At 44.7% G+C, this 121896-nt stretch overlaps 1 protein-coding gene across 1 annotated transcript; it reads right to left on the bottom strand.

Annotated features, from left to right (window-relative positions):
- Positions 1 to 7394: 7394 nt before the first annotated feature.
- On the bottom strand, positions 7395 to 71640 carry RELL1 (RELT like 1). Its single transcript, XM_045998290.1, has 7 exons — positions 71441 to 71640; positions 39812 to 40036; positions 37675 to 37746; positions 31272 to 31329; positions 28369 to 28605; positions 25604 to 25742; positions 7395 to 8881 (listed from the first exon to the last, which is right to left on the bottom strand). Exons 1-6 carry the CDS (start codon positions 71526 to 71528, stop codon positions 25607 to 25609), a joined length of 816 nt encoding a protein of 271 aa, XP_045854246.1. The 5' UTR covers positions 71529 to 71640; the 3' UTR covers positions 7395 to 8881; positions 25604 to 25606.
- Positions 71641 to 121896: the final 50256 nt, after the last annotated feature.

Below are 121896 nucleotides of genomic sequence, written 5' to 3'. Positions count from 1 at the left end.
CCCTCATTACTAGGACACAGTAATTTACGCTTAGTTACAAATTAAAGTCATACTGTGTTTGAGGTGAATAGTTATGGTGTGAAAACTGACCTGTTTCTTTTATCTTTCATTGCCCGGAGTAAGTTTTTATAAACTAAAATGCATTTAAGGCAAGACAGAAACCTTGGGAGGTTTGGAAAGTTTCGGTATGTTACGTCAGAGGATTTGTTTGGTTTGGTTTTTGTTTGATTTGGTCAACATTAAGATATTCATCCGTAAAAAGCAAACCCGTAAATTTTGTGATTTGGGTATAGTGGTATGATTCCAAGAACTTTTTTTTTAAAGATAGATTTATTTATTTGAGAGATAGACAGAACGCAAGCAGGGGCGAGGAGCAGAGGGAGAGTGAGAGACAGAAATCCAAGGAGCTCCACACTGAGCGCGGGGCCCCACTGGGCGCTCGATCGCACAACCCGTCAGATGGTGACCTGAGCCAGATATCAAGAGCCAGACTCTTAACCAACTGCGCCACCCAGGCACCCCAGTTCTAAGAACATTTAACCTATGATTTCTCAGCTAGATTCACTTACAAATAAGAAGAAATCAAGTTCTTCTTTAAGATTCATTTTTAAAATTATTTATTTATTTACTTATTTTGAGAGAGAGCACGCGTGCACCTGCCCACATTCAAGCGAGAGGAGGGGCAGAGGCAGAGGGAGAGGGGGAGAAGCAGACTCCCCCCCTGAGGGTGGCGCCGGATTCAGGGCTGATCCCATCACCCTGAGACGGTGACCTGAGCCCAAACCAAGAGCCGGATGCCTAAACCACTGATCCACCCCAGTCCCCGAAATCAAGTTCTTTTTAAACTCACTGGGATGACTCTACTACATTCCTGTCTTATCAGGAGAGTGATAAGATTAAATGACAACCTGAATAAACACAAGGAGAACAATTATCTTGTCCTAGTCCTTATCTTGTCCGCGTGTGGCCGTTCAGTGTCACGGCTGAGCGATTGGTTTTTAGCTTCAGGCATCTAACCTGGGTGCCAAGAGAACTTGGGGCTCGTGCGTATTACAACTCCCCCCTTCGACCCAGTCCACCTACCCCCCCAATCCCTGCCCCCACCCCAAGTTCGTCTTCAAATGGTAAGCAAATTGGATATGACAGAAACATTGAGAACTGACTCTCAAATGGCTACTTTCCTCATTTTACCACTTACTTCCCTGAATAGGGTCTGAACTTGGCCCGTCTGAGGCCGCACTGGCTGTACTCAGCCCTGGGCTAACGGCGCGACACCCCAATGCTCACACAACCCTCGCAAGCCCCAGAAAAGCCATGGTCCCTTCACTCTGGAGTGAGAAGATTGAGGTCCCAAGAACGTAAGGTCACAGACCCCAGAGGCACCCAAAGGCCCAATCTGCGCTCTTCTGGGCGGTTATCCTAAAGCAATAAAGGGGAAAGGGTGTCCAAGGGCATTCTAGAAGAAACGCAGCGAGTGCTGGCCAGGCCACCCTACCCATGTGACTCTGTCACTCCTCTTACTCCTATTTTTCTGTAAGTGCATTAGTCACGGGGTTTTGTGGTCGTTGTTGTTGCGATAGAAACTCAACCCAAACGTTGTAAGACAAAAGAGGAACGTCCTTGGAATGTTCATAAAACTCAGAAGGGCAGCCCGTCCTCAGGGACGGCGGAGGCTGGGGCCTGAAAGCAAGGAGGACGGCCTGTCTCCCCGCTGGGTCCATGAACATGGCACAGCCGGGAAGTCTCTTCCTTTCCTCGGAGCAGTCTCCACACGGCGTCCACACGGCGGGGAGCATGGCCTCCACCAGGCCCTGAGCCTCCAGCTGCAGCCCCTTCCTCCAGCACCAGCTGGCGCACATCCCAAAGGGGCTGCCTTTGGCCAGGTCACAGAGAGGTGTCCCGTGGCCACTTCGGTCCCACCCAGCTGCAGTCCAGGGAGCCAGGTACATGGCTCGGCGCTAGGAAGGAGGCAAAGAATTCTCCAAAGGTGGAGGCGTCATTCCCAGAAGGGAGAGGTGCTGGGCTGACGGGGGCCTCAGCTGCCCCTGCACAGGCCGCCTCTTCGCCCTCAGATCTTTTTCCTCCCCCTGTGCTTCTGCCTCCTCAAAACCTGGACCCTTCCCTGTCCTGTGGCCCTTCTGGGAGGCGTTGAACTCTAACTGTGGGTCACCTTCAGAGCCAGACACTTGCGGGCTCAGCCCCACTCTTAGACAAAGCTGTGTGCCGGGCCACTTAGCAGGCCACGCTGGGCAGCTGTGGTGGGACAGGTGCACACAGACCCTTTGCCAGGTCACCACGTGTGGCTGCTTACAATGGCAGCGCCCTCAGTCCGGGGAGACGGGCAGACCACGGCAGGCACCATGACCTTGCGTGCTTTTTGTACCCCTTTAACTGCCTTATGAGGGGTCATTCTATAGATGAGAATATTGTGGCTCAGAAAGGTTCAATAATTTTCCCAATATCACAGAGCAGTGAGTGGCAGAGCCGGGATTCAAACTCAAGAGAGAAAAGCCTGGGCTACTTCCCCAGAACCACACTGCTTCAAGTCACACCACTTCATGACAGGCCTCGGGGCGTGGGGTTTCCTCCAGACTGGCCTTCAGTCACTCCCACCAGCCCACAAGCTAGCACCTGCAGGGGCACGAGCTCCCAGGTACGAAACCGGTTTCTCATGAGAAAGAAAATAAAGACAAATTGGCAGAGTCAGGAAATGGGTGAGGAAAACCCAAACTTGCATTTTTATTCCCATAAAAGAGCTCATGATAGTCTTTCATTCTTAAAGGTAGACTTTTGTTTATTTATTCATTCAGCAAATAATCACAAATGCCTTCTGTGTGCCAGGCCCTGCAAAAAGACCAACAAATGACCGTAAGAGGCCACGCTCCCTGCAGTTCTCCCCATTTGGCCAGCAGAGGGAGCGAGTGCCAGCTCTGGGCAAGGCTGAAAACCAAGCCGGTCTGGGGACATTCCCTGATCCCCGCGTTCCCAGCCGGGCTGCCCCGAAATGCCCCAGACAAAGAAGTCTCAGGTGTCCTTCCAGGTTTTTGGAGTGACAATTATGCCCCCCGACCCTGGGAAGATATAAGACCAGTCCCGAAGAACGGGTCTGAGAAGATGAGGAAGGTGCAAATGAAGCCCTGGGTAGAAACACCCAGTTCCACAGACAAAGGGTCAGGACCTCAGGAGCGCAACAGTCCCCTTTGACCACAGCCAAGCCCTCAGTGACCAGGACTGAATCGTAGGACCCCGGCTCCTAGCCTCTACCATTCTGCTGTCCTCAATGGGAGGGAAGGAAGGGTTTCCTCACCCTTTTTGTTATGGCAGGTGAGGGTGGACAATGCCCCAGATATCAGGACTGATTGCGAAGGAAGGGCAGGAGCGTACAGGGCCACGGACAGTCGGCAAACTCACTCGGGACCGGTCGGTACCAGGAGACAGCTGAACTAATGGTTCAAGCTGACGCTGCAAGGTTGGTGCTCTGTCTCAGCGAAGAACAGAACGGCCACAGTACGACCCACCCACAGCTCACCGCTCCCCTGAAGACCGAGAGAGACACGAAAGCCACGTGGCCCAGCCCCACCCACTCCGCAGTGCACCTATGCTAGAAGAGCAAGAGGCTGACCAATGAGGGGCGGCTGGGTGGTTCCGTCAGTTACTCCTCCCACTCTTGATTGCCACCTGGATCAGGAGCTCATGGCTGTGGACTGGAGCCCTGCATCAGGCTCCACGAGCGGCACAGAGTCTGCTTCAGATTCTCTCTCCTTCTGCCTCTCGCCCCACCATGCCCTCTCTCTCTCAAAAAAATAAATAAATAAAAATAATAAAAAATAATTTTGGGGCGCCTGGGTGGCTCAGTGGGTTAGAGCCTCTGCTTTCCGTTCAGGTCATGATCTCAGCGTCCTGGGATCGAGCCCCGCATCAGGCTCTCTGCTCAGTGGGGAGCCTGCTTCTCTCCTCTCTCTCTGCCTGCCTCTGCCTACTTGTGATCTCTATCTATCAAATAAATAAATAAAATCTTTTAAAAAATAATAATTTTTAAAAAGCCTGACCAATTAAAAACAAACCCATCCCCCTAAGTGACCCCTCCTGACTATAAAATAAGGAATTTGGGGGGAATTTCTAACATCCTCCTACGGCACACATTCTGGATTTCTTGGTTTTCACAAACTGAAATTATAGTCAGCTTTTCCACTTCCTTAACATGAGCCATCCTTGATCATCTTACTTTTCAAGGCAACAACAAAATCCATGAAAATCCAAAATCCAAACCCAAGGAGTTGCATACAAATTTTGAAAATTCTACCCAGGACATAAAGGAGCGATGGCATCAGACGATGACAAATGACTCTGTGTTAAAACTGAATCACACCATGCACTGAAGGGGGAACGAAGGAGCTGCCCCAAGTCCCGAGTACATAGGGTCTTTGCCAGCTACCGTAGGGTTAAAAAACTAAATGAACTGTACACACACACGGAGCTCTAGCTGCTACACTGGTTTCCCCCAGGGCTCTAGAGTCAAACGACTTTATATTATCAGCTAAGACTGAACTATGTAAAAATATTTTAGACAATCAGAACCAGGTTTTCTTCCTGTAGGAGAAAAGTTATAAATGAGGAAGACAGAAGTTTGGGATGAGCTCTGTGGAGCTAGACTCCAGTCAGAGAACCAGTCCCAGCTTGGGCCTGTTCTAAAAACAGAGAAAGGGACCGAAGAGTGTGTGTGTACACATGGGCTGGCAGTGTGTGTGTATGTGTGTGTGTGTGTGTGTGTGTGCGTAAGCATAGAAGCCTAGGAGCAGTACACCCTTGCTCCCACATCTTCTGTCCTGAGCTTTATTCCTAAACCCAGTTCTACAGTAAAAAGGAACCATGGTTCCTTGGTTAGTGGCCAGTTCTAGGGCAGAGGTGAGCAAAGTACAAGATGGCGGGATGAGCCTGGAGAATCTTGAGTACCACGAAGTGAGGATGAGTCAAATGGCGAAAAGAAAAAGGAAGGGATGAAGAGAGGAAAGGAGGGAGGAAGGAAAGAAGGAAGGAAGGAAAGGAGGGAGAGGGGAGGGAGGGAGGAAGGAAAGTAGGAAGAAAAGAGGGAGGGAGGGAGGACGAAGAATAGGAAGGAAAGGAGGGAGGGAAAGAAGTAGGGGGAGGGAGGGAGGAAGGAAAGCAGGAAGAAAGGAAGGAAGGAGGGACAGAAGGAAAGAGGGGACGGAGGGATAATAAAGGTCTTGGAGCCCTATCAAAAGGACACGGACACCAACCTGAAAGAGCCCCCCCTCCAAGTCATAGCCGTTGCAGGCAAGACCCACCAGTGGATGGTGTCACGGGTTCGACTGCGTTGCCTAAAAAGAAGTGTTGAAGTCGAGATTCCTGGTTCCCGTGAACAGGATCTTATTTGAAACTGGGGTGTGTGCAAATGTAATGACTTACAATGAAGCATAAAGGACTTGGGCAGGCTCTAAATCCAATGACCGGCGCCCTCAGGGGAAGGGGAGACAAAGACACACACACAGAAAAGACAGACGTGGAAAGACAGAAAGAGGAGTGAAGCAGTCACAAAGCAGGGGCCGCCAAGGGTGGCCAGTAGCCATCAGCAGCTTGGAGCCAGGCAAGGAACACATTCTCCCTTGGGGACTTCAGAAGCAATCAGCCCCGCAGACACCTCCAGTGCAGCCTCCTGGCCCCCTAAACATGAAAGAATACATTCCTGTGGTTTGAGGCCACCCAGTGGGTGGTAATTTGTTACACAGGCCCTAAGAAATGAACACAGATGCTAAAATTAATAGGTGAAAGCTTAAGTGGAAACAGGAACTTGCCTAATCTCAAAGGATCTCCTCTCAAAGGTTCACCGCAAAGGGAAAGACCAAAGTGAAAGCAGGTGGCCACGGCCTTGACCAACGATCAAGACTAACATCACCAGTGATAGGTATGGACATGACATTCCCCTGCTAGGAGGCAACGGGAAGGGCACGTCGCCTCTGCAGATCTGGTCCGTAACAAAAATCCTCCATCGAGTTGGGAGAAGGAGCTGACAGACAAATTGAAGGGCATTCTAAGGGCATTCTACAAAATTACAGAAGGCTACACTGTAAATCATGGGATCATGCGCCCCAAGAAAAAGAGGTACTATCACAGCTCAGAGGCCAGACAACTAACTGTGAATGGGTGATCCTAGGACACGATCAGAAGAACTGGCGGGTTCTGAACACAGCGCTAGCTTCATTGGTAGTCGGGTACCGGGGGTTCAGGTCTTCGTTTTGATCATGGGTCTGCGGTGATGCGAGATGTTAACACAAAGGGAACTGGGGTGAAGGGCGCACAAAAACTCTGTACTGACCCTGCAACTCTTCTGCGCATTCAGTGATCTCCGAATTCTAAACATAATTATCAGGAGGTGGGGAGTGGTGTTACTGGTGGTGTGGGGGGAGGGGAAGCGGGAATTGACATCCAGTGGGGAGAGTCAGCCAAATCCTCCCTGGTCCATTCAGAACTAAGAAACCAGGCACGGGGCGGGGCTGGGTGGCTCAGTGGGTTAAGCCTCTGCCTTTGGCTCAGGTCATGATTGCAGGGTCCTGGGATCGAGCCCCACATCGGGCTCTCTGCTCGGCAGGGAGCCTGCTTCCCCCTCTCTCTCTGCCTGCCTCTCTGCCTACTTGTGATCTCTCTCTCTGTCAAATAAATAAAATCTTAAAATTAAAAAAAAAGGAAAGAAAGAAAAGAAACCAGGCACAGGAGCATGAGGCCCAAGAGGAATTGTGACCCCACAATCCCATTTTCAGTGGACAAGACACCGACAGGGTGAATCGCTCGACAACGGCACCTTTAACGCATTTAACATTTTTATTTTTAACTCTGCTTTGGTAGTACAAAAGTCGTAAAAGTACAAACCAGACAGTTAAAAATACATCTGACACTCAAAATGGTGAAAAATTTTCCTTTACAAATTTTTACATCAAGGCGGCAGCCAGCTCACTCATGATACCCGAAGTCGGCCCATCTTTAGTGTTTTGTAGAGTAAGTTTGTTGTGGACCCCCAGTCCTTCCACAGAAGGAAGGAAACCCAAGCCCTGTAAACATCAGTTGCTTTGGGAACACTTAAGAATCCTTATGAGTAAAAAGCTTATGTGTTAAAACATTGAATGCTTAACTTTTGGCATGTTTGAAAGCCAGCCAGATGAAACCTGCTCAAGTATTAGAAAATATTTAAAACGTACTCTCGGTATAAACACAATTTTAAATATCTTTGAGTATTCTCTTGCCTGTTGTATTGCTATAAAAAAGTGCTCTGACCTGAATAAAATTAAAAAATAATTAAAGCTGAAGAATATCTTACATTTTTGTCACTCACCATTTGAGGACATTATATTTTCAAGCCAAAAGTGATGCTTTTAAAAACAAAAACTAAAACTATTGGTCTAGACAGCACGTATAGTATTTACACTAATACACACCCTCAAAAATGCTTCTCTTGCTCCTTTCTGGACTTCGGTGGAATTTCTCTCCATACCGTCCTCTGCGTGGATGTATGAACACACACACACACACACACACAGAGCTCTTATCACTTGTCAGAAAAAATTCACGTGAAACTGAACCTACCATCCATTTCAAAGGTTGGAAATTTGTAGTTTGATGCCAGAAACAGAATGGAATGAGTGAATTGACAGTAACTACTTGAAACGATATTTTTATGGAAATCCTCTTTGGCAGTGAAATGAGAAAGATGCTCTTTCTCTCCAAGATAACATTAGTGCCCCCAGGCACCACACCAACACTGACAGGTGGGGGAGGGGGTGGGGGTTGGGGGACTCTCCTGTAACTGGACCCTCCCAGCACCAGGGCCCACAGTGGTCAGAGCTGGACCACTATCTCTGCCTCTGGTTCTCGGCGGGGGTTTCATACACAACATAGCTAAACAAATAAATACATTAAAGTGGGGCTTTCCAGGCTTCCAAGGGAACCACAACCCTCCAGGATCTTTTCAATAAGGAGTCTCGGTTACAAGACATGAAGTAGGAAGTGCCCTCCGAAAACACAGCCGAGGAAGTTTATATCGGAAGTTGGGTGTGCTTGTTTTGTCAAAACAGGCATTTTGTTGTTTTATTTTGTTTTTAGTCACTTTAAACTACTGTCCCTTTTTATTCAATGGACTAAGTAAGAATCGCTTAGTGCAAGTTACAAAAAAATAAAATAAAATACTCTCAGTATCTTCTTGGTGACAGAAGAATGGCACAGTGGCCGCGCGTTAATGTTGATGTCTTAGGTCCAAGGCTCGAAAGTCTGGCATCTGGTTCCATCTGACCCACTGACCTCTCGGGGGGCCAATTTCTTGGGGCTAACCCACACTCTCTGCAAGGACTTTTTACCACTGAAGTTTCATCTTTGTCTTCTGTAACAGTTAAACTGCAAGAGAATCTTCTTGCAACTAGTTGCATAATGAGACCTATGGGTTGGGAGAACAGAGGTGTCTGCGTGCGCGTGTGCGTGCATGTACGCACACACACACACACCAACAGCCCCGAGCATCAGCCCGGATTGCACACCAAGAGTTCCCTGCGAAGAGTGATCATGCTGGAAAAATTACCAATGGTGCCAAGGCCAGAGATGGGGGACTAGGGTGTCTGGTGGTTGGGGAAAACTGAAAAATGGGCTCTTTTCTTCACTGGAAAGATACTAAATTTTCCATCAGACTTTTTAACCCCAAACGTGTTTCCAAGCAAACTGAATTCTGTACCCAGTATAGCGCAAATATTCCCTTTTAGCTTTTATCCCCACATCTGCAGACTCCGCAATAGAAACTGTATAAAAATTTTTAAAAATTCCGAGGGCAACTTCTTATCTTGGAAGTCTTCGGCGTCTTAGAACTCTTCCAATAAAGTCACCCCTGCAAGAGAAAACACAAAGGTAAAGCTTTCCAGAAGGTAAGCATCATATCGCATATTAACCCACGCAGATATTTAAAAACCCAGAGGAACTGTAACCCTTCCTCACCCCATCTCACCGCACCCCACTGTGTTCCTTTCCCATCACACAATTCGTCTAGAATTCAGTCTAAAGAAATGCAAGTACCACAATTTCAAAAGGACCTCATTATCAAGGTTTTATAAACCAAGAAAGAAGAGAATTTGAGAGCCACAGTGGACTAAGGGTATCAGTCCATTTCCGCAGGAGTTTCTAAAGGGACCGACTCGTTGAGCCTGCTCCCGAGTCACATGTCCCTCCGTCCCAGGAACATGTTCTTTAACTCCCCGGCCACCTTCTGCCAAGAACGGAGCAGGAGGGTGAGTGTGCTCAGACACAGTGAAAGTTCTGTGTGTCAGATAACGTGTCTTCCCCAAGCCACACTGGACAGCTAACTCCAGGTCTCCACCGCGTGCACGAGCTCGGCTGGGATCTTGGGGGCCACGAGGAGCGCAGTGACGAGATACCCGATCTCAGGTGTCCGCTCTAACTCAAGGACGGTGCCATGTGTTCCAGTTCTAACAGCCAGCCCCTCTCACCGTCTACATTCTCATGACAGATGAAGCCCCTGGTAAACTTGGAAAACAGCTTTTTATTTTCCAAAGCTGTTTTTGATTGGTGGTGGTGTTTTTTGTTTTTGTTTTTGTTTTTAAACAAATGAGCCATCTAAGGGACAGACCGCTGTGTACCCGTTTATGGTCCTGTTTGGAAGCCGGGGATCACTCAAGACAGGACTCACACCACGTGGGCCGCCCTGCACCAGGTTAAGGAACGAAGCACTTTCCCATCTGTCAACAAGTGCAAAACAAAACCACTTGAAGCCAATTTGCCAAAATAGGAAAAGCAACAAGTCAGCGAGATATCTTGATTGACGTATTACTTTGTAGTTATTTTACAGCTCCTTCTTTAAGATCTAGAGTGTAACAGTATCCGTACTATCCTTTTCTGTCATTCCATCGTTCAGCATGTTCATGATAGGAGAGAGAGAGAGGAAGAAAAAGAAAAAGAGAGAGAGAAAGAGAGATTACCCAAACTAAAAGGTTTGGGTAAAGGATCCTTATCCGCTTCACTGAAAAGGGAGTAAAACACTGTTCCCTAAAATAGCAGGCGTGGAGTTTTTAATTACGAATGGAGACAATGATTCTCTGCTCTGCGTTGCAGCCTAGCACGGCCAAAGCTCAGACTTGTACTGTAGAGCGGACCACAAGCAAGTCTCGGAACAGTTTCATTTGAGAGTTGATGAGTATGAAAGATGCCAGCAGGGGCAAAAGGAAGAAAAGCCAGAGGTGGAGAAATAGAAAAATGGTCCTGAAAGACAAAACAGTAAAAAGAAGAGGAGTGAATTTTCAAAGCCAAACTTCAAACTAGGCCATCATCTGCAAAATAGGTGTTCAACTATTTTTGTATCTCCTCCTTTTATCATCTGCTCCCTTAGACCTAAATTTTTTGGCATCAAGGAAAACAGGAAGGTCAAGGGCGAGGAACGTCAGGCCTAGAATGTAATGTTCCGAAGCTTTTGATCTTGATGAAGTCCCAAAAGTTCATTTTTGCTTTTGTTTCCTTGGCCTTTGGAGACTTATCTTGAAAGAAGTTGCTGTGGCTGATATCGAAGAGGTTACTGCCTATGTTCTCCTCTAGGATTCTGATAGATTCCTGTCTCACATTGAGGTCTTTTATCCATTTCGAGTTTATCTTTGTGAACGGTGTAAGAGAATGGTCGAGTTTCATTCTTCTACATATCGCTGTCCAGTTTTCCCAGCACCATTTATTGAAGAGACTGTCTTTTTTCCATTGAATATTTTTTCCTGTTTTGTCGAAGATTATTTGACCATAGAGTTGAGGGTCCATATCTGGGCTCTCCACTCTGTTCCACTGGTCTATGTGTCTGTTTTTATGCCAGTACCACGCTGTCTTGGTGATCACAGCTTTGTAGTAAAGCTTGAAATCGGGTAACGTGATGCCGCCAGTTTTGTTTTTGTTTTTCAACATTTCCTTAGCAATTCGGGGTCTCTTCTGACTCCATACAAATTTTAGGGTTATTTGCTCCAGCTCTTTGAAAAATATCGGTGGAATTTTGATCAGAATGGCATTAAAAGTATAGATTGCTCTAGGCAGTACAGACATTTTAACAATGTTTATTCTTCCAATCCAAGAGCATGGAACAGTCTTCCATCTTTTTGTGTCTTCTTCAATTTCTTCAAGCTTCTGCACAGCAAAGGAAACAGTCAACAAAACAAAGAGGCAACCCACGGAATGGGAGAAGATATTTGCAAATGACAGTACAGACAAAAGGTTGATATCCAGGATCTACAAAGAACTTCTCAAACTCAACACACACAAAACAGATAATCATATCAAAAAATGGGCAGAAGATATGAATAGACACTTCTCCAACGAAGACATACAAATGGCTATCAGACACATGAAAAAATGTTCATCATCACTAGCCATCAGGGAGATTCAAATTAAAACAACATTGAGATACCACCTAACACCAGTTAGAATGGCCAAAATTAGCAAGACAGGAAACAACGTGTGCTGGAGAGGATGTGGAGAAAGGGGAACCCTCTTACACTGTTGGTGGGAATGCAAGTTAGTGCAGCCACTTTGGAGAACAGTGTGGAGATTCCTGAAGAAATTAAAAATACAGCTTCCCTATGACCCTGCAATTGCACTGCTGGGTATTTACCCCAAAGATACAGATGTAGTGAAAAGAAGGGCCATTTGTACCCCAATGTTTATTGCAGCAATGGCTACGGTCGCCAAACTGTGGAAAGAACCAAGATGCCCTTCAACGGATGAATGGATAAGGAAGATGTGGTCCATATACACAATGGAGTATTATGCCTCCATCAGAAAGGACGAATACCCAACTTTTGTAGCAACATGGACAGGACTGGAAGAAATTATGCTGAGCGAAATAAGTCAAGCAGAGAGAGTCAAGTATCGTATGGTCTCACTTATTTGTGGAGCATAACAAATAACATGGAGGACATGGGGAGATGGAGAGGAGAGGGAGCTGAGGGAAACTGGAAGGGGAGATGAACCATGAGAGACTGTGGACTCTGAAAAACAACCAGAGGGTTATGAAGGGACGGCGGGAGGGGGTGGGGTGGGGTGGGAGGTTGAGGAACCAGGTGGTGGGTAATAGGGAGGGCACGTACTGCATGGAGCACTGGGTGTGATGCCAGAACAATGAACACTATTATGCTGTAAATAAGCAAATAAAAATAAATAAATTAATTTAAAAAAAAATAAAATAAGAAATAAAAAGAATGTAATGTTCCGTCCCAGTTGGAGTTTTTGATCCAACAGAGGAGACCTTCCCCTTTAGAGTTCTTTGCACAGATTTAACCGACTTTAAAGAACGGGCAAGACCGAGGGCTGGGCTAAGGAAGGACCTGGAGCCAGAGGCCTGGATTCTAATCCAGATCCCGTGACTAGCTGTTGAACTCGGGCCCGCCCCGGAGCATTTCCTCAAAGGGGTGCTGGTTTTACAAAAGGGCATCTACAGACAGTGCTTGACATGGGGCCAGCAGTCAGGACGCTCCCAAAGTCGTTACCATCATCCAACAGCCCTAAACCATCACGCTGGCTTCAACAGCTGCCTTCTGCGGCTGATTTAACTGCACTGCGTGCAGTTTGAGGAAGTGAAAAATACAAATACGGCCTTACGTCCTCACCCTTAACACCAGACACTCATCAGAAAACAGAAACTTAACCTTTCTGAAAATCCTATTAAAGCCACCCAGCACTGAGGTGCAGTTCTGGGCTCTCCCTCTTCAAAAACCCCTGCTTATCAGAAGGCAGCACTTTACCAGCAGAGCGGCTATCCATTTCCACGTAAATACCTCTTTTATCAGAATGACGACCTACGGGGAAGACACCACAGACTCCGCGACCTTACGGCTGCGTTCCCAGGTGGAATTCCACACTGTTCAGTTTCTCCTCAGTGCATCCAACAGCTGTGACTATAGCCCTAATGATAAACACATACTTTTAAATGGGGTTTCTTTAACCCACCACATTAATATTAAAAGGTGTCTTCTTTAAGGTCTTAGAGCAATCAGAAACCATGTGTGGGCTGGTATGAACGCAAGGGAGGGCCGACAGCCATGGGTGGATGGGGAGAACACCCTCCACCCACCCCTCATTCTCAGTTCCCCTCACCATGGAATCCACTGTATTGAACAAGTCGGAACCCCGGAACCCCGCCCCCCACGGGGGGAAATTTGGTGACTACGGTCTTACACGTAAAACAAGATTGAGGCAGAGCAATTAAGAACTTCAGAAAAGGTTTATCTGGAAAGAAGGAAGAGGTCACTCTAATTGGAAAGATAAAGCCGTAACACCATGATTAAATTAGGGTTCCATCACTCAGAGAAAGACAATTATTATATGATCTCCCTGATACGAGGAAGTATCAGTACCAGGAAGAGGCAACGTAGGGGGTTTGGGGGGTAGGAAAAGAATAAATGAAACAAGATGGGATCGGGAGGGAGACAAACCATAAGAGACTCTTAATCTCACAAAACAAACTGAGGGTTGCCAAGGGGAGGGGGGTAGGGAGAAGGTGGTGGGGTTATGGACATTGGGGAGGGTATGTGCTATGACGAGTGCTGTGAAGTGTGTAAACCTTGCGATTCACAGACCTGCACCCCTGGGGCTAATAATGTATGTTAATAAAAATTTTAAAAAATAAATAAATAGGGACGCCTGGGTGGCTCAATGGGATAAGCCTCTGCCTTCGGCTCAGGTCATGATCTCAGGGTCCTGAGATCAAGCCCCACATCGGGCTCTCTGCTCAGCAGGGATTTTGCTCCCCCCCCCTCTGCCGACCTCTCTGCCTACTTGTGATCCCTCTCTCTGTTAAATAAAGAAATAAAAAAAATCTTTAAAATAAATAAATAAATTAGGGTTCCACAGAAGCCACAATAGAGTATACTGGTGATGAGGACAGGTATGTGACTTGTTAAAAAGGATTCTCTAGAAAAAACTCCCTGGTCCCTTTAAAATGTAGAAAAATGTTTTTTAAAAAATGAGAAGCCTGAGCAGATTAGCAGACACTGAACACTAAGACCTCCAAGGACAGGGTGTCAAGGAAGGAAAACACTCTCTGGTTAATAACAACAGTAGCTGACATTTACAGAGTGTTCCCACATGCCAGGCACGGCCACGCTTCGCACTCCAGACTCGGGAACGCAATCCTTCCAATGACTCTGGGAGTCAAGGACGAGTCCCATTTTCATAGGAAGAAACTGAGGCTTCCAGGTTTAGTCACTTGCCTGAGGCCATACACTTAGTCACCACGAAGCAGCAAGTCCACAGCCCGCAGTCCGACCCACTCATCCCCAAATTGCACGGGTGCACCAGTCACCACGGAAATGTCCCCAGCATCACCGAGCGTCCCCCACCTGTGCAGTGGCAACAGCAAAAGAGAAATGCAGAAATAGAAACCCTGGCAGGGCCACTCCCTAGGAAAGTGGTCCTTGTGTCTACACAGGAGCAGAGAAATGATGCTGAAAACCCATCTCCTCCAAGGGGCTCAAGTCCTAGGATGCAAAGTGCACCTAGAATGACATGGTACAACATGGAATAGATCCAAGGCTACAGAGTCACACAGCTAGATCAAGAATGTTCTAGAACACATTTAAAGGAACTAGAAAGGGAAAGTTGTTATTAGAACAAGAGTTAAGATCAGGACAAAATAGTCTTACTCAAAGGCCTAGGCAACAAGTATGTGATCTTTCACCAGTAATCTGTGATCCTTTGAGACTCAAACTTCTTAATTAGAGGGTTATCTTCTACCAGGCTCTAACTGAATGCTCTGTGGTCACGTGCGCACAGGTTCTAGCTGCTGAAAACATGGGTGGCATCTTTGCAGACACAGATTAATGGAAAGATGCCAGGAGGTAGCTAGTGTTCACAGTCCTTCAAATCTTGCACTGGTCTAAAACGAGCATTAAATTTTATAAATTGATACTAATGCCTTCCTATTTCAATAGAGGCTCCATGTTTATTAAAAAGCTAATCTAGGCTAATTGATAGACTCATGCTAATCTAACTATCAGTGAAGTCTCTTCAATTCAGTGTTTCTCAGGATGATGGGTAGCATCTTCTTTAGAAGCAACCCAAATGTTATTAAAAATTCCCAATTCTCTGGACTGCACCATGACCTACTAAATCCGAACTGATAGGATTGGAGCCAGGACCAGCTGCTTTCTTACAAGATGCCTTTATGCATCTATAAGGGTTTAAGCCACGAGATAAAACTCAGTCCTGTTTGTCAACTGATAACAATTGCAAGAATTAAAGTCACCTTCAAAGGGCAAAACACAACACCATGAAGTCGGCAGAGGTCAAAAACTACACAAAAGAAATGGAAGAGGAAACAGACATGACAGAAACATTGAAAGACTCAAGTATTAATAAAAACCTCGGCAACTCCATTGGAACAGCAAAATTTTGTAGTTCAGCAATATGAGACTGAAATATTAATTTAAAAAAATCTTCACGTAACCTGAACTACAAAATCTCTGAATTACAGAATTCTTTCCTAACCTCCTTCATAACAGTTTGGAACTAGAGTTCATGTCCTCTGCAGGCGTTTATTTTAAAGCCCAGAGGAGTGAGCTACCATCGTACCTGTTAAGGACTCTCTGAGAGCCAGCTATACACAAACGGTCACCGGAAGGCTTGACGGAAGATGAGAAGACATAGCCTACAATCTCAAAGAGCTTGGAGCTTACAGAGGAAAGTTTTAGCGATCAGATTCAATCCAGAAGGAAATGAGATGTGTCGCGTATCCTTTCTTCAGCAAACCGGGGATACGTTACAACTTGCTTTCTCATCTAATGATACAGAGTAGATACTCTGCATCTGTGTACCAAAGTAGCATCTCTCCTCGGGTGTGTGACAGCGCCCATCTCCCTCCACCCTCTTCGACACTGAGCACTAACTGGGGAGACCATGTGGACCAGCTGGCCTGGGAGGTCTCGGCTTACAGAATTTACTGAATGAATAAATATGAATAACTATTTACAGTGTCCCTTTTACTCTTAGGAGAGCCTCATTTTGAACGGAAGTTACATCATCATGCTAGTGTTAACATTCATCTTTGCCAACAGAAAAGCAAGAAGTGATCTCATTTTAGTTTCTATTTATGTGATTATTAGTAAGTTTGGGCATTCTCCATGTTTCTGGACCACTGCTTCTTTCATGCATTGTAGGGGTTCTGCACCAGATTCCAGTGTGTGTGAGTGTGTGTGTTTGTATGTGTGTGTGTAGGCACAGTTTCTCCTACACCACCAAGTAATGCTTGGACAACCGATGGGTGTCCTACAATTCAACTCAACTCTAATTCTATCCACCTAACGACAGCATCAGATCCCACAAGCAGACTGCCCTCTACTTCAGATGCCGACCACAAGCCCAGATTGCTACCTGTATTTCTGACCAACTGGCTGTAAGCCAGAGGTTCCCCCACCCCACCCTGTGGCTTCCAGATTGGCTCACAGGGTTCAGAAAGCCACTAGATTGCCAGTTTATCGTGAAGGATATTAAAGGATATAAATCAACAGCCAGATGAACAGATACACAGGGCAAGGTCCTGGACAAAAGAGCTTCTATAGAGTTTGGGTCCTGGACACGCACGGGGTCCAGTGGGATGGCATGGGGAAGTGTTCTGGTTCACAAACCTGGAAGTCCTCTCCTTCTGAGTTTTTATGGAAATTTCATTACACAAGCACCGTGCATTAAATCACTGGTCAGTCACTGATGGTTGAACTCAATCTCCAGCCCCTCTCCCCTCTCGGGAGGCAGGGAAAGAGTTCTAACCCTCTAAACCCATGGCTGGCTCCCTGGCAAACCACACCATATTTGAGTTATCTAGGGGCTTTCCAAAGGTCACTTCATTAACATAAAACAAGAGACCTTTATGGTTCTCATCCCTTAAGAAATTTCAGTAGTTTTATTAGCTCTGTACAAGAAATGGGGACAGGGATGCCTGGGTGGCTCAGTGGGTTAAAGCCTCTGCCTTCGGCTCAGGTCATGATCTCAGGGTCCTGGGATGGAGCCCCACATCAGGCTCTCTGCTCAGTGGGGAGCCTGCTTCCTCCTCTCTCTCTCTCTCTGCCTGCCTCTCTGCCTGCTTGTGATCTCTGTCAAATAAATAAATAAAATCTTAAAAAAAAAAAAGAAAGAAAGAAAGAAATGGGGACAACCTACATATTTCTTATTATAAATCATAGTATCACACATTACCATATTATAATCCCTAGTTTGGGAGAGAGTTTAATAATCAAAATTTTAGCTTTTGTTATTGATAGTGAGCAACTTTTTCATGTCTGTAGGTCAATCAATACAGGAAAAATAAAAATGTTTGTCGCTATTTTCCATTCAAAATGGAAATAGCTTTTTTAAGTAACATAGAAAATATATATTCCTACAAATTATATTTTCTTTATTGAATAAAGCCAGTAAGAAATTATGCACTCCTGGGGCACCTGGGTGGCTCAGTCCTTAAGTGCCTGCTTTCGGCTCAAGTCATGGTCCCAGGGTCCTGGGATTGAGCCCTGCACCAGGCTCCCTGCTTAGCAGGAAGCCTGCTTCTCCCTATCCCACTCCCCCTGCTTGTGTTCCCTCTCTTGCTGCGTCTCTCTCTGTCAAAGAAATGAATAAAATCTCTAAAAAGAAAAAAGAAAGAAAATAAATTTCGCACTCCTTTTAGCTTTGAAGGTTCTGACATGAGATCTGAATCCTACTGAAAAGTCTGGAGGTTGCTGTTTCCTAAGTTATTCTACTCACAGTAATTTAAATGTGTTTGTACCTTTAGCCAGCCCTGGGGATAGTGAGATTCAGAGCACTTTACTCCAGTAAAATGTACCTGACATCAAAAGTTACTCTGGGAAAAAGTATCAAAAGTATCTGGAAAAACCACGGTACTCCTGGGAATTATTTAAATGCAATTCAGTGGTTTCCCGTTAGTCTCAGTACATCTCTGATTCCATGTCTACACTAAGCTCCAGAAGGAAGACCTTGGGACTTTGAATAGAACCACCTCTTTCTAATAAGGAAAGCCAAACGAATTAGACACTGGCTTGTGAGCTAGAGGTTCAGCTGATGGGCTTGACGAGCCTATATCTGAGCATCAAAATCAAATGAATAATTCCACAATACCTAGGTCTAATCTGGCCTCTCTGCGCTGCAGGAAAATTATGAAATCTCAAAGACATTACCCCCTCACACTTTAATTTGCTAAATAGGGCTTGGCTGATATATTGCTCATATCCAGCATTTGCCTACTTAGCGTTTCCTAAATGCCAAGGAACAGCATCCCTGTGAGGTGGGTGAGATTATTACCTTCATCCCCACTTTACAGATGGAGAAGCTGAGGCATCAGAGGCGATGACGTCCAAGGTGACACAGTCAACAGGTGACAGACCAGGACTTGTGCACAAGGAGCCTGATTCCAGAACCTACCCTGTGGAGCTACTTTTGCATCCTGGGTCCTGTTCTTCTAGAAAACAGGCCCTGTGACTTACTGAGATGTTTAACGGTAGTAGATTCAAGGCCTCGAGTTACAAATTAAGAATAAAAATCTAGGTGAGAGCTATTGATTCCCTTTTCTTTCCAGTTCCAGGCAAACACACCTTTCATTTTCAGCTTCTGCCACGGTCCCCCGGGGTCTCCAGGAGCCTCCCATGTTGCAGTTTCTCTGGTGAAAAGGACAGAGGTCCCAGCACATGTTTCTTAAGTCCTGTCAAAGGGCAGACAGGCTCCCGAGGAAGAAGAGCTGAGTTAACGGAGGGGTCAGTGGGTCAACTTCCAGTCAGAAACAGGAGGGGCCTCAGAACAGGTGCAGCCCAGGGAAAGGCGTGCGGGGGGAAATGGTTCGCTTCGGGGGCAAGTGACACCAAACCAATGCAAAACCGTCCGGGGCCCCACCCTGAGTCCTGAGAAGACTGACAAACATGTGTCTTGTCTGTACCCACAGCAGGGCCACGGACAAAAACTTTGAAAGAATATCACAGCAGATGACAGCGAAGTAGGTTTTTAGGCCCAAAACCTCTCAGATGATCTCCATCCGTGTTTTGGAGCTACTCCCCATGAGAAACAGGGCACATAACTCTTTAAAAACGTGTCCAGCATTTTCACTCCTTGTGGCTCAACCAGCGGGAGTCCACAGAAGCTATCAGTCATTAACTTCAACAAGAAGCATGGTGTGGACAAGCATCTCTGCCCTCGCGGCAGGACGGGCAAACGAGGGAGCGGTACATACATACAGGTGTTGCATAAGCAAGTATATGCATAGAATAATCTAGAAAGGATACAGAGGATGCCAGTAGCCACGGCTCCCTCCTGAGAAGGAGCTTTCGAGATTGCAGTGAGGGAGACAGGCTGGAGAGAGGGGTGAACACTTTGCTTTTTTAAAGGCTTATTCTTCATCCTGGAGGCTTTTATGCTGCTCAAGTATTTTATTGTATGCCTGTCTTATTTTTCAAATCTTAAAAAAAACAACAACAACAGTAATTCAAGTTCAAACACTTGTCATAACCAATTCACCAGTGACAGTGAGGGGAATGAAGCATCAGGAAGTCCAAGCTCTGGAACGCACCAGCGGCATGACCTTGAACAACATACATAACCTCTGAGGGCCTCCATACTGGGTGAGGAGGCACGGGGAGCAAGGTCTACGTAAGAACTAGAACCCCAGCTCCGAGAAAGCACGGCCCTTGCACATCCATCTTCCATCCCTGTCCCTCAGGCCCGGCACCACACCTTGCCCATCGTAGGGCTTCCATAAAGACTTCTAGAAGATGTACCTGAACGAGCAATCACAGCTCCTCCGAGAGCTCCAAGTGTATGATTGCAATCTGCCTGTAAGAACACAGAGCCGCTCACAAAACTGAACGGAGGCACAGCTCTGACAGCCCAGGGACATCGGCGGGTCCCTGCAGGACACCACAGGAGGCCACGTCTGGTGAAAGCTGATCACGCTGTCACAATAGCCCCTTTGAGTCCCTAGGCTAAGAGATCGAATGAGGACTTTTTTAACTCAGAGAAAGTGAAGCTCCCTCAAACTCCAAAGCCACTGGGCATGTTAGCTCCCAATGGGGATTTCTGCCCATCCGAGCCCGATCAACTGCCTGGCCCTCAGAGCTGGGAAAAAGTCATCCCTCTGAGCCCGACACTGACATGTCGGCTCCTCACTCAGCTTTTCTCCTCATCTGGCCAGGTCCTGGGCAGGTGTTGGCTCCCCTCCGCTTCCACGCTGGAGGTGGGCTCAGAGGGAGCGACCTTCCACAGGAGAACACAGGCGCCAACCCAAGCAGCGCTCTTCCCTGCTCAGCAATGGCAAATCAAGGCAGGTGTCCTGCCTCTGCCTATTCAAAGCTCAGTTTCTTCTGATCGGTTTCTCTGCCATTGCTCTATGAGAAGAGTACAGCGGATACTGGCGTTCCCATCAACCCAAGATAACCTGCTTTCTAAAAAATGTGTATTTTGCCCTGAAAAAGAAAAAAATACAAGCTATGGAGAAAAATATTAGCCACGGGGCAGTGCCATCAGTTCCTCACCATCCTCTCCTTCCCTGGAGAGTTAACCGAAGAACCACAATGCAAAGCCATGCGAATGCTGCAGCCCAACTGCAGGGGAGCCCCCCCCCCTGCCCAGGGACCCTCCACTACCCCTGATCATGGAGGTCAAAACAGAGGAGGAAAGGAAGGCGCCAAAGGTCAGGGAAGCTGACCTTGTGACTGGTCATGACACTCAGGAGGAGGGAGCGTGAGCCAGGAAAGAGTCTTGGCAGAAAGAGGACTTTGATCCCAGGACAGAGCGCCAGCCGAGCAATTTAGTGCAAAAAACCCAGTCCACAGTCCTTCTTAACTTCACCGGCGCTCTGATCTGCGCAGCACACAGAACGCAAGCCTGCACACCTTCCCGCGGACTTGTCGCTCTTCCATCTCCAGTAGGAGGCGATATAGGTGTGGACGGCGAAGTCCTCTTAGCACAGGCCAGACAATGGCCCGAATCGCTAAGGGACCCGCCGGATATGGATTGTTAACATGTCAAGAGAATCCAAAGCTCTAATATTCTTAAGAAATAAAAAGGGAGTCACAGAACCTCAAGCTGATGTTTGAGGAATGGGCTAATATGTGACTAGGACCACTGAGAATGGGATGAAAATTCTTGATAATAGTGCATAGTTAGTAAATACTAAGTCTGTACCAGGGACAGATTTAAGAATAACATATCCGTGTTACCTCCCTGAAGTCCAGCAACAACCCCACTGTAAAGGCCCTCAGGTGTGGAGGGGTCGGGTGATTTGCCTAAAACCACTGGCGTGAGTGATACAATTACAAGGAAACCTAAACAGTTTAAAACTCAGTTTTAATCACTATAATAAATTACTAAAATAAGAATTAAGAGAATCGGGACACCTGGGTGGCTCAGTGGGTTAAAGCCTCTGCCTTTGGCTCAGGTCATGATTCCAGGCTCCCAGGATCAAGTCCTGCATCAGGCTCCTTGCTCAGCAGGGAGCCTGCTTCTCCCTCTGCCCACTGCTCCCCCTGCTTGCATTCTCTCTCTCTCTCTGACAACTAAGTAAATAAAATCTTTAAGAAAAAAAAAAAAAAAGAATTAACAGAATAACTTCAGGAATAAAACTGTATAAGACAAAAAGCCATGTCTAATATTATTAATTTTTGTTTTGACGTAAAAAATACTGTTATGTACACTTCCCAAATCAATGTTTCCATGAGATCCTATCAGAAGATGAAAAAAAGAGCACATACTTCAGAAATGTGTGATATCAAATGCTTACCACAGCTTCATTTTGAAAAAGTGAAAGACAAATGATCATGAAGACAAGGCAGTGGCATTTGGAGGCTGAAAGCAATTTGATTTATTTAACTTCAAAGAACAAAAGCTTATTCTTCTAAGAAATCAAAACACATTTTCTGTGGGAAAAAAAAAAAGAGAGAGACCATTTTAACTGCACTGCCAAAATAAATCAGGCAGGGAGCAAGTTAGATCTAACTACAAAAAAGAAGACAGGCCAACGGAACAGGGGGAAAAGAATAAGGGGAAGAAAAATGCCAAACAACAGATTCTGTTTTTTAAAAAGAGAAGGAAAGAGAGAGAAAGAGAAATCCTAAGACTAGTTTCCAGTATCAATCTCTAATTTGAAAAAAAAAAAAGAAAGAAGCCAAACCAATGAGTAGATATGATTTTGCATGTCACTATTTAGATCAATTCTACACTAAAAATCCAAACATAAAAGCATTTTTCGGGAAAAATACATAACTCTAAGAACCATCTTAGACTACATGAAAGACATATAACACTCTTGTCTTACTTCATTCGCTATAGTCTAGGGCATATCTTCCAATTCAGTCCAGAACCAGAGACGTGGGGGCCCAGAGGGAAGAATGTCAGGATTTCTCTAGTTGGAAAATCAAGGCCTGTTAAACACTCCAAACACTCTTTTGGCGGGGCGTGGGGGAGAATGTCAAGACATCTAACAGGAAAAATTTTGATGAATAAGTTTTCTAAATGCCCATGGATATTTCTTTCCCTTCTTTTTCAGAGTCTGTGCTCTGTTGCAGTCATCAGACATGGCCACTCCGCAGGTCTCAAGCCCAGCAGGCTCTGACCACGGGATCTTCTTTCCCCAGACCCAGGTGAGTGGTCAAGTCTGTGACTCCAGAAGCCAGGCTGGCTGAGATGGGCTCTGAACTCTTCCCTTCCTTCCTCTTGCCTCTTGCCACTTTGAACACCCATGTCGCTTAAACTCCCTGTGCTTACCCCCTCCATTTGCAAAATGGGCTACGAACTAATCCCTACCCACTGCTGTTAAATCAATACGTGGAATGCGACTTTCAAAGCATGCCAGGTATACAGTAAACCCTCAAGACACAGCAGGCATTATAATTCAATTACTCTACGGCCCCGGGAGCATTCGCGATAGCATTCTCTCCACTTCTGAGTTTGTTTGAAAATTTCCATGAAAAAATGTTCATTTTTAATTTCAAAATTAATCACCATCGAAGGCTCGGAAAACACATCCCCTTTTAAGGTCATTCACGAGCTCGCTGTGGACTTTGGAGGGCACGACACAATGCGGTTACCCTCTACTGAGAGCCAGCTGCACGCCGACACTCTGCTGGCACCTGCCTTCCATCAGTGAGCTTAATACCCTTGTGCCACATTCAAGGACACTGGGTGGAAGTGGGTTTAACCGGGTAAAGGGCAATTTCGAAGTGGTGAAGCTAGCACGTGAGACCACGTCTTCTAGTCAAATGCAACGTTCTCACAAAATCCTAGTGGATGACTTGAGTGCTTTGCGGAGAACATCAAATTGTAAATCTGATGTAGTCAGGATTTCAGATGATTGAATCCAGTTCTTAGAGTCAGATACAGAAGAATTTGGACCAAGAAACCCAGCTGAGCAATCCTACTGCTTTCAACCTTCTCAAATCTCAAGTGCTTCTCCCTCTGCGCAGTAGAGGCCCAAACCTGGAGGGCCGAGACTGACAGAGGATCGCCCTGCACGTCCTGCCTGAGGGACAGTACCGTCTTTGTACACGTGGTCTGCTCCAACGTCCGACACAAGGCTGGGCTGCTGATTTGGAGGCAGACTGTCATCGCAGCCCATAGCTCTCCCTGCCGCTGAGCTGGCTGGGCCTTCTATCCGTACACCTGGGAAGCCAAGAGCTTCTCTTCTCAGCCTTGAGGGCCTCATGACTTTAACCAGATTGCTCCTCTTATTTACCAAAGTCACTCCAGATTAGAATCTGGAATCCCTAACGTAGCATCTACTCTGTTCCATAAAACCTTCTGCCATGATGGACATGTCCTGGATCTGCGCTGTCCAATATGGCGGGCCCTAGCCAACTCTGGCTACTGAACATGTGAAAAGGGACTAGAACACCTGCAGACCTAAATTTTTAATGTTAATTAATTTAGGCTTAAGGAGGCATGGGTGACTAGTGGCTACCATATTAGACTACAAACTTCTGGATCACTGGTGGAAACGCACTCCATTCGTGGGTCTACGGCTGCCTCGTCCCGAGCTTCCTGGGATGGAAGAAGAGTACAGCTGGTCTGTAGTCAGAGACCTGGGCTCAAATCAGCTCCTCTTTCTAGCTAAGGGACCCTTAACATGTAACTTATCCTTTCCCTTCATTTGTGCTCTCATCTGTAGAACTGGGATAATAGTGTCCATCCCATTGAGAGACGCTGATGATGGTAACATGTGAGATTTGTACAGGACAACGCCCAGAAGACTAGAACACTGAATTGACATCAGTTGCTTTTATTATTACCTTCATCCTCCTCTTCCTTTTCCTAAATCTCTCTCGGTTCCCCTCCCAGGGCACCAGTAACTGGCTAAGAAATCAGAGACAGACTTTTCTGCTCTGTTTCTCTTCTTTAAGGAAAGCCCCTAGCTGGCTCCTCGATGCAGGGGAAGGGGCCCGATCTTCCCAGACGCAAGACTGCGAGCAGTAACACTGGAAGCTCAGAACCCCTTGTCTTGCAGAATTCAGGAGTACAAGTCTTCCAGAACATCCTCAACCCGACTGAGCCTGGGCGGATCATCAGAGACGCTTCCTTGAAAGCCATTCCTCTCCGACTCCGCCGCCCCGGCCACCCCTCGCTTGACTCCCGGCTCAGCTTCAACTTTGCCTCTTTCGGGCACCTTCGAGACTCAGCTGGCCCCATCTTCCCACACCCCTCCTTCCCCGCTTTTGCAACTGTGACCTCTTCTGCCTTCCTGTTCAGGCTCTGACCATGCCCCTGGAGCTTTCAGAGCCTAATCCCTCCCAAGGCCTCACCCTCACCCTCTGATACCTAATAAGAAACATGAAAGGGGTGAATGTTCCTCAAGCCAAAACAGAAAGAAAAGAGCAAGATGAAAGCTAAGCCAATATCAAATTATCACAAGCCTTTTTTCTTTTGCAAGCACTCTCTTCCAAAATGAAAACTGCCCCACCGAGAAGCATTCGCTTGTGCTTTTTAAAATCACTTCAAAATATTTGGTTGGAAGAGTAACAGTCCTAGGAGAGCGATTTTAGAACTGTGGCACATCAAAGAAAACTGGTTTCCAACTCAATTAAAGTTAAAAAAGCCTTGGTTTGCATGCTCCGGCCTTTTTCAGATCACAGGTTTCCCAGAAATGACGACAAGATTATATTTCATTTGGCCTGCACGGTTTTGTAAAGCATATTTCTTGAGCTGCCAACATTTAAAAACCTGTGGCGATTCCACATTTCCGAAGTCTAGATTTCCACTTATTTTGCATAAGGTCTACCAACGCTTAAGAGCCTTCTGCCTTGTGGTAACGCAAGCCCGATGGGCAGGCTGGGGTTTCTAGTTTGCCACAATCCCCACCATGCCACTTGTGTCTTAAGCAGCCCTCTCTCCTCATCACCATGCCGGCCAGGCCCCTGGAGGTACCCAAGTTTGTGGCCTCTTTACCAGAAGCCCTGGACAGACGAGGAATCGCCTTCAATTCCCCACAGCCCCACCAGCTCTCGCTTCCCTGCCCAGTCATTCCTACACGCCCACCCACCCAAGGAGGCTCTCAGCACCTTCTCTCCACCGTGCCCACCCCACCCCCCGTGTCACCCAAACTGCGACTCACCTGCTACTCCGTGTCACTTTGGTCTCTCTTCACAGGGGTCACAGGCACCTCCCCGTTGACGCTGTCGGCCCCGCTAACGGACATCAAGCTTCTCCGCTCCTTCTGATTTGACTTGTGTTCCACTTTCGTCACTCTAAACCTGAGGAGTGAGGAGCAGGTGTGATGGGTTTTGCTTTCCCAGGAAACAAGACTCAAGAGTGAGTCAGAAGTCTAGAGGGTCCCAAACAAATTCCCCCAAAAGGTGGGACATCGATGAAAAATGCCTCATTCAATAAGGGGGCGGGTGGGGGGCATTCCTTCCCACAAATGCCCCTGTCCGCTGCCAAACCTTCCAGCTGACTTTCCCTCAACACATCACACACTCTGCTGGATACTTTCTAGAGCATAAAAAATGCATTAGAAAGCAGGGGGACTCAAATTTTCAACAGCCTCGGGATTGTGGTTCCCAACAAGGACATGGGTTGACCATCGGTTGTTTTAACCACAAAGGGTGGGCTAAAGGCACAACTGGCTTGTAGTTAGACTGATGCTACCAGAAGGTTCACTCGACAGCTGCCTTATTCGAGTGCACCCCTCAGACGGTCTTATCTCTGCAGACACACGGCCAGAGGGGCCCCAGTGTCCTTTATCAGCATCGGTTGGCGGTACGGTTTCTCTGTGTGTTTGGCTTTCGACTATATTTTTAAGAAAATGTGGGCTAATTTTCATTAAGGATTTAGGAAAAAGTTCAGGAAGTTAAGGAAGGGATTTTCATGAAGAATTCAAAGAGAAATTAAGGAAATTGACTCAGTTCACTGAAGTCTTTCATAATAGCTTCTCTCAAGTTCTGGTCTAAAATTCCCTTAAAACTATGTAAAGGAAAATACATTCTCTTTCTTTGTCGTCCAAATGAGCTCACCAACCGCAAGGAGGAGGGAGACTCTGAGGAAGAAAAAGAAGGATCAGGGGAGCCGGTCGGTCATAAGCAAACGCTCAGCAGTGTTCTACATCCAAAAAAGAGAACTGCATCTGGGCATTGACAAGAGCCACGCTGAATCTCAGCTGAAAATTTCAGCAGATTTTTTTTCTAAAGCAAACAAAATACGCTTTGTCTAAACAAGCCCCAGGTTCTCATTACATGCTGCATTCACAAATTCCCATGACTCTGCCTCTTAATAAAACAGTGTGGTCATGAGTTGTAGGCTTTTGCTCTAAGTGGGAAACAGCCCTGCACTCTCCTCCTTGTTGCTTGTGCAACAGAGGCTAAAACTCGACCGGATCAAAATCACAATAATAAGAGTAGCCAACAGCGGAGGGCACAGCGAGTGCCAGAAACTGGCCTAAGACCTTCCCGTGAGCCAACTGACTTAATCTTCCCAGCAACCCAGTGAGGTGAGTGTTACGTCCTCCTCGTGTTATAGAGGGGGAAACTGAGACACAGAACTACGCGAGCGAGTTCGGAAGCAGTCAAGCCAGCATGTGAAGGAGGGAGATGCGATGAGTTCAAACCACTCTCCCCAGAGCATGTCTGTAGAGAAAGAAGAGCCACCCTGCTCCCGGTGCCCAGCTCCAGCACACGCACTTGTAACCACGACCTCCCGCTGCCTTCCCAAACGTTGCCTTTGCCAGCTGGTTCCTGTCTGGGACTCCGGATGGCTGTCGCGGACCCTGCAGAAGACCCCCTGCCCCAATGTTCTCCACGCCGTCCAACGGATTCACCCCTGGAAGTGCAAGCGCTCCACACCACAGAGAGGCCCCAAGGCCATGGTGGCCGAGGACCGGGGGCAGGTGCACAGGACACAGGTAACGTGACCGAAGAGAAAGCAGTCGCAGGAATCCACATGGGCAAGAGAGGTCCACGTGGGCAAGTGAGGCCCAGACAGCAGCCTGGGCGCGAAGATGAAATGTGCCCCTTCCAGGCCTCTCCCATCAAAGCTCGTGGGAACAGTCTTCCTTGTTCCTTCTCCTTCTGCCGGCAGATGCGGCAGCGCCACAAGATGGAGAGTGCCCGGGCAGCTACTCCAAGAGCCACCCGCTGGCGTGTGGGTCCGCACAAGGCAATACAAACTTCTGTGTGAGGTTTGGGCTTTATCTGTTAGAACCAGGGCGCCGGCGAGCATCGCAGATCAACCTGACCGGACGAACAGACCCCCAGAGAGCGGGGACCACGTTATTTCTGGGTGCGTCTCTGAGCCGTTTCCAGGACGGCTTCATCAGCTCTTAGTCCAAAGACTGAGAAAAGAAGACTGCCCTGACCAAGCGGGGGGGCTGTCATCAAATCCCTTAAGAGACGGAGCAGACAAAAAGGCCCAGGACAGAAGAATTTGGTTTTCTCTTTATCTGCCCTTGAACGTCGGCCTCCAGGTTCTCGGGCCTTCAGAATGGGGCTGGTGACACCGGCGACCTTCCTGGGTCCCCAGCTTGCAGACAGCCGTTTGTGGGGACCTCTGGCCTCCATAATCATGCAAGCCAAATTCTATAATAAATCTCCTCGTATACATACCTATGTACATCTATTAGCTCTGTTTCCCAGAGAACACTAATACCGCGTTATTAATTTTTTCTTTACCTTAATTAATACGCCTGACGTATGTTCTAGCATAGCCGCCTCTCGGGGTTCTGCTGCTGAGAAAATGTAGAACTCGGAGCAGAAGACACGGAAAAAGCCCAGAGCTATAACCCGAGCCAGACTTAGAACATCATATTCTATATTTAACAGGGACACACAAATCCACACAGCCCAGCAAGCATGTCGCACAAACCCAAAGCCTCCGCAGGGATCTTACCTGCCAACGGAGAGGACCGTGACCTCTCCTTGACGCCTCGCGTGGCCCTGTTTGGACTTGTTGGTGGGTCTTATGAAGTGCCACCGTTTGTGCCTACACCGCTGACACACGTCCCTCTCGACGGCCCCGCCCACCGTGTGCAGATGGTGGCCGCAGATGTGCTTCCCCGGGGTGCCTCCTGGTGACAAGGGCCCGGGGCTCACAGGCGGGCTCCCAGGAGTGCTGGGAGTCACGGGGCTAAGGTGGAGAGAAAGGAAAAGGTAGAACTGGTTACTTAAAAAAAGGACTAGTTGAGGGGCGCCTGGGTGGCTCAGTGGGTTAAGCCTCTGCCTTCGGCTCAGGTCATGATCCCAGGGTCCTGGGATCGAGTCCCGCATCGGGCTCTCTGCTCGGCAGGGAGCCTGCTTCCTCCTCTCTCTCTCTGCCTGCCTCTCTGCCTACTTGTAATCTCTGTCTGGCAAATAAATAAATAAAATCTTTAAAAAAAAAAAAAGAAAAGAAAAGGACTAGTTGAGGCAAGCTCTCCCCCGCAGCCCAGCATCTGCCGGGGTCTCTAAACAAACAGATCCCATGAACATATGTGCCTTGAAGAAGAGAAAACACGTAAATTCCACTCGAACGATCAAACGACTTAAACTAGGAGATTTGATCCAGGCTGACTACTGCATCAAAGGAAGGAAGATTTTAGGACAAGATCTCAAAAGCGACACTCCAGAGATGTTGATGGTGTTGACAACAGTAACAAAAACAGCTAACACTCATATTCCGAGCATTTCATACATGTTAATTCTGCTCAGGTTTTCAAAACCCATGAGGTTGGTATTACGAATTTCCTCATTTTAAAAATGAGAAGTTAACGTAACTCGCCTAAGGTCACACAGCTAGTAAGTGATGGATCTGAGATCCAAATCGGGAAAGCCTAATTCTAAAACCATGATCTTAACCACCATGCCACAGTGCCTCAGAAAACGAGAGAGACTGCATTCTTTGACAGCCTGGAAAAAAATCCAGCCAGACCATCTAAAATATAAAAAGCAGACGTATATAGGTCAGATGTTGGCCACTTTCGAAAAGCATACCAACACTCCGGTCCACTAGAAAAGGAGGCTTTAAAACAGGACAGGGCCGGCCTGACCAGGAATCAGCCCTCTGACGTGGTACAGGTGGGTGGAGAGGTGGGGCGGCATGTCCCCGCCAAGCCCTGAGCCCTGAGCCCTGAGCCCAGGCCAACAGCCCCGGAGGCACATGCAAGTCTCATGACAGCATCAAGCAGACTTTCTGCTCCCGGAAACCGGCCCACTTGCACTTTTAAAAAGCAGTGTGCATGGTAGAGGAGACAGTCTCAAACATCAGAGACAGCCAGAAGTTTTCTGGTGTTCTTTAGGGATGCTCTTTAGATCACTAAAATAAAAACACACAGCAGCAGCTTCCTGAGACCAAAAAAATGTGAAATTAACACCACGCTGCGGGAAGCTGAAGTCACAAGTTTTACAACATCCATTCGACAAACATTTCTCAAGTCCATAAAACCCAATGACAGGCACTGTCCATCGCCCCAAAATAACTGAGGCCAACAGGCCTGGAGATGACGTGGTCCAAATGCCAAGGACGCATCTGCGGTCAGGGCTGGAATGTGAGAGAAAGCCCAGCTCACGTGTCCCTCTGAACCACGCCACCAGAGCTTCCTAGCCTGACCCACCTGCATTCGGAGGGACATCGACAAAGGGCACACCTAACACGCCGGTATGACACACTATAGATTATCTATGATGTGCCTGGTGCACCACCCGCAGAGTAAACAGGGAAAGGTCCAAACTCCTCGCCCTGTCCCTTGGAACAACTTGCCTTCCTGGCCCATCCTGCTACTGTCCACTGTGTTCTCTGGCAGCCCCAAGCCGAACTCTCTGCCCCACACTTTTACACTCCAGTGTTTGTGCCCTGGGCTTTCTCCGCCTCCAAGCAGTCTCTGCCTGTTATGTGTCTGGCTCAGATGGCACTTTGGTGAACCTTCACAGACTTCCCTCTGGCCCCACGGAGCCCCGGGAGCACCTAGTGTTTGCTGCTCCTGCAGCATGGCCATGCTCGCCATCATCAGGCCATGTTCCCCATCATCAGGTCGTGCTCCCCATCATAAGGCCATGCTCCCCATCATCATAAGGCTTCATGCCCAAGGTTCCTTTTCCCTCCAGCCTAAGCCCTCCAGACTCTAAGATCTGTGAAAGCACAGCTCCAGCACTGTGCCCAGCACTGAGCAGGCATTGAATAAATGCTCCTTGCTGAAGAAATTTAAAAAAACAAAAACAAAAAAAAAACTCTCTAGAAATACAGTTCTCTGTAATTCATTAGGAGGGACTATAATCTCAACAGCCCAACCAGCCTGATTTTCACTTCATCATCATGGTTTATGGAGGTCTTTCAATGCCCCAGGCCCCTTGTGTTCCTTATAATAACCCAAACAAGTGAATACAACGGTTATCTCCATGTGTAAATGATGCAACTTGAGTCCAGGGTAGTGAGTTAACTGCCCACACACAGTGGCCAATACATGGCGGAGGGGAGACTCCACCAAGGTTCCCAACTCCAAGTCCAAGTCCAACTTCTTTATTGTTTCTCCAACGCCGCAATCCTCAGTCAGGGCTGAATTCGCCCCAGGGGACCACTGACAATGTTCAGGGACATTCTAGGTCGTCACACAGAGTGGGGAAAGAGTACACCAGCATCTAGTGAGCGGGGCCCAGGAACGCTGATAAACATCCCACAGTGTACAGGACAGTTGCCCACAGCTAAGAATTATCTGACCCAAATGTCAACCAGGCCAAAGCTGGGAAACCTGCTCCAGCAGGTAACTGCAAAAAGAAAGAAAGAAAGAAAAGTGCCACTAAAGAGGGGGGAGATGCGCTCACCTTTCAGGGTCTCCCAGGCTGTTATCTGCTACCATTGCCTTTAAAACATCAACGTTTGCTAAGGGGGAAAAAAAAAAAAGAAAGTAAAGAATTATAAAATGGAATGAATCACATGAGCAATCACAGAATTATCACATCAGAAAAGCTGTTGAAGCCGTTGGAAGAAAAATAAAGAGAAGAAAAGCTGTTGGGGAAAGATCTGAGGTCCTGCAGTTCACAGGGCCCTGGCGTCCCGGAGAAGGGACGTTTTTCCCAAGGGAACCCCTAGAAATGGCACCATCTGCGGATAACTTTCACCACGCAGGAATTCGATGTGAGTGACAGAGAATCTACAGATAGGAAAGCGCATCTACCATAGGGCCGAGCTTCCTACACATCATTCCAACAGATGCAGAAAACTACTCTTCTTCCCCCTCTGAAATGAAAGGGAAATTTACATGGTGCTATGCCCCTGTACTCAGCTCACTTGGCTAAACGAATCGTGAGACATAGGTCTTAAGAGACCTGTATTCTAATACCTTGCATGAGCCCAGCTGATTAGCCTTAACCTCTGCATACCCACGTACCATCAAGTCTACCCCACACAGAATCAGAGATGTGAGAGAGTTGATTTTCCAGGTAGGCCATTAGCTTAGCTCATCTGCAGGACCATACAAGACCTTAGCTCTGGCCAGATACCTTACATTTCCAAGAGTTGGTCACACATAGACGTTACCCAACATGAACTGAATTAATTAGACTTCCACTGTTAATTTTTTAAAAATCCAATATTTTAGGTTGGGGGTAGGCTGTCAACCAAAGCAAACTGAATCCAAGCTTCTTGGGTCCCCACCCCACGCTCCAACCCCACAGACACGCATGTTCTTTCTGCCTCTGACAGGCTGGTCAGACTCTCAAGGAAAAAGACTGCATGAGGGTTCCAGCTCCTCTTGGAGCTCATTTAATTGGCAAAGCCAAGTGCTATTACTGACTCCTAACCTTTTCATCGATTTTTTTTAAGTGCTGTTCTCATGAGGAACCACAAATTCTCCAGAGACGGAAGAATAAAAAAATCACTATTTGCCATGGGAGCCAACAGCAACATTTCACATTTAACAGCTCAAATGACATCCTTGCAGGAGGAAAATTAGCGCTAGTTTCAACGCTGCTGCTTTCAGGTATTAGCAGTTACAGGTTGACAGAGTGCTTCTCAACTTTTTAAAAATTAAATTTAAGGGTCTTTAAAATGATTTTATTTATTAGAGAGCGAGTGAGCACAAGATAGGGGGAGGGGCAGCGAAAGAGGGAGAAACAGACTCCCTGCTGAGCAGGGAGCCCGATGCAGGACTCCATCCCAGGACTCTGAGATCATGACCTGAGCCAAAGCCAGATAGATGCTTAACTGACTGAGCCACCCAGGGGCCCCCAAATTTAAGTTTTTTCATTTAAATAATTATTGCCCCGCCCAGGAGCCTTTGCAACATCTTTTTTCTAATCACTCTCTTATGAAATTCTAATACTGCAGATAGATATCTGCCTGTGTACTATATGCATACAAAATAATAAGGGTTTTTTTTGTCCCCATGATCCATTTTCCCCCCTTCACAACCCTTGCAAGGGCATAGGTATTTTAAAAAGAAATATTAATACAGCATACCCTCTTTTCTAAAAGAAATAGTCTATTTGCCTTTCATGACTCCCTGTGACGATGTCCAAGCATATTCTCTAACCCAAGTTCTGACCTAAATAAGACTCCTGTGATTACTGAGAAAGTTCTGTAATGGGCTGGCAGAATCTTCTCCCATACAACAAAGGCATGCTACCCTCTACAAGACAAACGGAACTACAATCTAGTCATGTCTGTCTTTTTCCCTTTTAATTAATAATAAGGATTCAGAAAATTAATTTCTGTTTAGACAAAAGGTTTATGGAAGACACAATAATTTGCCAGCTGACACTTATTCTCTGCCATCATTTACTAAACTTCAAGACTACAGACATTAAAAAGGGAAAACAACAAAAAAAGGTATGAAAATAAAGACAGTGCCAATAGCACTCACTTGTAAGAATGAGCTGTTTAAAAACGAAAGCTTAAATAGTTGCCAGAGAAAACTAATCACCTATAAAACGAAGACCTCCCTTAGAAAGAGGGGATCAGAAAATGATGAAGGAAGGTTATTAAAATATACTAAACTCATTCCTAAAACTGTTTTTTTAAACAGAGTCGTGTTGTTTCTTCTATATTAATGTATTCCTGAGCCTCGCCCTACCTCTCAGAAAAATTTTAAAATGGCCCTTGTTTGCTGTGAGTGAATTCTTTAAGTGTAGGCTCAAGTTTCTATGCAAACATCACTCACACCCTCCCTGTCCAAGGAGGTTTGGTACGTGGAGTCATGTGGTTTCCTGGGTTAAGTTTTCTTAACGTAACCCCACCATTTGGACTTAGACACATGCTTTAATTTGGTTGTAAAATTGCTATGAATGTACAGTCATCTGATTAAGTTCTATTGAATATTATCTCCTCCCTGATTATTACTCATAATTACAATAAGCAAGTGTTTCCCTGCACTTGTCAACAGTCTGTCCACTGGACTTCCCATCCTGGGTTTCCGGAGAATGGGAGCAGTCAGTTAGAGAGCAAGGAAAACCTGTCGAGAACAGGAGAAATTTTCTAGAGGGTAATAATTTCATAAAATGCTTCTTCTCTTCTGTCCTGAATTTCTGCCTGATCCTAGGTATAAAGCAGCAGTCAAATCAGGCAAGAAGAATGCCCTGTTTTTCTCTCCCACCACTCTTCTCTTCAAACATTCCCTTGAGGGGTGCTTGGGTGGCTCAGTCCGTTAAGCATCTGACGTTTAATTTCAGCGCAGGTCATGATCTTGGGGTCCCTGGATGGAGCCCCAAAATCAGGCTTCCTGCTCAGCAGGGAGTGTTTGTCTCTCTCACTCTCTGTCCCTCCCCCTGCTTGCATACTCTCCTTCTCTCTCTCTCAAATAAATTTAAAAATGAAATTATTTTTTTAAAAAAAGATTCCTTTGTAATCAAGGCAAATCTCCCAGTCAAGAACTATGGCCATCCCCAAAATCAGAGTACTGCTGTGTGCAAGCCACTGGCCAAAAGCTTTACACACCTCATCATGTTTGACTCTCCTGACAACTCTAAGAGTAGACAGAGTCATCATGCCCATTTTACAGATGTAGAGACTGAGGCCCTAAAGAGCATAACTGATCGGCCAGCCAGCATGAGAGACCTGGACACAAACCCTAGTCCGTCTGTCTCTCAGGTAGATGAATTTGACTCCGATGTTCTCCCTCTTACTCCTTCAATGTCCAAGTCTCTACCCAAATGGTTAATAGTTCAATGCTTCAAGAGCGTCAGCATGATCATGATAGCAAGCTTAGGACACCTAGCTGGTAATGATAATTTGTTTAGGGCCTGGCTGAGAGGCTGGGCTATGGACTTGCAGGTACTTTCCAAAAGCCCACAGAACTCAAGAAAACCCCAATGTCCACCCACACACTTTTCAATTCAATCTACTTAAAAAGATAAATTAAGGGTAGCACTGTCGCTAATCTAAGACTTGAGATTAGCAAGAAAATAATCAGTATGCAGGTCAGCTGAAAAATTTATCCCTCAAGAGATTTATATAAACTAACGTGATTTGCAACATTTGAGACATGATATATTTAAGCCATAAACAATGTCACCATGAGTACGGATGAAATATTACCCCATCAGCCAAATTAAAAATGCAAAGCAGAAGACTATTCATAAATCACGACTGCAGTTGTTTTTAAATATGTAAATATAGGCAAAGAAAACCTAAATAAACATGGAAAATGGTAATGGCTGGGTTGTATTTCATTTTATTCTTTTTTTTCAATTTTTGAAAGAAAAGTTATGCTAGGGTGTGCTTACGATTAAAAAAAAAAGGAAAATTAACACCGACAAGCAGATCTAAATGGATACTAAGTTCAGAGACTGTTAATGATGCAGACAAAGGATTTAAAAAGGCATTTGTTCTGTAGAGGATTGAAGCCTCAAAGCAAACTAGAAAGCTAGGTTATAAACTGGGAAGAGACTCAAGTATGGATCTAATTCCCCAGCTGTGGTTTCAGCACCAGCCATGTCTGGAAAAGGGTTCCAGTGAGGTCAGATGTCTCCCAGGGGCCAAGGAGAACCAAGGGCCACAGAGAGGATCGGAGCCACGCCCCTGCGCTCACAGGTGGCTGGACAAGTCACAGGTAGACTAGTGAAAGCATGGACAGAGGAGGGGGAGAGAGAAGTGGGGAGCGGAGGAGGGAGAAGGAAAACAGTGCCTTCGGTGTTATTCCAGCGGACCTACCAGTCAAGGCAGAGGAAACAAAGAGGCTACTTCCTGAGAAAGGACAGCATTAAAATAGAAAAGGTCAGGAGCACCTAGGTAGCACCTTTGGGTAAGTGGCTTCCCTTGGCTCAGGTCATGATCCCAGGACCCTAGGATGGAGCCCTACATCTGGCTCCTTACGCAGGGGGAGCCTGCGTTCTCCCTCTGCCTACCACTCCCTCTGCCTGTGCTCTCTCTCTCCCTCTCTGACAAATAAATTTTTTTAAATCTTTTTTTTTAGTGTTCCAAGATTCACTGTTTATGCACCCCACCCACGCCCCATGTAATACGTGCCCTCCTTAATACCTACCACCGATCTTAAAAAAAAAAGAAAGAAAGAAAAGAAAATAGAAAAGGACAGGCGCCTGGATGGCTCAGTTGGTTAAGCATCTGACTCCTGATCTCAGCTCAGGTGTTGATCTCAGGGTCAGGAATTCGGCCCTCCATGGGACTCCACAATGGGCATGGAGCCTACTTTAAAAATAATACTAATCAATAAATAAAATAAAATAGGAAAGGACAGACCTATTTGCCCATGAGTGTGGGAGGTGAGGAAATTACACAGCATACTTGTCCCAGATAGTCAAACGCTTCTCCTGTGCCTCCCTGAAGAGAAGGGGTCCACTGCAGGCGCCACCCTGCCATACGCCGGTGGTACGAGCTCTGGGTCTCTGTTTCCTCATCTGCAAAATGGGATGCTAAAAGAACCTACCTACCTCCAGAAGATGGTTCTGAGAATTAGTGAGTTAATGCTTAAGGAGTTTTATGAACTATCCCAGCTATACGCGTTATCACTTTAAAAGGAAGACGTTTCCCATCCCTCCTTCCTGAGAACAGGAAAGAGGAGGTGACAGCAAGTGGACAAGCCTTTGGAGTCAGATGCGCAAGTTCAAATCTCAGCTCTGCCCCTGCGGGTGGTGCTGGCAAGTCAGTTAAGCACGGTGTCTCTCTCTGGGTTTCTCGTGGGTCTCTCAGTTTCTCAAGGGCAAAATGGGAAGGAAGTATCTGAACCATGAGGTGGTTAGTCCCTAGAAAGCCCTGAGAACAGGCCTGACACACAGCAAACAGTGCATACTGGGAAGCTGTACATCAGAATGCCAATCCCGGGGCACCTGGGTGGCTCAGTCAGTTAAGCATCTGCCTTCGGCTCAGGTCATGATCTCAGGGTCCTGGGATCCAGCCCCCCCTTGAGCTCCCAGCTCAGCAGGGAGTCTGCTTCTCCCTCTGCCCCCTTTCCCCAACTCATGCACTCTCTCTCGCTAATAAATAAATAAAATCCTAGAAAAAAAAAAAAAAGAAGAACTTGAACCCCTGCAAAGTTTTCAAGGTTTACTTATTTCTGATTGCAACGGTAACTAACCCACCTCCAACCCCCACGCTTGCTCGCTAACTTGGCCACTGTTCCAGCCATTAGAGGCTCTGGGCCCTGAGGCTATTGGGATGCGGTGAGGAGCCCCACACACTCCAGTAGCTACTGAGGGCCTTGCTGTAATGGTATCCTCTGTAATGGTATCCTCCTCAGCTAACGGCCAGTATTTATCTGATCAAGATTCAGCTTATCCTCCCTTTCAGAAGACAAGAGTGAATTCAGAGTACGTTCCAGAGGGGAAAATGCTTCCGTTCACAAAGATTACACCTTTCAAAAGCCTGACCACTTCAGAAAAGATCAGAGAACAGGCAAATCTATTATACTAAGCCCTTGACGTGGAGGATGTCACAACAGTGCAATGAGGTAAATATTACTTATTACCCTCCCTTTACGGAGGAGGAAACGGAGACACCATGAGGTAAAATGACTTTCCCCAAATCAAGGTGGGACCAGGATTAGAAGGTGAGCCTCCAGGGCTGGCTTTCTGCAAACACTCACACCCACTGACTCTTGGAAAACACACTAGATGACATTCTTATGGGGGAATAATCTGGAAGCTGACGTATTCGTGAGCTTAGGTGAAAAGCACTGCCGATGACCAGGGCGTTCACACAAATTCTGACTCTTCGAGGCAGGTTTTTAATAAAACACAAATACTGAATTGTTCTGGAACAGTAAAACATCCATACCTTCATTTTTCATGATATAGTGGACAATCTGCCCAACGGTGTCACTGTTTTCATTCACACTGTCGTTCAACTCTGAAAAAGAAGGGGGAGGGGAGATTGGGTTATAATGGGTCACTTCTGTCAAGGCAATGAGACCTCACTCAACAGTCTCTAGAAAGCTCAGCCATGGCCTAAGGGTGGAGGCTTTCTTCCTTCAGCCCCAAACCGCCGGACGCCCAGCCTAGAGGGACTTCTCTATCGCACAGACATAATAAGCACCAGATGGGCGCACCTGGGTGGTTCAGTGGGTTAAAGCCTCTGCCTTTGGCTCAGGTCATGATCCCAGGGTCCTGGGATTGAGCCCCGCATTGGGCTCTCTGCTCAGTGGGGAGCGTGCTTCCTCCTCTCTCTCTGCCTGCCTCTCTGCCTACTTGTGATCTCTGTCTGTCAAATAAATAAATAAAAATCTTTAAAAAAAAAAAAAAACAAGCACCAGATGATCCATCAACCTCTTCTCTGGTGCAAACACCCACTCACGTTCATGCGTGTGTATCAACCCTTACTACTCTAGTTCTCACTCATCATTTCCTTAAACCCTTAGGGGATATGGGAAGAAAACATTTAATCAAAAGAAAAAATTCTCCTTGGGTTTTCTTTCAATGGCAGACATACTATACAAACGTAGAGCACAAATTTCCTTATCACACTGGGTCATGATTCATCCATGGTTAGAAGACTCTCCTTTCGTTGAAATACACTTCCAAATGACCTACATTTTGGCTGTGGTTATTTGCCCACAAACTCCGTTTACCTTAGGAGACTATATTAGGTGACAGTCTTTGAAGAAAAATCAAACCTTCACCCTGAAACCGTGCAATTTCAGGGAGGAAGGGAAAGGGAGGGATCCCAGTTCGCGGAGAACAAATCAAGGTGTACAACATCCTACTCGTGTCCCTGGAAAAGTGTCTTCTCCATCCACAGTCGGCTTCCTCCTCCACGAAAATGAGCATTTGGCTCGACAGTGCAAATACTGACTGCTAAGCCGGCCTGGGGGGGTGGGGGGAGCTTGCTTTCTGTTGACAAACACTCGGCTTTGGTTTGCTCATAAGCTACCCATGACTCATCCAGCAACCCGGCTCTCTTTCTGCCTCAAAGGTCAGTGGGGGTGGGAAAAACCAACAGGCCAGCAGGCTGGCAAGGAGGAAGAAGCTCTCCCCACTCCACCCGCTGGCTCTCTTGAAAGGTGACGGACTCCAAATGTCCCCTTCTGCACACACTGTCCTTTGAGGAGCTGAAAGGCTACGGAAGGTGAGCTCCTTCTCCCCGAAGTCCAAGTCAAGAAACATCCCTAAAGGATGATTGAAAAGAACATCAAAGGAAGAAAACGGGATTTTATTTCTTGGATTTTTCCAAACCCTACCTAACAACTGCATGTTAAGAGGAAAAGGTAAGATGCCCTCAAATTAATACTAAGGTACCATTTCTTACCATACTTTCACTGCACTGTCGACACAACTGTTTACTTCATAAATATAAATTCCAATCACACAGGTTTCAGATAGAACTCCCCCAGCAAAAGTAATACCACAGAACTGATGAGAGCTATTTAAATTCCCCATCGTTCTTATCAGACGCTCTCTCAGTAATAATAGTAAGGATTCATAGTTACTGAGTGGCCACATATACCAAACATCAAATGCATCTTCTCTCTACGTTCCACAATAATCCTACAAGATGGACATTACTGTCCTCATTTAAATTAAAAATTAAATTAAATTGGCATTCAACTACCTAAGATTAAATTCCAGTTAATCTACACATAGCAGAAGTTCGGAGCATATGGAACTTGCCCAAAGCCACAAGGAACGTGCTGGTAGGTGTTTCATGAGTGAAGGCCAGGTTTCAAGCCCCAGGTGTGGTTAGTATGAAATCCATACAGACACACCACCTGACCACCTACTATGAAGACAGATCATTTTGGGGACACCCGGTTGGCTCAGTCAATAGAGCATGTGACTCTTGATCTCTGGGTTGCGAGTTCGAGCCCTGCATTGGGTGTAGTGATTATGTAGAAATAAAATCTTTAAAAAAGAAAAAAAAAGAAAGAAAGGAAATCGCCCCCATTGACATCGCCATTAAAAAGGACGCAGGTATTTACCTATCTTTTCAACCTTTTCCTCTTCCACCTCTTGCTCGGCTTCTGTGGTACAACGATAGCCCTTCTTCTTAAGCAGGTGGCAGATGAGGACGCCAAACAGACCCATGATGAAGAACACGGGGACGAGCGCATAGGCGATATACTCTGGGTGTCCGCTGCCTGTGTTGTTGGTGGGCGCTGGGGTCGTCTGTGTTCTGGAGTGCAACGTGCGGCTGCCCCCATTGTCTACAGAGAGAAACACACACGGTGGCATGAGACATCTGCCGCGCAGCAAGGACAACCTGAGGACCCAGGGGAACATTCACCTGGAATCAGAGTTGGCTCCCAAACCACGCAGAGTGGCTCCCAGGGCCACACAGAGACTGGAGGGTCAGGCAGTACGGAACACGGGCTGAGGGCTAGGCGTGGCTGCAAGTCAGAGTTCCCATCCTGTCCCCGCTGGTCCCAAACTAGGTCCCACTCTGCGTCGTTTCTTTGAAACCTCTCAAGCCAGCCTCTACTTCCTCACCTGCAGCAGGAGCCACACAGTGTTTTAAGTATGTCTGGGAGCAATGACAAGCACAAAGGAAACACAGAGTCGTTTGGTGGCATTATAGCAGAGCGCTGAGTGGTTAAGAGCAAGGACCCAGGAGCTTTGGGTTCAAGTCCTGACCCTCCCCACCTAGCAGCTGTGCAATAACTTAGCACCTCCGTGACTCAGTTCTTGTGAAATGCACACACTCATTAGAACGTACCCACCCTTCCAGGGTATCATGAAGATGAGATAAATACATGTAAAATATTCACAACCATTTTTACAACACAATAAACGCTCAGCTGCGCAGCAGGAACGTTCTAGGCACTGGCGACATACCACGGAGTAAGACAGACAAAGGTGCTTGTCCTCATGGAGCTTATGTTTTATTTTATTTTTTTTTAAGATTTTATTTATCTATTTGACAGAGAGAGAGATCACAAGTAGGCAGAGAGGCAGGCAGAGAGAGAGGAGGAAGCAGGCTCCCCGCGGAGCAGAGAGCCCGATGTGGGGCTCGATCCCAGGACCCTGAGATCATGACCTGAGCCGAAGGCAGCGGCTTAATCCACTGAGCCACCCAGGTGCCCCGGAGCTTATGTTTTAGAAGGACTTAGTAAACGGACAGATCTAGAATATGAAAAAGAGAGGAAAATCTGGGATGGCATCAAGATTTTGGCCCAGGGGACAAACATAAAAATGGAAGGCTGTGCATTTTTTTGTTCGTGCACTTACCCAAATAAAAATTCATCGTCTGCCCACCATGTGAAAAGCACAAGGCTAGGAACCGGACAGAGTGATAAATAGCCCGACCAGGCCAAGAGCATCTGAGAATGTGTAGGGGAGCATCAGAAACAGTCCCCACACAAAACACACGGGCAGATCATCACCGATTGAGAGAAATGCTATCCAAGGCAATACATGGGGCAACGGGAGAAAAAAGAACAGTGACGATCTATTTTATGACTTCAAAAATACGGCAGCTAGGAAGGGGACATCTTTTGCAGAAAAGGAGCAATTTGCTTGTGGACATGTCAAAGCATCCCAGGGGCTTATTACCAGATCCACACCTGCCGGGTCCTGAGAGTCCCTGCCCACAGGGACCCGCATCCCCTCTAGGAAGGAGAGTGAGCAGCAGAGAGCCAGGCACAGGCATCAGGAGACATAGTCAACGAAGACGACAGAGGACGAGCCGGGTAGGCAGAAAAGCAGCAAAGCACCAGCTCACAAAACGAGAAGAGAATTACCAGCTGAAGGAGGAAGTCAGGTAGGAGGAGGAGTAAAGAAACATGTGAGATTTGATTGAAATGAAGTGTCCTCTTGGAATACTCAGATTCGAAAGTGATGAAATGAAGTTCTTTCTCTCCATCAGAGAGATTAATAGTGGTGAAGAAACCCAGAAACTGGAAAACTAGATACGTTTAATTATAAGCTCTCTCAGGGTATTTTCATAAAAGAGGATCTGTGCAGCAGTGATTGTAAGGGGACAAATAGCAGGTGTGAAATAACCGCATTTCATCACTGCGGCCAATGGTATCCAAAAGAAACCCAATTTGCAAACCAGAGGCCACACAGCAAACAGCTATGGATCTTTCCCGTGGAAATCCCCATGACCTTTGAACAGGAAAGGAAACTGCTGGTTTCTTAGATCTGTACAAGGTTGTTGGGGCGCCTGGGTGGCTCAGTGGATTAAGCCGCTGCCTTCGGCTCGGGTCATGATCTCAGGGTCCTGGGATCGAGCCCCGCATCGGGCTCTCTGCTCAGCAGGGAGCCTGCTTCCCTTCCTCTCCCTCTGCCTGCCTCTCTTCCTACTTGTGATCTCTCTCTCTGTCAAATAAATAAATAAAATCTTTAAAAAAAAAAAAAAAAAAAAAAAAAGGTTGCATTCATTATTTTATCAGACAATCTCTAGAATTGGGGATAATGTATATTTTCTTCTGATTTGTCTTCCAGGAATCAATATATTAAATGAATGAACAAATAATGGAAGTACACACACACACACACACACACACACACACACACACACACACACACTTCCCTAAGCATATGCAAATATATCACCTAACTTAGGATTTATGGCCAGTCATTTAGTAAAAACCAGAAATAGTTCTTTAACTCCTTTTACAATTCTAAGTCTTATTTATTAACTCCGTTTTAATTCCACATATTCCATGCAACAGGGATCGGTGAGGCAAACAGCCTCTAAGACTGAGAGTTTTACTCAGAATTACGGTCTGTTTCAATCTGGAGGTGATAACTAATTCTCTTTGGGGGGCACCAGGAACAGGGAGGAAAGCAGAGGGGCTCGGAATTGGAGCCAACAGCCCCTCCTGAATCAGGTGGTTGAGAATGTGTCTTCATTAATGTGACATGTGGCAAACCCTTGCAAATACTACATATTTAGAGGTTGTGATTTACAAACAGGTATCAGTCACTTAATCTCATAATTACCGTACCATGGAAAAGCTGATGAAGATATGAATCTCAATTAGGGAAACATGAATTACAGAGAGATGGCATATAGCACTGAGGTTACAAGGTCAGACGTCCTGGCATGAATAACAACTTGGCCACCTACTAGGCATGTCAACTTGGGCAAGTTATTGAACGGTTCTGTCCTCAGTTTCCTCCTTATGAAATAAAATCAACATGATTGTACCTTTCTATGATGATTTTAAAACTTGGCCCCAAATTCTTTTATCCAGCTCCAATGGAAGTCGGTATCTCCTTCCCTTGAATACATCCTCTGTCTTCTGCCAGACCAATAGAATAGTTTGGAGTGATGCTCTGTCAGTTTCCAAGCCCCACGCCCTAAGAAACTGACAGCTTCCACTTCCTTTCTCTTGGGGCAGTTGCTTTTGGAACACAGTCACCATGCTGTGAGGCAGCCCAAGCTTCCCCAAGGAAAGAAACCAGTAACAGTCATCAACTCACCAACTATGTAAATGAGCCATCCTAGAAGTAGGCATAGTCCCAGCTAATGCTGCCTGGAGCGAACACGAGCTGTTTCTGATGAACCCTGCCCAAGTTGGAAATTCCTAAGCAAAATGAGTGGCTGTTGCTCTTTCAAGCCACTAAGCTTTGAGGTCATTTGTTATACACCAATAGTAACTAGAAGATAACCTCATGGAGTCATTGTGAGGATTAAGTATACTAATACATAAAGCACTTAGAAGAATGTTTAGGAAGAGACAAGCAATGTAAAAGTGTTTAGTCACCATCATGCTAGAACTGGACTATCCAGTAGGGTAGCCACCAGCCACAAGGAGCTATTCAAATTTAAGTCAACTAAAATGAGATGAAATTAAGAACTCAGTTTCCCAGTTGCATTAATCACATTTCAAGCATTCAGTAGTCACATGAGGCTAACTGCTACCATATTGGACAAGTCAGAAAAAGAACATTTTCATCAATCCCAGAAGTTCTAGTGGACAGCCCTGTTATAGACTACAAAGAACCACTGTAAGGCCGTTGACTGGAGAATCTACTGTGACCTACCATAGCAATTCAATGAAAATAACTTTGAAATCACAAAGGAACTATTCACAAATAATGCCTTAAAACATTTGTCAACCTAGGTAAATTTCGTTTTCCTTTACTTTACACTAATAACTTATTTAGAAACACTGGCCATCTCTCTCCTTCACCTCCAGCTGAATCATATCTGAATTATAAACAAATTATTTGAGTCCGAATTCATAGCAAATTTGTTGCTGCATTAATTATGAGTCAAAAAAAAATGGCAAAAACCTGAATGTCTGACAGTGGGATAGTAAGAAAATATCTAAGTCAATCACTGTCTACCCATTTGACAGAATAATATTCATCATTTAAGATTATTTATCAAGATTTTGTGAAGACATGAGAAAACACTCAAGACACAATGTTGAATTTAAAAAGCTTAATTCAGGGTGCCCGGGTGGCTCAGTCAGTTAAGCATCCAGCTCTTGATTTCAGCTCACATCATGATCTCAGGGTCCTGAAATCGAGTCCCACATTGGGCTCCATGCTCAGCACAGAGTCTGCTCAGGATTCTTTCCCTCTTCCTCTCTCTGCCCCTTCCCCCATTCTCTCTCTCTAAAAATGAATAAATAGGGGCACGTGGGTGTTTCAGTGGGTTAAGCATCTGCCTTCAGTTCAAGTCATGATCCTAGGGTCCTGGGATTAAACCCCTGCACCAGGCTCCCTGCTCAGTTGGGAGCCTGCTTCTCCCTCTCTCTCTCTGTTGCTCCCTGCTTATGCACTCATTCTCTCTCTCTCTCTGTCTGCCAAATAAATAGTCTTTAAAATAAAATAAATGAAATGAAATGTTTTAAAAGAGAGAGAAAGAGAAAAGCTTGATTAAACATCTTACATACTGTATGGTCCAACTACTTAAAAAAAAATGCATGAAGGCATAAAATGTACAAAGCAATGACCAAAATATTACGTGATTCCAGGTAACCAAACAAGAAAATAATTTTAAATTTTATTTTTATACTTAACTGTAATTTTCCAAAATTCATGTGTTTTGTACCAAGGTGGTAGAAAGATATAAAGCACAGACTGTCAGCCATTTAGGAATCACAGACCCCTTTGGAAACCTATGTTGCTGTGAAGGTTCCTATTCCAAAATTTTGCCTCCAAGTTCTACGGGCTCTGAACCCCAAGTTTATATAAGGGCAAGGGACTTGATAAGGATGATGCTCAAGTTTCTGCTTGAGTAACATGGTGGACATGCCATTCATGGAGATGGGAAATAACTTAAAAAAAAAGGAAGTTTGCTTGGTGTTGAATTTTACCTGCCTCTCAATTCATACATTGAAGTACCCCAAGTACCTTAGAATGTGACCTTATTAAAAGACAAGGTCTTTACAAAGGTAATCAAATAAAAATGAGGTCATCTGAGTGGACTGAAATCCCACTGGAGTGGACCTCTGTCCTTATAAAAGGGGAAATTTGGAGGCAGACAGGAGCAAAGGGAAAACACCATGGGAAGATAAAGTCAGATATGGGATGATGTTTCCAAAGGCCAAAGAATGCCAAAGATTGCCAGCAAGCCACCAGCAACTAGGAGAGAGGCATGAAATCGATTCTTCACAGCCCTCAGAAGGAAGCAACCCTGCCGATCTTGATCTTGGAATCCTAGCCTCCAGACCGTGAGATAAACTTCTCTTGTTTAAGCCACCCAGTTTGTGGTACTTTGTTAAGCCCTAGCAACCTAATATACTTGGCATGGGAAGGACAACATCACGAGTTCAGTTTTGAACACGTGGAGATAGAGGTAAGCGGTGAGGTTGGGGATGGGGGGGTTGCAGGGAGAAAACCAGAGGGAAATATCCATTGAGAGACTGGATCTACTCCATGAAGAAGCTGAGGAAGAGAAGCCAGGGCTCTCCTCTAGAACACAGAGGCCAGGGTTTCCAGAAGGAATGAGCAGATATCTAGGTCATATGTAGCAAGAGAGCAATTAAAATAGGAAGGAAATGGAAAATGGCACAGCCACTATGTAAAACAATATGGCGGTTCCTCACAAAGTCAAAAATAGAACTACCCTATGACCCAGCAGCCCCATTTAGCCTGTTTATTCAAAAGGACTGAAATCAGGATCTTAAAACCATATCTGCCTCCCATGTTCACCGTAGTTTTTTACAACAGCCAAGATATGGAAACAACCTAAAGTTCACTGATGGCTGAACAGATAAAATATGGTCTATATATACAACTGAATCCCATTCAGCCTTAAAAAAAGGAAATCCTGCCATAGACGACAATATAAATGAACCCGGAAGATATTACACTATGTGAGAAAAGCCAGTCACAGAAGGACAAATACTGCATGATTCCACTTTATGAGCCATCTAAAATAGTCAAATTTATAGAAACAGAGAGTCAAATGGTGGTTGCCAGGAGTGAGGGGAGGGGGAAATCGGTGGCTGCCATTCAGCGGTGGAATGCTTCCATCATGCTTTGTGACATGGCACCTGCTGTTAACAATACTGTATCCTGCACTTAAAAATTTGCTTAGAGGGTTGATCTCATGTAAAATGTTCTTAACCCAATTTAAAAAAAGAAACAAGAAACAAACAACCTAAGAAGACTCTTTAGAAAAAGAATCGAGAAGTACTCAGACAAATCAGGCAACAAGGAAGAACTCATGGGAAACCATCATTAGTTTCTAATTTAGGAAGCCACTGGAATTTTCTTTTAACTTTCTCCTTGTTGTACTTTACTCCCTGTTTTTCTGTACTTTCTTGAAGTAAACTTAAAAATCCCAAAATAAATAAATACATACATACAATGAAAAATTAAATTAAATTAAGTAGGAAGGAAAAACGATCCACGGGCGATCTTCATGGCCTTAGATTGCACAGTTTTTCAGTTAGCCGGGAAGGTAAGACTAGATTCCCTGGGCTGAAGAACAGAGACTGGGCTCAGTTTACTCTTTCTGGAAGGAAAAAGTAGGAGCAAAAAAAAAAAAAAAGGGTGAGAGGAAGAAATTTCTGTTTGGAGTTTTGTTTTGTTAAGTGCCTGAAACCAATGTATGTACAGACAGAGCAAAAGGGAGAGACTGAGAGAGAATAAGGAGTGATGGCCTTGAGAAGATTTCCATACGGAGAAGATAGATTAAACACTGAAATAGAAAAAAAAAAAAAAGCAAACAAAACAAAAACACCCTCTTGTTCCGAAGCAGTGGGTCTGAGTCAGAGCCCTCCACTAGTAGGCTGAAGGAAGTTGAGGGGGCAAGGTGCATGGTATCCTCCATTTTCTCTCACAATAAATAAGAAGAGATGACATGTGTTGAGACCAGGGCACAGCAAGGAAGAGCAGCCCGTGGAGAGAGGGAGGCCTGGCGGGGAGACTGAGGGGACAGGAGAGGGCAGGGAAAGGGTGGTGCGTGGTCATTCAGGGCACAGCCCAGAGACGCACCCCATTTCTCCAGCTGGGGTAACCCATGTGGAGAAGTCCATACAAGCTGGAGAGCCCAGCACCGTAAGGGACCAGCCATCAGATCAGAATGGAGAGCAGACAGAGCTGTGGTAAGGAAGGGAATGGTTTTGGGTGAGATGGTGTTCCAGAAGAGACGGCAGTGTGGCTCAGAGGAGTTCCTGTCTCTATTACCACTGACAATAACCAGTACATCTACGGAGCACTTGCGAGCCAGCACTGAGCTCAGCACTCAGTCTTCACAATAAACCTAGGACGTCGTTAGAGGTCTAGCTTCACATTACAGATGGGGAAAGAAGACACAGAAAGGCCCAGCAGCCTTCCCAAGGTCACACAGCTCCTCTGTGCCAGTGCCTGGATTCCAAGCAGACAGCCTGGCTCCTGCCCGCATTTCTAATGTTTCCTCTTACCTTCTGGAAGCCTTGGTCTCTGCACGTGTAGACCTGGGCCTCTGACTAGGCACCATCCAACTACAAGTACCTGCGTAAGGTATACTTCAATTCGTTTTCTTTCAACAATATTTCATCATGTTGCGACTTTTCTGTTAAAGTGCGAAATGCTGGCTCGCTCTCATATTTCACAACTCAGATTCAAGTCTCCCCAAACTTCAAAACCACAGGGTTCCAAGGAGCACGGCAGGAAGGAGGATAGGTTTTACAAACGCCCAACATCAGATTCCAAGGCAGCTTACAGGATGAACAACTACAAAACTGCTCTTAGGCCCCCATTGCTGACCTCCCTCCCCACTCCAACACCACAGCTCACCCGACAGAGGCCACAACCCCAGGTCCACTCGGCCTGTTCAAAAATAAGCCCAGGGCCTCACCTCGAGTTTGACCTGCACACAGCAAGAGCCAGCAAAGCAGGAAGTTCTTGGCTCTCACTGATAAATGGGATTCCCTTCCACAACACTACAACTAAAAAGTGTTCTACAAAAGCCAGCATTTATCAAACTCCTTTGGGTGTTTCCTAGACCTGGTCAGGAGTGGTGAGCTCACTGCATTGTGAGGACCCTCTCAACTGTATTGTGTTCTGCCAAGATCTCAAGATCACAAAAGAAGACGTGGTATAAAAAAAAAGAAAGCTTGTGGGGCGCCTGGGTGGCTCAGTTGGTTAAGCCTCTGCCTTTCGCTCAGGTCATGATCCCAGCATCCTGGGATCGAGCCCCGCATCGGGCTCTCTGCTTGGTGGGGAGCCTGCTTCCTCCTCTCTCCTCTCTCTCTCTCTCTCTCTCTCTCTATGCCTGCCTCTCTCCCTACTTGAGATCTCTATCTGTCAAATAAATAAAATCTTTAAAAAAAAAAAAAAGCCTGTAGATGGCAAGCAACTGAGGAAGAGTTCTGAGAAATGGCTCCACGCCCACCCCCAAAATCAAAAGCAGTTTTTTCAGCTTGTTTCCAAATAATACTTGTATTTCCAGCTGACCTCAGTGGTCACAGGAGCCGAGAAGGAATAGCCTGGAAATGGCATTCCTCAAACCCAGTGGGCATAGCTCGAGGCTGCTGGACAATGGGGGAAGACAGAGCTAATAACTAGAGACTACAGATAAGAAGGTCCTTGTGACCTCTCCCAAGCAGCTTTGTTCCAACCAAGGAACACTTTGATGGTTCTGATAGCTAGCCTGCCCCTTTTATCGGGAAAGGGTATGCATTCTCAGAATCTAGGGTTTCTCAGCAGGGTGACCCAGCCACTCGGTGATGGAAAAGGCACTTGGCTAGTGTGCAGAGAACCCACACCAAGCTTGGTTGGAAAATTGCTTTGAAACACACACACACACATCCTATTTTGTTTCTAGCGCAGACTCAAATCACAGTGCCCCAAAGCAATCTATTTTTGGTCCGGTTCACTAAGATCAATAGACAGACATTTCCCTAAAAAGGTTTTTCTTCATTCAGTTTTGCCACTGGCCACCTATGCAATTTGAACCCGTCACCGTACCTCTGCGGACCTCAGTTTGCTCAGCTGAAAAATGTTGGGCCAGAGCCAGTGGCTTCCCATGGCTCCCAACATTCCCAGCCTTCTCCAGCCGCACCCACGAAGTGTGACTGCTTATCACAACACAAGCCCACCCACCCTCTTGGGTCCACAAGGCGACATCCAAAAAGCTTTGATAATTCACTTCACAGCAAAACCAGATCTGATGAACTCATCAAGAGGAAAAACCTGTTCCGATCTGACGTGATCAGACCACGTACGACCTCCGTTCTGCTGAGTTTGCTTCATCAACATTAATGTTTTTCCTCACACCTCTGATGGGGGAAATTACATCTGCAGAGCTCCAGCCCTGGGCCCCGGGGGCTTGAGATGGTCACAACACTAGGAGGCAGGTACCATCCCTTTAGAGAAGAGGAATCGAAGGTTTGGGGTGGGGTGGGGGTGGGAGTTATGTCACTTGCCCAAAGGCACAGAGTTACAGACTGGTAAGATCCCGCCCAGAAACCAGGCAGGAGCAGCCCACACACGGCCTCCCAGGACCCCTTGAGCAGGATGGATCTCCTAGCTTCTGCAAAACAACCTCCTTAACGAAGTTACTTGTTTAAATGCAGTTTAAGTCAATTACATACACTAACATAAGGGGCAGAGGCAAAACAAATACGGCAAAATGCAATCATCCCCAAATGACTTCTATTTTTGGCTACAGAGAGAACCCAAGTCATAGCGCTTTAAAGACCATCCGCGACAATTCCAGTTCTTGAGACATGGCATTTGTGCAAATTTTAAAAGCTTAAAAGGTACGGGGAGGATGAACGAGCTTATGGGGGGAACGGGAAAGACAACCAAGTCAGTATATATAAGTGTTAAACCTTGTCGTGAGACTTCAGGCAGCTGCCAACTAATAGACGACTCCCAGATAAACAGCTGCTACAACCGTCCCCTCCCGCCTCCGAAACTGTGACCCGGCGGGGAGGGGACATGCAGATAGGATCCAGCTGCCCAGCATCTACGTACCCATGACACAAAATCCCTCCCACGGCATACAGTCACTCCATTGCCATTATTTTGTCCAAGTGCCCCATAATAGTGGAGGCCAGAGCTCAGTCTGGACAGCAAAGGCCACTCAGGGAGGAGACAGATGCCTAGATGGCTTCCCCCAGCAACACACGCCTCTGTGAACAATGTCCAGCCAGGAGTCCCCAATTTACAGAAGCCTTCGGCTAAGAGGTCCCTTGAAAAAATGCATCGGTCCCTGAGGTTTCTGCTAATACCCATGTGGGATCAGCTATGCCCTAGAGATGCCAAAATGAGGGCTCAGGGCAGCGGGAGCACCCCCGGATCTGGAGACAGGCCCAAAGAGTGGGAGAGGGAGACAGGGAGGGACCAGCAGCCGAAGATTTCAAAATACTGCTGGGGGCCAAAAAGTCTCTTCCCTTCCCCAGTACTTGGCTACCTGTTAGCTTTTGTTAGAAACTGAAATAACCAAACGCAATATGGAAACTCTGACTGGAGCCTAGCTCAAGACTTTAATCAATCATAAAAACTGCAAAGCAGCCATAAAGTATATTTTGAGGACAACTGAGGAGACTGGGTTAAGGCGGTATCAGGGACATTGCTGTTTATTTTTTTCGGTATAATGATGGTATTGTGGTTATGCAGAAGGAAGTCCTTAATCCCACAAGAGGCCCGACAGAGGTATTTAGGGAGAAATGTAACCATGCCTGCAACCTGATTTCAAACAGTCCAGCAAGGAAGTAGGTAGACAGATGGACAGCCAGGCAGACAGGGTGAGCAAGCGGATATGGCAAAACATGGAATCTAAGTGGTCAGTGTACAGGGCCCCACTTTATGATTCCTTCAACTTTCATATTAAAAGTTCACCAAGTTCTGTTTCATCATTTTTTAAACAGGCTTTGTGGGAGTCTAATTATTATTTTTAATAGGAAAATGCATTGAAATTTCCAACCCAATCAATCAAAAAGGAATGTTCGGAGCACAACCCAGCCTTCAGCTTCTGTTTCTTTGTATATGTACCAGAGGTGTGGGAAGGGAAGTAGTTAGTGCGATCCAGGAAGAAAAGGGACTTTACATTAGGTTTCAAAAGAAAAACTGAATTTGGCTGGATAAAAAGGGAACAAACATTCTTGACAAGCAAGAGATTGAGCGGCGAAACGGAATCACTCCTGAACCCCAGGTAGCTACCAGAAGAAAGGACTAAAACTAGGGGAAGGTCAGTATAAAGAAACAAAGATACTTAAAAATAATGACAGATACTGTAAAGGTTTTAATTGAAACCAGAAGGGGAAAACTAATTTTGCAGAGTCAGAGAAAGTCCCTAGCGTTCTCCACAATTGGGTTGGATTCACCATTTGAAAGTTATTTCTAAAGGCTACAGAACTCCCTGACCAAACACAATTTCCCAAGGATGTCAGAAGACTGCACACAGACAACAGCCACAACCCCACAGCTGCTCCTTGAGAGAGGATTAACTTTAGGATCCCACTGGTTAGAGCAGCCAAGGATCTCAACTTCTGGATGATTCCTGAACCTTCCGGAGTCCTTCAAACAATGGTCTGCATTCAGAAGACAACAGAAAGCTCAACCAACCTGGCCTCCCTCTCTCTCCCAAGGTCAACTTGCCAGTATCTGCCTCAGGACGCAGGCCAGGAGGCCGCCCACCACAGCTGCAAGGCAGGGAAGGCTGAAGGGCCCCCAGTGGACCCCGAGCTTCAGGGTACATCCTGGGGTCCTCAGAGAGGGGTGTAAGCAAGGACAATGCTCATGGTTCAGGGTACAGCAGTTCGGACCCCAGCTGAATCCCCCTCCTGCTCGCTTTCTATCTCCCCATTCCCCTGCCTCTCCTCCATCTTTCACCACTTTCAGCATCGCCAGTGTGGGGATCTCAAAAAATCTGACAGTCTTTGGCTACTGAGAGCACTGTCTGTCTTCTGGCGAGGGGCTGGATGCCTGGAGGAGAGGCGTGAGAGACACATTTATTTTCCCCTTCTGCATCTTTCAAATTGCAAATTAAATCTAAACGAGAAAGTAATGGAATCTTTTTAAAGAGTCATTTGTTTGAAGTGACCTTAAGCAACAAAACTTCAGAAATCTAATCTTCACTTCAGATTCTCTGAGACAGGCGGTATGTTATGAAGAATGAGTTGCTACACTAAAGCGATTGTAACGGCAGCATTTACTGAGTGTTTGCAGTGGGACAGGCACTGCTCTAGATGCTTCCTGGACAATGTCATTTCATTTCCACAACATCTATAAGGTAGGTGCTCTCACTACCCCCCAGGCCGCGCACTCCTAGCCTCTGTCTCGCAGGGCTGGAAGAGTGGAGGTGGCCTTCGCTTTTATCTAGTGACACACGCCTCACAGCAAACAGTAGGTTCAACCTTCAGCAGCTCATCACAGAGCCAGCCTGGAGCCCAGGCCCATATCCACCCTCTGTAATGCCCTTAAACCCTAAAAAAGGCTGCCTCTCTCCCAATGACCCTATTAGGTACCATAAATGTTGAAATCTGCATGCACCTTTTTTTAGTGTAAAAATCTTCTTCATGAAAAATGATTAAAACCAGCTAGAGCAAGATGAAATCTTTAATAAATTATTTTTTTAAAGATTTATTTATTTATTTGACAAACAGAGATAACAAGTAAGCAGAGAGGCAGGCAGAGAGAGAGAGGAAGCAGGCTCCCCGCTGAGCAGAGAGCCCGATGCGGGGCTTGATCCCAGGTCCCTGAGATCATGACCTGAGCGGAAGGCAGAGGCTTTAACCCACTGAGCCACCCAGGCGCCCCTCTAATAAATTCATTTTTTAAAAAGATCTCAGCAGCATAAAATTATCCACTGTTAATTTTTCATTGCAAAAACAATAGATCGTTCTAAAGTATAACGTTATTTTACCCCTAACTCTGAAGATGAAAGGATCACTTTTTTCCTATCTATTGAAAAGCATCTTGTTCACAGAGGTATGTTTTCACATTATTATTAAGTATTGGACTTAGAAGCAATTCAACAGCTGACACAAATATAATATGTACTAACCGTGTTAGTTACATGGCATCTACAAGTCTCCCAGAAATAGAAGGAAGGGAGGAAGGGACAGAAAGCAAGGGACAGGCAGAGGAAAATCTTCGATCACACATGTAAGCTAAAGACACCATAAAAGACACAGAAGTTCCTACCCAAATGACACTTGAAGCTTTTATATTCATCATTTTATGGAAACCTCTAACCCCAAGAAGGTAGCCAAGAGGGTAGACAAGATCCTCATTTTGCAAGTAAGTCAGTGACCTAACATGACATCACTGGGTAGAGGCAGAGAAAGGAGACAGACAGAAGAACCAGGACTCACACTGTGGTCACCTTCTCCACCCCCCTCAGGGCAACACACATCACTGGGGCATTCAACTGACACAGAACTCACAGGAAGGGGTGCCTGGGGGGCTCAGTTGGTTAAGCAGCTGCCTTCGGCTCAGGTCATGATCCGGGGGTTCTAGGATCGAGCCCCACATAGGGCTCCCGGCCCAGTGAGGAGTCTGCTTCTTCCTCTCCCTCCACCCCTCCCCCTGCTCTGTGCCATTTCTCTCTCAAATAAATAAAACCTTAAAAACAAACAAACAAACAAACAAACAAAAAAGAACTCACAGAAAAACCCTGGTGTAAGTCAAAGGGCCCTTGTTTCCCCAAGCAGAGGGGAGGGTTTCCTTCTCACAGTTTTGGAGCTAGGTGCTGAGCACCTTAACCCTTTGCCACACAGAACCTGTGTAACTGGGAAGGCAGACTCTATCCCCTCCCAGAAGGGCTGATGGGTCCCTGAGTGTCCGCATTCCCTGTAACTTGATCAGCAGTTTGGTCAAGATGCTATTTGTAGGACAGAATGTCTGATGTACTTACACACCCCTTTGCCAAATACTGACAGTTTTTAAAAAACAGAAATAGATTATTTTCAGACCTGGACAACTGATACAGCCCGTAGCTTTACACACTTGTTGGGTAAGCCCTTTCTGAACGACGTTAAAATACCAGCAAGCCCCTGTGCTCATCGAAATCAACAGAAGGTCACCGTTAGCAAAGACTCAAAAGAATGCCGCAAAGAACAGCACATTCCTTAACCCAGCTTGGGCAACTGGCCCTCAACTAGACTTTCATGGGAGTCCATGACATTCCAAATTGCTAGATCTATAAAGGGACGGTAAGTCAGGAGAGGCATTCACATACTCTTACCAAAGCCACTGCCCACATTTCACAGATCTGTTCATGTGCATTCCAAGAGCCCAAGCAGGGACAGGGCTAGAAATTATTTAAACTAGGGGAGAAAGCTAACATCAAGCGTCAGGACCAAGCCACCCAAGAAGAGGAGGACAGGCCCAGCTGGCCTGTTTCCAGCAGAGACAGCAAGAGCGAGGGTAAGGGAAGGGGGTCCCTCAGGAGCCACGGACTCCTCCAGAGCTTCCCAGGGAGGGAGCTGGCCCAGGGGACCAGGCCTCCGGGACCTAGGTCCCTGGTTTCTGGTACAGCCCGCCCCTGCCAGGGTCGGAGTTCAGCCAAGCAGTTTCCACCGTGCAGAAGACAACACAAGCTAACCACGTGGGAAAACAACGGGGTGTTGCCGAGCCGGCTGGAGCTAAGTAAGGGCTTCAAGGAGGAAGAAGGGCAGAGGGAGAGAGGCAGACAGACTGATTGTCCTGTGGAGTGCTAGGGTTCACCAGGGAAGGTCATGCACTCTAGCCCCAAAGGCTAATAGCTGCGGACCTTTACTGAGTGCTTATCCTGTACGCGGCGTCTTTACTCCCATTATCTTTTTTTTTTAATTGTCATGATTCTGAGATAGGCGTTATTACCAAACCCATCTTAGAAATGGGGACATGAAAGAACGAAATACTGAGGTCAAGGTCACTCATCTGGGGAACGGCCAGGATCGAACCGAGGTCTGTGGCAAAGTTGCTCCCTAGAAAGAAAGCAGCAAAAGCAGGAACCAGCTTGTTCTCTGCTGCGCGGGGTTCATTCAACTTGCTTCTTAGCTCTGTGACCCCAGGTAAGTCAATTCACGTCCCTGTGCCTCAGTTTCCTCATCCCTAAAATGCAGATAATAAGAGAATCGTTTCTGAGCATTAAATGAGATGAACGTGGGTTTCCCCACCTGCCTAGCACAGAGTAAGTGCCCAATAAATGGTAGTTTTTAACCGCTGCTACAATCGTTTCCAGGGGTAGTAAGTGTATAAAGGCTGCTAGCCTCACTTTGCTTACAGCTCAGCTGGGGAAACGAAACCAACACGTAGGAAAAGGTGCCAACCCCAAGAGCCACACTGGAGGTGGCCAAGTTGGATATGGGGGGCTGAATCACTGCAAAAGCCCCACAGGGAGCACCTGCCACCACAGGGATCCCGGGGCAGCACTGCGAGGCCGCGGCCACCGCTCCCGTAACCCCTACGTGGGCCCCACGCTTCCCTTCCTTCCAGGAACAGGAAAAGGAGCATGATTAAACAGAATGCTACAAAAGTCCTCAACGCAGGATTTTCCCATTAGTCACACTTAAGCAGGCAGGGTTCCTGCAAGACAGGCACGTGGCTGGCCTCCTGGGAACGCAGAAGCGAGAAGGCAAGATGAGTAAATTTGGAGCACCAAGGTCAAGTCCCTGTTGAAGTCCACGGACATAAAGCGGGGGGTGGGGGGTAGTTTGGAGACAAAATGAGATCAGTTTGCAAAAAGGCAAAGAAGGGAAAGAGTAAACAGAAGCAATTAGGAAAACCCTAGACACAGAAAACCTGAGTTTAAGGGGAAGACACAATGTGAAGGTCACTAGCACAAAACTCAAACAAGAACTCTGAAAACCAGCCCCAAGGGTTAGACCCAGAGAAAACTACTATTAATAACAGTCACGTATTTGTGCATACTTTGTAGAAATACCATTCCCAGTAGGTGACAGGGATGAACTCATTTAACCCTTGCAATCACCCTATGAAGCAGGTACTGTTTGTAGCCACTCCATTTTGCAAATATGAAAAGTAGAGCACAGAGAGGTCAAGTAACTTGCATCAGGTCACACAGCTGGCAATAGCTCTCATAAGATTTTAAATGAAGCAGCTGAGCTCGGGAACACCAGACTCTGGCCTCTACTGCCTCTAACATGTGAGTTAACAGTTCTGAAGCTCAGTAAATTTCCTCAAAATGGGATTATCCATAACTCAACTCTAGTCGAGTTACAGTCTTTTTTTTTTTTTTAATTTTTATTTCTTTGACAGAGAGAAATCACAACTAGGCAGAGAGGCAGGCAGAGAGAGAGGAGGAAGCAGGCTCCCTGCCAAGCAGAGAGCCCGATGCGGGGCTCGATCCCAGGACCCTGGGACCATGACCTGAGCTGAAGGCAGAGGCTTTAACCCACTGAGCCACCCAGGCGCCCCTAGTCGAGTTACAGTCTTAAGGAGGAAATCTATGGGTAATTATTACCTCCTCTAATGCAGCAGTAAATCTAGAATGACAGAATGGTTTTTCCTAGTGAGCCAATCATTGGGAAGGAAGATTCATTTAAGTTTTTTACTTTCTTTTAGTCAATCTACCTATTTTTTTTTGTATCAAGTACTAAATTAAAAAAAAAAAAATTCCTGGGGCGCCTGGGTGGCTCAGTGGATTAAGCCGCTGCCTTCAGCTCAGGTCATGATCTCAGGGTCCTGGGATCGAGCCCTGCATCGGGCTCTCTGCTCTGCAGGGAGCCTGCTTCCTCCTCTCTCTCTGCCTGCCTCTCTGCCTACTTGTGACCTCTCTCTCTGTCAAATAAATTAAAAAAAAAAAAAAAATTCCTGCTGTCATTTTTAAAAAGCAAAATCAAAAAAGCATCCTGATGCACATTTAACACTGTTACAATTGCTGATTACCCGGAAATCCTAAACTTCCCTTTGACTTTTAAAACAATAGAAACAATCCCTGTGAAGGGATCAGATCTGCCATATCCCTTTGTCTAAAATTATATCAATTGTAAATGAAAAATATTAAGTGAAAAAAATAAACACAAAGCAGGATCTTGAGCTAACAAGATCCCAGTTTTATTGAAGAAAAGATAGCAAAATGTTTACACTAATTATCTCTGTTTGGTAAGATTATGTTATTTTAATTTTCTTTTTAGTGTTTTGTATCTTTTGGTGGTAGAACATGGGAAGTACCTGTTTCTTTTTCTACTTCTTGCATTTTCTAACATGTCTTGATGATAATCACTATAGTTTGTTTTTGGTTTTTTTTTTTTTTGAAACTGCAGCTAGAAGTCAATAAGCAACCCTCCTTATTATGAAACTATTGTCACTATAGGTCAAAAATGGCCAAATATTGGTGATTTCATACGGTTCAACCTAAGAGTAATCTTAATGCCGTAGAGATAAACCATAATCCTGGAAAACCCTTAGTAAGGAAATTACTTGGGTATCCCCAAGTGCAATCCCTAATATTTACATACTAGATGTTTCCACTGACTGGAGGCAGAGACAATGCTAAGAAATCTTGGAGTTACAACACAAGGCAGAAGGGTCAAAGAAAACCACACAGTGGTGTAACTTCTACTTTATTACACTATAAAACACAAGGTAAGTACGTAAACAGAAAGGCACTGGCCTGATAATTTCCTTTCTTTCCCCCTATATTTCTTTAAATGCCTTTTGAGTCCTTATCTAAATGGTAAACCCCCATAATTTCAAAGAGAGTCCTCCAGGAATCATGTTTTAATATCATGAGTTGGTTTTTCCAAACAGTAAAGACTTGACTGTTTCATTTTCCAACAATCAATTCTCCATCACCAGCTGGGTGTCCTACAATTCAATTCAATTCTGACTCCAAACCCTGGAGCCACTGCCAACCCCAGAGGTTTAAGGGCTCCAACCCACAAGACGGCCCCACGTCAGCCACCAGTGGCAAATGGTGTCCCCAAGCTAACCAACGACAAATTCGGAGATTTTCATGATCTTCCTCGGGTTGGGCCATTTGCTAGAATAACTTACAGAACTCAGGAAGATTCTAACACCTAGGATTACAGTTTGATTATAAAGGATGTGTGACTTAGGAAGGGCCAAATGAAAGAGAAGCACAGGGCAAAGTGTGAGGGACCAGGGACTGGGTGTAGGGGGGGTTGTTAAAAAGGGCTCATTATGAATAACAAAAGACACTCACCGCTCTCAACAGATCCCAAGGGTTTTAGGAGGTCTGTGCCAGGGAACCAGGAACAAATAAATACACGTAAATTTTATTATTCCACATGGACTCAAAGTCTAGAGTCTTTGCTCATTTATGTATCAAGATACAGCACTGAACAACATGGAAAAGATCAACTATTTTATCATATGGTTGAAGTAAAAGAATGCTCTTTCTCTTTGTCTTCCCCCTTCCCACTCCCACGCAAGAACTAAGTCAGGTCACAGCCACTGACTGTGAAACTAACATTTCCATAATCTGGAGGTGCCTCATGTATACTAGTATATACTGTATATATAGTATATAATGTATATAGTATATACTGTATATATAGTATATAATGTATATAGTATATAATGTATACTAGAACTTCCAAGCAGATTATTTTCCTCTCCCCAAATCAACCTGGTCATGTTATTGTAAAAAACAAACAAACAAACAAACACAAAAAAACCAAGGGACACAAGAAAACGGACTTGCCAGAAATGACAAGGAGATGAAGCCCTTAGCCAAGCAGGGCTTTAGAAATCTTCCCAGTGCTGATCTGCATATTTTACTTAAAGACACTGCTCTATACACGGATGGCCAACACTGTCCTCCTGACCTGAAGGGAAGGGAGAACAACGAAAGCCTGACCAAAAATAGGGGGAAAGAAACAGAAATGCGCAACAGTCTTCTGAAAATAAATGCATAACGATGGCTGATTTGCACAATGTCAGAGGATTTACTGTAACAAAAACAAATCCACAATTAGCTAGCTTTCACCCTTAATGAACATTTCCTGGCCCTCAAACCATCAAGACTGAACTCCGCCCTAACTTCATGATTCCAGTTTCCCAGCACTCCTTAAACTTTGAAAAACTGGTTCTCTCTCTCTGTCCTAAGTACTATATTAAACCTATACACCATGTGTCCTATTTCTATCACTTTCTATCACAAAGGACCATATTATTCATTTAAATGCCAAACAATTCTGAGATGCATAAAGAACAGATATTCTCCTCACCATCGCCCCTCTGCCCCCTGCCCTCCCCTCCCCCCATCTCTGTCTCTCAGTGTCTCCAAAGAGGAAACTTAGAAACAAGAAGAAGAAACAGCAATATCAGCTGACTTGCTGAGGTACTGGGGCCATGTCTCAAACTCAGGACTTAACCGAGCTCAGCCTCTGGGGCTCTGCCATCACATCCCAGGGCTAGGGGCCCCCCTTTCCTGTCCCCCATCCTCCACCCCACCCCGCCTTCATTCCCCACTGCCTGCCAAAAAAGGGCAGTTTCTGAGCTCCACAGCCTCGCCTCAGTCTCCCCTCTTTTCCCTGTGCAACCGTCCGTTCATACCGGGTCTGCACTAACTTCTCCTGTCCTGCCTCTGCACCTTCGCACAGGCTGTTCCTTGCGCTGCCCGTGCCGCCCCTCCACTCCCTTTAGCGTCCACTTACAACGCCAGGCTTTCGACATGCTGAAGTCCCTTCCACCTCTCTTATCAGAAGGCAAGTCCCTTTTCTGGGATCCCACGCAGCACTCTGTAGTTCTTGGACTGTACCAAACTCATTCTCCATTATTCTACAATGATTTGTATTCAGAGCTTATCTTTCCCTTCTGAATCACAAGTTTGCGAAGCACAGAAACCAAGCTTGTTTTTTCTTTTTTTCTTTCCTTCTTTTTTTTTTTTAAGGATTTTATTTATTTATTTGACAGACAGAGATCACAAGTAGACGGAGAGGCAGGCAGAGAGAGAAGGGGAAGCAGGCTCCCTGCTGAGCAGAGAGCCACATGCAGGGCTCCATCCCAGGACCCTGGGATCATGACCTGAGCAGAAGGCAGAGGCTTTAACCCACTGAGCCACCCAGGCGCCCCACTTATTTTTTTAAACATACCTACACAATACCTAATAATACCTCAAACAAGGCACTTTGTTTTTTAAGGAATTGCATGCTGCTTGTAGGGAATATCTACCTGTTTCACCTGCAGAGACAATTAAGACACTAACTTGGCAATCGTGTGCATGAAATATATTTTACCCTGGGAACCCAGCTTCTCGGCTCTATCACCTGGCTTCCAGCAACCTTTAATACATCTTATTTCTAGCCTTGCTTGTTTTGTGTCTTGCCTTTAATTGAGGAGGAGGAGGCTGGAAAGAACTGAGGAAGCTGCAAAGGAATTAAGGCTATACACGCATATAGCACAAACATGTGAAGAAAAACGAAGGAATGCCTGCTCATTAGCCATCTGCCAGTTCACCAATGCCAGGAAATTCCGGACTGCTGTTTTTCTAACGTAGATAATTCACACGATTGTGTTGGAGACTTCCAGCTATGAAGAGCTTTAGAACATTTGAGAATGAGCGTTCCCGGGTTTTATCGTGAGACAGAAAGCCCAGTGAATTCTTCAAGATTCCACCCCTTACAGGAATCTCACAGAACCACATTATGTCTGTATATATGCACGGGGGAGGAAGGCATGTTGCTGATATTGAAAAGGATTTTTTTGTTTGTTTGCTTTTTTAACTCTACAGATCACATGGCATTATATGTATGGGTTCTTTATAAATCTTCAACTAGACTAAGCTAGACTTATCTGGCCTGTTAAGAAGGTAAGGGTTTGGGACGCCTGGGTGGCTCAGTCTGTTAAGCATCTGCGTTCGGCTCAGGTCATGATCCCAGGGTCCTGGGATCAATTCCCAAGTCGAGCTCCTTGTTCAGTGGGGAGTCTGCTTCTCTCTCTCCCTCTGCCTGCTTGTGCACGCTCTCTCTCTCTCTCTGTGTGTCAAATAAATGAATAAAATCTTTTTTAAAAAGTGTTTAACAAAAGAAGGTAATGGCTTAACTGTCTAATTTGTGTCTTTTTAGGAAACTGAAGTCCATTTTTCCTTAACAGCCCCCTCATGCCAAAACTTTTAAAAATTCATTTATAAACCTAATGACATGTAAATCGAATTAATACATTCAAAGATTTACTGTAAATGCAAAAGGATGATTCCTAAAGAATTTCTTGGAAAACGACCCATTTTCCACTAAAAAGCAAAATCTACACTCAATTTCTGATGACTCTATTTCCTCTTTAAGTAAACGGACCTATGGTGGGGAAAAAAAAGGAAAAACAAAAATGAAATATACACTCTTCCTTTTACCTGTGGTGCCGTGCACATAGTCCATACAATTTCACATGGTAATAATAATAGAGAACATTTGAGAACAAGGAACATCCAACCATCTAGCTGTGGTTTCCCTCCTCAGTGACGTGAGTGAGACATTTCACTTGTCTTGAGCTTGGTGATTCCTGGGTACATCTGTTTCCTCATCCCTGCGAGACAGAGGCGCCAGCCACCTGCTCCTCAGCTTTGCAAGAATCTGACGAAGCCGCGAAAGTCTTGAGTGTCTTCTACGTTCTGCTGCCTCAAGCAGCACTGGTCAGACCAACACAGTGAGAGAACTGCCCAGCATTTAATGTTTAATAAGACAGAATGGATGCCACAGGCCTTCACCGACTGCATGTGTCCATTCCCAGGAGCTAGAATCACAGGGAACCCCCAGGGAAGGCTTCTTGGGAGGGCTACCCTTGCTCTCAGCTTGAAGGATGGGGGGTGAACGGGGTGTGCACAGCGCGCCAAGAGGGGAGAGGTTTCCCGGTTAAGAGGAACACAGCCCCCTAACTCTTCCCCATCCCCCCTCCCCGTTCAGGTACGATACCCAGGCAGCACCACCTGGGAGATGGATGAGGACAGCAAATCCTCCAGTCCCTTCCCACCTCCACTGACTCACCCTCTGGGGTGGGGCCCGGGCACCCATCTGTGTTCTGAGCAGACAAACCTCTCACCTCTCTTCCACTGACCCCCCTGTTCTCTTCACCTCGCTAATGCCGACGTTTCTACCAGCATCAGCTTGAACGTCCTTCCCTCCGCAAAGTCTGGCTCACACCTCTACTGGCCTCTCCCCCCAACTCCAGCCCCAGGTTAGGGACTTGGGCCAGGTGCCATGCCTACTAAAGACACTTGACCATTGCTGCCTGCTCTGCTGTTTTCCGGAGATGCTGCTAGCTCGGCGAAGGCACGGCCCGAGTCTGTTTTGTTCACACCGCTTCATCCCCACGCCTCGCGCACGGCAAGGCCCTCTACTAACATCTGCTGAATTAATAAATATATCACCCGTGAAACAAAGGTATAAAAGAGAGAAAGTATTATGGAACATGATAGACTCACATTAATAGACGCCTTTGGTGTACGGGTCCCAGAAACACAACTGAATTTAGTTCACCTTTGAAAAGAGTTTCATGAATGGATTTGGGTTTGGAAAACTTTTGCTTTGAAATTTTTCACCGACACTTCCAAACATATCAATGTCCTACCGCACTGACCCGATGAAGCAGTACTTTCTTCCTTCTCTTGTCATTCTTTTTTTTCTCAATGACCAGATTTTTCCACCTCAGGCTTTGGGAACAATATGGCCCATAGAAGCTAGCAGACAAAACAGCCTCTTATTAATTCAAGAAGGGACGGAGAGAGGAGACTCTAGCTAACATTCGTGGGTGAATATTGGAAAGCCTAATCCTTCACTTTATTGTAAACAAAGAGCTGAGACAGACACCTGGATTCCTACTCTGGCTTGCTTCCTTCCAGTATTTAAGCGTCTGCTCTGCTCTAGTCCTGGGCTTGGATCTTAGCCGTGGACAGTGCCCAAGACACATGCACAGGCCCTCCCCTCACCAAACCTAACGGCCTGTTCCTCTATCTACAGGCTGATGCTGTTGCTGACTCCCACGGGCCACTGAACTCCTCGGGGCTCCGTTTCCCCATCTGCAAAGAGAGGCAGTTAATTACAAGATGACGACCAAAATCCCCTCTGCTCTAACGAGGGTTTTATGGCTAAAAACACCGCAGTCACTCCCTAAGTCAATTAGCCAGAGAGCTGAGAAACCGGCAGCAGGACGAAGGGCATGAATGTGGCCCAAGGAGCCTTGTCGGAAGCAGCAGAAGTGGGGCCGCTTCAATGGGGAGCCAGCTTTAAGGCGATGGGAAGAGTCCTAGACTGAGTAAAGGAGCTCCCTTAAGTCTTGGCTAGGCCCACAGCGTCCTCAATAAGCTTTGAGGAGATGGTCAAGGTCCCTTCTAGCCCTAATGGTACAGAAAACTACCTCCTCATTCCAGTGTGTGTTTTTCCCAGCACCACCAAGCAATAATTTTATCCTGAGGCTATTTACCTGGATAGATCATCAGTGCCGCAGGTTAAGGACTCAGTCCTACAAGACTGCCCCTCCCCCACCTTGGATGCCAGGTTCAAGTCCAGGTCGTCACATTGTGCCTCTGACCCACAAGTTATAAATCAGAGGTTCCCACAACAACCCCCTACTCGGGTGCAATTAATTTGCTTAAAGCTCACAACACTGAGAGAAACATTTGCCTTACTGGATCACCGGTTTATGAGAAAAGATCCAACTCTGGAACAGCCAGCTAGGAGAGACATATATGGTAAGGTGTAGGGAAAGGATGGGGAAGGCCCAGGCTTTCCAGACGCGCTACTACTCTCCAACTCCTCCAGGCGTTCCCCAACACAGAAGCTCCTCAAGTCTTGTTGTTCAAAAGTTTTTTTTAAAGCACTTAATCAGACACTCTCTGTGCTAACGCTTCCCACTCCCAGAGGTGAGTGGGGGAGGCCGCAAGTTCCAGTCCTCTAAACACAGGGCCTTTCAGAGGACCAGGCCCAACCTGCGGCTACCTAGGGTACCACCCTGAGTCCAGAACATTCGCTCCCGGGGGCTCCTCATGAATGGCAAAAGACTCCCCTACCACGTGGAGACTTCTCAGGGTTTGAGGAGCTTTGTGCCAGGAACTGAGGACAAAGACTAAAATCTATTTCTTATTAAATCACATTCATCACAAGATTCTACTTCAAGACAACATTCAGTAGTAAGCGATGAGAAGAGGAGCAATGATGAGTCCAACCCCGAATAATCAAGGTATGTCAGGAGGATGATCACATCAAATGCTACTCAAAATTTTGTGCCTATACTTTTGCATCAACTGGCTCGAGATACCCAGATAACTGATGAACCTTCCAGAACTCTTCCAAAACAAAGTGTGAGATTCTACCCGGATAAAGGCAATGGTTTCTATTCCTTTTGCCTTTTTCTCCTTCCTCGCCTAATTTTGGTAGCTAATGGCTCACCCCCCACATATCCCCTGCATCCCAAGAGACCTCCCTGCCAAGCGCACGGGTCTCTATTCCTCCCCACTCTGGTGCTGCCCAACATGGCTTCCTCAGCCTCCATCCCTGCTGTTACACATCCAGCTTCAGCCAGGCTGAAGCCGGAAGAGATGGGGGATGCCTCGGGCAATAGCAGAGGACCTGAACCGAAAATGCTGGAGCGGTTGGGAACTTCGTCTCACCGGTCCTGGCGGTGGGTTCCTATCTGGCTCAGGACAAAAGAAACATAATATACTTTCTTGGCACTTACTGTGTGCCAAACACTGCGCCATGAACTCTCGTGTTTTCACTCATGTAATTGTCACCACAACCCCATGAGGCAACTCCACCATATTTTCTCCCTAATACAGATGAGGAAAGTGACTCAAAGATTATTTTCCCTCGGTAACGTGGCATTGTATTTAGCAGTCAAAATGCATATACACAGGAGCGTGCAAACAGAATGACGGGAGGGGAGAGTCGTAAAGCTGCAGCTGTTTAGACGAGCAGGGGGACCAGGTGGCTCAGTGGGTTAAGCATCTGCCTTCCGCTGGGGTCATGATCTGGGGTCTCCATCTGGGATGGAGCCCCAGGGTTGGCTCCCAGCTCAGTGGGGAGCCTGCTTCTCCCTCTCTTCCCAGCTTGAGCTCTCCCTCCCTATCTCTCCCTATCTCTGTCTCCCTCAAATAAATACAATCTTAAAAAAAAAAAAAAGAAGAAGAAGAAGAAGAATACTGGGATGAGCAAAGACAAGAAGGTGGGGGCCTTGGGGGATGACGAAGCCAGGATAGAAAACCAGCTGCCCTGAGTTCCACAGAATTTGGCAAAAGGATTTTCAAGGAGAAAGGACTGGCCCAGAAACTCAGTTTGCCTGGGTTATCTGCCACCCTCTATCCATCCCTCCTCTCCAAAAAGTCCTTGGGCAGATTCTGGGTTTTTTCCTCCCTTACAAAGACAGCCATGTCAGTAACTGGCAAAAGAGAGCAGAGGGGAAACGCAGCCCAGCTTCTCCATAAAGTTGCCATTATCCTGGGCATCCATCCCCAGAGCCACCGAGAGGAAACAAAACCTCAGCTTTGCCCAGGTTTCTGTATTTTAGCAGATTCCACACTAGGATATCAAAATAGTGCTTCTTTTCATGCGGTAGCACTCATTTGAGGAGTTACTTTTCGCCATAGGATATTTCACTATTTTAAGCAGTTGTACATTTGGCTGCCCACAGACAAGAACAAATGAGTCATAGAAGAGGAAACGCAGGACCAAAATCCTTTACCTGAAAGCCTGGAGGTCAGATGTGCCTCGAAATTCAGACTTTCGTGATTCCAGAAAGGTAGCGCAATGCATTCGGCACAATTATGTAACACTCCGAAATCAAATTTGCTGAGATTACTGTGACAAAATTTGGCAATATTCAAACTAAGTGAAATAAATACATACTATAGAATCTCATACCAGTTCAGGTTAGGCTTTTCACCAATGGGGTATGCAAAAAAGCCTCAAAATATTTTAGGGCTTCAGAGCTTTTCAGACTTCAGAATTGTCCAAAAGGATTACAGGCATGTGCACAAGGCTCAAATACTAGAAAACATAGTCAACCTACCAGCAGTCAAAGACAGACAGATAGAAACAATCAAGGTACCACGATTTGCCTTACAAATTAGCAAATGGGTTTTTCTGAGAAAATGCCAACAGTGTGAAAACTGAGTCCTTCAACCACTGCTGTGACAAGTAAACTGGGACAACCCTCAGACCACCGATAAAGGTGTCATCAATGGCCTCTAAAACATGAACACTGTTGACCCCAACATTGCCCTTCCAAGAACTCATTTTCCATGAATGTCATCAATATCTAGACAAAACTTTACACATAGACATTGACTGAAACAATTCCTTTGAGGGGCACCTGGGTGGCTCAGTCACTTAAGTGTCTGCCTTCAGCTCAGGTCGTGATCTCAGGATCCTGGGATGGAGTCCCACATGGGGCAGGCTCCCTGCTCAGCGGGAAGTGTGCTTCTGCCTCTGCCCCTCCCCACTCATGCTCTTTCACCCTCTCTCCCAAATAAATAAATAATTTTTTAATTAAAAAAAAAAAACTAATTCATTTGAAAATTCAAATTAAATTAAAAATAATTAGCAACAAGTGAAATCTAAAACAGAATCCCAAAGAGGTAAAAATCAGTGAATCCATATAATGAAATATTATGTAGCCATTTTTTGAGTAAGTAGGAAATTGGAGACCTCATGTATAATATTAAATGAAAAACACAGGATGGGGCGCCTGGGTGGCTCAGGGGGTTAAGCATCTGCCTTCAGCTCAGGTCATGATCCCAGGTCCTGGGACGGAGCCCCATGTTGTAAGGCTCCCTGCTCAGCAAGAGTCTGCTTCTCCTTCTCCCTCTGCTGCTCTTCCTGCTTGTACTCTCTCTCTCTCAAATAAATGAATAAAAACTTTTTTTAAAGATTTTATTTATTTATTTGACAGAGATCACAAGTAGGCAGAGAGGCAGGCAGAGGGAGAGGAGGAAGCAGGCTCCCTGCTGAGCAGAAAGCCCAATGTGGGGCTCAATCCCAGGACCCTGGGATCATGACCTGAGCTGAAGTCAGAGATTTTAACCCACTAAGCCACCCAGGTGCCCCAAAATCTTAAAAATAAAGAAAGAGAGGAAAGAAAGAAGGAAGGAAGGAAGGAAAGAAGGGAGGGAAGGAGGAGGGGAGAGAGGGAGTGAGGAAGGGAAGGAGGAAGGAAGGAAGGAAAACACTAGATATAAAATTATATTTGCGGGGCACCTAGGTGGCTCAGTGGGTTATCTCAGGGTCCTGGGATCGAGCCCCACATTGGGTTCTCTATTCAGCAGGGAGCCTGCATCTCCCTCTCTCTCTGCCTGCCTCTCTACTTGTGATCTCTCTCTCTCTGTCAAATAAATAAATAAAACCTTGAAAAAAAAATTATATTTGCATTATGATCCTATCCAAGCCAAAAAAAAAAAAGAGAGAGAGAGAACTAAAAGGAAATGCTCTAACAATGGCAAGTGCCTTGGAGTAACAAGATCAAAGGGTGACTGTCTCCCCTTTAAATATTTAAATCTTGGGGAGAATTTTCCAAAAGGTCTAAGAGTAGTGTATTTTAACTGAAGGGAAATGGAAAAAGAAGGTCTGTCTGCATAACTCCCAGTCAATGGCAACAAATTCATGAATCTGAGGTGTCACTCTGGGCTTTTATAAATGTACAATGAACCCATCTTTGCAAACCCACCCCCACCTCCAGAATAACAACCTTATAGGACGTGTGGTCTACATTTATTGAACAATTCAGCTGACATTTTAAGTCCAGCCTACTGGACACCATGGGGAAGAAATCCAGAAAGAAACGGTACAAAGGATAAGAGATACACCACTTTGCCATTTGCAAAGACCTTTCAGAGACAGCAGCTCATTTGATGCTCGCTGGCAGTCGGTAAGGCAGACAAAGACAGGAGCCGGCACACACCCATTTTACAGTTGGGAAAAGAGAGTCATAGATAGTCACACTCCCCGAAGTGGCAGGGGCTCTCCCCGGCTTCCAGGCCAGGGCAGTCTTAGAATGTAAGGCTCTTTCCACTCTATCTTGCCATTTGCCTATTTGTTGGTGCTTCTTTATAAGTAGCTTCATAGAAAGAGATATTTCTCACTAGCAAGAAAACCAAAATGACTAACTAATAATAAAAATAGGCTTCAGAAGAGAACAGACCTGACTCAAGGTCAAAATCCAACTTGAATGTTTGAGTGATTCTTTCAAGTTAACTTCTCAGATACCCGATTTTCTCATCTATAAATATAGGAATAAAACCACACAGCTGACAGGGTGCTGAAGATTTAAATGATCTGAGCACTTAGACCAGAGCCTGCCCCAAGACAGGTATAACAAACCCTGTAGTCCTTCCTCCAGAAAGAGTGAAATGTCTACAATGAACCAACTCCAGATTCTAATTTTAGTCCTTGTTGGCACACCAGACTCCTTATTCTTCCTGCTATCAGGAGCCCACCAAATCTTTACCAGTTACTGTAGGGCCCTAAAATAATTAGAAACCACTCAACATAGTAGTTTCAACCAATGACACTTTAAATCATTTTTTGTCAGTTTTAAATAATTTCTCTTTTGTCTTAACATGTAAGTAAACTTCAACAACAGAGCCAAATTCTTTAAAAAATAACATTGAAATTTTTGTGTCTATTGCCTGAGGCTTTGGCCTGTCTCCTTTGAATGCAACTACTGAAGCTCCCAAATCATCTGTTTGGTTAATTTCTTTTAGGAGGGCAAAAGTGGGAGAAGAGAATGACAGGCACTTCTCAAATTTTTCATTTCCTCTTTAAATTAGATTTGGGCATGGACGCCTAAGCTCAAAACATTCCATCCACTGACTATGTTTATTATGTGACCACACAGCTTGGGTGCTACCTGGCCAAAGGAGAACCCAGAATGTAATAAAGCTTATCATTAGCATCAGATGAGGAGTCAGGAGGCTGGATGAAAGCCCACAATGCTCTAGGAGAGCGCCCTTCTCTCTTCACCAGCCCTGGAACCTTTTCCACCCACTCCTTTCCAGAAGGCCGTGCCCATTGTCTAGTAAGAGAAACTAATAAGCCTAAGGATTGAGTAACCAGAGACCTTAAGGGCATAAATAAGCCAAGATGTGGAAAACCATCCCTTCTGGTGTCTGTGGCATACAGTTTCAAATGCTGTTTCTGAGAGACAGAAGTTTAATGAGATTCTTCTCATAAGCAAGAAGAGAAAGAGACATTGTCACTACCCACTGTGAAGTTATCTGTCCTTTTCTCTGTTTCCCAATTTCTGCTAACTACATGCTTACAATTTTAGGATGTCCCACGGTCCCTATCTTCGAATCTCAACAAGACTACTGAGGTTGATTTCCGTTCTATTTTCTCTCTGGGGAGAAGTGGGGTACGGTAGAGAGAATGAACTTTGGAATCAGGCAGACTAGGTTATCGGAGATACATATAAAGATACACACACACACACCTCCTACTGGTTCTGCTTCTCTGCCTGCAGGACTGATACGTGGGCTGTGGGATTGGGCCAATTATTTAACTGTTGTGGGCCTCAGTTGCCTCCGGGTAAGTACAAACTTCACAGGGCTCTGAGAAGTGAGTCTACAGAAAGCATATGAATAGCCCGACTCAGCCAAGCACTCAACACTGCTGCCTATCTCCTTCTCCCTGCTTTCCTAGGACATTCCCTATAAACATTAATACCATCAGAGATTCCAAGAGGACCAGATGTTAGCTGGTCAGGACATCTTTTCTTCATACAAGCCTCAAGTCCCACGGGCACCTTCGTACTCAGTACTCTTTTTAGATGTTTAGTTCTTCTTCACTGGTAAACTTTCATCAAAAAACACTGCTCTGCAATTCAGTGGGAACTTTTTTTGTCACACTCCAGACTTGAGGGCAGAACATCGCTCAGAGATCCATCGAAACGCAAACCTACCCCAGGAATGGCCATCCCTCGCTGATAGCTCATTACTTGCATCCAATGCTGATTTTTTTTTTCCCCTAACAATTTTACTCCCAGGTTAAGCTATTCAAATTCTGGAGCAACTAAGCACTGTCTACAACCCCGAGTCCAATTTGAACCTGAAGATGCACCTACTTGTCTCAGCAATGACACACGGGGGAAAAAACCAAAATCTCCCAACCAGTAATACATGTCACTAGCTTCCATTTCCCCAGGAGGAATGACTGAAGGAAATACGGGTCTGCTAATAAAGGCTCAAGAGACGTATTCTCCATCCTGTTGCCTTCCTAACATGTCCTGTTTTCTATGAAAAACTGAAGACCAAAGTGATAAGCCAGTTTTAAAACTGTAAGCGATTGGAATCTTCTCAGGAGTAAAGAGCAGTGTATGTGTTTTTATGGAGGAGATAGTCAGGGTTGGAAGGCTTCCAGATGCTTATTATTTGGACGTGAAGACTTGGAAGAGCTTGCTGACGTAACATTCCAAGCTGTGGTAACCCCAATTGGCCAAGAAGGTATGCGTTTATTATTATTTTTTAACTAGTGCTGTCAAGTGGCAATTAAGAGGGAAACCGGTGGCAAGGAATCCCTGGGGTCTACAGCCACAAAAACAAGAGTGTAAGACTGGACTTCTGTAAAAGTTACACCTCCTCTCAGATTTCAATTAAAACTCCTGCTCCAAAGTCGTCATTGAAGACAACACTTTATGGTCTCTGCTGGTGGCTTCCTGCTCTGACCACAGAAGGTTCCTTTGTGGTGACAGGAATTGACTCAATGAAGAAAAAAAAATCTAAGTTTACAAACGCGCCTTCCCTTTTTCCAAGCCTGATTTATCCAGGATATGTGAGGAAGACATCGGAAAGCCCCCAACCTGTTACAAGAATTCATCAACCACTAAAATTAATGAAAACTTGGAAAGGAAAGAAATGGAACTCCCCAAGGTCTTAAAATATAAAACAAAGGAAGGGGGGAGCTACGACAGAGCGCCCGGTCGCTGGTGTCGATCTTCCGCTCCCGGGGCCTTTGAGGACAAGCGCGGCAAGGGGTCCGCGGGGCTCCAAGGTGCTCAGCCTGGCGGGAAGCGCAACCAGAGGAAGCCAAGCTAAGCCCGGTCCCTACACCCCGGACAGCTCGGAGGGGCGGGCTAGGGGTAACAGGTCCTCAGAGGAGCGGGAGAGAGGGGGGAAGGCGGGTCCCGGGCAAGCGGGAAGGGAGGGACGGGAGCGGTCGCCCCGCGCCGCACCCGGCCCAGGCCACTCTCCAACAGCCAGATGTTCAGTGTCGGGATCCCGCGGCTGTGCCAGGGCGAGGGCAGCTCAGGGCCCAGCGGGGCTGCCGTCCGGACCCCTCGACTCCTGCTGAGCGCCCAGGCCCCGATGGGACACTCACCCGGGGCCACTAGCGGCGAACTCACGGTGCCTCCCACGAAGACGGCGGCGGCCAGGACCGCGGGCCCCGAGAGTTCTCCTGGGGCCATCGCCGCGTTCCTTCGCCCTCCACCCCCGGGGCGCCGCGTCCCGGGATCCTGCAGGGAGTGCAGCTGGAGAGCCGGCAACCTACCGAGTAGCAGGGCTCGTCCCCCGCGCGCGGTGAACCCCGCCCCGTAAAGGACTCTCTTCCCACCCACCTGGCTGGCCCCGCCTCTCCCCGCCAAACCCAGGGCTCCGCCTGCCCGCGAGCGAGCTCCACCTGTGGCCCCGCCCTCGGCCCCGCCCATCCCCATCGCAGCCTGGCCCCGCCTCGCCCCGCGGCGCCCGCTTCCTTTCTTAATTCCACCGCGGTCTCTGCCGCTAGGGTGAGTCCTAGACTCCGCCCCTCCTGTTCCGCCCACCGAGGTCCGACCACGCCTCCCTCCGGCCGCCCCGGTCCCGCCCACTTCTGCCTGGTCCCGCCTCTTCTCGCCGCACCCGCTTCATTTCCGAGTCGGGTTTCAGCGCAGACGCGGAGATTGCGCGGGAGCCAGGGGAGGGGGCAGGGACTTGGCGGTTCATCTCCCTTCGCTGGGAGCTGGCGGGCGGAGTAGGAGGAAGAGGGAGAGCGGGACAGGAAGCTCTAGATGGCCTGACTTGACCACCGTCGGAGTGGGCACGATCTTAATTCTTTGTTGGCATTTCTCTTCAGCCGGCGTTCCCTTCCATGGCTGGACCAGAGAGGGGCGCCCAGCTGTCCGCGAAGTTTCACTGTTTGAAAATTGAGGGGAAAAGGCAAATCATTTAAATTTCTTCCTATCTCCGCTTTGCTCTAAGCTGCTCCCTTTGGGGAATAAATCTATGCATACCTGCAGGAACAAATTGCTTTCTTTTTTAAATCGTGTGCCCACGCTGCACTGTGCAAATACTTTCACAAAGTAGCTCTTTAAGTACCTCGTCACCTACCATCTTCTTACAGTCTCAGGTCAGCTCTGCGAGGTGAGTAGTGTCCCCATTCCACCGGCCTTTGAGTAAACCCGAGACACTGTCATAAGCTGGAATTAACTCGTCTTCATGGTGTTTGCTCCCTGCGGTGTCCTCAGCGCCGAGTCGGAAGTGGCTTTGAAGTTGAATCATCACGTGCATTGATTAGACAGGAGTCTTTCCGAGTAGTTCCCTCTTTACTGCACTCCAGAGCCCCCTGAAGCCAGGTGGTTAAGGCCTTCAGAAACGCTCAAGATCACAGGCATGGCCAGGAGGGTGAGGTCCCGGGCTCTTTCACAGAATGGGACTCTTGCTTGGCTTGACTGTCACCTTCCAATTTTCTTTTGAAAAGTCCTCAAACGTGGACTCTTAACAAACACTGGCACTGATGGTGGGAATCCCCAGGACAGAAGCTTGGGCCACTACAGAGAGCTGGGGCTGAGGGACGGGAGCCCCTGCCCTTGAAAGTCAGGGCCAGGCGCTGTGTGTCCTGGGCACAGTTGTGGACACATCCTGCAGTCTGGCAGGTGAAGCAGTTTTATGCCACCCTAAAACAGAATGGCTGCAGAGGAAAAAGGTCCATGTGGGTTTCTAACTTAAAAAGGGAAAGAGTCCTAGGCCTAGAAATTAAACTGTAAACTAACTGTAAATTAACTATAAGCTATAAGTTATAGCCAGAACCAGCTATAATAATATGCAGAGCCTGTGTCAAATGAAAATGCAGGGCCCTTTGTTCAAAAATTACTAAGAATTTCGAGATGGCAAGAGCAGGACATTGAAGCGATTGTGGAGCCCTGCTAAACATGGAGCCCTGGGTCCACGCCAAACACCCATAACGCCAGTCAAATTTTAGCACTTAGAATGCAACAAAATGCTTGAACCAGGATATCTATGCAAAATGTAAAATATCGTTTGAAAAATGAATAATGTTTCACAGATTGAACTCACTAGTAAAAAGACAGGATCCTTTTTTTTTTTTTTTTTTGGTAATCTCTACACCCAATGTGGGGCTGAAACCCACAACCTCAAAATCAGGAGTCGCACGCTCCACCAGCACCCCCAAGACAGGGACATTTTAAACAACACATTTGGATTGGATGTCTGCTCATGGCTCTTCAGAAATAAAAATATAACCCTGTACTTAAAGCCAGATGAAATCTCAGTAACCACCTCTCAAGCCCCTTACTTTAGAGATGAGAGACAGTTAAGTGACTCACCAGATACCTCATACCTAGTATGAAGCAGGGTTGGAATCCAAGGCTCTGAAATTTCCCTTCTCAGACTTCTTTGTAACACCTAACTGCTTGACAAGGTCTCTATAGATACCTTCCTGTCACAGAACCCCGTATATGCGCATTTCCAACATTCCAGTTACAGGGAAGAAGTGGGGGAGGGAGGAAGGAAGGAAAACAAGTCAAGCTTCAGTTATTCTCCAGGTATTTTGCAGTATAGATTTGCTTGCACAATTTAAAAAGCCACTGTTTGGGGCACCTGGGTGGCCCAGTGGGTTAAGCCTCTGCCTTCAGCTCAGGTCATGATCTCAGGGTCCTGGGATCGAGCCCCGCATCGGGCTGTCTGCTCAGCAGAGAGCCTGCTTCCCCCTCTCTCTGCTTGCCTCTCTGCCTACTTGTGATCTCTGCCTACTTGTGATCTCTGTCAAATAGATAAATAAAATCTTTAAAAAAAAAAAAAAAGAGCCGTCGTTTCAGTTTAAATGTGAAGACTTCAACGTGATGGCAGTTCTCTTTCACATTAGGAAGGGGATGTCACATTTCTTCTGAGGAAATAAAACTGACACCATGGACTAAGTGATCTTCCTTTTTTATTTTTTTCTGAAATAAAATTAAACGATTAAAAAGTAGAAATAGCTGTTAATGCTAGCTCTCATTTATTCATCCCTTAGATTTAGCCTCATCCCACGGGAGCACTTTTCCTGTGTTCCTCCATCAGATCCTCACAATCTGATATTTTCGGAGGTATTGTTACTGCCCTTCCCTTCAAAGCTGAGAGAACCAGGATGTGAGGAATTAAGGAATTTACCCAAGTCACACAGCTGCTCCATGCTGTTGCTGGGACTCAAATCCAAGATCAGCTCAATGCAGGCCTGCACTTGAACTTCTGCTCTTGAACTTGTACTGCTCTGCCTCCAAAAATGCAAAATACTAGCCAATCAGCTCTCCTTTTCCAATATGAAGTCTTATTCTGTCTTTGCATGCTTAACCTAGCCTTTTTGAACTCTGGATCAACAATTACATGTATTTTTTCTTCAGGAGAGTGTTTATGGGGATAGGTTATAAATAACAGGTTGGAGAAATCAAATTTACAAACTTAGGCAATGCACTGTCCTTTCTGTTTTTTGTTGGTTTTCGTTTTGTTTTGTTTTGTTTCCAGTGTCTCTGTAAGAATTCAGTTAATCATTCCCCTTAGTAGAAATCTTTCCTGTTTTCCTTGGTGCCGCTAAGGTGGTGATTTTCATCACCATCATTTAAATGCGTACGACTAGGTTGGCTGGTATTTATTTTAATTAGTGTTGAAGAAACTTCCGCAGAAAGTCTCTGTAGAATTTCTTCTTTCTGTGATTTAGATGTAGTCATGTTTCCTTTTGAGAGGTTATATCTAGGAGAAAAGCTGATAATTTTTAAAATATATCTATTCGTTTGCAGGGGGGAAAATGATATCTTATAAAGTCTAGGGTTATTCTGATCTGACAGCAAGTATATACCATGTTTCTAGTACTGGGCTGAGGGTAGGAGGTTGGAGGGGAAAGTCACTGAACATTTAGTAAAAGCTCCTAACCTTGCTTCAAGAAACTCTTCAGCCCACCTAGAAAGAAGGAAACAATAGTAGAATGGAAGTAGAATGGAAATGGTCAAAGCCCCAGGGATGGGGTGAGTGGAGGGGGCGTCCTGCCAGTGATTTGCTCTGTGACTTTCAGCAGCTTCTCTCTGTCAGTCTTCTTACCCATAAATTTCAGGTGGGTAATAGAATAGTTTCTGAAAGTTGCCATCCAAACCTACAATTCTGTGCCATAATAAGAAATCAACTGATAGGGTGAAAGGTGCCAGAGTCAAGCTAGAATGAAGGGTTTCTCAAATTTTTCAAAATATTGGGGTGCCTGGGTGGGTTAAAGCCTCTGCCTTCAGCTCAGGTCATGATCCTGGAGTCCTGGATCAAGCCCTGCATCGGGCTCTCTGCTCAGCAGGGAGCCTGCTCCCCCCACTGCCACCTGCCTCTCTGCCTACTTGTGATCTGTGTCTGTCAAATAAATAAAATCTTTTAAAAATTTTATCAAAATATTATGGACCAGATAATTCTGTTTTGGGTGTCTGTTTTGCACACTCTAGGGTATAGAGCGACATTCTCTGCTTCTACAAACTAAATGCCAATAGGACTCTTTCCACCACCACCCACCCACCCCCGCCCCTGAAATTATGACAACCAAAAATATCTCCAAATTTACCAAATGTTCTCTGGGGGACAAAATCACCCCCGTTGACAACCACTGGGCTAGAAGAATTCCAAGAAGACCAAAAGGATTCCAAAGGGAGGCTCCGAGCAAGGCTTCATGGAGAAGATACAATTTGGACTGAGTCTTGGGATTCATGGAGACATGAGGGAAGCACGTGAGCAAATGCGCAGTGAGAGAATTTGCATGGTGTCGGCTGCACAGTGATGAGCATGTGTGAGGGAAAGAGGCAGAGAATGGGTTGGCAATAACCGTGGGTCATAGCTGAGCCTAATAGTTAAGAAGAATAAATAAATTCTTTAAAAAAAAAAAAAGAGGAGAACTGAGAACTTCAAATGCCCAGAAATCACCATAAATTATAATAAATTATTCTATCACCAAAATAAAATTATTTTAGGGACGGTGAGAAGAATTTCCATTGTTCAACGAGATCGTCTTCATCTTAAATCAGGAGCTGCAAATACAGAAGTCCTAATTTTGCCCCTGTACTCAGTGGATGTTGGAGGAAACTGATGGTTAGGTTAGCAAGGGTGTTCATAATCTCTACTCCCATTCCGGACCACCACGTTGTGTCTTGTGTTGTGGGCACATGTTCTTCTGAACATGGTTTGTAAGTGACTCGGGTCCTTCGCTGGTATGGCCTCGACACCAGGTGGGTCGACATGGACATGGTGACTCTCTGTAAACAGCAAGAGAGAATTACAGTGACGAACTGTGTGGTTTGGGCCCAGCAAAACCCACAACACACATTTCCAAGGACACATTCCACAGGGTGCAGGGTACTTAGGAAAGCTTCCTTTTGGTTGCAATCGGCAGACACTTGAACACTAGCTCCATAAATAGTAAATGTATTATAAGAGTGAACTCTTCCATGGAGTCAGGCCCCTGGTCCTCAAGCACATTAGAACCGGGAGCAGTAAGTAATAAATGTAAGAGGGGAAGCTCCTTCTCCAGCTCCGGGGCGGCGGTGTTCTTCTCACTTCTACCTCTTAGCAAGCATAAGCTTCTTCTGTCTCTTTCTGTCTCTGTCTGTCTTCTAGCTCTCTCTGGTTTTTATCTCTGTCTCTGTCTGTCTGCCTGTCTCTCTCTGACTCTCTCTGCCATCTGCTGCTTATTACTCATGTATTTTGGCTGGGGCCTCCCATAGCGTCCTCACCCCCAAGCCCTGCTCAGCATGACCTCCACAGCTTGGCCAAGGATCAATTTCCCACGTCTCAGGAGAACACAGGGCTGCCCTGCTAGGTGCGGCTATTCCTCCTAGATAGGGACATTGGGCACGGTCCTCACACTAGCTGATAGGTTCTATGCAGAAGTGAAAAGAGGCAAGATTTTCCTGAAGATGGAAGTGATCATCAGTGTCAAATGCACAGAATAGTCCGGTAAAATAAGGACTGGAAAGTTACCCAGCTAATCAGGCACCATGGTAGTTGCTGAGGGCCCCGTGAAAGGACACCGAGAGGCAGAGGGGAGGACAGAGTGCAGTGGGCAAAGAAGTAAAAATAGTCCTAGAGATTTTTTTTTTTTTCCCAGAAGCTTGGCTGGGAGAGAAAAGAGAAGGAGGGGGAGTGTGGCCTTGGGAGTCAGGAGAAGGCTTTTGTGAAATGGAGTTGATTTTATGGGACAACCAGAAAAAAGACAGGAAGATGTGAAGTGGGCGGGGGGGAGCTAATGCAACAAGGTCCAGAGAGGACCCCTGATGAGATCAATTGCACAAGAGTTGTTGGCCTTGAACAAAAGGCAGACACCTTGTGCCCTGAAATTGAAGGGAAATGGGGGTGGGGAAGTATAGCTCTGCATATACTTGTAGGTGGCAAATAGAAAATTGAAGAGGTTCCCATGAATGGAGACAAAGCCATGCTCTGACATTGGAAGGGAAGGGAATGATGTAAGGGTTTGAGAACGCCATGGTCAGAGCCATCAGTACAGGTGTCTGGGTTGTGTACTGCACAAGGGCAACATTTATTAACTTATTCCAGAAAATGAAGGCAAGAGAGTCTGGCTTCCTGGTCAAGTCTTGGAAAAGCCGAGGAGAGCTTCCTCCTGTAAACTCACACTGCCCACAGTGTGCACACACATGGAAGAGTACACATGTACACTCCCCAGTGCTCACACACACTTACACACTCATGTGTGACTGGGTCCCATGTCATTCATGCTCTGAGCATTCCTTGAGGTTTTTTCCTCTCGCCCACAGAAGCCTGACTCATGTCAACTAGGAACCAACGCTGCTTTCCTGTCCCTGGGGAGGAGGGGTAGCTGCTGCCACTGTGAAGAACCAAAGTCGGGGACGTGGGGGGCTGGGGCAGAGGGGTGTGGCCGGGTTTGAAGGGCTTGGGCCCAGGTATGCTGACCCCTGCGACCCTGGAAATGCCACTTCCTCCTCTCCTGAGGACAGAACTCTCCAGACTGTACAACGTCAAAACAAACCAGCTGGGGGAGGGACACTTTTTGCGAATTCTTGGAGATTCTGAGAGGATGAAGGTTTGCATGGTTGCTGGAGGGAGCGGTACTGGTGCGTGTGAGGCTACGTATCGCTGAGGGTACACGCGGCTAGAGCCGGAGCCCAGGAATTTTTCATGGGCCAATCTGCTCGATTCAATGATGCTCTGTAGCCGTGCCTGGCCGCCCAGGGGTAGGAATAAAGAAGGTGCCTTAGGAAATGGATCCATGTTCAGGGCCTCGCCAGGAAAGAGCCTGACATCTGAGAGGCTTTTCAAGTCATTTAGCAGTTTTGAAGGATAATGGGTTCAGGCAACAAGCCTCAGTGTAGGCTGGTTGGGCAAAGAGAGCCCGAGGGGTCCAGTGGAGCATAAGGTGCATGAATCAGGGTGGTGGGATGGAGGGAACGGGAGAGCCACAGGATGGGAGGGCCCTTTCGTGACATGGAGATGCTGCCAATTTCTCTGGAACTCTGAGAATCCCATATGGGCCATTCTGTTGCCAAGATCCAGGTCAGTAATACAGACGCTCCTTTTTCCTTCCTTTCAGCCCAGCCAAGAAGTTGATCTGCTTGGCCAGGAGGCTAAGAACTCTGTCCTTCTATCCCTCTATGGGGGATGGTCTTCTCAGTCCATCCTGGGCTCAGTGTGGACCTCCAGGCCCCATACAGCTCCCCTCCCCCATCATGCCCAGGAAATTAGCATGTGCACTTTGATGTTAAGGGTGACATTATGACAACCAGCTACAGAGAATCAGAAAGAACCAGCTACAGAGAATCAGAAAGAAAATAGGAAAAAGAGGAATAGGAGGACATTACAAAGATTACAGGTTGTATAGCTTAACCAGATATACGGCTTATATGAGTTAACTCTGTGGTTATTTCTAACCATGTGAAATAACTACAAGTTATTTCTCCTTAGAAATATAATGCAAGTCACGCATGTATCTTTAAATTTTCTAGCAGCCATATTAAAAAAAAATTGTAAGAACTGGGACATGTGGGTGGTTCAGTTAGTTGGGGGACATACTCTTGATTTCTGCTCAGGTCATGTTCTCAGGATCCTGGAATTGAGCCCAGAGTCAAACTGTGTGCCCAACAGGGAGTCCACTTAGGGATGATTCTCTCCCTCCTTCTGCCCAACCCCCCCTCCCCCGCTCATGTAGGCACTCACGCACATGCGCTCTCAAATAAATAAATAAATCTTTAATTAAAAAAAAATAATAAGAACAGGTGAAATTAATTCTAATAGTGCATTTTATTTAACTGAATGTATCCAAAATATTATCATTTCAACATGTAATCAAAATTTTGAAATTACAAATGAGATGTTTAATGTTCTTTTTATTGTGCTCTACCTTCAAAATTTGGGAATATTTTCCATTTACAGCACACCTCAGTTTGGACCCACCACAATTCAAGTGTTCCCTGGTCTCATGAGACTGTTGTACCATATAGAACCAGGCTGGGGTCCCTAAGTGACTGAAAAGCTTCTCACACTCCTGCCCTCTGCATTTACTCCGAAGGGTCATGTTATTAAGATTCTCTGTCCTTCTGATCCTCCAGGAGCCCTGGGGACCTTTGCCTCTGTAAGTATTTCCATACTATGAAGAAACAACAGTACAAGTACGAGTTCATGTGTGGTAGGGACAAAATAAAGCTTTAAGGTTCTGCCCTGGGTGTCAGTAAGCATTCAGACATAGCTTTTGTGCCAGAAACACACTTGGCCAAAAGGGAGCTGAGTGCAATGAACATCCCCCACCCCCATCCAGCTGCCCACCCCCGCCCCACTTTCCACCGTGAGACCTAATGAAGAACTTTGAATGCCGACCTTCTAACCCACCTTTTCTGCTTCAATCACACACCAAGACGGAGGACTGGGGTAAGCTAGTTTCATCTGCTTCAAAGAAATCACATGAGTTTTCTTGCTGAAGGAACTTCCTGCTTGACTTTGGAGAGTCAAGCTATGTCAACCATCGCTTGTCCCTAAAGGCATGATTCTAAGGGTGCTCCTATTCCTTCTGTCTCCCTGGTGGTTCTGAGTCATGCCATTGCCTCTGAAACAAAGTCTGGGTCTAGCCTGGGCCTCCCTCCGGCTCACCATCCCACTGCCTGAGTGCTCTCTCCAAAAGCCTGATTATAGCCTACACTCCTCTGTCTGCTCAACGCCCCTCTGGGAACCAGCCCTTTGCTGCCTATGGGGTCACATTAAAGTCTTTAGCCTGATGTAACCTATGGTCTCCCTCTGGGTAGTTCCCTTCCATGCAGGCAGGATCCAGCTCCCCCCTCTGAGGTCCAGGCTCACTCGCTTCTCACATACTCACGTTGAAGAAGGTTGGTCTCTTGCCTCTCTGACTCCATCCCCACTGCCCGCTGCTTGTTCGTGGTCAGCTGGCTCCTAACTGTTCTCTGAGTAGATACTAGGATGGCCACTCTGACCTCTAGGAATGGCTGCAATTCTCTTCCTTGTTCCCTCCCCAAACACGTGTGTTGCCTACCCTTCCCCTCTCCCCACACACAACACACTAATACAAAGGTGCTGCGTGTAACAGACTTTTCCTGAAAGTTTGGCCAATGATATCGGATGGTGGGTCCAGCACAGACAGAACAGGCAAGGAGGCAGTTCTCATAATTCTCGCGGCCATCATGGCCGTGGAAGATTCCTTACAGGAAGTACACCAGACTCCCTGGGTCTCTACTCACTTCTTTGCTTTCAGGATTAGAGCCAAGAGCCCTGACCTCTACTCTTCTAGAAGCCCAAAGCCTTCCAGACGTTCCAGTGCCTGCTGGCTTCCCCACAACAAGATCCTCAAAATTCTCGCTACTTGATGATGCCGAGGATTAGCTGAACTTATTCCAGATTGCAAGGGCTCTCAATGGAATCCATGGGCCCCTAAAGGGTCTGTAAATAGAAATAACCACTGTGTGGATTTGAGTGGGGAAAAAATAGGACATCTGTATTAACCTTCCAATTATTCATTCAGTTCATCTTAAATTATTCATCCAAGAGCACCTGGTTGGCTCAGTTGGTTAAGCAACTGCCTTCGGCTCAGGTCATGATCCCGGAGTCCCGGGATCGAGTCCCCCATCGGGCTCCCAGCTCCACGGGGAGTCTGCTTCTCCCTCTCACCTTCTCCCCTCTCATGCTCTCTCTCTCTGTCAAATAAATAAATAAAATATATTTTTAAAAATTCATCCAAAAAGTACTCATTATTTTCAATAATCTTGAAGTGACATTTAGCATTGCCTCTGATTATGCGTGGAGGCAACAAGCCACAGTACTTCCAACACTGGCATCAATAGAAATCACAGGTATTTCCCTATTTATTATACTTGGGCAGATATCTCAAAATGTGGCTTATATCCATTATTATTTTGAAATCACTTTGAGGTTTAACATTTCCAAGATTTAAAATAGGATCTTATTATTTAAAATGTGAAGTGGCACGTATCACTCGACCATAATTTTTTAATTTTTTCCATAATATTTCAATGTAACTGGTTTCTTTGTAGTGCTACGTAATTCTTTTCATATACTTGAAAACACGATTTGGAAAAGAGATTCCACAGGCTACGCCATCCTTCCAAAGGGATCAGACACAAAAGCGCACACCAAAGAGGTATGGAACCCCTGAGGGTTCTAGGGGCTGCCTTTGCATCACCGCCCATCCCCCCCCCGCAACCCCCATGGGATTTTCTTACGTAAAATGTGTCTTCCCACTGCTGCTTCTCTAGAAACTGCTGCGGTTATAACCAAGGTTTGGGGGATGTACATTTATTTAGCTGGTTAGATAAATATACATTTCTATACATTTATTATGTGGGGATACCTCTGTCCTCACCCATGGATGAAAGTGAGAGCCGGCCTCATGATTTTCCTCGTACTTTTAAGGTAATAAAAGCTGCTCTGGACACTAATGAGAAGTCCAGTCCTCGGCAGTCCTCTGTAATGATTAAGAACTCTTCTCTCTCCTATGCTCGTGCCCCTGTAGGCAGGATGCTTGCCCTGGGAAGGTTGTGTCATCCGTTTACCGAAGCAGAGACGTACCATCCACAGGCGTGACTTAATTGTCCCTTGGCTGCTGGAGCATTGGCCCCAAAGATTCTCAGCTGAGTGGATCTCTGGAATTTGGCCTCAGCAAAAGAGAGCTACCTCCTTCCCAGGGGCATCCTTTGTTCAGAGACTGGTTAATGGGAATGTGGGAAGACCCTCCTTCCAAAAGGAACAAATGCAGAAGAGCCTCCCATTCTAGAACTCTGCTGTGGGAAAGATTGGAGCCTCTGTAGCAACTGCATCCCAATTCAGCGCCTTCCTCTGCCAGATCCTGATCACACACACACACACACACACACACACACACACACACACCACCTTGGGTACAAATCCCCACCTGAGTCTGTACGCTGGGGACCCACTCTTGGCCCCTCCTTCCCCGCCAGGTCCTTCTACTAGTCATTCCCCCTCCTGCTGACCACTTTCTTAGCTTCACAGACTTGGGCTGTGAGGGAGACGAGAAAGGGCACGGGAGTTCTAGTTGCGTATTCTCATCAGAGCTAAATACGAAAGGAAGAGATGGTTAAAGCCGACTTTTCTCTCATGTGAATTTTCATCGGTTCTATGGAGACATCTCCTCCCATGCTGCCTTCCACCTCTGGGAACCTACCTACCCTAATTCTCATTGAAGAGAGAACATCTACTCTGATTATCTCTTCACTTATTCCTCAGGCTCCAGGCTTCTTTTCCCTGAGGGCTGCTGGCCCCTGCAGCAGGGGGACAGGACCTAAGACCCCTTCCCAGCCCTGCCCCTCAGGGACACAGTCATTGCTTTGAAAAACTATGGAAATCACAGCCACTCCTTCCCCAAGTGAAGCCATTTCTTTGCTCTGCTGTCAAAGTAGCTGACTGAGTCTCCCCTCACCATAGACTTTGCAGGTAGAAGACAGGCACCAGAAAGAGGGCACACATTAAGCTGAGTGTCATTGCCCAAGAGCCCCTTGCTTTGAAGTAAAGAAAGAAGAACCCCTTCCCTTTCCTCCTACGTGATGATGATGAGAACTTAAAGCCACAGCACACCAGCCACTCTTTCTTAAATTCTTCTCTTCTCCTCTTCAATTATTCCCAACCCTTTTACACCTCCCATATGGATGAGGAACTCAGTCATGTCACCGGTTTTCGACCACCTCATTGATACATTAGCAACCCACACCTCCCTTTGGAATGTGGTATCTGTTATATCTTGATGCCTTAGTTGAAACAACAACCTGTACCTGCTATAGTCGATCTTCCTTTTACTCTCTTTCTTTCTCTCTCTCTCCCCACAATGTTGATCTCTATTGCCTTAATCTCTCATTATTCCTTTACCTGAAGTCCATGTTCCAGCCAAATGGGTCTACTTTCAAATTCACCAAAGGCCCCATAAATATTCCTACCCGCTCTTTCTTCAATATCTGTCACCTTCCAATATCCTACATGTTCTCCACATTTAGGAGAACATGTATCTTTTCATGTCCTGATTCCTCTGGAAATAGTACTCTTAACCCTCCTTGTCATTGGTTGCCATTCCGTCCCCAGACGGAGCAACTTAACTGTACTCTGCTACTTTCTGATCTATGGGATGCCCCCCTCTTTCCAACAGACTGCGGACAGTGAGGATACCAACAGTGTTTTATTGAGTAGAGAAGTAGACTTTTTAAAATGATACCAGCACATTCTCCACCTGGATGTTAAAGGAATTAGTTCTTTGCAAGACATGTTCTCTATTATGGGGCATGGAAGGGGTAACCTGAGTCTGCTCCATTGACCCAGAATAAGGGTGTGGCAGACTTTTGTGTCCTGAACAAAGGTGCCCTCTAACCCCTATGGTATGCAGGACTCACAATTACAAAAGTGGTAGAAAATTACAGAGGAGCCTCTTTGGGAGAAAAGGGTCCCCACATTTCTCAAACTTTAATACCAATATATAAAACACTCAGGGATCTTGTTAAAATGCAGATCCTGATTTAGTAGCTCTGGGATGGTACCTGGGCTTTTTCATCTCTAAAAATCTCAGAGATTGGCAACATGGCCATAAGCAACATTTTGAGTAACAAGTATCTACACTTCAAGCTATAATTTGAGGTTCAACATAGCAAGAACCTAATTTGTGGGTTAAGAGAGTACCCACTGAGGTTCCTTGGCAAGTGTATTAGAAACCCATTGCTCTATAACAAAAGTATCACAAAGCTAGTGCCTTAAAACAACACACATGTATTATCTCGTGGTTCCTGTGGGTCTGCAATCCAGGTGTGGCTGGATCCTGTTTCAGGACCTTTCATGCGGCCGTAATCGAAGTATTGGCCAAGGATGGGACTCATCTGAAGGGCTGACTGGAGGATGATCCACTTTCAAGACATTTTCACAATATTTATTCTTCTAATCCATGAGCACAGAATGTTTTTCCATTTCTTTGTGTCTTCCTCAGTTTCTTTCACGTGTTCTTAGAGGACAGATTCTTTACCTTCTTGGTTAGGTTTATTCCTAGGTATCTTATGGTTTTTGGTGTGATTATAAATGGGATCGATTCCTTCAGTTCTCTTTCTAAAAGAGATATTTGAAACACACACATACCTGACAAAGGGTTAACATTTGGGTTCATCATCATCATCATCATCATCATCATAATGTCTTCTGGATGAATTAGAAAAATAAAAGCTTGGTATAAAATGGACAAAAGACATGAAGAAGCACTTCAGAAAAGGAAACACAAGTGACCAACAAACTTTTGAAAGATATTTAACTTCAATACTAATCAAGGAAATATAAATTCAAATCATTGAAGAGAATGGAGTGTACCCACTGTCCCAAGTTCTCATGCCTCCCTGTGTCCTCACTCTTTGGTAATGCTCTCCCTCACAGGTCCTGGACTTGACCGTGTCCGATCTGACAATAACAAACTTACTACAAACAGCTTGTTCAAGCTCTTGTATATTTCTGCTCTTTCTCTTACTCGTCTGTCTGAGCTATGAAAACAAACCTGGACTGTCCTACCCAATGATGAGAAAGATCTGTGGAACAGAGCTAAATCATGAGCCCATCCTAGAGCGTCCAACCCACTAGTCACTTGCCAGCTGTCTGCAGGCCATGAGCAAGCCCAGTGAGATCAGCAGAGCCTAGCCCAGGTCAGCAGAACCAACCTGCCTAACCTTGACGAGTGAGAAACAATAAATGAGTGTTGTTTCAAGACACTCAGTTTTCTAGAAGTAAGTATGCACTGATAACCAGCTGATACTGGTACTATTTTACACCCATGATACTGGCCAAATCAAGAAGTCTGACAATGCCAAGAGTTAGTGAGAATGGAAAGCAAAGGGAACTCCTAACACACTAATGGTACAAGCTGATAAAACCCCTTTGGAAAATAATGGACCGTTGTCTTATGAAAGCACCTCATGGCTCAGCCATTTAATTCTTGAGTGTAGGTATCTGCACCTTTTTTTTTTTAAGATTTTATTTATTTATTTATTTGACACAAAGAGAGAGTGAGAGAGGGAACACAAGCAGGAGGAGTGGGAGAGGGAGAAGCAGGCTTCTCGCTGAGCAGGGAACCTGATGCAGGGCTCAATCCCAGGACCCTGGGATCAAGACCTGAGCCGAAGGCAGACGCTTAACTGACTGAGCCATCCAGGTGTCCCAAGATATCTGTACCTTATAAAAATGCTTATTCCAGAGACCTGCATTAGAATGTTCACAGCAATATTGTTTGTAATAGCGAAAAATGCAAATAATCCAAGTATCTAACATCATAAAGGAGAAATAATTTGTAGTATTTAGATAAAATGGAGCAGTAAAGGGGAAGAAATGAAAACAAAATGTATCAATACAGGTTAATCTCACAGACATAATATTGAGTGAAAAAAAACACACATAGCAGAATATTGTAAGCAATAGAATACTATTTATATAAAATTCAAATAGATACAAAACTAAATATATTGCTTACAGATACCTACAAATGTAGTAACATTATAACACAAATTATCACAAAATTCAGTAAGGCGTTTTCGCTGGGAGAAGATAGACTTCAACAAGTTTGGTAGATACTTTATTTCTCAAGCCGGGTCAATAGATACACATGTATTTGTTTTAATCTTTTTTTTTTTTTTTTTTTTTTTTTGAGAAAGAGTGTGTGTACACCACGCGAGTAGGGGTGGGGTGCAGGGCAGAGGGAGAGAGAATCTCAAGCAAGCTTCACACCCAGCATGGAGCCCAATACCGAACTTGATCTCAGGACCCTGAGATCATGACCTGAGCTGAAATCAGGAGTCAGACACTTAACTGGATGAGTGACCCAGGAGCCCCCATTTTATTATTCTTATATCTTATCTGCTATACATCCATCCAGAAGAATCTATTATCTGTATCTATCTATCTATCTATCTGGGGATCCATTCTTTGGATCCATTTGGAAACATTGTAAAACTAAAGAGGCAGGCGTGCCTGGGTGGCTCAGTGGGTTACAGCCTCTGCCTTTGGCTCAGGTTGTGATCTCAGGGTCCTGGGATCGAGCCCTGCATCGGGCTCTCTGCTCAGCAAGGAGCCTGCTTCCCCCACACCCCCTGCCTGCCTCTCTACCTACTTGTGATCTCTGTCTGACAAATAAATTTTTAAAATTTAAAAATAAATAAATAAATAAAAATAAAAAGTAAACAGATAGAGAGCATTGGAAGCATGCCTCGCTTACTGTGTCTCCATCACTATTGTCGGAGGTACAAAGCAGAGCCCAGGGGATCTCACCAACACTGTTCTTCTTTGATGTCCTCATCAGGGAAGGATGAGAGGTATATGCTTTATTTCCTGCTGGGTTTCCCCACCCCCTCCAAAAAAGTTAGCAGTTTCCAAAATATTTCACTTTGTTATTGTAAGCCCATGCCCTTTCATGGTGACCTCAGATGACATTTTTTCCAAGCGCGTGAGTAGCGTGCTGCTTCCTACACCAACAACAATGTGGAAAAGCACATGATTACTAACTACCTGGAAGAATGAATATGAAGAGATGACAATCCCCAAACACAGGAGAGCTACAATTCTCTCAAGTGTCCAAGTTGCTCCCTTAATGTAGGAGAGGCTAGACTTTTCAGAGACTAGAGTTGCTTTTAACTTGCAATCAGTCAACTGATATCTACCCCGAGCCTTGAAATGTGCTGGATGGTGAGGGTACAAAAATATATAAGCCCATACCCAAGAGAATTGAAAACATATCAGCACAAAAACATATACAAGAGTGTTCCTAGAACCATTATTCTAAGAGCTAAAAAATGGAAAGGACCCAGATCCCACCAACTGGAGAACGGATCAACAAAATGTGGTATGTGCACACAACAGAATTTTTTTCAATCATAAAAAGAAAGGAAACACTGATGCGTGCTCTAACAGGGATGAAAATGGAAGACATATTGTATAATTCCATTTATTTGGAATTTTTTTTCCATTTACTTGGAATTATTTGCCAAGAGGCAAGTCAATAAGGAGAGAAAGCAGTTTAGTGGTTCCTCAGGGCCAGGGAAACCAGAGGGGTGATGGGACTGACTGCTAATGGGCATGGGGTTTCTTTCATAGGCGATGGAAAATATTCTGGAATTAGATAACGGTGGTGGTTGTACAACTTTGTGGGTCTACTAAAAACTACTGAGATTTTCACTTTAAAAGAGACATTTTCTGGTACGTGAATTATGACTAAAAAATCTAATCCATCCTATCAGGCAGGATAGTGGTTACTGGTGCTGAAGGGGACAAGGGCCTGGAAGCAAGCATGAGAGGACTTTGGGGTACCAATCTGTTTCTCCATCTGAGTAGGGGTTACACAGCTCAGTTCACTTTGAGTTAGAATTGTGCATCTAAGTGTACATTTTGGGGATATATATTGTTAAGGGTTGATTGTGCTCCTCAAAAAGATCTGTTCAACTTGGGCCATCACTAAATGTGACCTTATTTGGAATTCAAGTTGTAGCAGGTATAATTGGTTAAGAGGAGGTCACACAAGAGCAGAGTGACACCTTCATGCTTATGACCTGTGTCCTAGTAGAGGGGGAGGAGAGGGACAGCCGCAGGGACAACACAGTCCTGTGAAGATGGAGGCAGAGGGCGGACTCAGGCTGCTACCAACCAGGGCAAATCTGGGATTACCAGAACCTGGAGGAGCAAGAAGGACTCCCTTGATGTCACACTTCATGCTTCCAGAGCAATGAGAAAATAAATTTCTGTTGTTTTAAGCCACCAAGGCTGTGGCACTTTGCTACAGCAGCCTTAGCAAATTGAAAACATCTATTATGAATAAAGTTTTTAGAATTAAAAAAAAAATCAGGTAAGGCTCATGCACTCATCAAATAGAATTTACTGCAGAAGGAACAGAGTCAGTCTTTGGTCTGGCTGGTGAGGTCAGTGCAGGCTTCCCGGACAGGGACATGTCTAGGCGGAATTTTGAAGGATTGGTAGGGGTCTATCAGGTGTGATAGGAAGAACTGTTGCCAGACCGCCATGCTCCTCCCCCTGCAGAACTAACACATTATAACATTATAAGATTGTTAATATAATAATGAGGGAGACAGGTGCAAAACAAACCAATGAACAAATAATGATGATACATTGTGGTCCTTGTAATGCAAAGCTCACTGGACCGACAGAATTCTCACAAGCGGGCCTTCCAGGAGCTGTGTTGTCCTAGAAGGGCCCTCTGAGCCCGGCATCCGGAGGTCATTGGTGAAGTGGACAGCACCACATGGAGGAGCAGAATCACCCTGTTCTCACCCCGTGGCACTGTGTGGCTAGGGCAAAGTGGTTCCCTTCTCTGAATCACTTCCTACATGGGAGAAAGGAGATGGCAGGAAGGGGGTCTATGTAATATCCATTCTCATTCTCATTTGGTGAACTATTTGTTAGACAAAGAGCAGCATAATTTGGTGAACTACATTACAGCAGCATCCCTGGGACAGAAGCAGGATGGTGAGAATTACTAGAGCTCCATAGTACTCCATGTGGGTTTTTCTGAAGGTGGTTCCGCGGAGCTGCCATATTTGTTACAAAGAGAGCAAGCGGGGCACCTGAGTGGCTCAGTGGGTTAAGTCTCAGCCTTCGTCTCAGGTCATGATCTCAGGGTCCTGGGATCGAGCCCCTCATCGGGCTCTCTGCTTAGCGGGGAGCCTGCTTCCCCTCTCTCTCTGCCTGCCTCTCTGCCTACTTGTGATCTCTGTCTGTCAAATAACTAAAATCTTTAAAAAAAATAATAAAGAGAGTGAGCTGCATGCAGTGTGTGGCACTGTTTTCTCAGATTGGAGAGCGCCCTAATTCACTCTGATGAGAGCGTTCAGCTCTAGAGGTAGCCCCGTGCTTGCATTTCCGTCCTCGGTCGCTGTAGCTATTTTCGTCACAGACCTGCTCTCACTGGAAATACTGCCACTGTTTGTGTGTCTTGGGCCGGGGAGATAGAGATGGACATCAATGCCAGTCTAGAGCAGGAAATGAGAGGGCAGCTCTTCCATAATGAAAAGAACATCCGACTTGAAGTCAGAAGTCTGGGTTCAAATCCCACTTCCCCAGCTCTTTGCCATGGAACCCAGAGTAAGCTCATTCTATTGTCTCTGAGCTTCACTTCCCTGACCCTCAATGGAGATGAACACCCAGTGGTCTAATGGTGGTTGTGGAGATTTAATTCACTAATGCACTCATCAAATATTTAGGAAGCACCTTATATATATCTACAGAGATGTATATAGATATTAGATAAAGATTAGTTGTCCACCAGACACTGCATATATAGCAATGAAGAGGACAACACAATCCATGGTATCCAACCTCAAAAAGTTTCCAGTATTGAGGAGAAGACAGGTGTTGATGAACAAGTAAGCTTAGGATGCAATGAATACAATGACTGGTACTAATTTCCAACTCCACAGGGAGTTGGAAGATGAGAAGTCATCTTGATGAAGAAAAAAGTGGCAGGAGGCAAAAAGAATATTTGAAATGGGAGGAAGTAAGAGGACACTGATGGCCGATCTTGGTGCAATCAACACTGAAGGAGTGGAATCAAGTGGGACTCGGGTAAGATCATAGCTCAAGCCTGGATAAAATGGTTTTCCTTTATTCACTAAGAATCTTTAAAGTTACTACTAGAAATGTATTCTTTAAAATGTAGATCGGTAGCTGATGGTTAATGAACAAGACTCCCATCACACGGTTGCAAAAATTAATGTAGATGTCCATAAGAAGAGAATAGTTCATGGTTTACAGTCATTAAAATCATGTTTTTGGAGACCATTTAATGACATGAGAAAATGCTAATGATATTAGTTGGAAAAAAAAAACCAACAACACAATATGATAGCAAAAGGTACTCAACATGGTAATTTCTCAGTGATTACCTTATGATAACTTTCATTTTTCTGTATCTTTTTCAGTAAGCATAAACTATTTCATTGCTAGAGAAAAAGTTACTTTTGAAAAAATACAAATATTTAAAGTTGGCAAATAGTTAAATAAAATTCAAGGCACCAAGCAAATCACTGTTGGACTCCTTTTCTGTTTCAACAGGTAATTGAAAGGTTGGTGGCATTAAATGCATTTTGATAGCGATCTCCAGGTCTAGAAGCTGTCTTCAGTCTGCCTTCATTCTTGTTACACGTCAGGAACCTAGTAAGTGTGACTTAGAAGATAGGTTTGTGGGCTGGCAGCTTCGAGGGGAGTGATGCTGAAACAGAGAATAGCATCCCAGGCCCAATTGCAGAAGGCAATAAGGAAACCGGTTCAAACACCGAGACATGGAAAAGCCATAGCATGCAAAACAAGTGACTTCAAAATTTTACATTTCTTCAATTGAGGAAGACACAAAGAAATGGGAAAATGTCCCATGCTCTTGGATTGGAAGAACAAATATTGTGAAAATGTCTATGCTATGTAAAGCAATCTACACATTTAATGCAATCCCTATCAAAATACCATCCATTTTTCTCAAAGAAATGGAACAAATAATCCTACAATTTATATGGAACTAGAAAAGACCTCAAATAGCCACAGGAATATTGAAAAAGAAAGCCAAAGTTGGTGGCATCACAATTCCAGACTTCAAGCTCTTTTACAAAGCTGTCATCATCAAGACAGTATGGTAATGGCCCAAAAACAGACACATAGATCAATGGAACAGAATAGAGAGCCCGGAAATAGACCCTCAACTCTATGGTCAACTAATCTTCGACAAAGCAGGAAAGAATATCCAATGGAAAAAAGACAGCCTCTTCAACAAATGGTGTTGGGAAAATTGGACAGCCACATGCAGAAAAATGAAATTGGACCATTTCCTTACACCACACGCAAAATGGATGAAGAATCTCAATGTGAGAAAGGAATCCATCAAAATCCTTGAAGAGAACACAGGCAGCAACCTCTTCGACCTCAGCCACAGCAACTTCTTCCTAGGAATGACACCAAAGGCAAGGGAAGCAAGAGCAAAAATGAACTATTGGGACTTCATCAAGACCAAAAGCTTTTGAACAGCAAAGGAAACAGTTAACAAAACCAAAAGACAACTGACAGAGTGGGAGAAGATATTTGCAAACAACATATCAGATAAAGGGCTAGTATCCAAAATCTATAAAGAGCTTAGCAAACTCAATACCCAAAGAACAAATAATCCAATCAAGAAATGGGCCGAGGACATGAACAGACATTTCTGCAAAGAAGACATCCAGATGGCCAAAAGACACATGAAAAAGTTCTCCACATCACTCAGCATCAGGGAAATACAAATCAAAACCACAATGTGATATCACCTCATACCAGTCAGAATGGCTAAAATTAACAAGTCAGGAATCCTCCTACACTGTTGGTGGGAATGCAAGCTGGTGCAACCACTCTGGAAAACAGCATGGAGGTTCCTCAAAAAGTTGAAAATAGAGCTACCTTACAACCCAGCAATTGCACTACTGGGTATTTATCCTAAAGATACAAACATATGATCCGAAGGGGCACATGCACCCGAATGTTTATAGCAGCAATGTCCACAATAGCCAAACTATGTAAAGAACTTAGATGTCCATCAACAGATGAATGGATAAAGAAGATGTGATATATATATACAATGGAATACTATGCAGTCATCAAAAGAAATGAAATCTTGCCATTTGCGATGACGTGGATGGAACTAGAGGATATTACGCTTAGCGAAATAAGTCAGTTGGAGAAAGACAACTATCATATGTTCTCCCTGATATGAGGAAGTGGAGATGCAATGTGGGAGGTTTGTGGGGTAGGAAAAGAGTAAATGAAATACAAATCAAAACCAGTTGAAAACCAGTTGAAAAACAAATCAAAAGAGTAAATGAAACAAGATGGGATCAGGAGGGAGACAAACCTTAAGAGACTCTTAATCTCACAAAACAAACTGAGGGTGGCCAGGGGGATGGGGTTAGGGAGAGAGTGGTGGGGTTATGGACGTTGGGGAGGGTATGTGCTATTGGGAGTGCTGTGAAGTGTGTAGACCTGTCAATTCACAGATCTGTACCCCTGGGGCTAATAATACATTATATGTTTATTTTAAAAAATTAAATAAAAATTTAAGAAAATTTACATTTCTTCAAGTAAAAATAATCAAGTCATTTAAAAAATCATTTTCTTCACTTAATTTTGATTATTTTTAAATTGGCTATCTTAACTTTTCACAGGTTTTTTTTTTATTTTTTTAAGCTTTTATTTATTTCTATGACAGACAGAGATCACAAGTAGGCAGAGAGACAGGCAGAGAGAGAGGGTAAAGCAGGCCTCCTGCTGAGTAGAGAGCCCGATGCAGAGAGTCCAGTTCCAGGACCCTGAGATCTTGACTTGAGCCAAAGGCAGAGGCTTAACCCACTGAGCCATCCATGTGCCCCACAAGTAGTAATTTTGACATAATCAGCTTTCTCAAGCCTTGCTCAATACTCAGGCTGATCCTTACCTAGCCTTTTGCAGAGCGAATCAGTCTGAATTTTAGCAACTTTACAAATGAATCCTAATCTCACGTACTTTACATTTGAGGTATATTTGTAAAATACATATACATATATAATGATTTATATGAAGACAAGTAAGCTATGTACCTGTATAAGTATTTTAATGTGAGCTATTATAATAAACCAATTTTACCCAATCTTTCCTTTTCAATGATTATCACATACTTGGGCCTTTTGTTGTTATCTAGTAAATGGGGAAAAGTATTCAACTGAGAACATTATTAAAGGGACAGGTTTAAAAGAGGAATTCCTAATGAAAATAAGAATGCTTGTTGGCAGAACTGAGCATGAATCAATGAATCACATTTCATGTGGCTGAGACCAGTAGCATTGGCTTTTGAGCTGGGGAATAGGAAAAACCCTAATTCTAGGCTAGGGGATACTTCTTGAGGGTAAGCAGGGGAAAGATGAGAAGACAGTGAATTAAACAATGTGAGAAGGTGCTAAAAGCAAATCCCATCCAACATTTTGCAGTGTTACCCCAAATGGTGATGGATGCAGTCCTCTACCTTAGGTCTAAAAATCATCTTGCCTTGGAACAGCTGCGTGGAGTGTGCTGTAGACCAAAGGACACTTGCTGTCAATTGAGAACTTGCCAAGTTCATGGGATGATCAAATAATTTGAAGTTTTTATTTTAATCCCCACCCCTAAGAGAAATGTTTGTTCCATTTCACCGTATTTTTTCTTTAAAAAATAAATAAAATAAATTTTATTTATTTATTTGACAGACAGAAATCACAAGTAGGCAGAGAGGCAGGCAGAGAGAGGAAGGAGGCAGACTCCCTGCCGAGCAGAGAGCCCGATGTAGGGCTCGATCCCAGTACCCTGGGATTATGACCTGAGCTGAAGGCAGAGGCTTAACCCACTGAGCCACCCAGGCGCCCCCCATTTCACAGTGTTTTTGCCTCTAAAACAACACTGCAACATTTCTCCCTTAATTTAGCTGCCAAGTGCTTAAGAAAGGTTGAGGAATTTATTTGTCCAAGTGACATTTCAATATGCTATTTGCTTCTTCATGCCCATGACCAGAATGCTTATCACTGCTGACACTCCTCAACTCCAAGAGCGGGAATTAAAAAACAAAACAAAACAAAACCTGAAAAACAATAGACTAAAAAACAAAACAAAAATCTCACTAAGTTTACAGATCAGTTTTTTAATATAAAGTTTTAATCAGCAAAAGGCAGGTGTTAGAAATATTGGAACCAATCTTTTCATTATGCTTCCTACTCAGAAATCTGATAAGGTTCATTAGAGAAAAAAGGCATCATTCATCTGCTCTTCCCTCCCCTGGACCTTGGCATCATGATCCTGACTTTGGTTGTCATTTAAATTCGCATGTCTTATCGCAGAACTGCTGAACTGGTTCAATCACAGAGATACTACTCAACACATCTATTCAGATACTACTCAACACATCTACTGCGTGCATGATGAGGACATGACACTGTGACGGATATAACCAGCTTCGGCTTTTGTAACTTTCTCTGGTTTTTCTAATATATTGGATGATAAGGGGACACTCAGGGAACCATCCTACTTCTAATGCCCTGAGGAAGAGAGAATGGGGGAGGAGGAGTCCTCAGCACCACACTTCTGTTGTTCAAAAGTTATAGATCTTAATTCATCCCTACACACCCAGGCAGTATTTTCAAAGTAGGAACCACGGAGCTGGATTCAATAGACTTACAGTCTTCCCTCTCTCCACGAACCCTGCAAAAGTCATCGTATAGGGGCTGGGTTGGGTTAGTTTCTTGATGGTGCTGTAACAAGTCACCACAAATTTAGCCACATACAACACAAATTTATCATCTTTGTTTTTGTAGGACGGAAGTCAGAAATGGGTCTCACTGATACAATCAAAGTGTGAACAGGGCTCTGTTTCTTTCTGGAGGCTATAGGAGAGGACCAAAATCCTTGCCCTTTCTGACTTGTAGAGACCTTCCACATTCTTTGCACTATTAGGGATTACCCCCAAATATACAAATGTGGTGATCCAAAGGGGAACCTGCACCCCAATGTTCATGGCAGCAATGTCCACAATAGCCAAACTGTGGAAAGAGCCAAGATGTCCATCAACAGTTGAATGGATAAAGAAGATGTGGTACACACACACACACACACACACACACACACACACACAACGGAATATTACTCAGCCATCAGAAAGGATGAATACTTACCATTTGCAATGATGTGGGTGGAACTGGAGGGGATTATGCTAAGTGAAATAAATCAATCAGAGAAAGACAATTATCATATGGTTTCACTCATATGTGGAACATAAGAAACAGTGCAGAGGATCATAGAAGGGAGGGAAAACTGAATGGGTAGTCATCAGAGAGGGAAAAAATCTATCAGAAACTCAAACATAGGAAACAAACTGAGGGCTGCTGGAGGAGAGGCGGGTGGGGGGATGGGGTAACTGGGCGATGGGCGTTAAGGAGGGCACACAATGTGATGAGCACTGGATGTTAGACGCAACTGATGAATTACAGAATAATTCTTCTGAAGCTATTACTGAAAGTGGCATGTTAAGATTCCCTACTATCGGGGCGCCTGGGTGGCTCAGTTGGTTAAGCGACTGCCTTCAGCTCAGGTCATGATCCCAGAGTCCTGGGATCGAGTTCCACATCGGGCTCCCTGCTCCTTGGAGAGTCTGCTTCTCCCTCTGACTTTCTCCCCTCTCATGCTCTCTCTCTCAAATAAATAAATAAATAATCTTTAAAAAAAAAAAGATTCCCTACTATTAATTTTTCATGTCAGTAGGACTCCTTATCTTGATTAACAGTTGACTTATATAGTTATAGTTGGCTGCTCCTGTATTGGGGGCATAAATATTTACAATTATTAGATCTTCTTGGTGAATAGACCCTTTAAGAATGATGTAGTCCTTCTTTATCTCTGACTACAGACTTTAGTTTAAAATCTAAATTATCTAATATGAGAATCACTACCCCAGCTTTCTTTTGGGGCCCATTAGCATGAAAGATGCTTCTCCATCCCTTCACTTGCAGTCTGGATGTATCCTTAGGTTCAAAATAGGTCTCTTGTGGACAACATATGGACAGCTCCTGTTGTTTTATCCAATCTGCAACCCTGTGGCATTTTATGGCCATTCACATTGAGAGTGATTATTGAGAGATACGTTTTTATTGACATCATGTTGCCTGTGAAGTCCTTGTTTCTACAGATTGTCTCCATAAATTTCTGTTCTGTGACACTCTTAGGTTCTTTCTTCTTTTATAGAATTCCCCTTAATATTTCTTGTAGTGCCAGCTTCGTGGTCACATACTCTTTTAAATCTTGCCAGTCTTGAAAGCTCTTTATCTCTCCATCCATTTTGAATGTCAGCCTTGCTGGATAAAGTATTCTTGGCTGCATGTTCTTCTCATTTAGTACCCTGAATATGTCTTGCCAGCCCTCCCTGGCTTTCCAGGTTTCTGTGGACATGTCTGATATTATTCTGATGGATCTTCCTCTGTACATAAGGAATCTCTTCCTCCTAGCTGCTCTCAAGAGCTCCTGTCTAAAATTATGATGCATCAGTTTCACAATCAGGTGACTCGAGGTCTTTCTAGATTCTATGATCCTGAGGGGAAACCTTTCTGCCTCTAGGACATGAACACTGGTTCCATTCCCTAGATTGGGAAAATTTTCATGGAGAATTTGTTCAGCTAATGAGTACTATATGTTGGCTAATTGAATTGAAATTAAAAAAAATATATATCTCCTAATTTCTATCCTTCTTTTTACTTACTTTCTTTACTATAATCAATTCATGATTCTTTTCTTATTTTTGGTATATGTGTATGCTTTTTTATAACTTATTCATGACCTCTTTCCATATTCTAAATCATGAGGAAAATTTCTTATATTCTCTTCCAATATTTTTGGAAGTTTTGCTTTTCACATTTAATATATCAGGAATTGATTTTTTTTTTCCTCCCCTTTTGCCCACTGATCTGACTTGCTACCATGGGCATATATCAAGTTTCCATCTTTGTTTTATCTTTATTTCTATTCTGTTCTATTGATCTCTTTGTCAACCCCTGTGCCAGCACCATACTCTCTTATTATTGTTTCATAATAAGTTTTAATAACTATTATAGAAAGCTCCCTGCCTTTGCTTTCTCCAGAAGTATCTTGACTACTCTTGGTGATTTGGTTTTTCATTTAAGTTTGGGTTTTGTGGTTTTTTGTTTTTTTTTTTCATTTAAGTTTTTGGATCAGATTGTCAAGGTCCACAAAAAGCCTACTGGAATTTGGATTAAAATTGGAGTTTCCTATAGCTCAAACTGGAAGAAAACTGAAATCTTTACCATATTCTGTCTTCCTTGCCATTAACATGATATAACTCTACATGTATTTAGGCATCACTTTGTTTTTCAATAAATGTCAATAATTTTCTTTCTAAATGTTTTGCCCAACTTTGTTAAGTCTATTTATATAGTCACCTTAATTTTCTTTCTGTGGTTATTGCAAATCCCTTTTTTTAAGTACTTTTTTCACTGTTGCTAGTATACAGAGATACAATCAATTTTTATATTGTCCCTTGTGAGTTTTTTGTGCTTTTTATGCCTGTATGTGCAGATAGTTGTATTATCTGCAAGTGACTATAGTTTTATTCTTTTCCTCTCCAATCCTCAGAGCTATTTAATTTTTCTCTTATTGTTGTGGCTACAGCCTTTAGCACACTATTGACTTAACGCTCAGTGGTGATAGTGGCATCTTTATTTTGCTCCTGATTTTAAAGGAAATGCTTGTCACATTTCACTCCTACAACTCTCTTCTTTTCTTCATTTTATCACCACTCCACTGGGAGGTTCAGAACCCTGAGAAATTCATTTGCGGCAGCTTGGCCACAAAATACGTCTTCCTATTTAACAGCTTGCTGCTTTTCTAGTGTCTTCACAATTGCAAGACACAGTTGTTTTCTACTTAATCCTCATTAATTGTTCTCTAGGTTTATGACATATGACTCTCAACTCACTGAGTTAGATGCTCTTTTTTCCCATGTCTTGACTGATCAGTTATCTAACATATCAAGATCCAATTGTCTGCACAGCTCTTGTTTTGACAGACAATAAATTTGCTTCATATTCTTACACTTCCATTTGCCTAACTGGTTGAACCCAATAGTATGAAATCAGTGTTTTTCCAACACCTAAATTTTTAACTAAGGAGTTCATCAAAGAGAAGAGATCATCAATATTTATTAATTGCCTTCTATATGTGCTTTACATATTTTAAATGTAATCTATGTCCTATGTGTTATTATCTACATTATTGCCATGGGCGGTCCGAGAGTAAATTCAATAATTTGATTATGTTGTCACTTTAAGTAAAGTGAGAAGTTAAAGGAAAACTTACTTGCTTTGTCACACACCATAACTAATTAGAGACTGAATTGTTCAGTACAGGATGATTAGCCTGTAAAGCACCATTGTACGTCCCACCTCTTACCAGTTATTAACGGGAAACCTGCGAAAGAACTAGCACGAGCCTGAGTCCCTTCCTCTCCTCTCTGAGTCACTTAAATTACATAATGGTTCATGTGAGAAAAGGACCAACTGTGAAAGTTGGCGGGCTTCCAAAGGTTTTGTAACAGTTGAGATAAAAATAGAGGTGTTGGGCACCTGGGTGGCTCAGTGGGTTAAGCCTCCACCTTTGGCTCACGTCATGATCTGAGGGTGCTGGGATCGAGCCCCACATTGGACTCTCTGGTCAGCAGGGAGCCCGTTTCCCCTCTCTCTCTCTCTGCCTACTTATGATCTCTCTCTCTCTCTCTCTGTCAAATAAATAAATAAAAATATTTTTAAAAAATAAAATAAATTATAAAAATAAAAAATAGAAGTGTTTGTGTATGATGACATTATTGGGATCACGACGTTTTCCTAAGATGTGTTCCGGTTAGGGAGTGGCTCTGCTCTCCACTCTGCCTGCTGGATTAAAGTTTTATCATCACTGCCCTTAGAGCTAATGTCTATCCACTAGCTCATTTCATCCTCAAAACAATCTGGTAAAGCACATGGAAATGGTGGTCTACATACTCATCTTACATCTTATGGACCTGTTCATCGTGAGGCTTAAGTTTGTGTAGCTATTGATATTCAGCCCTGAAAACGAAACACATTTTCAGGGTCATTTCAACTAGGATCATGCAGCTCTCTTTTCCTTACTTTATTTTTCTGCCTTGACACCAAACCAAACCAAGCAGCAGCAGCAGGAAAAATACAACACAAAACCCTTGAGTTTGTACCGAATTTCAGTCAGATGTACCTAATGAGCCACCTTCTCCTTTCTGACTTCTTACAAGATCATCTAGGAGTTTGAGAGAATGATTTTCCATGGATTATTTGTTCTGGAAGTGTGGAAGGAAAAGGTAAACTGATAAACAGGCTTCCAGAGGAAAAATCAGCTCTCAGATGGTCCCCCGGTTGTTGGGCCTGATCGGAACAGGTGCATCGGGAATAGGGGCTCATTCTAAGTGTCAAGAGGGTCAGAGTGAACGACAAAAATGTGAACTTGGGAGTCAGATGTTGAGCAAGTGGTTAACTTCTCTATGCTTCAATTTCCTCTTCTATAAAAATTTAGGTCCCTAATATCATGAGCACCTACCTCAGAGGATAGTAATGAGGATAAAGTACAAGAATGTAACTTTATTTCTTTATTTTTAAAGATTTTATTTATTTATTTACCAGAGAGAGACACGAAGAGAGAGAACACAGGCAAAGGGAGTGGGAGATGGAGAAGCAGGCTTCCTGCCGAGCAGGGAGCTCAAAGCAGGGCTCGGTCCCAGGACCCTGTGATCATGACCTGAGCTGAAGGCAGATGCTTAATGACTGAGTCATCCAGGGCCCCCAAGAATGTAACTTTAAAGTAGGCAATGCTTGGGGTGTCTGGGTGGCTCAGTGGGTTAAAGTAGGCAATATTTTCTTAGATAGCACATACCAGGAATTGGCCACAAAAGAAAAGATTGATAATTAAAATCAAGAACTTTTTTTTTTTTTTTTAGTTTTTTTCATTTTGATTCCAGATAGCTAGCATAGTGTGTTAGATTAGTTTCGGGGGTACAATACAGTGGTCCAACATTTCTATATGTTACTCAGTGCACATCATGGGAAGCGTACTCTTTAATTCCCGGCATCTATTTCACCCATACCCCACCCATCTCCCTCTGGTAACCACCAATTTCTTTATAGTTGAGTCTGTTCCTTGGTTTGTCTCTCTCTCTCTCTCTCTCTCTCTCTCTCTCTTTTTCTTTGCTCATTTGTTTTGCTTCTTAAACTCCACCTGTAAGTAAAATCATATGGAATTGGTCTTTCTCTGATGGACTTATTTCGCTTAGCATTATAATTTCTTCCTCCATCCATGTTGTTGCAAATGGCAAGATTTCATTCTTTGTTATGACTGAGTAATATTCCATTGTATCTCTATACTACATGCAGATAGCTTCTTATCCATTCATCAGTCAGTGAACACTTGGGCTGCTTCCATAATCTGGCTATTGTAAATAATGCTGCTATTAACACAGAGGTACAGGTATCCTTTTAAATTTGTGTTTTGTATTTTGGGAATAAATACCCAGTAATGTGATATTAAATCACAGGGTAGTTCTATTTTTAACTTTCTGAGAAAATTCCATACTCTTTTCCACAGTGACTGCACCAGTTTGCATTGTTACCAACAGTGCAAGAGAGTTTTTTTTTCTCCACATCCTCACCAAAGCTTGCTTCTTGTCTTGTTGATGTTACTCAACCATTCTGACAAGTGTAAGGTGGTATCCTATTGTAGTTTTGATTTGCATTTCCCTGATGATGAGTCATGTTGATTTTCTTTTCATATGCCGGTTGGCCACCTTCTTTAGAGAAGGTTTTGTTCATGTCTTCCCATATTTAACTGGATTATTCAGTTTTGGGGTATTGAGTTGGATTCGTTCTTTATATATTTTGGATACTAACCCTTTTTTGGATAAGCCCATTTGCAAATATCTTCTCCCCTTCAGTATGTTGCCTTCTAGTTTTGTTGATCATTTCCTTCCCTGTGCAGAAGTTTTTCTTTTGATGGGTCCCAATAGTTTACATCTGCTTTTATTTCCCTTGCCTCAAGAGACATAGCTAGAAAAATGTTGCTACAGCCAATGTCAGAGAAATTACAGTTTGTGCTCTCTTCTAAAATTGTTATGATTTCAGGTATCACATTCAGATCTTTAACATATTTTGAATTTATTTTTGTGTATGGTGTAAGAAAATCAAGAACTTTTATTAACTATAAGATACCATTAGGAAAGTGTGGCAGATTGTATTTTCCAGAAATGTCTGTGATAATATTTCCCAGCTGATATGCTCCCTCAGAACCTTGCCATGATCCCGTCAAGGTCTGTGCCCCAGGTTTATGTCCCCCCCCGCCCCCGAACCTGGGTGGACCACTGTGGCTATTTTGACTAATACAATATGGCAGAAGCAATACCATGGGACATCCAAGACTAGGTTATTAAAAAAAAAAAAAAAAAAAAAAAAACCACGTTATCCACCTCTCTCGGGACATTCACCCTTGGAACTCAGCTATCATACTCTGAGGAAAGTCCTTACATATGGAGAAGACATTTGTATACAAACCAAGGCATCCATCCCTCAGCCCAACTGACAGTCCACATCAACTCACCACTTTTGTGAATGATCCATCTTGGGAGCAAATGTTCCATTTATGTAAGTTCAAGAACAGGCAAAACTAAACTATGGTGAGAGAGATTGGAATCATGCCTTTCATGAGGAGGTAAACGTATTGTCTGGGAAATGGGAATGAAGGAGTCTGAGTGTTGGAAACATGTTATATCATGATCTGGGTGGTGCTTATGCAAGTGCATACATATATAAAAATTCACTGGGACTTACACTGTACAATAAAAATTTATGCACCTTACTGCAGGTTATACCTCAATAAACATTGTTCAATGCATATAAACCACAAAGCACGGTATCTGGTATACAGTAAATGTTCAGTAAGTGATAACATGAACACAGCTGCTTCTTACAGTAGTCAATTAATATTAAAAAGTAGCAAAAGACCCATAGCCCTAGTGCTTTCCAGTGGGGTAAAGTGTATTCCCAGAGAATCTGAGTTCTCTAAGTTATTGAATGTAACTGAAAGAAGGAAGAGTATGGAAGAATCAATCTGATCATTTTGTCTTCTCGGGTCTGGGTTTGATAAAGCTTCCAGGCAAATCGGTCTTATTCCCATGTGAACTATTAGCCGTACAGGTCCCAGGAAGAGTAAACACAAGACCAGAGATCTGTTTTAACAACCCTAGGACTGGGACTGAGGTGATAAAATGGCCACAATAAAGGCAATGTCTGTTAATAAAATGCTTTCTCCAAGGTTACCTTTCCTCAGAAAACAAATGAAACTACAGGAGCTGGTGCATTTCCCAAGGAATGAGACCAAAGAACTGCCCAGATAGATAATCTGCAAATGAAAATGACTGGAGGAAGTCTCAAACACTGCTGAATTGGTTTGATAAGAGTCCTTTGTCAGAGTTCAGAAGGAAGCTATAATCACCAAAGCAGCCATCCAACAGAGAAGAACTCATGGCCAATGGGACCAGAGGAAATTTACCAGTTTCTCAAGCAAGGGTAGATAATGGTAGCCAACATGTTGCCAACCACCAATTTCTGTAGGAAATGCTTATCATTTAACTTGTGTTTGGTCTTCCCAGTGAACCATCATCTCTGATGTCCTCAACATGATGATCAACAGCTCTGCTTGACTATAGACTGAATTCTCCCTAGCAAATCCTAGTTCCTCAATTTTTCAAGACAAGAGCAGTCTATTTACAAATTATAATACTGAAGTCAACTGGAAAGATGAATACAAATATTCATGGTAATAACTTCGATCCCTCTAAATAGTCTTTGGTCATTCTTAAAACCTCTATTTGCTCATTTCCCATATTCAAACCACCACTGAGTCCTGAAAATACTTGGCACCCACACTCTTCTCTCCATTTCCAACCTCATAGATCGGCTTCCTTCATGTCTCACTTGGATTACTGCAGTGGTCTGAGATGACTGGTTACATCCTTACATCTTAGTCCTCACCTACCTCTCCTCTACTAACACTGGAGTGATCTTTTGAAAACACAAAGTTGATCACTTTACCACTTTTCCCCTCTGTCATACCACTTCAATAGCTTTCTGTTGCCTTGAAAGTAAATACCAAATCCTAAGCCTGTCTATAAGGTCTTGCATGATTTGGTCCCTGCTCATCTCTTCAGCCAAGACCTTCCAGCCATCAAATTCATTCAGGTGACACCTTGATTACTCTTTTTGCAGGAACTTTGAACATGCAATTGCCAGTAGTTGGGAAATTCTTGACCTCTCTTTTCTAGTCAAACTTCATTATTTCTTCAGATTTCATCTCAATCATTATTTCTCAGTAAAGCCTTCCCCAACCTCCTAGCACTTAACCACAATTTAGAGTTTTCCACTTATTTCTATGATGATTTGATTAATGACCAAAAGAGTAGAGAGAAAACACCTTGTGGACAGAGATGATGTAGTTTTTTGCTCATCACTGTAGGCAATGACTGGCTTAGTGACTGGCACATGAAAATGTTCAGTAAATACTTGTCAAATGAATAAATGTATGAATTACCAAATGACATTTCAAGAGTTATCCTATGACAAAATTTGTCAATGACAGTCAAGAGTTATCCTATGACAAAATTTGGCCTTCTTGGATTCTATGTTGGAGATAAATCTGTCTCCAGGAATTGAAGAAAATTATGACTCATGACCCAAGAAGCAGTGACTACATCCATACTCCTAAGACTTACCTGAAATTTATGATGAAGCAGTCCATCCAGTAAAGGAGTGCCCTATGAGAAAGGGGACTACAGTAGGATTCAAATGTGTCACAGTAAAAATATCCTCTAGTGATACCTGGTGCTGCTCTTCATCCTGGTGAGAGAGGCTCCTCCTAAAAGGACATATGAGCAGCTGCCATTTTCTTAACCTAACATTGGACTCTGTTTATTGTAATGGTCACAGAATCAGAATGTTCAGTATACATACCCAATGAGCAATTCCTAGTGTTTGAAATAGAAGAAAACAAACTAAGGGAAAATGGAAGCCAACAATGTGCTTTGGAAGAGATAGCATCTGGGAAGAAAAGGGTGAAAGGTCAAGATGTGAAATTGAAGACAAAGCTAACTATATAAAGGAAGATTATCCTTCCACAACTCTAGCACAGCAAGGTCCAAGAGAAGTGGGTGGTGTTGGTTATAATGGTCAAGATTACTTGAACAGATTAAGATTAAACCTTCAACACATTGGGTATTTTGCAACCAAAGAGTTAACATTTGCCACAAGTTTCTGCTTAATCCTGAGGTAGTATTCTTCTGTGTTGAACATACTTCTGAAACCATAGTGTGGCTTGGTAATAAGATTACTTGAATGACCTCCTACAGTCATGATGTCTCTAGCTTCCAAGACAAACCTTTGCCCTGTCCCCCTGCCAACACTAAAATCTTGGGTGCCATTTTATTTCACCAGGAAATAAGCTTTATATCTTGGGGAATACCTCACATTAAAGGTTCTAGTCCAGCTCAGAGATATTTTCTATAGGTCGCATCTATATTTGACATGCTCAAAACTCTTTTGAGTCACCAGTTTTCAGTTACAATCTTAGAAACTATTGTCATAAGAGACCCTCAGTGTGTGGAATGTGGTGGCAAAGAACAGATGGTTCCAGTATGATATGGAATTTATCCAATCACCCATTCAATGCTGGAATGCAAAAGAGGACATCTGGATCAGTTAATGAAAAGGGAATATGCAAATTGTTGTGTTTGACCCACCTTGTGACCATGCATAATTAGGATTGTTATTCAGCACGGAGATGCTTACAGCTGGTCTGATTAGTTGTTGTGCCATGTGGGTTAGTTTTGTCCATGGATTTGCGAAAGTTGCTCCAGGGTAGGTAGGCTTGGTATGTCACAGTGCCTGCCTGGTGCCAACACTCTCTTCTCCAATTTTTCATTCTAAGAATGCCCATTCTTAAAACGCAGTATTCAGAATATTACCTAGGGGAACTTTGATACTTCTGGTTGTGTAGTAGGTCCAGGTTCCAACATCTATGACTACATAAAAATGGTAGGACAGGATTATCCACATACCCTACATCAATCCCATCCCTTTCTAGTATCAATTATTGGTGAGGGGCCCAGGGAACAAGGTCACACTGATAGAATCCAATCAATAATGAAGGGGACATGCTAAGCCACTGAATGTACTCTACTTAAATCAGAAACACACACATGCTTCAAAATTGTACTTGGCAAATCTCCACAGTGACTGACTGTGGGCACTTTTCAGTGTTATTGATAAGCATTTCTTTAGGTGCTCCAAAAACATGCAAAATTAAATGCCTACCAAAAACTATATATGGTATGATCATATTACATGTTTCCTCTTTTAGAAATTCAGTGACTCACTTGAAGTTTACAAAATAAGAAAAATAACTTTAAATAATGTTAGTATTACTGGAGATCTGTTCAGAATCAGATGGATCTGTGTTTGAATATTATCTTCTCATGTTAAACACAATGTGAAAATTATTCTTAGTTTTTTACTCTAGTTTTACATGATAAATTCTAATATAAGCTATTTAAATTCAGTAAAAGAAAGATTTCCTGGGGACTTGGAGAGTAACAATAAATATAATTACCATCAAGTGAAATATACTGTAGTTAAAAATTCAAGTAAATTATTCTTGGTTTCCCGGCTATGTCATAGATGGAAATCAAGCTTGTATCTATTTTTTAAATGCTAAGATCATAGGAAACTTCTAAAATTTTAATGCAGTATATCTCTGTTAGAGATACTGATTTATTAATATATTTCAACCTAGAGACAAGGGAGATCTTTGATTGCACTGCTCTAACCACAAATAAACTAGCGAGTTTTCCAAAAAATGAATGTCATCGTTTAGTAGAAGCCAGAAAAATATTTTTGAGCTATTCTTTCCACTCGCATTTGAGTTCCAACTATCTCCCTGTGAAAGGTCACACGTTGTCATGCAAATGTGTCAGTATTGGTGGACTGGCTGTCTCTGAGTCATCACTCTACATGATGTGGACATTCTGGACACCATGTCTAGACATCTGCTTATTTAGGGAGAACATGGGGCTTCTCGGGACTCATGCCAACTCTTGTATTCTCTGCTTAGCCCTGGATGAATCATTGCTGATCCCAGAGCCACATTTTTTAGTCTTTCAAATAGGATAAAAAATCTGCCAGCCTTTCCATCTTCTGTTCTCTATAGCTCTCGGTGCAAAGCAAAAATACCATCTCCAAGGATTCTTACGAGGTCTAAATTGATGATGTTGACACTCCGGAAGAAAGATGCTGCTGTGTCGATAGATGTGAGGCACTTACTATGATGTAATTGAAGATCCTTATTAAAGTACTGCAAATAAGGCACAATGTTTAAATGCCTAAATAAAGCTTGTTTTTTTCTGCCTAGCATCGCTCTTCTGATTGCAAAACTAATACATGTTGGGTTTGGAAAAGACAAAAAAATAAAAGGAAGGTAATAAAAAACCTTGCTGATAATACCTCCACACAAAAATGATTGAAAATATAACAGAAATTTAAAATTGATTGCCCCTTCTCCCCCAAGAGTAATGCTCAAAATAATATACTGTTTGTCAAACAAACATCTTTGTTGAATTAAATACATTAATGTAAATTCTCGAAGAGTTTTTCTTCCCTGGCTCTCTGAGAAATGTACCACATTTCTGGGAAGAATATGCTATAGTTAGAGGGCTTTATGTATATATCACTAATATATATATACATATATTATACATGGATAAGCATGTAATACACACATATATAATATTTATAATACACATAGAATCTATAGCATATAAAATATACACAAATCACACATAAAGTATATATGTGTACACATATACAGACAGACATGTGCATGTACAGATACACATATGTGTTACCTATATATAACAATACATGCCAACCCATATATGTACCTACCCATGCACATATCTATAAACTGAAGTCTACTAGCTTTACCTTAGATCTACCTAGATTCCTTGGCTTGACATCTGGATCCCCATCCTTCTATCATTTTCTCCTATTACCCCTTTAGTCAAGCTGAAACTTTTTTTCCTAGCTCATCATGCCCTTTCTGATTGTTGACCTCGTTCTTTCCACCTGCATGGCACTCTGTATCTCTCCTGCTTGAGTCTCTCAGACCACATGGTTATGGTAGTTAAGAGCATGAGTTTTGGGATCAGATAGTTTGGGATCAAATTCTGAACCTGCTTCTGGCTGTGGGATGTAAGCAAGGTATTTAACTTCCATTTGACTTTATTTCCTCATCTAGAAAATAAAGATAATAGTAGTTCTCTCGGGGCGCCTGGGTGGCTCAGTGGGTTAAGCCGCTGCCTTCGGCTCAGGTCATGATCTCAGGGTCCTGGATCGAGTCCCGCATCAGGCTCTCTGCTCAGCAGGGAGCCTGTTTCCCTCTCTCTCTCTCTGCCTGCCTCTCTGTTTACTTGTGATCTCTCTCTGTCAAATAAATAAACAAAATCTTAAAAAAAAAAAATAGTAGTTCTCTTGTAATCTTGTTATGATGATTAAGTACATTAAAATACAGAACGGATGCCTATGCCTGACTCACAGAACGTACTCAGAAAAAGCTTTATAGTATTATCCTGTTTTACTAATTTTATCAACTGTATGTATAGACTCATTTTTTCACATTGAAACCATTCCAATCCAGAATGCTTCACAAAATCAGTGGTGTCTTAAAATTGTTCGGAGTTGTGTGAGAACCTTCTTTATTTTAAGATTTTATTTATTTGAGACACAGAGAGAGAGCACTACCAGGGGGAGGGGCAGAGGGGCAAGCACACTCCTGTGAAGCAGGGAGCACAGTGCACAGGGAGCTCCATGGAGGGGAGGGGGTGCTCCCAGGACCCTGAAATCATGACCTGAGCAGAAGTCAGACACTTAGCTGACTGAGCCACCAGGTTGCCCCCGAGAACCTTCTACTGACACTTTCAGATAGCAATGCTGGCATGGAAGAGTTCTCGTTTCCCTGCTACACAGATACCTGCCACGTGAGAGCCCGTGAGAGCCGTGGCTTCTAAACACACCAGTGGGCTCTGCCACTTCCTGTGTCCCTGGGCAAGCTCTCTAACCTCGCTGCATCTCTCTCGGCCCATCTGTAAATGGACAGCTTGTGCCATCATGAATTCCGTAATGAATGTAAAGCACTTAATCTGGTACATAAGAAAAGACCATAATAAATAACCGCGAACACTTTTTGAGGACTTACTAAGTACCAGACACGTAGGAAGTATGTCCTAAGTGCTTCACATGGCTACATTTGTTTAATCCTCCCCCAGATCCCCTGACAGGGTGCTCTTATTATCCCTACTTTTCAGGCAAGGAAACTGAGGCACAGAGAGTTCCAGTTACTCTCCCAGGGTCCCGGGGCTGCCAGCTGGACTTTCTAATCCACATTCCTCATCTCTACGTCCCTATGCTGGAACCCCCACTCTGCCTGAGCGAGCAGCTTCAAGTCAAACCAGTCTCACATATGCTGTGTGACCCCTCGGGAGAGACGGCGTCCCGGGGGTGCTCTGTCTGATTCCTGGCCTAACCGCCTGCTGACTTCACCGCTCACACTAAGTAAATGTTCAACAAAGCAGCAAACGCGGGAAGTACACGCTGGCCAGGACCCTCTAGGGGGATCTTTGGGGAGTTCCGACAAATCCCAGCAAGGACCAGTGACTGCGGATTTCACTAAAACTGGAGCCTGTGGAGCCCGCAGCCCCTGAAGTCTTCATCCATTAAAACAAAACAAAACAAAAAAAACTCTAAAAAAAGAAAGAGCCTTTCTTGCTCCAGGCAATGGAAATGTCCTCTGTTAAGAAATGTTAAAACATCTCCTTTTGTGGTAAGCTTGCCTGCCTTTCCACCCAAGGGCCCATCAGGTCTCCAGGAGGCAGGACTGGCTAAGAGGGGGTGGGAGCAGGGGCTAAACTGGAAAACCAGCCTCAGTGAATAGTCCCCAGCTGAATCCTGGCACAGGGTTCCCTTTCCCTGGAAGCCTACTGGGTGTTCTTTCCGTTAGTCAACTTGCTGGGTACCCCTTCAAGCCGCGTTGGACGAAACAGCACAGAAGGGACCCCAGTAGGTAAGAACAGAGTGCAGTTGAAGGGAATATTTTCCCTTTCTGTGGTGGCATCGATCAGTGACACAGAAAGCCCCGGTCCTGCCCGGGATTCTTCCCAGTAACGCACTGAATTCAGGACCAGTGAGCCCGGGGGTTTCAAGGGCGGGGGCCGGGGGGGGGGGGGCGCGGGTAGCCCCGCGGGCCTGAAGGCAGAGGCCGCAGGCTTGGCTGGTAGGCCTGGACCTCGAGTGGCAGAAGCATCCCACTCAGTGCCTTTTAAGTCCCGAATCCCCAGTCTTGAGTTCGTCTATAATTATCTCTGTTAAACATTTCTTAACTTCCGTTATGATCCGAAGCAGAAAAGAAGTCATCAAGCTTCAGTGAGAGATGTTGAATATATTTTAATTAGGTGAAAAAAACAAATACTTTTCCTTACCCTGTGTCCAACTTACTAATTAAAGTATATGTTCTATTAGGCGGGAACCCTGTCTTATTCTTCGCTGTCTTCTTAGCACTTAGCCCATAGTAGGTATTCAATAAAATATTTTTAAATCAATGCAGAATGAAATGACTTTAAGAAGAAGTGAGTTCACCTCTGGTTTGGGGCACGAACATATTCCCATAGCTGTGGTCCACCGCAGAAGAAACTGCAGTCTAGTTGAAAACGTTGTTTCCCACAAAGGTACAGGTTAACAATTCTGATACCACTACCCATGTGTACCGAAACAGAGGAATTCAGTAACCGCGGGTTTCTCAGTGGTAGAGTGGGAGTTTACAGGTAAGCAAGGGGAGGGGACCAGAATCACCCATGCGATAATAGATTAGGGCTGGAGACCTCAGGAGAATGGATGTTTAGCCAAATATATGGATGGTTAATATAGAAATATTTATGGATGTGTGTATGGACAGGATCAGGTACACATTTATCTTCCTTGTTCTGTCAGCTGAGAAGGGCCTAGAAAAAATGACCCCCAGAAGCAACAAGCACATTTAGAAGCCAGAACTCGGCTTCTAGTACCATTTTCCAATAAATAAACCATGGCTCCTTGGAAAAATTGCTGATTCTAGGGCTGGGCAGAAAATAGATAAGATGAGCCTGGAGAACATTAATAGTTCCAGAAAGTAAGAAAGTGCTAACACACACACACACACAAACAATTAAGGGATATGTCAAATGGACAGAGGAGTCAACAGAAAGAGCTCCCAAAGGTCAAAGCTGGAACTATCTGGGAAACAAAAGCAATAAAGTAATATTGCATTATAAGCCAAAAAATAAAAGGAATATCCGTAAGTTCAAATTGGTGTAAATAAATGATCGAATAAATAGAAAAATGAGAAGAAACAAGTCTCCTGTGCAGAATTCAAAATAATTTATATAAATAGTCTGTCCTCGAGGAGGTGGAGCCTAACTTCCCATTCCTTAAGTGTGGGCTGTGCACAGTGACTTCCTCTCAGAAAATAACTCTACGGTGGGGAGACCTGACAAAAGGGTAATCAAGGTCAACTTCAACAACAGTAAGCCACTTTGGTCCCATGTTCCTTCGTAACACTATGATGAGAATATCACGTTACCTTCGTAGCCTTCCTTTCAAAAACTCTTAATCCCAACCTAATCGTGGAAAACATTAGACAAATGCCAAAGGAGGGACATTTTACAAAATGCTTGACCAGTACACGTCTACACTCTCAAGGGCACCAGAAACAAGGCAAGTCTGAGAGACTATCACAGCTGAGAGGAGCCTAAGGAGATATGACAGCTAAATGTAATGTGGCATCCCGGATAGGATGGGATCCTGGAACAGGAAAAAAAAATGTTTTTTTTGTTAAGGATATCAGGCAAATGATCAAGGAAGGAAGTCTAAATAAATCATGGACTTTAGTTAATAATAATAATATACCGATGTTAGTTCATTCATTGTGACAAAGACATTATATCAATGTAAGATATTAGTAACAGGGAAACTGGGTGTGGGGTAGGTAGGTATATGCCAACATTCTGTATTGTTTTCATATCTTGTCTGTAAATCTAAAACTGATCTAAAATAGAAAGGTTACTTGGGGGAAAAGATCTAACCATAATATCAATTTTCTAGATGTATAGGAAGGTTACATCACACTTGGCAGCGAAACTCAACCATGCTTCTCCATGCACTGTTCGCGCTCCAGATTCCTCCTTCTGTGTCCTCCCAGCTGGGTCTCTTCTCTATTTTCACTGCTCCCAGTCCTCTACTTCGGCTCCAATGTAACAGCATCGAAAAATGCTGTTTTTCCCAAACATGTCAGGTTTTGTCCTCAGCCTGCACGGTCCACTGAGCAGAACAAATCCCCATCTTTAGCAAACAGCCTTCAGACCTTTCTCATCAGGCATGCCCCTCAATGGATCCGCTCTCCTGCCGTATTCGATTTAGGGAGATGTTCTAAAAAGGTTTCATTCTGACTCGGTGTGTGGTTTCCAGAGGAATTCCACAACAACTGCTAACATAAAAAGACATACGTGGGGGAAGCTCCTAGACGTAACCTCAGAGAGACGATGTCCCAAAGCCCACAGGAGTGGAGCAGATTTTAGGAAGCTCAGTTATACCTGTCATAAAAATCACAAATAAAAAGAGAAGGCTCCAAGTGCAAGTGCTTCACCAGCTGAGAAGCAAAATCGATGAGTGACAAGAGAACACAAAAAAACAAAGCTGAGGGGGAAAGTTCCTGGTGAATTCTAGGTTCCCTACCACCAAGTTATCTCCCGATGACAGGTGCTCCTTACACAGGGCTGGGGTCGTCGTCAGATGCGGTTATGGCTCATCCAGACTTGCCCACTCAGTCTTCTGATTCTTCTGGGTAAACAACAATAAGTTGCCTGCAAACCAGCCGGGCAGAGCCAGGAGCGCTGAGGTGACCAGAAGGCAGCAGTGTCCCCTGCCTGTGACCTCGTCCACGTTCCCATTATTCTCTACCCACGCTGAGTACAGTAGGCAGAGAGGGGAAGATCTAACTCTTTGAAGGTGTTGAATCTTCTAATAAACCACAACATGAATGCCCTTTAGGAGTTGACTAGCTATTAGTGTAAACCAGTGATGCCTGCCCGGAAGAAAAAAAATAGGAGCATAATCGACATTCTTCTTAAAAGAACCATTACGTATAAATGTATATGAGTGTGTATATGCAAAATCATAGCACCCTGCTTTTAAAGTCTTCAGTGTCTTCAAGATATTTTTGTTTTGGGGCGCCTGGGTGGCTTCCTCAGTTGAGAGTCTGCCTTTGGCTCAGGTCATGATCTTGGGGTCCTGGGATCAAGCTGCTTCTCCCTCTCCCCTCCCACTGCCCCTTCCCCTGCTCGTGCTCTCTCTCTCACAAATAAATAAAATCTTTTTTTTAAAGATATTTTTGTTTTAAGAAACAAATGCGTGATTTTACTTGGTGCTAACCTTATAGTAAATGTTGAGCCATCTGTATTCACATCACTCTCTGCTTTTGCACACAGACCTCTCTGGCTTCCCTGTATTTCCTGGCCTCCCATTATTGTGGCCTCAGAAGAAAACGGACAGCGTGAACTGAAGGCAGAGAAGGGGTCAGAGCAGTAGCTAAGAAGGCTTACAGATCAGGAAGTCCGAGAGCAAGAGTGGGACTTGCCAGTGGCCAAGGTGGCCACAGGAGGAACAGAAATTACCCTGGGAGGAAGAAGCTCTCTGACAGGAGAAGGCAGGAGACCGGTGGAACAGCCTCATTCAAGAATCACTGTGAGCCAAGGATAATTAGGGACCCAGTCCCAGCATCTTTACATCCTAAATTCACACATTGCCCGTCCCCAGAAGTCCTGATAGTTTATTCTATTACTTCTACTACTGCATTACTCATGGAGTAAATGGCAGACTCTGGGAGATTTTCTAGTATTCATGCATCTTTTTTCTTCAAAGACTTCATTCAGATCTTCTTCAGAGATCTTAACGGAAGGACTATCTAGAATTTGGGGCCATGATTTAAAACTGTCACAGTTAGATACGATGAGCTCTGAGTTTCCACTAAGAAGTTCGACTATCCTAAGGTTGCCATGCTCTAAGGAAGCCCACACCACATGGGAATGCCATAGGTGAGCCCTTCGGTCAACAGTCCCAGCTGGACCCATTCTTCAGCCATCCTAACCCAGGCACCAGATGCCTGGGTGAAGAAGCCATCTTGGAAGTCAGTCCTCCAAGCCCAGCTCCATCAGCTCTTCCAGTCACTCCGGCTAAGACCCTAGATATCATGGTAGCGGAGAGAAGACATCATCGTGGCACATGTCATCTGTTGTGCCCTTTTTGAACTCGTCTAGAGATTCCATAAGCATGATAAAAAAGGTGGTTGTTGTACATGACAAGATGTGTGTGGTTACTCAGGAATGGGTAGCTGGAGGAGTTGCTGTTTACTAACCCGTCGTTCCGTATACCGACTTTCCGCATGGAATCGCTCACCCTCACAATGCTATCAGATGGGTACTGGTACACAGATGATAAAAAGGAGGCTTAGAGAAGCAAAGAACTTATCACAGATCACATCTCTGAACATGAAGAGGGCACAGTGAAATCCCATGCTCATTCAAACAGGAAGCCGAAGCTCTGACCCACTCCAGGGGCCGTGGGGACTTCTTCCGACCGGGAGGGTGATGGAGGTGGATAAAGGTGGTGGTCCAAGCCCAGAACCTTGCTAACCCTGGAGGAGAGATGTCTATAAGAACAAAGCAGCAACACGTTGAACCTGAATTACAATTTGTCTGACACTGTTTCGAACTATGTACATGTTCACCAGAGCTCTACTAAGATAAATAACAAGAGGGTATTAGCTCAACTAGATTTTGAGCAGTCTTGTAAAGTTTCACTTATCCAAGACGCATATATTCTAGAAAGCAAGGTCCAGCTAAGAAGCCCAGAGAGAAGGGCGATGGGAGGTCTGAGGAGAGCGGAGAAGGTGTGAGTGGTCATCTAGAGTAATAAAGGGCAGGATGGCGTTCAAGGGCTGACATTAGTCTGTTGCTGTCCACGTGAAATGAAACCAATCATGTGGTTATGTATGTTTTGCCCATTCCTATCCGACTACACCTAAAATGTACACAAACAAAGGGGTCTCATTGAAGAAAAACAAGATGCCTTAGTTGGATACAAAGAAGATATGATAAGGCTTTCAAGAAAAAAAATGATCAGTTCTGAGGGAGAGAGGATTTGTTCTGCGAGTGAGCTACATTAATCAGGAAGAACTGGAGGCAATAGCTGAGATATTCATCGTTTGGATATTTTATTAAAAACCCAGTAAGAGGAATTTCCTTTGGATTAAATGAGACGTTTTAATTATTCATATCACCTGCTAATAGGAAATTCTGAATTAAAATTTAAGGCGTATGAACCCAATTTAAATAATTCAAACTACTTTCATTAATCCTTAGCCCACCTTTGATGGATTTTTTTTTTCAAAATAATATTTTTGTGAATCTAACGCTAGAGTGTAAAAGCACTTCACATATATCATTCGATGAGCAAAATAACCCTACGAGGAAGGTAGCTAAATCAGAATGTATCTTAATTTTAGAGAAATAAAAATAGAAGCCTTTAGCAACCAAGTTATCAAAGGTCACTGGGCTATTTTTTTTAAAAGATTTTATTTATTTGAGACAGAGAGAGAGAGATCATGAGCAGGGGGTAGGGATAGAGGGAGAAGCAGCCTCCCCGTTGAGGGGGAGCCAGATACCAGACTCGATCCCAGAACCTTGAGATCGTGACCTGTGTGAAGGCAGACACTTAACAGACTGAGCAACCCAGGCAGTCACTGGGCTCTGTAGTCGTAAATCTGGGATGTCAATCCTGTTTAAAACTTTAGCCTATCTCTTATCGATGCAGGTACGGTCAGGGAAATAAACCTCAGAAAACAGAGGGCAGAGGACACTTACATGCCACCAACTCAGAAAATCTGTGTCTGGCATCCTGTGGACTGTCGTCTACTAGCAGTTGCCCACCAGCACCACCGGATTTTCTCGGCTTTGCCAGCTCTTGGGGAGCTTCAACATCAGGCAATAGCTGGAGTATTTGTGGCCAGAGACCCAGGCCCAGTGAAACAGGCTTCAAACCCCAGGATCCCATCTGGGCCTGAGATTTCTGGTTGCTGGCCCCATTCTGTATTCATTCTTCCCTCTTCTTTACTAATGGACACACTGATTTGTATCATGGCATGTGGCTGCCTGGAGAATAACCAATATATTTCTGCAGCTTTAGCAAATGGGGTATACATAGAGAGGGATGACAAGTTTTAGGAAGTCTCCTTAAAAGACAGCTGGTTCTCCTTTTGCCCCTTCTGATCTCTATCCCCCTGCCTGGAAAAATGCAATGACTGCCGGTACTATAGTTGCCATCTTGGACCATGAGGTTGAGGGTCCCATAGCCTATGGATGATAGAATGAGGAACTAAAAAGTCACCTAGCAGATCCCTAGTGATTTTATGAAGCCACCATCCCGGCCCCAGCACTGGCACTTATCTCTCTATACCTTGCTTTCAAGCGAGAAAAATAAACACCCACATCATGTTAGCCATTGCTTTTTTTTTTTTTTTAACAATAGAACTCAACTGAATCCTAATAAATAGGGCAACTTCTAAAACAAACCTAGGGTTACAGTCACAGGTGGAAAGGACAGCAAATGTGAGAAGTAAGGGGAGAAGACTCCCATTGTACCATTGTTGTATCCTCGATCTCGTCATCTCACTAGTTTCTCACTTCTTCACAGCCCATGAACACCATTTCAACAAAATACTGCAGGCCTATATTGGAGATCTAAAATTAGTAAGAAATTAGTTATTGATTTTTTTTTCTATCTTCCCTGCTAAATCCTAAGTTGGTATTCTCAAAGCCGGGTCCATGGACTACCTGCATCGGAATTTCCTGTGGAGTTTGTTAAATCCCCAGAAACCTGTACCCAAGACCAGATCTTTCACACCAGAATGTCTCTGGTGGGGCACAGGAATCTGCATGTTTAACATACCTTCCACTTGATTCTTAAGCCCGTTCAAGTTGAGGACCATTCCTGCTACCTCCCTGGGTGCCACTCATTTGTCTGCCTTTAAAAATTTGTTTTCACATCTGTATTCCCCAGTGCTTTGTCCTTAGTGGACCATAAATGTGCATATGAATGAAGAAATCCTGTATTTGCATTTGCGAATTTTCATTTGTAAATTTTAGTCATTTACACTATCTTGTTCAATTCTTATGTTACATCTAGGTCACAGGATGGAAGAGAAGGCAGGATTATTCTTTGTGTCAGAGACCAAAATAGATCTAAAATGGTAAGTGATACTTCTATTTTTTTTTTTTTTTAATACTTTAGAGCTCGTAAAGAGCTGGTATTTAAGCCAAGATTTTCTCACTCGGAGGTCAAGATCTTTTCCTCCATCCACACCTTGTGATCCTGGGTGATCTATTCTACACATTCATCTGATGATCCGAAAATGCTTTACTCTGAGTATCTCATTCATCTTCACAAAATAAGTACAAACTTTATGTACACTCATCATCGGCCACCAAGACAACATAACAAACAATTCATTTCTCTTAAGGAGAGAGAAGTATATTGAACATACAGCAAGGGAGCAGCAGGCAAGAGAGCAAAGAAGAAAAAGACTCTGCCACAAGGGGTATGAGGGATATAGTTATTGGGGGAGTGAGGAGGTATGGGAACATGTGGAATTTTCCTTTTTTGGTACCTGGGCCTGGTTGTAAGCAGACCATTGGTTTGGTAGGGCCTATGGCTATCTCCAGGTGGGTTGCTTAATAAGCCTATTTGCTTTCCACTTGGTGGCCCGAGATCTTCAGTTGTCTGGGAAGTATTAGGGTCAGACCACGAAGGACTAAAAAGAGAAAGGAAAGGGAGGACAGGATCCCTCCAAAGGGTAATCCTCAACCTTTTGGGGCAAGGCAATCTGGCTGGTTCCCCCACCCCAGGACTTTGGATCCTCACTGAGGAGTAACCTCAGCAGGAGGTCATCCGTTCTCCCAAGGAGTATTACTATGGTCGGTCCACCAAGGGCAAGTGCTGGAAAATTTCTGGAGAATCTGGGGAGAGTCCTGGCCTGGCCTGGCACCACATGTGGGGCAACCAGATCAGGGGGAGGCCAGCAGTGTGGGCAGTGAAAGGACTCACCCACGGCAGAACAAAGGAGGTATCAGAAGACAAACTGTTCCTTTACTTTGCCACTGATCACCAGCGTCAGGCTGCAGGCAAGTCCCGTCACTGATACTGCAGAAGGAGATGATCTAGAAGCTCACGGGGTATGAGTCAAACCTTTCATTTCAGGTTAATGAAAACTCATTGAACTCCTACTGTCAGGTGTTGTATTCGATCCTGGGGACACAAACACAAACAATGCAATGACAAATGTAATTCTTACCATTGGGGTGGAAAATTCTGGGTATGTCTGAGAGCAGAGGCCTAGTTCAGGCAGAACGCCAAGGTTCTGACGAACAAGTCAGAGTCCTCAAAATGGGAGAATTTCAAATCGAGCTTCTGCAGGATTTCGCAGGGTTGGCAGTGCTGGTGTCTGGGTGTTACCCCAGTGACGGACTACAATCCATTCTTCTGCTTTTCAGCTGATCCTTCACAATAGCGACCATTATAAATGTGCCTCTGATGCCTAAGCCTTGAATGTATAAGTCTAACTCCAGGGGCAGATGTTCAGAATTGAGCTCTGAAAACTTACTTGACAGAAGCATTTCTGAGAGGCGAGTCCCCGTCCGCCGGAGAACCCACACAGGAAGTCACAGACAGATGGCACGAACAGAAGCTCTAGGGAGCTCATAATGAGATTCCGTATGGCATATGGTGTGGGGCTCATAAAAGCGCCTCTAATGTCCGGAAATGGATTAACCGGCAGTCACAGGGGCATTAGATCTTCTTTTGTGACCTTCGTGGCGGCGCAGGACTCCACTTCAAATCAGCACACGATGCCACGAGGATCAGTGTGCCGAGGGAGGGAGAGCCAACCCAAAGTTGAACTAAAATAAGAGGCAAATCCAGCCAGCAAGCCCACAACGATTTCGTGGTCCAGCAGCACCTGCCTGCTGTTTGGAGGCCTATCGATGTTTTGTGACCAGAGTTGGAATTTGAACGTGGGAGCAATATTCTAACTTAGGGGTGAGGTTACCACAGCCTGCGGGCAAAACAGGACAGCCTCTGCCCATTTTGGTACAACCTACAAGCTGACAAGAGATTTTGCCTTTCCAAAGGCTTCGGGGAAAATCCAAGGAAGAATAATATTTCATGACACATAAAAATTATATGAAATTCAGAGTCTTCTTGGAACCTCCAGTAGACTGGCAAGGCTTCCAATAGTTTAATTGGACCACAGCCTGGCTCGTGTAGGTACTGGCAAGGCTGCTGTGTGCTCCCTCAACAGAGCTCAGGAGTTGGGACAGAGTCAGTCCAGCCTGCAAAGCCTAAAATATTTATTATCTCGCCTTATGGAAAAAGTTTATGTACCTCTGTTCTAGCTCAACATCAACAATTTAAAAATGAGAAACTAATGTATATTAGTTTGTATAATGTATATCTAATATATACATTATTATATATATCTGTGTGTGTATATATATATATATATATATATCATATGTAACTATGATTATATAATGCTCTCTCACACACACTCACACAAATGGCCATAAAAAGAATGGGATCTTGCCATTTGCAACAACATGGGTGGACCTGGAGAGCACGATGCTGAATGAAGTAAGTCGGCCAGAGTAAGACAAATACCACGATTCCACTTCTATGTGGAACCTAAAACAAAATGAGACAAAGGGACAAATACACAACAGCAGCAAAAGCAGAAACAGACTCACCAATACAGAGAACTATCTGGAGGTTGCCGGAGAGGAGGAGTTGGGGGATGGGCAAAACAGGTGAAGGGGGTAAGAGGTACGAACTTCCAGTTACGACGTCAGTAAGTCACGGGGGTGGAAAGTACAGCACAGGGAATCCAGGGGGGAAACATGAGAGACTGAGCGCTGCCATGTGGGGGTTTTACCTGGAGATCTCTTCTTCAGCCCTGGGATTGGGTACTCAGAGCGAGGATCCGTTGTCTTCCCTTGGTTAGGGTTCCAGAGCCCACAGCCTTGTCCTACACTTGTCTACCTGTCCTCTCTCGGTACAAACTCTGTCCGGCAGGGGCGGGTCTGTCATGTTTCCTTCTGTTTCCACCCTGCTGTCCTGATGCGCCTATATATTTGTCAGGTTAAATGATCTTCAAAAATCCCCTTTACGACTGCCAATGGGATCTTCCTAGCTGAAAGGGGGAAAAAGCCCCCTCCCCAGCCAGGCTTAAGACTAAACCCACAGGTGTCTCTACGTGGCTCTAACTCTGCTTTTCCTGGTCATGGGGCCCCTCCTTCTCAGAAAACAGACCACAACTACAAAACGTATTCTTCTCTAGCGGGACCCCAACCCACATCCTGGACAAGCCCAGGACAGAGCCCCCCAAGAAACTGACACCTCATTCTCTACCTGGCTAAGAGTTGTCCCCCCTCCTGACAAACCCCCATGGGTACAGCTGCAACCCTTCTTACACCATGAAAACCCCTTAAAAGGCCCAGCTTAACAGAAAGTCGGGGGCGATGTCTAATTCGATGACTGGTCCCTCTGCAGCCTCGGAGAGTGAAATAACCTCTGTCCTGGTGTGTCTCTACTCTTGGCGCGATTCTTTGCTGCCTGTGTCACGGGCCACCCTGACGCTAACATTAAAAATGGGTTTCTCAGCATAATGTAAGTTTTCACATTAATAAATGTAGTCTGACAGGGTACAAACTTAGAAAGGCAGGAAAAGGGATATGGTGAAAAGTGAATTTCCTCTTAGTCAATCCCCCTCCCACCTATTTGTCCCTCCCAAAGACAAATAGCGCTGATGGCTTCTTGGGTCTCCTTCCATAAGAATTCTATGCAGGAATAAGCATACATACACTTTTCTATTTTTAACTGCAGCCTTGTTGGCATCAGTATCCTCTGAGTTTCAGGTGTACAATCTGATTTTTCAGCATTTGTATACATTGTGAAATGCTCGCCAAGATGAGTGTAGCCACCATCTGTCCCCATCCAACACTATCACAATCTGACTGACTATATTCCCTAGGCTGTACCTTATATCCCCATGACTTATTTATTTTATACCTGAAAGTCTCTACCTTTTCATCTCCTTCCGCTTTTCTGCCTGTGCCCCCACCACACCTCCATTCTCTATTCAACCCACCGTTGGCACACAGTGTATACTGCGCTGTATACCTTGTCTACTCAATTCTAGAACATTCTGAAGCTTGTTTTATACCAAAGCACAAGGTGCCTACATAAGAAAACTTAAGGAATTTCTTTTGTAAAAAGATAACCTATCAACATATATGATAAAATAATGTCCATGTTCCTAGACTATGTTATAGCCCAGCAGTATATGGATTGGGATAAAAATCTTCACCTGCCTTTTAAAATTCCCTCAACAGTTCCCTCCTTCTCTCTTGGTCAGTGCTCCTCCTGTGCCCGGTAGTCCCTCCACTTTGGGACCCGGATGAAACACCATAGAACAAGGCATAGGTCCCAGCGACCCGGATGCCAGCAAGCGTCAGGACCTAACTGGAAAGTGAGAAACTCCCCCAATTGGAAACGAGAGACAGGAGGAGCCAAGCAGTGCACTTCTCCTCTACCTCTCCTTCACAGACCGCTCTGAGACGGCTCCTGCTTGGAACCCCCTGCGGAGCAAAACACCGTGTCTCTTCCAGTCGTTGATGTGGTCGGCATGCTAACACAACGCATGGCCACGAACCTTCTCTGGGATTACTTCCCACCAGCCTCCCCCTCGTCATCCCGGGCTTGTACCACCCTACATTGTTAGCTCGGCTTTCTAGAGAATCTGATCTAGGACACTCTAGATTTGTCTCATTCTTTTTTAGCAGTTGCATGGTTTTTCATTTACGTGTATACAAGATGTATTTAACAAGTCCTCTATCGGCAGACATTTAGGTCCTCTCCGACTTTGGGCAGGCACGAATAGTTAAAATGTTAATTACTTTGGACCTCGATGCTTTCATATCATCTGTTATTTGGTGACATCACACTGAGGCATAATCGTTTTTCTTCTAAAAACAATGCAACTTAAACACTTTTAGGAAGGTCTGGGGGTACCTGGGTGGCTCAGTCCATTAAACATCTGTCTTCGGCTCAGGTCATGATGTCAGGGTCCTGGGATCGAGCCCCATGTTGGGCTTTCTGATCAGTGGGGAGTCTGCTTCTCCCTCTCATTCTCCCTCTGTTCTTTCTCTCTCTCTCTGTTCCAAATAAA

This window comes from Meles meles, chromosome 2 (genome assembly GCF_922984935.1).
Source record: "Meles meles chromosome 2, mMelMel3.1 paternal haplotype, whole genome shotgun sequence".
NCBI classification, from domain to species: Eukaryota; Metazoa; Chordata; class Mammalia; order Carnivora; family Mustelidae; genus Meles; species Meles meles.
The sequence above is the reverse complement of the archived record's forward strand: the minus strand, read 5'-3'. Positions and strand labels throughout refer to the sequence as shown.

Coding starts and splice junctions, on each gene's coding strand:
- RELL1 (XM_045998290.1), bottom strand. CDS start 71,528: ATGGCCCCAGGAGAACTCTCGGGGCCCGCGGTCCTGGCCGCCGCCGTC. Junction 37,747..39,811: donor GGAAAAGGTTGAAAAGATAG/GTAAATACCTGC, acceptor CTTCTTTTTCAG/AGTTGAACGACAGTGTGAAT. Junction 31,330..37,674: donor CTATATCATGAAAAATGAAG/GTATGGATGTTT, acceptor TTTCCCCCTTAG/CAAACGTTGATGTTTTAAAG.